The sequence below is a fragment of the Sturnira hondurensis genome, unplaced genomic scaffold (genome assembly GCF_014824575.4).
Source record: "Sturnira hondurensis isolate 20B ecotype Veracruz unplaced genomic scaffold, ASM1482457v3 Scaffold0002840, whole genome shotgun sequence".
NCBI classification, from domain to species: Eukaryota; Metazoa; Chordata; class Mammalia; order Chiroptera; family Phyllostomidae; genus Sturnira; species Sturnira hondurensis.
In genome coordinates, this window is record NW_028075471.1 from 19632039 (window position 1) to 19776217 (window position 144179).

The 144179-nt window shown below is 40.4% G+C and overlaps 1 pseudogene; it reads right to left on the bottom strand.

The window, feature by feature from the left end:
- Nucleotides 1–26509: 26509 nt before the first annotated feature.
- On the bottom strand, nt 26510–118936 carry LOC118983643 (kinesin-like protein KIF2C; annotated as a pseudogene).
- Between the last annotated feature and the right edge of the window lie 25243 nt (nt 118937–144179).

A 144179-nucleotide genomic window follows, 5' to 3' on the forward strand; every position in this document is an offset into this window, starting at 1 on the left:
GTCCTTTCACTGTTCATGTTTTTTGTCTTCTTTTTCTTAGATAAGTCCTTTTAACATTTCATATAATAAGTCCTTTTAACATTTCATTTCAACTCCTTTAACTTGACCTTATCTGAGAAGCACTTTATCTGCCCTTTCATTCCAAATGAACGTTTTGCTGGATAGAGCAATCTTGGATGTAGGTCCTTGCCTTTCATGACTTGGAATACTTCTTTCCAGCCCCTTCTTGCCTGTAAGGTCTCTTGTGAGAAATCCGCTGACAGTCTGATGGGTACACCTTTGTAGGTGACTGTCCCCTTATCTCTTGCTGCTTCTAGGATTCTCTCCTTCATTTTAATCTTGGCTAATGTAATTATGATATGCCTTGGTGTGTTTCTTCTTGGGTCCAACTTCTTTGGGATTCTCTGAGCTTCCTGGATTTCCTGAAAGTCTATTTCCTTTGCCAGACTGGGGAAGTTCTCCTTTATTATTTGTTCAAATGAGTGTTCCACTTGTTGCTCTTCCTCTTCCCCTTCTGGTACTCCTATAATTCAGATGTTGGAACTTTTAAACATGTCCTGGGGGTTCCTAAGCCTCTCCTCATTTTTCTGAATTCTTGTTTCTTCATTGTTTTCTGTTTGGTTGTTTCTTTCTTCCTTCTGGTCCACTCCATTGATTTTAGTCTCAGTTTTCTTTCCATTGCTATGGGTTCCTTGTGCATTTTGCTTCATTTCAGTTAGTGTAGTCTTCATTTTTTCATCTGATTTGCAACTAAAATCAACCAGTTCTGTGAGCATCCTGATCACCAGTATTTTGAACTGTGCATCCAATAGGTTAGCTATCTCTTTGTTGCTTCAAAGTATTGGCTCTGGGGCCTTGAGCTATTCTTCTGCTTAAGCCATAATGTTTTGGTTTCTTTGCACCTGTTACATATGAGGGGCTGAGCCCAGGTGTTCACCAGGGTGGGGCAACCCAAGTTGCTGGGTTGTGACGCTGTATGTGGAGGCAAGATAAGAGAGGGAGCGATGATGCTTGTTTCTCTCCCTTGGATTTTGGTCCCCTCTGCTGCTTCCCACAAGCAAATTGGGCCATCTTGCTGCTAGTTTCCAGATGTGTGGGCTTGTGCACCCTCCAGAACCCTGTGGGTCTCTCCAACGAACTCTCTGTGAGCCTGGGGGCCTCTCCTGGTACCTCAACCCCCCAAAGTTTTTCCTACCGGTGTTTTTAGGCTTTATTTCCTGGCGCTGGGGCCCTGGGTTGCACGGTCTGTCTCACTGCTCACTCCTTTGCCTGGTTTATCTGCACCTGAATGTGTGACCATGGTCAGCCAGCTGCCTTGCGCCCTCACTGGGTCTGCCCATTGCCACCTCATGCCTGAGATCTGCCAACTATCGCCTGCATGCCTGGGTCTGTCTAGCTGCTTTTTCCTGTGCAACCCATCTCTGCCAGCCACTGACTCCATCCCTCTTACCGGAATGGTTCATTGTTGTCAGACTTCAGTACAGTTTAATTTTCTCTCTGTTTTGGTTGTGTTCTGGTTTTTAAATATTTGTTGTTCATAAACTTGGTTGTGCGAGGAGGTATAGTGTTTCCACCTATGCCTCCATCTTGGCCGGAAGTCTAAAAGAGAACTTTTAATGGCTACTTGCTGTGTCCAGAGGGCATTGTATTAGAGCCAGTTGTGCTGTTGAATGCCTGTCATACATAGCATTTACTGTGGCTGCCACCAAGGGCCTCTGCTTTATCTCTTTTATGCTCATCATAAGAGATTCCCATATACACTATTACAAAAGGAAGCCTTACAGTTAGATGTGTATGTGTGGAGTCCAACAGAAGAGAAAGACATTTATTTTGTTTTCCCAATAAGTCATCCTCTCATGCATAAAAATGGGCATTTGGAAGCCCATAAGGCTTTGGTTTCCTTGCATCCCTCTCTCCCTTACCCTCTTCTCCCAGTCCTGCCTATGAGATGAAATAGTGACAGCAGTTCTGTCCTACGGAATGTTATTTTGTAAACATGGACTCTATAGCTTCCTTTTCTGGGAATATCATCAGTGTAGAAAAGAAAGGAGGAGGGATGGAAAACCTTGTCTTCCCCAATGCTGCTTCTGCTGTGTCCTACACAGTGTGGAACTAAAGAGTGGGACATCATGGGACAGAATGGAAGAGACAAAGAGGAGGAATAGCCCAGCATCATACCAGCCCTAACTGTTTGTCTGATAAGTGTATAAATGAGCAGGGTTATGGCAGAAAATACCTCTCAGACCTGACATGTGCTACAAGTTGACAGAGTGAGTATGTGCTAACTGCAGGTGCATCTATAAGAACTGTAGATACTGTATCCTGAGATGCTCATGGGAAGTAGCACTGCTGACTGGCCATGGGTTAAATCCTTTAGTTTTCATTCTTTCATGCCACAAGACCTCCAAGTCTTTGGTCAACATTCACTGCTCTTGGTAAACCTTCAAGCTTGAAAAGGCCATCAGTGAACCAGGCATACCCAAATACCAACATGCTTCCACAGATGTGTGACCTGTGCAGTCACCCAGGGCCCACTCTCAGAAGGGCCCTGTTCTGGGGCTAATGCTCTGCTGTACCATTTGAAATTCATAATTTCTGAAGAAGGGAACTGCATTTTCATTTTGATCTGGGCCTCATAAATTACATAGCTAGTCCTGAATACCAAGAATAGTCGTTGGATTTTCTGAATCTTGTTTTGGATTATGCTTTCTTTCTCTTCTAATTAAAACAAAACTCACTCTGATAATTAGAAGAACTATTAAAAATTAGGAGCTGGAACAGTGATGTAAGCCACTTCCTTATAATAAATTCCTTAACATATAAAAACAAACAAACAAACAAAACAAATAGGAACTTGACTGACAGCTGCATGCCTGGTCTTCCCAGGGGGAGAAATCACCCCACCCACCCACCCACCTATTTCTGGGCTGTGTGGGAAAGGGGACTGAAAGATGAGGGTGAAGTGTTGTTGGGGGACCTAGTTTTGTGCCTTTAGCTATTTGTTCTAGGACTCAGAGAGTCCTGCAATGCTCCACACTTGGTGACAATATCTATCCCTCCAACAAAAGCAGATGACTAAAACTTCTCCACCTCCTGGTCTTGGGGAATCTATCTCATTCTGACCTTTCAGCCTGAATTTAATGGCTATTTGTTGCATCCAGAGGGCATCGTGTTATAACCAGGAAGGGGAGGGACTACTGGCATGGTGTAAAGATTGTTCCACGGCTATAAAGGATGAGGTCATTGGAATAATTGGGAAATTTTGAATATAGCCTGTATAATAGTATTATTGTATCAGCGTTAAGTTTCTTGGGTGTAATCATGAAATTTCTGCTTATGTAGAAGAATGACTGGTTATAGACACATACTAAAAGATTTACAGGAGAAATCTCATGAAATGTGCAACTTACTTTCATATGGTTGAAGAATATGTCAGTTTTATATGGAGGAAGGCATGTATGTGTACACACACACACACATACATCTCCTGAACATAACACATTATAAAATTATAAAATATAAAAAAACTAAAATATCATTGTATATTATATAATCATAATATACTATTTATATAAATATAGAGAGAGAGCTAGACAGAGGAGAAAGGGGGAGGAAAAGGGAAAGCAATGGGAAAGTGCTATTGATTGGTGAAACTGACTGAAAGTACATATATTCTTTTAATTTTTCTTTGATTTGAAATTTTCTAAATAAAACACTGGGAGGGAAGTACACTCTTTTTCCAGTGAGGTTGTCATTACTAGGGGACAAGATGTCTATTTGTCTTAGTTTGGTTTTTCCCCAGAAGCAGATTCAGAGATAAAGATTCAAGTGCAAGTTAATTACTTGGGGAATGACCCTGGGAAACACCAGTAGGGAAGTGAGATAAGGGGTTGCTGCCAGTGAAGAGAGCATTACCAAGCAAGCTATGTCTGAGAGCAAAGGGAGCTCTGTCTTTTGAGGAACTCTGGAGTGATATAAAACAACCCAGAGGAGATCTGGGGTATTTCTACATGTGCAGTCACAGGTTGGGGGCTGCTCTCACAGGTGTGGGCAGGGGAGACTGTGGCAGCCAGAAAAGCCTGAACACCACCGTGGTAAGGCCTGGTGTCTGCTCCATCCATATCATCCATTTATTCTGCCATTCGACTAATTTCTACTGTGACTCCACATGGAGCCAGGCCTGGTGCTAGGTGCTGGGAAATAGTACTTATCCAGACAGATACAATCCCTGCTCCCACAGGGGGTGAAAACAAAAGGGAAACAAACAAAAGCCAGGTACATAGGATTTTTAATGGGGGAATTACAATGATCTGTTCATTTTATCCTCAGACTTATACTAAACACCTACTATGTGTTGGTCATAATTCTAGATATGGGGATACATAGATGAAATGAGAAGTGTAGGTCCTCAGGCAATTCATAGTTGTATTTTTTTAAGGTAAAAGTTATAATTAAAGTCCTACTAATCCAGCTGGATAATGAAGCACTGAAACTCAGTTTCAGAGATGCTTAATGACTGGGCCCATCATTTATATTTAGTTGGAGAAGCCTCTCCTCCCTCTCTCATGACCCCACAGCCCTCAGGAAGCTAACTCTGTCTGTGGACTGACCCTGACAAATTTCTTTCAATTAACTGAATTTGCTCCTAAAGCAACTGTATAAGGACACATTCTGTCTGGCTCCCTTCCTGAGATCCCAGCTCTTTTGGATTATGTGGCCCCTATAAAAGCTCTGATGGGATGGAGGGGCTTCCAAAGGAAGGATGAGGACCCCCACACAGGGACCATCAATAGAAATCACACTGCCTCCATCTCTGCCCAGTGACCTTTGGCACTCTCAAAGGTGGTCCCCTTAGTACGCAAAAATAGAGACATCAACAAACCAGTTCAATTCCCTCCCAAACACCAAATGAATTACATGTCCAAGATCTGTCATTTAACTGATGCCAGCAGAATGTTGTATGATTTTAGCATCTCTAGTCACAGCATCCATCAGGATGAAAGACAGAAGCAGGGGTGTGACATGAGCTGTAGACATCAAACCCTGGACTGTAGCTGTTGTTCAAAAAAGCAAGTTACTGCTTTGAGGCTGGCAGACCTATTGCTCTGAGTTGGGGCAGCAGCAGGTGAAGGGGCATCTCTGGGCAGCCCACACCTAACACTGTTCAAGACTCTGAGGGCTCAGCAGACTTCTTTTCTCTCTCTTCTATAAAGAATCTGTCTCTGAGTCCTGTGGGACCTACATCTTTGTCCAGGCTTGCATCAACTCTTGGGGCCATACCAATGGAGCTCGCCCAAGACCTATCACTTCAAGCCAGATGTCAGCAGTAGCCCTTCACTTGTCTTGGGACTCGGGCCTTGCTTCTGTCTTGTGGAGCCTCCTAACAGGCACATCTGCCCCTGGGGGCATCCTTGCCTGAGGCCCCCAGTACTCCTGTGATCCTCAGGATGAAACCTTTACTCCCTGGCAAAGCCTCAAAAACCCCAAAGCTTTAGCTCCCTACCTTGTGCCTCCCTTCCAACTCTACACCCAGCCAAACCTCACTGACTGTTCTGTTTTGAACACATAAGTCATCTTCAAATGCCATTTCCCTGTACCTGGAAAGGACTTTTTTTTTCCAGTTCCTCTCACTTTCCCAAATTCCAGTTTTCATTGAACCCATTTTCCCTCCTCTTTCTAGCATTGGTTTAGATGCCGCTTCCTCCAGCTTGTCCCACTGCCCTCTGCTACCCCTTCACAGCCTCCCCTCAACAGTGGGGAAGGCATGCTTCAGTGTCAACTCCTACACCCCATGAATTCCTTGTCTTATCTATAACTGGCACTGTTTTACAGAGCTCCTGGTGTGGAGCCCAGGCTCAATAAATGTGTGAATAAATGACAAACGCGTTTTAAAACATGAAATGTGTTCTATATAGTGCTACTCACTACCTGGTTACCAGTTTGCAACAAATTAAGTATACAAATTGAGAGTAAGTGTTCAGAAACTTTTCTGAAAAACCTAACTGAGTACTTGATGCCTGTTCAATCTAATAATAAAAATGTTGAGCCTGTATTTTGTATGCCTTGTTTTATATATTTATATATATTTTTCTATGAATTAATTTTTACTGTAGTTTATAAAGTATTGGTCTGCAGTGAATTAGAAATCTAAAAAAACTGATTTTTTAGTCCACATAATTTGAGAAGCACTATTCTCCAGCCTCCCTGGTATGACACAGAAGTGGAATATGTCTGTGTGGGGGGTTGGTATTGGGAGACAGGGACAACAAGAAAGGGAAGGGTTAGAAGCCAAACTGGGTTGAATCTATATTTGCAGGGAATGCTTTTCCATATGATGTCATCAGAAAACTTTCTTGGAATCAAACAATCCAGATCATAAACCACTCATAGAACAGTCTCATGAACTCTGGGCCCCAAAAGGGAGGATAAATTGTGGCTATTACGATCATCCTATTTGCCAAATTGACCTAGACAGCTCCATGTCACAGGGCCCACACCATCAAAATGTCTCCCACTTAACCACACCGGAGACATAATTTTTAAATTTGTTTCCTCACTTTCCCCAAATCTGGCTTCCATTAGAGAACTATGACCTAAATTAACCTCTGTGTCCACTCAAATAAAGAATGAGAGAAATTTTCACCAATTTTTTCTTCTGTCTCTAACATGCCACATGTGTTTAAAAAGAGACAGTAATTTCCAGGCTAGAATTGGTAGTGAAGTGATCATTTTGGCAACTTTATTCTTTAAAAATATGTACAAAGTTTTGGTTTTTTTAAATGACAGGCATCCCTTTGCTCCCCAAATGGTCACATCGCCACCCTGAGGCCAATGTTTCATTCATGCTAAAGAATTTCACATTATGTCACCTTCCAATTGCTGAGCAAGTGGAAAAGTGATGTCCATGGAGCCAAGAAGCTATGTGATAGGACACCAAAGTAACAGTTGAACCTTATCTGTATTCATGAGGAGAAATCAAATAAGTCAGTGGTAGCCCCAACAATATTGGATTATCATTCTCCATACTTGTTAAGAAAAAGGTCAGGACACAGAGTGGTGATCATGTATTGAAGGTTCACATTCAGTCTCCCCAGAAATGGTTTTCTTAGTCTGAATCAGATACATTGGGCTATTTCTCTATAGGTCAAACTAAATATATGTTGGTGAAAAAGTTCAGGACTCAAAGTATAATTTCAGAAGCTCTGAACCAAGTTGTCGACTCAAGCGTTTAGTTAAATGTGCACAGACTGTGAGCCTAGAATGACAACCACTTCTCTTCTGCATAGACTATTCCCATTCTTATGTTCCCACCCTTCCATATATTAACTGTGGGCTTGGCCGTGAGACTTGATTTGACCAATGAGAGAATAACAAATGTTACCCAAGTAGAGATTTGGAAAGCACTTCTGCCTTGGCACCTGCCCTCTTTTGCTGCTCTTTGGAACCCTAAGATCCCTACATGAATAAGCCTTGACTTGCCTGTTGGAGGATAAGTCACATGGAGTAGAGAAGAGCCATCCCAGCTGAGGCCCTTCAAGACCAACTAACCCACTTCCTGCCAGATATGTGAGTGAGGCTGGGCTACCTTCAGCTGCCCCAGCTGTGCCTCCAGGTGACCACAGAGACTGTCAGGCTAACCCAGACAACAGTACCTACTTACCTGACCCACAGAATCATGGGAAAAAAAACACAACTATTTGTTGCTTTAAGCCAGTAAGGTAATTTGTTACATAGCAAAAGACAACTGATATTCATTCATTCACTCATCAGTTTGCTCATTTAAGAAATGTTTGTTTAGTCACTGTGCTAAGCATAAAGGCAAGTGAGGCTCAGTCCTTGGGAGTCATGAATGTAGCTCATTCGTTTTTGTATCCCAGGCCCACTGCAGCCTGGTATGTAGTAGATACCAAACACTTTGCTTTATAAACACATCATTTGGATTAAATCCCAAGGGAGAATTATAGATTTCAAGTTTTAAGCACATATTGATTGATTCAACAATTCCACTTTTGAGAATTTAATTCCAGAACATATTTTCAGGATGTGTGCAAAGTTTAACTGCAAGACTGTCTTATCATAGCCCAGTTTACAGTGACTTCATTTGATTTGGTTGAAAACACATTGGTTGTAACAGCAATCTGGTGTCTATGACAATTTGGTTGAAAAGAATATTACCAGTCATAGATATGGGTAATTTTGATCCATAATGGGATAGCTTTACAAATTTTTTGTATCTCTACAGACAAGTTAAATAAATAGTTTTTTAGAATTGTTGGGGTGTTTTTTCCTACCTTTAATGTTTCTAATTTCCTTCCAGCTGATTAAGCATGCCTTGGGGATGCTAATAATTATAATCAGCATACAAGTTTTATGTCTATTAGTAGGGAGTTGGTTAAAAGGTAGGACAGGCGTGAAATGGATACTTAGCATGATATGCATTATGGGAGAGATATGCTAGATATATGCCTCAACCTATATCAAAAGATGGCCCGGGTTCCCTAAAGAAACAGGACAAAGAGGACTTCCGCCAAGATGGAGGCATAGGTGGAAACACTGTGCCTTCTCCCACAACCAACTTTGAATACAACAAAGGTTTGGAGAACAAAGACACAGCCAAAGAACAGAAAATTGAATTTTATGGAAGTCCGACAAGTAACCGTTCACCCGGGACGGTAAGGGGGGTGGAGACAGCAGTGGAGCAGGGTCGGGCAGAAAAGATGCCCAGACCAAGGTGCGCAAGTAGCCCGGACCCAGTCAGGGTGTGGGGCAGGCTGACCGTGGTCGCACATTCGCGCACAGTGAGACGGACTATGCAGGCCCCAGGGGGCGAACCCAGTGGAGGGCTAGCGGCAGTGGCGCACTCGCGTGCAGTGGGACGAAACACGCAGGCCCAGGTGACGGTGGCAGCTGCGGCCCCGGCCACCTGTGGGGGCCGCAGCGGGAGGCAGCATTGTTCCTCTTTGACCCCGCCCCCACATACAGCGTCACAACCCAGCAACTGAGTTGCCCTGCTCTGGTGAACACCTAGGGCTCCGATCCTGCTATGTAACAGGCACGAACAGCCCAAAAGATGGCGCGAGAAGAACTCAAAGTCCCAGAGCCGATAACTCTAAGCGACCGAGAAATTGCCAGCCTCTCAGAAGCACAGTTCAAGACACTGTTTATCAGGATGCTCACAGAACTGGTTGATTATAGTCACAAATTAGAGGAACATATGAAGGCTAAACTAATTGAAATGAAGGGAGATGTCCAGGAAACCAATAGTGATGGAAAGGAAACTGGGACTCAAATCAATGGAATGGACCAGAAGGAAGAACGAAACATCCAACCAGAAAGGAATTAAGAAATGAGAATTCAAAAAAATGAGGAGAGGCTTAGGAACCTCCAGGACATCTTTAAACGTTCCAACATCCGGATTATAGGGGTACCAGAAGGGGGAAAGAAACAGCCACGAGTGGAAAACGTATTTGAACAAATAATAAAGGAGAACTTCCCCAGTCTGGCAAAGGAAATAGACTTCCAGGAAATCCAGGAAGCTCAGAGAGTCCCAAAGAAGTTGGACCCAAGAAGGAACACACCAAGGCACATCATAATTACATTAGCCAAGACTAAAATGAAGGAGAGAATCCTAGAAGCAGCAAGGGATAAGGGGACAGTCACCTACAAAGGAGTACCCATCAGACTGTCAGCGGATTTCTCAAAAGAGACCTTACAGGCAAGAAGGGGCTGGAAAGAAGTATTCCAAGTCATGAAATCCAAAGACCTACAGCCAAGATTGCTTTATCCAGCAAAACTTTCATTTAGAATGGAAGGACAGATAAAGTGCTTCTCAGATAAGGTCAAGTTCAAGGAGTTCATCATCACCAAGCCCTTATTATATGAAATGCTAAAGGGACTTATATAAGAAAAAGAAGATGAAAAATATGAACAGTGAAAGGACAGCAAACACACAGTTATTAACAACCACACCTAAAACAAAAGCAAACCAAGAGGACAGCTAGATCAGGAGTGGAACCATAGAAATGAAGAACACATGGAGGGTTAGCAACAGGGGAGTGGGAGGAGGAGAAGGGGGGAGAAGGTACAGAAAATAGCATAGACAGTAGGTAGAAAATAGATAGGGGGAGGGGAAGAATAGTATGGGAAATATAGAATCTAAAGAACTTGAGACACATGGTTATAAACTAAGGGGGGAGAATGGTGGGGGAGGGAGTGTGTGGGTGAGGGGAATGAAGGGGGGGAATAGAACAACTGTAATGGTATAATCAATAAAATATATTTTTTTAAAAAGAAAGAAACAGGAGAAAGAGATTTTTATAGAATTGTTCACATGATTTGTGGGGGCTGTCAAGACTCAAATTTGTAGGGCAGATTGAAAAGCCTGAAAACTGAGGCAAGATTTCTATGCTACAGACTCAAGGCAGAATTCTTTCTTCTCAAGGAAACCTCAATTTTTGTTCTTAATGTCTTCAAATGATTGAGTAAAGCCCACCCAAATTATTAAGTCTATTCTCTTCAAATCAAATTCTTATGGATGTGAATTACAGTTACAAAATACACTTACAGCAGCATCTATAGTGTTTGATCAAACACCTGAGCACTATAGCCTAGCCAAGTTACATAAAATATAATCATCATTGCCACAATATTGCCACAATAAGACCAAAATAATGTAATTTGGTCGTATTTTTAAGATAAAAATAATAATACATATGTCCAGGAAAGAAATCAGAAAAGGTACACACTAATATGCTAACAATGGCTGTCTCTGGGAGGGTTATATATTTATTGGTCGCTTTCTTTTCTGCTTGTCTACTTTTGCTGTATTGCCTGTAAAAAGAACTTTGTTATTGAAGGAAATACATAAATAAAAGAAACACAGAATTAAAGAAAAGAATCTTGCCAATGCCTTTCAGCCAAAAACTACCAGGAACACACTTGTTGTTGAAGAAGCTGTGTTTATTGTTACAATGAGGAAGAATGCATACCATGGGTGTTAGAAACACCTAATATGGGATTTCGGCTTTAGTTGGGTAATTTCGTGTAAGGAATCAGGCTCAGTCTAACTTGTAAGAAAGAAGGGGCAATTCTCTGACTGGGTATCACAGTAAATCTTGTGTATATGGAGGGCAGACTAAACCTATAATTGTTCCAGCAGCAGCAGTCCCTCCTGTTGGCCGAGAGAGGGAAGTGTTTGGTACTTTGTGGGTTGCACAGTGACTGTGTTTTTTTATTCACTTTATCATGAGCTTGCCTGATGTTGATGTTCTGTGAGATTGCATCTGTCCAACGGGAGAACAACATAGCCTCCGTGTGTCAGAGCAGTTGCTGTATATCAGAGGTTGCTTTTTCACTTTCTCAACCTGGATAGGGCTAAGAGTAGGATCTGTACTTGCATTTTTTAAAAATCCATTTTATTTTTAGTAACTAATTACTTAAAAATTTTTAGCAATGTTGTACTGGAAATTTTTATTTAGCAAATGGAAATAAGATTAATTTTTCAATTATTCATGTGCATATCTTACATTTTGAGTGTTCTATAGAAGGTGTGAAGTAACTAACCTGTTAGGGTGTTTCCATCACTCAGATGATGGTGGTGTACGTTTTCTCATTAAATCAGTCCCAAACAGAGCATCATTAATTAGAAATATGAAAACATTTAACAGTAGAAAAAAGAAAATAAACAAAACTACACAGTATGTACACTTGAAACAAATACAAAATAATATTAAATGTAAGATGTGATTAAAACAAATTTTTAAAAATTAAAAAAAAATTTTAAACTATCCATTGAAGATTCAAATCAGTCTTTTCTTATTCACGTTAAAAATCACTTGTTAAATATAGTCTTTGTCTTAAAAAATATACTTTATGCCCTACCTGGGTGGCTCAGTTGGTTGGAGCAATATCCTATACTTCCAAAATGTTGTGGGTTTGATTCCTGATTAAGGAAGGTCACGTATCTAGTTTATAGGTTTAATCCAGTTAGGGTGCATATGGGAGGCAGTGGATTGATGTTTCTCTCCCACATTGCTGTTTCTCTCTCTCTCCCTTCCTCTCTAAAGTTAATAAACATATCCTCAGGTGAAGATTAAAATTATACATGTGTGTATATGTGTGTATACATACATATATGTGTGTATGTACATATACACACATATATGTATATATACATATATATATACACATACAGTATTTGTTAAAAATAAAAAATAGATGATATTGCTGAAAGATGCATAAAATTTGCAAAATCATTCCAGGTAAAATTTCACCTTGGCACACAAAAAGCTCTGTTTTGTATGTATAAACATAGTGACTACAAGTTTTCACTATCAGCAAATTCAACATCCTGACTACACTGATAGCTGAGTCAATTTCCTTTTGGATAACTTGCTGTTGACCAAATTGTCTGCTCTCATGAGTGACAGTAAAACATTAGGAATAACCTAAACATCCAACAAGAAGGTTACTAAAGAAAGCTAAATAAACCATGGTTCATCAATGCAACAAATGCCATGTATTCATTTAAAGCAATTAATTTATGCTAAAGGGACACACTTCTAAAAGAGCAAATGAATTCCTCTAAACATTTAAGAAAAAGAGTTACACTGGCTGTGGGCCGCTCTGCTGAGAGCTTGGGAGCTGGCATTCTGACTGGTATAAAGTGGTATCTCATTGTGGGTAAGAAAATGGCGACAGAGTAGCACGGAGGGAACCCAGCTCCTGTGCATCTGGTAGAAAATCTGGGCGGATCTACTGAAGAACAGCTTAATCAACCAACAATTCCCCAACATTTATGAAAATAAGAGACAAGAGAGTGTGACAGAGGAACCAGACACTTGCAAGTCGGAGAGGACTCCAGAAGGCGAGTGAGGACAAAAGCAGCTGCGCACCCCGCAGCCTCCTAGGCTGCAGGCTGCGCCTACAGCACACCCAAGGCCGGCAACCTTGGTGGAGCGTGATTACAGTCAAGAAACGGCGCGCAATCTAGGCCGGCACCATCAGTGGGAAACAGAAGCCCGTCTGAATCCAGGGCCTGGGCGGCTGTGGCGGAGGGAAATCCAGAGGCTCGGCACCCGGTGGGTTGGCAACAGACTCCATGGGAGAGAACTGACTCCCCCCGTCACTGTCTAGGCAGGCAGGTTAATACCGGGCAGAGACCTGTGGCCTTAAGTTAACATAAAGGGTGGCAACTACGGGCTCTGTGGTCGCCAGCCGGCCAGCCCACCAGCCCGCCAGCCCAGAGGATTTAAGAAGGACACTCCTTGCTGGTCTTTTGGGATTGGGCTGGGCTGAGAGTCAGGCTTTGTGGAGAAGTCTCTATTGGAAAGTGAACTGAGGTGCTCTGTGACAGCAGCTTCCCTTTCGGCCCAACCACCCAGCCGCCATCCAGGGCAGGGGCGGGAATACCTGGGTTCCACCCCCGGACTGAGAAGAACAGTGCCAGATACCACGGAAAACAGGCAGCCTCCCAGGGGTGTGGGCTCCCACATCCCAATCCAGTAGCATGCTTGCTCGTGCCTGCATACCTGCCCTCAGAGAGGCCACAACCAGAAAAACTAGTTTGGACAGTTTGAAACTGACAAATGAAGGGTGCTTATTTATTTTTTTTAATGTGTGTGTGGGGGGGTTTATTTCCCCTTCCCCCTTTTTTTTCTCTCTCAACTTCTTTTGTAAGTAATCTTATATCTTGTAAACTGCATTGTTGCTCTATCTTTCAATACTCTATCCTTCATTTCTTTTTCTTTTTGTCCAGTTTTAGTCCTTCCGTTCTTCCCAAATTTTCCGCTTATTCCTCTTTTCTCCTGACTTTTGTGTGTGTGTGTGTGTGTGTGTGTGTGTGTGTGTGTGTTGGATTGTTTGTTTGTGTGTTGCTTAGTTTTCTTTTAGGTGTATTATTATTTTTTTGCATTATTCTTACTTCTTTTTTTATTTTAAGAATATTTTTGTATTCCTCCTCTTTCTGTACAGATTTCTTAGTCCTGGCTGGTTATATTGTACTACCTGACAGGTTCCCACTGCTCGTTCCTCCACAGTGTATTGCTAATTTTCTATACTTCACTTGCTTTCCTTTGCTATACTACCCAAGCTCTATAACCCCCATTTAGACAGATCACATAGAATCTATCACATGAGTGTTGCTCTAATATTATTGTAAATAAGAGCTGTTCTATACAACAGTAATACTTCATAACACATCTCTCAGAACTTAGACCACCTTATAGGTGCCTGAATTCTATTACTCTATTTACTCACATGCTACACCCAGTTACTAACCTCTACTCTCACCCTACCTCAAATCTGACCACCCACAACCACACTGCTTTCTAGATACAACTCACAAGCCCCCCCTTCCCAACAAGACACTTAATTTATGTCCACCCTTTCCTAAAAGTGGCAAGCTGGATCGAAGAGCGTGGTTAACTCTATACATAGCCTAAAGATTGTCTATTTCTTCTCTACCGACTGTGTCTGTAAATAACATAAAATAATCTTCTGCTATCATAAACCATTTTGCCTCCCCCTCCAACTGATCACACACGCACAATAAAGAAAGGAGTAGGTGGAAGCGGAGAACACCAAGATACCTGCAGGAGACTGCACCACTGACTTTCACAGGTATCCTACCACAGAAGTTCACACCATAACCACAGGGAACCAGAACAAATCAATTGAAGAAGCTGAGGCCAACAAGAAGAGTATCACAAACAATGGGAAGACAAAGAAACAATCCCCAAATGAAAGAAAAGGAGGAAACCTCAGAAAGAATGTTAGATGAAATGGAGGCAAGCCAACTATCAGATGTGGAATTCAAAGCACTGGTTATCAGGAAATTCAAAGAGCTTACAATGAGCTACCAGAAACTACAGGGGAGCTACAATGAACTCTCTGCAAACTATACCAACATGAAAAAGGAAATACAAACCATCAGTAAAGGCCAAGAGGAAATGAAGAATACGATTTCTGAACTGAAGAACACAGTAGAAGGTATGAAGAATAGAACTGATATGGCGAAAGATCACATAAGTGAGATCGAAGACATGATAGAAAGAATCTCCCAGACGGACCAAGTAAGGGAAAAGAGACTCAGAAAAAATGAGGAGAATTTAAGAGAAATGCAAGACAACATGAAACATAATAATATCCAAATAATAGGAATACCAGAAGGAGAGGAAGAGGAACAAGGGATAGAAAACCTACTTGAAAGAGTAAAATTTAACTTGAAAGAGTAAAATTTTCCTAAGTTGAGGAGAGATAAAGTCACACGGATGCAGGAATCACAGAGAGTCCCAAGCAGGTGGAACCCAAAGAGGCCTACTGCAAGACACATCATCATTAAAATGGCAAACCTCCAAGACAAAGAGAAAATCCTAAAGGCAGCAAGGGAGAAAAAGGAAGTAACATACAAGGGGGTCCCAATAAGGTACTTCTCAATGGAAACGTTCCAAGCAAGAAGAGAATGGCAAGAAAAATTCCAAGTAATGAGAAACAGAGGCCTACAACCAAGGCTACTGTACCTAGCAAGGCTCTCAATCAAGATAGAAGGCCAAATAAAGACCTTCCAAGACAAAAGAAGTCTAAAAGAATACGCTTCCACTAAACCGGCTCTACAAGAATTACTAAAAGGGCTGCTTTAAGGAAAGGAAGGAAAAGAGAGAGACAGAGAGGAACACGGATACATAAATGGCAATGAATAAGTCCCTTTCAATAATAACCTTAAACATAAATGGATTAAATGCACCAATTAAAAGACACAGAATAGCTGAATGGATAAGAAAGCATGACCCACACATATGCTGCCTACAAGAGACCCATCTCAGGTCAAAAAACTACCACAGACTAAAAGTGAAAGGATGGAAACAAATTTTCCAAGCAAATGGACAAGAAAAAAAAGCCGGGGTAGCAATTCTCATATCAGACAAAATAGACTTCAAAAACAGGGCCATAAAGAGAGACCCAGAAGGTCACTTCATATTACTCAAAGGGAATAATCTACCAAGAAGACATTAATATCATAAATATATATGCACCCAACTCAGGAGCACCCAAATATATAAAGAAAATCCTAGAGGACCTCAAGAAAGATATTGACAGCAACACAATTATAGTAGAAGATTTTAACACCCCACTGTCAAAAATGGACAGATCTTCCAAAAAAATCAACAAAGATATTGCAGCACTAAATGACACTCTTGATGAAATGGACCTAATTGATATATATAGAGCCCATCATCCCAAAGAAGCTGAATACACATTCTTTTCAAATGCACATGGAACATTTTCCAAGATAGACCATATGATATGACACAAAACAACTCTCAACAAATTCAGGAAAATAGAAATCATACCAAGCATTTTCTCTGATCACAAGGGACTGAAATTGGAAACTAACCCCACAGGAAAAAACCCAAAACATACAAAATCATGGAGACTGAATGGTATGCTATTAAACAAGGAATGGGTCAAGATAGAAATTAAGGAAGAAATCAAAAAGTTTCTGGAAACAAATGAAAATGAACTCACAACAACCCAAAACTTATGGGACACAGTGAAAGCAGTCCTGAGAGGGAAGTTCATAGCAATACAGGCTTACCTAAAGAAAATAGAAACATTTGAAACAAACAACCTAACCCGACACCTCAAAGAACTCAAGGAACAACAACAAAGACAGCCCAGAACAAGTAGAAGGAAGGAAATAACCAAGATCAAAGCAGAATTAAATGACATAGAGACTAAAAGCACAACTCTAAGGATCAATGAATCCAGGAGTTGGTTTTTTGAAAAGGTAAACAAAATAGACAAACCTCTAAGTAGGCTCATCAAGAAAAAAAGAGAGAGGACCCAAATAAACACAATCAGAAATGAAAGAGGAGAGATTACAACTGACACCACAGAAATACAAAGGATTGTAAGGAATTACTATGCAGAGCTGTATGCCAAGAAATTTGAAAACCTAGGTGAAATGGACAAATTNAAGCCAGGCAGTGAAAGACAAATACCATATGATCTCACCGTTAACAGGAATCTAAACAACAAAACAAACAAGCAAGCAAAATGTAACCAAAGACACTGAAATACAGAACATACTGACAGGGTCCAGAGGGTAGAGGGGAGAGAATCACAGGGGAAAAGGGGATGGACTCACATGAATAAGTATGAAGGACCCATGGACAATAACCAAGGTGGTGGGCGGAGATGAGAGGGAGGTGGGGAGCAGGGATGGGAATACAAGATAGAAAACTGTACTTGAACAAGAGTTAAATAAAAATTTTTAAAAAAAGAAAAGTAAAAGAGTTACAGATACAAATAAGCCCAATTGAGTTGACCATGAAGCAATCTCTAGGAATTTAACCAGTAGCAATGGACACACTTTTTCTCTTAAAAATCACCTACATTTCACTGTTTATTCAGTTCATCAAACCTAATATTTCCTAAATAGTCTTTGCTGGATATTTCAAAAAATAAGCATCAAATGAAAAGTAAATTCACTCAGTTCTAAAATGGTAAGTGAGATACCAAGGACATACCATCTGTTCAAATCTTAGGAAGAAGAGGCTGGAACATCAGCTGATGTCAATCCAGTGACAAAGTGCTTTTCCCTTGCGAAAGATTTTGCTTTTAATTACCATGCCTTTCTTCTCTTGGACTTTGGCTTAAAAAGCCTTTTTTTAAAAAGTTGTGTTGAGATGTAACTGATATATGATAAATACACATTTAGTGAGTTTTGATACATTCATGTAGCAAGTAACTAAAACCACACTTGAAAGAACGAGTATGTCCATTCCCTCCTGCTCTTTACTCTCTCTTTCCCATCCATCCCTTCCAAGCCACTGTTCAGGCAACCACAGATCTGGTCAGTGTCATTACAGTTTGCATTTCTTTTTTCTTTTTTAAATTATTGTATCGCTGTGCAGTTGTCTGCATTTTCCTGCCACCACTTCCCGCTGACTCCAGCTATCCCCACCTCCCTCCCTTGAATCCACCCCTTCCTTGCTTTTGTCCACGTGTCCTTTATAGTGGTTCCTGAAAACCCTTCCTCCCTTTCCCCCATTATCCCCTCTCACCTCCTCTCTGGTTAATGTCAGATTGTTCTTAATTTCAATGTCTCTGGTTATATATTTCTTGTTTCTTTCTTTAGCTGGTTAGGTTCCACTTAAAAGTGAGATCATATGGTATTTGTATTTCTCTGCCTGGCTTATTTCACTTAGCATAATGCTCTGCAGTTCTATCCATGCTGTTGCAAAGGGTAGAAGATTCTTCTTTCTTTCTTTCTGCTGCATAGTATTCCATTGTGTAAATGTACCAGTTTCTCAATCCACTCATCTACTCATGGGCACTTAGGTTGCTTCCAGTACTTGGCTATTGTAAATTGTGCTGCTGTGAACATTGGGGTTCATGGGTTCTTTTGGATTCGTGTTTCAGGGTTCTTAGGATATAATCCCAGCTGTGGAATTGCCAGGTAAAAAGGCAGTTCCATTTGTAGTTTTCTAAGGAAATTCCATACTGTTTTCCACAGTGGCTACACCAGTCTGCATTCCCACCAACAGTGCACTAGGGTTCCCTTTTCTCCACAATCTCTCCAACACTTGCTGTGTGTTCATTTGTTTATGTGGTCATTCTCATTGGTATGAAGTGGTATCTCATTGTGGTTTGAATTTGCATCTCTCTGATGGCTAGTGATGCTGAGCATCTTTTCATATGTCTCTGGGCCTTCTGTATGTCTTCCTTGGAGAAGTGTCTGTTTAAGACTTTTGCTCATTTTTTAATTGAGTTGTTTGTCTTCCTGAAGTGGAATCGTGTGAGTCCTTTTATATTTTGGAGATCAAACCCTTGTCTGTGGTATCATTGGCAAGTAGGTTTTCCCATGTAGTTGGTTGTTTTTTCATTTTAATGCTGCTTTCTTTGCAGAAGCTTTTTAATTTGATGAGGTCCCATTTGTTTATTCTTTCCTTTATGTCCCTTGCTCTAGAGAACATATCAGTGGAAAATATCCTGTGTGGAATATTTGAGATTTCCCTACCTATGTTTTCCTTTAGGACTTTTATGGTATCATGACTTATATTTAAGTCTTTTATTCATCTTGAATTTATTTTTGTGTATGGTGTACGTTGGTGATCAAGTTTCATTTTTTTGCATGTAGCTATCCAGATCTCCCAACACCATTTGTTGAAGAAGCTATTTTTACTCCATTTTATGTTCCTGCCCCCTTTGTCAAATATTAATTGACCATAGAGACTTGGGGTTATTTCTGGGCTGTCTTTTCTATCCCATTGGTCTATGTGTCTGTTCTTATGCCAGTACCAGGCTGTTTTGATTATAGCAGCCTTGTAACATAATTTGATATAAGGTAGTGTGATCCTTCCCACTATGTTTTTCTTTCTCAAAATTGTTGTAGCTATTTGGGGTCATTTATGGTTCCATATAAATTTTTGAAATGTTGTCTCTATATCTGTGAAATATATCATTGGAACTTTAATAGGGATTGCATTGAATGTATAAATTGCTTTGGGTAGTATGGACATTTTGATGATGTTAATTCTTCCAATCAATGAATGTTGTACATCCTTCCATTTGTTTGTGCCTTCCTCAGTTTCTTTCTTCAGTGTTGTGTAGTTTTCTGAGTACAGGTCTTTTACCTCCTTGGTTAGGTTTATTTTATTTTTCTTGTTGCTATATCAAATAACATTGTTTTCCTGTTTTCTCTTTCTGATATTTTGTTGCTGGTGTACACAAATGCCTCTGATTTCTGAATATTGACTTTGAATCCTGCTGTTTTGCCAAATTCACTCATTAGGTTGAGTAGTTTTTTGGTGGGATCTATATGGTTTTCTATGACACTATCATGTCATCTGCAAGCAATGACAGTTTTATTTCCTCCTTTCCAATTTGGATGCTTATAATTTCTTGTTCTTGTCTGATTGTTGTGGCTAGGACTTCCAGTACTATGTTTAATAGGAGCAGTGAAAGCAGACACTCTTGTCTTGTTCCTGATCTTAGTTGGAAAGGTTTTAGTTTTTGCCCATTGAGTATGATGTTAGCTGTAAGTCTCTCATATATGACCTTAATTATGTTGAGGAATGCTTCCTTCTCTTCCCACTTTGATGAGTACTTTTACCATAAATGGGTGCCGTACCTTATGAAATGATTTTCCCCATTTATCGATATGACCATATGATTTTTGTCTTTTCTTTATTTATGTGACATATTACATTTATTGATTTGTGAATCTTGTGTCATCCTTGCATCCCTGGGATGAATTGCACTTGACCATGGTGTATGATCTTTTTACTGCACAGTTTGAATTTCCTAGTCATATATTGTTGCCAGTGTTAGTAGCTTATCCCTTTTCGGGGCCAAGTAGTTACTGTTCTTTGTATGGATGTACATATTTTGTTTATGTATTCGTCAGTTGATGGACACCTGGTTTGCTTGCTGTTTGAGGCTATTAGAAATAAAGCTCCTATTAACATTTGTGCACAGGTCTTTGTATGGGCATACTCTTTCCTTTCTAAGGCAAACGCATAGGAGTGAAATGGTTGGGTCACATGGTCACCTATATGTTTAACTTTTAAAGAAACTGTCAAATTGCTTTTATAAGTGATTGTAACATTTTACATTCTTATCAGCAGAGTTTGAGGGTCTGGACTTTGTTTTAAACCCAGACAGAAGTATGTTAGGAGGGTCATCTTTATATAAGCATCCTTAAGAGGAGGCCTAGGTGGAAGTAGGGGATACGACAATTATGCAGGAATCTGCAGTGACACAAGGGAGTTGGGAGGGCCAATCCAACCAGACAGATGGTGAGCTCTGCACCTTTGCTACACTTTTGTTCCAACCTGGGAGTGGGTGTGGAAGTGAAGGAGAAAAGAATTTCAATGAACTGTTTTGACTTGATGAAAATTTTTTTGCATCAACAACTAAATGGGTGTCAAGGGAAGAGGTATAGTGCTCCAGTTCTGAAAAGGGAGACTGAAGAACTAGTGAGGAAGGAGAGTGGGGAGGTTTATCTGGGCTGATACAAGATTTGCGTTTTACAAAATGCCTAGACTTTCCCTAGACTGGCCCTAGTTGGTTGGGGCATTGTTCCATACACCAAAAATGGTGGTGGGTTTGATTTCTGGTCAGGGTACATACCTAGGTTGCAAGTTTGATTCCTGTCAGGGTGTGTATGGGAGGCAATTGGTCAATGTTTCTCTCAGTCTCCCCACCTTCCTTTTCTCTAGAAAATCAATAAACATATCCTGAGGATTTTTTTAAATGTGGGGCAATTTACCACTAATAAAAAACAAATGACTTGGGGTTGCCCACCCTTTTCAGTGCTGGGGAAATGATGACCCTAAGGCTTGCATTCTGAATCCTGCAGAAACAAATCACAGTCTTTAAATCTTACAGTTAAGGAGCTATTTACTGTCTCCTAAGCATACTGCCAGAAGATTTTCTGTTGGGGATCCTTGATTGAGTGTAACTCAAAATAAGCCAGATGAGGAGGAGGCTACCTAACAGGCTCCCTTCTCATGGCCCTCTTCCTGCACTCTGATGTTCATTCCATTGTTATTTTCTTGGCCTTTCTCAGTAATTGAAATCACTAACTATGGGATCCTTGCTGGCTTCCTAGTTGCTAAGTCCAATACCTTTCTCAGATCTTGTTTTCCTGGTCTCAAGGCAGCACATGGGCCTGAGGCCTGCCTCCTACCTCTGGATCTCTCTCTATCCAAGGCCTGCAGGGCACTCTTCTAATGCTGCCGCTGATAACCCTTCGAAGACAACCCTGAGATAGAGATAATTAGAGAGTGCTTTCAATACCAACACCGATGGAAGGCAAGGGAAGGAAGCTCAACTGGGTCAAGAGAAAACTTGAGCTGTGATTTAGTCTCAGCAAAGTCCTCAGCCAGCTGAACAAGGAGCTGGAACAGCATCAAGCTGGAGCAGAAAAGCCAAATATTTATGGTCCCTGCAAATGGACCATGAAATAAGGGTGCTTCTGGAAGGAGGGGCAGTTTGGGCATTGTTCCTCAGCTAAAAGACATCCGATGGCACTCCCAGCAGCTGGAGAAGGCAATTCTTCAGAGCATCCACTACACCTACCTTCTCTCCAACTGCTTCTTCTCAGTCATGGTTAACTCTTAACCATGATGGCCGCAGGTTTTGTGCTATTTACAATCTTCTTTTTGTAAAACACTAATAGGAAGGAGAACCAGACAGTAACTAACATTTATGGGTGTTTATTAAGACTATATGGCCCTGGCTGGTGTAGCTCAGTGGATTGAGCGCGGGCCTGCGAACCACACAATCACGGTTCAATTCCCAGTCAGGGCACATGCCTGGGTTGCAGGCCAGTTCCCAGTTCCCAGTTCCCAGTTCCCAGTTCCCAGCAGCGGATGCATGAGAGGCAACCATACATTGATTTTTCTCTCCCTCTCTCCTTCCCTTCCCCTCTAAAGATAAATAAATAAAATCTTAAAAAAAAAAGACTATATGGTAGGTGCTGTGATAAACACCACTAACACATTATTTCATCTAAGTTCACGGAAACTTAACAGTGTAAGTTACCTACTAGCTTCAAGACTTTTGATGGCTGACAATTATGGTCAAAATAAAAGCCCACCCCCCTAAGTCAGCATCCACAGCCCTCTACAGTCTTCCCTAAACCTCCTTTTATACAAAACTTCCTTTTCCATTGCAGTTAAACTGGTTCCTTTGTTAAGAACTTAATCTGGCCTTCTCTAACCACCTTCTAGACTAGCTAGATTGAGCAGTCTGACTATACCTATCCCTTAAATCTTCAATCAGTTATTTACTCATTTGCTCATTTATTGTATACCTAATATGTGAGGCAGTGTGCCAGGCTCAGGGGATACAGTGCTGACCAGACATGACCCCTGTGGAGCCTTATACTGTAATAAGAAACACAAATACTATTCAAATATTTGCCAAAACTTTGACTAGTGCTAAGAGGGTGCCTCTAAGTTTGTCAAGAGCTTAAGAGACAACCAGCAAAGAAGTTCTGAGTGCCTTCCAGGATCCAGCTACTCTTCAAAGACCATGCATACAGCCTCTATCAATTTACCCCACTTTCTTCACAGGGTCCATCTAAGCAGTGAAGCTTTTCAGGTCCTCTACTACTTCCTCTGGACATTTAAACAACTTGATCACATGCAGCCTTGCTTTCTTATTGTAAAGCAACATCTCTCTCAGATAAATTTTAGTAGTCTTGTTAGTAATGGTTATCATTTGTTTGAGGGCTAACTCTATGCCAGATACTCTATATGTTGTAGCACAACTCAATAATTACAATAACCCATCAGTAACCTTGTTTTTATGTGATTGCCCCCACTGTCTTAGCTTCCCCTCAAGCCAACCCTGAGACAGGTCCTTGAGTGCAAGTAGTTTATTCAGAAATTGAAAGAAATATGGGCAGGGTAGTGGGGAAGGTGGTCAATAAAAGGCTTGGTATCAAGCAAGTTGACCAGTAGGAAACCAGAGCTTAATCTAGCTGGAAAAATTATGAGAAGTGTTGTAGAATGCACTCACCTCAAAGTCATTGTACCCAAATGAGGAGAGAGTTGGGCTGCATATTCACCAACTCCCATCACACACTAGTTGAAAGCTTTGTGTGGGGTATGAGGTGTTAATTCCTGGGCACTTCTGGCCCCTGCAAGCGCAAGTAAAATGGATGTAACCAACCAGAAAAAGCTCCCAGGAGATGAAACACAGGTTTAGGTGCACTACAGTGGTAAGGACCTATTGCTCCCATAGTACAGGTAAGGAAATGGAGGCTTAGAGAAGTTGGTTCGAGGTCATGTGGCTAGGAACTATTAGCACCATGATGGACTGGAGTCTTTCTGACTCTAACACAAGATGAAATGTCCCCTGAAGGGCATATCTTGTCTTCTTCATCAGAAGCCCTATAGCTGTGCTCACAAGTGGAGATTCCATACCTGCTTCTTGATTGATGAGGCTTATCGATGAGGAATTTACACAATCACAGAATAACACTCTCTTCCTTCATAGTAGCCAGTGTTACCTCTTAGTTTCTGAAGAAGCTCATGAACTTCTCAGACCCTTTTTCACCATGTCACTTCTTGGACTTTGTCACTTGAAGACAGAGAAACTGAGCCACACATTTGTTGACGACATCCTCTTGTAAAGTGGAGGCCAGAACTGGAGTTGCTATTCCTGGCCTCCAATAAAATCTAAATGCCCATCCAATCCTTTTTCTCCCTCCTTGAAATTCTCCTAACTTGACTGAAGACAAAAGCTCAATCAATTTAGATGGGAACAGAAAAGGATAGGGTCGCATGTAAAATACCACCCCCTATAGAGGTGTTTTAGGAAATAGAGGTAGAAGGAAAGACCTACGGCTTCAAGAACACAGCCAAAGATCCTGGGGATTTGCTTTTCTCTCCCTGACCAGAGGACTCTGATCTCTCACTTACCCTCTGACTTCTTCACTTCAGATAACTAGGGAACTGTGGCAGCTGGAGCTGGGGATCACTGGGGCTGGGGGGGGGGGGGGTCGTTCAGAATGCTATGCCACCAGGCAGCTCGCCTGGGTTTATCCTGGCCATGGAAGTGAAGCAAATGGCTTAGTGGGGCTCCCAAGGAAGTATGTCAGAGTCTGTGAGGTTGGCTCTCAGGCCTGGGCGACCAGTCCTGTAGAGCCTCCGCTCAGTAATCACTTCCCAACCAGGCCCCCCACTTTGTAGCACAGGAGGCGACCTCATTACAGCTAATGCCATTTAGAGCCTGCTTTGCACAGGGAAAAAATAATAAAGCAACTCTATTTAACAAATTTACACTGAAACAGGCTTCAACAAAGATCCATGAACCCTGCCAAATAGGTCCTTTTTTTCTACCTCAGGCCTCATTTAAAACAGGGCCAGAGCCTGGATTTTTTAACAGCAGCTACTTAGAGGTGGGTGTAAGCCACTTGCTTAAAATTGAATCAGCTGTTTTTATTAAACCATAGATTTTCATTCTTGCCAGCAAAGCTGGGAGATGATTTTCCAGCCTCTCTGGTGAACTGTCCAGCACGTTTTCATTGGAAGGATTGCTGCAAATCCAGGTCTGTCACCTAATTGCCCCACTCCAAACCCACAGTGCAGGGTCCACACCCAACTTTTTGTTGCAGCCCCAGAAATGATGCATTTGAGAGACCCCTCCTTAAAAATGCCATTTCTAAATAATGGGACTTTTGGTCCCCATCTCCCAATGATTCCAGTTTTCCAATATTGTAACTATGACTAGAGGCAACTTGATGGTAATTTATCAGGTCAGCATTGACTATCGTGGTTGTGCCCCAGGGCTAGATGACTAAATCTGTGCTTTGGCAAGAGGCTATTTGCTACTTCCTAGACTATTCAATATTTTAGAGACAAATATTTCTTTGGAGCCTCCAGTTCTCAGATGGGCCCTTTATTCATTCATTCATTTACACATGAATTCACTCATTTATTCACTCATCTTCTTAGAACAGTGCCTGGCATATAAGGACAGTGTTTCTGTAGTTCTTGTTTGTATTCACAGCCAACGTTCACTAGGGACCCCCTACCATGTGCAAGGGACTGGAATTGAAATAAGACCCTGTCCCACCCTTCACAAAGAAATCATACTATCAGAATGTAGTCTTCAACCAGACTGTATATTGGAATCACCTGTGGGGCTTTGACAAGAAGTGGATGCAGGGCACCTCCAGAGATTCTGATTTAATTAGTTGTGGTGGAGCCCATGTCTGTAGTTTGTAGATGCCCCCAGTCATTTCCAACACACAATCAAGACTGAGAACCACTGCTCTTAAGGGAAGGACAGACAGCAAAGAGTTGTACCCCAGTGTGGAAAGGGCAAGAGCAGGGGCCACAAGGAGGAGTGAGGTCTAACACCTATTTGAGTTGGGAAGACTTTCCAGGGGACCTGAGATCTAAAAACAAGGAGCAGCATGGGCAGAGCCAAGGTATTTGGAGAAGAGAAATGGAGAGAAGATTCTAGGAGACAAGGAAAACATGGGTATAGGCCTGAATTGAAGACAAGACAGCCAGTGGTTTGTGTCATTCACTTAAATGGTTTAAACTTTGCCTAAGGGCAACAGGGAGCAGAGGAGAAAAGTTATTTGGTTTACATTTTTACAAAGCTCCCTTTGCTATAGATTGTATTGGAGAGCATCCAGACAGGAATCCGGGTAAGAAATGGCAGTGACTTGAACTGAGGGTATATCAGTGTGACTTCAATTGGGCTCCCCCAGGAGCAGACCATGAGAGATAGTTCAGGAAAAATGTAAGAGCTGTCCCACCCAAAGAATGAAGAAGCTGGCATTGGTATAGGGCTGCTCCTGGTTTGGGGGGTTAGTTTCCCAGCATTTTGGACTTCCCTCCACCCCACCTCCAAGAATGTTCCTGGCCAAAGAAAGCTCTCTGGCAGAGTCCTAGGCACTTGCAATAAGAAGCCAGCCTGATATGTGAGTGATCACTCAGCCTGAACTGTGAGTGCCAAGAAGATACCTGTGGGGCTTCAATGGAGACTGTGACTAAGTCTTTACCCAGAAGTTTAGGGAATGAAAGATTGAGGCTGATTAATGACTCCTGGGAGAAGCGGTTGAGTGTGTCTTCACGGGTCATGAAAGATAAACATCTGGATAGACAGTTCTTCTTCCTTAGAAAAACTTCCTGCAATCAAGGACCTGTGAGTTCTGGCTACTATCTCTTGCGTTTCCATTTGAATTGGCTGCTTTCCACTGAGTCCACTGTGGGAGCCAAGTTCTTTGACCTTGTCTGCATCTCTCAGTGTGTCTAAAGTATGTTCACAGGAGCTTGTGCCTGGTGAGGTCATGGCAATCATACAGGTTCTCCAGTTCTCTTAGATAAAGGAGTCCCTTGGCACCTGTGTTAACTTGCTCTTGTGGAACAGGATGTGAGTGTTCTGTCCCAGGGCCCTGATCAACTCCTATGGGGCAGCAGGTACAACTGAGGTCCCTTCTTTCCTCTCATGCTGCCCTCTTCCTCCCTGTACCAGTAGTCCTTCAGACCAACGACCCCTACCTTCAGAGCCAGGAGACTTGTGAATTTCTGTGGCTTCCATATGGGTCTGCCATTGAGCACTGGAAATGTCTATACTTTGTTCATTTTCTGCCAGATCCACCAAGGAGAACTTGCCATGCATTTTCCCTTTGGCTCAAAGAAGAATCTGGAAGTAGGCATTGGAGTGGGAAGAATTAGAGATGAAAATGTCTGCCCAGAGGTTCTGCCAGCACTGCCTGTGTTGGTCATCTTGATGGCATCATTAGCATAGTTGATCAGGTGCTCCTGCCCCACCAATCCCTGCACCTGCTGCTTCCTGTTCTCCAGCATGTACTGATTGGCCTTGTTGAGCAAGTCAATTAGCTTCCCATTATACATCTCAAAGAATGTCATATAAACTTCCAGGCCCAGGCTGTGGTAGTAGGGCTGAGTCTTTAAGAGGAAGATATCCTGGGCATTCTGGGCTTTCCCAGAGAGGCCTCACACATAGTATGTGTCTTGTCACTTCTCATTTCGCCGTATGCAAAAAAGTTGCTTTTCTACAATGGAAAATTGTGTGTACCGGTGGGCTTGCTGTGAACCTATAGGTCACAGGTGGCAAACACAAGGCCCATGAGCCAAATCTGGCCTTCCACCTTTTTTTATCTGTCCTGGCACCTTGTTTCTACCCAGGGGCAGTGCCAAACTCTTGCTTAACTATTAAGTAGTTACATTTATAGAGTCCTAAAATCACATTCGGCCCTTTGAAGGCAACTGTGAGGCTGGTGTGGCCCCTGGTGAAAATGAATTTGACACTCCTGCTATAGATGACTTAACTTGCAGATGTTTCATCAAATGCAAAGTCAAAGCAGAATGCCTGGTTCTCCAGATACTTTGTTAAGTCTACTTTTAACTTGATCTCATGAACAAAGAGGACATACTTGCTAGGGATGAAAACCACATCAATTTCTTTCTCGGTCAATTTTTGTTTATTCAGTGGGCATTTCCTAACACAAATGCATATCCTATGCTCTTTCATAGGATCAGTCACAGTAAATGATGGGTAGGAGGAGGGAGAACTCCCTGATGCTAAGGTCAATTAGAAATAAAGCTTGAACCCCAGGTTGAGAATAGTACAAATGTAGGCATGTGCCAACCAACAACCCCCCTAGTGCCCTGGCTATTCAGAACCCCGCTTTATTTATGGTTCACCCCTAGCTGTGCCTCCTTCCCTCTCTTCTCCTTATAATAGACTTGCTGATACCATCTTGGTTCATTTTTCTCATTTGGGTCCCCTATCAACTTAGCTGCTGTGCTGGTTGTGATGCCACTCCTTCTGCCTACACCCAAGAGCTCTGAACAAGGCAGTTTCTTGATGATGATGTGGAACCAAAGCTGCCACCACACCCTGCTATCAATTTTATCTGAGCAACCTCTCTGAAATCTGCCTCTGCCTTTCCATGCTCTAGGTACCATGCAGGGCTGAATATCAGTGCACAGAACAAATAGAACCATTAGCCTGATATTGCAGAATCTGTTGCTAAGTATTTACTAGCCTGAGCACACAGGCCCCACCATACCACCTAGGTCCCTCTCCTGTAACCCCCATATTGTCACAGTCTAACAACTAAAGGGTTAATGCTGAGCACACAGGGGCACTGAGACCTTCCTGAAGCCCCCTCTGATTGGTTGATCTAATGACCTACTAATTATTGCTCTGATGCCAGTAGTAGTCAAATATCACCTTGACTCTAACAACTGCTTCTTATCTGTTCTTCATTTCACTCTGTCCCTCATGTACCACAATTCATCCTTCACACAGCTTCCTAAACTCTGATCCGAGCTCCTCAGTGGCCTCCTATTATTCTCCTGCATTAAGTCCAAACTCCTTTGTTGGTCTCAGGCTGCCTACTCCTTGGGATATGGTCCCAAACACCTTTTCAGCCTCATCTTCCCAAACTGCTGGTCTTCCCATATGTGACTGCTATATTATGCCTCCCTGCCCTCTCCTAAACTGCTTTCTCCATCTGATATTTGCAGAAGGCCTGAGATGCTGTGAATTGTAGAGAAGCTCAACCATGGTAGCACTTGAACCTGGCCCAAGGAGCTCCCAGAAAGAAGGTTCCTGGAGGTTGAAAAGGAGGCATGGGGTCCTGAAGCATGTCATGCTATGCTAGGATTCCAGGTTCTGGGATCAGCCTCCAGCATAACTCTTATTTAATGAGTGTTTTCCACATGTTGGCATACACTGACTCTTCCATGCTTGATCTTATTTAGCTCTCAGCTTCATCTGCAAAATGAGGCTGTACAGAAACTACTGCTCAGAGCGAGAGAGTCACACAGCCCCTGCATGAGCAGCACAGTTGAGATCCCAGCTCAGGCTCCCAAGCACTGTTCACCACCACATGACCTTGTCTCCTGTTTTGGTAAGACTGGTGGCTCCACACCAATCATTAGAAGATGGAAAGTTCTATTTGACAGTTGCCAGATTGGGAGGGTGGTTGGGAGACTGGGAGAAAAATGTGACAGGATTAAGAAGTACATATTGGCCATTATAAAAATAGTCATGGGGATGTAAAGTACAGCATAGGAAACATAATCAGTAATGTTGTGATAACTATGCATGGTGTTAGGTGAGTACTAAATTTATCAGGGTGCGCACTTCATAAGTTACATAAATGTCTAAATACTGGGTTGTACATCTGAAACTAATATAATGTTATATGTCAACTATAACAGAAAAATAAATTATTTTTAAACATAAATAAAAGAAGATGGAAGGCTCTAGGAGGACTGGAAGAAATGGTCTGGCTTCCCCACAAACCTGCAGGGGTAGCAGGTTGGTTCATCTCTGGAGCCACTATCCACTGGAAGAAGGCTGAAGCTATATGCAGGTAAATATAGTAATCCCTCTGCTTTATCTCCCAGCAATACAAGCAGCAGTAGCAGCAGGAATGCAAATCGATTGCCGGAAGCTGTTTAAGGGCCTGTGATTGAAGAGATGATCTGAGATAAGCTGCTCCGGTGAAATAAAGGCCAATAGATGCCTGCTTTCCTGTCAACATGAAGCTTTTCCAAGCGACAGCTCTGAGCTTGTCAGCACCACTCCACCCACCCACAGGAAGTAGGGAGCCCTCTTCACACTTTAGAAGGAGGGAGATTCTATTTAATGAACATGAGATGTTAGGGACTAAGCCTGAGGGTGTTGGAAAGTACAACAGCTGCGGCTGAATATGTCAAGTTTCCTGTTCTCTGTGGGCAAGATCTCCACTGTGAATAAGAATTTCATGGAAATCTCTGGATTAGATAGAAGGAGGGACTGGGGGATAATCAACCTACCCCAAGCTAAAGCATGTGAATGTGCTAGCTTTATGTGCAGTATTTTACACAGAACCAGTTTTTTTTCTTCTGAAATGCCCATCCATCCACCCATCCAACCATCCATTCATTTACTTATTCATTCATTCTTCAAATGCAAAATATATGACAGCTTGGGCTTTGGCATTTGGCAGGTGGGGTCAGTGGGTTTGGTCACTTATTAGGTATGACCTCAGGCAATTCACCTCACTTTTCTGAGCCTCTGGATACTAATACCTACCTCACAAGACTGAAGAGTATTGAGATAAAGCCCACTAGGGACTGAACCCAGTGCCTGCCACACACAAGTGAGCTATTACTACAGTGTTCTGGAGAGTGATAGAGGAGCTACAAGTGTTTCAAAACAAAATCACAGAACTCCTTAAGAAACTCACAGTCTAGGAAAAAAAATTACTATGCCGTAAAAGAGAGGGCATTAGTGTTACACTGCCCTCTCGTAGTGTTATAAGAAGCATAGAAGTGTCCCACTTCTTATAGTGTTATAAGAAGCACAGAAAAGCAAGCATAGCAAGAGATTTATTCCCATTGAAAGAAAGAGGAAGACTCAAGGGGTTTAGAAGTGACATTTGAACAGAACCTCAAAGGATGGGTAAGAAGAAAGGGTCTTCTTGGAAGGAAGTGATGATGCAAACAAAAGCATGTTCTTAGAAATTTGCTATGCAAAGTATGGCTCAGAGAGGGCCACCCCTTCCTCCCACCATGGGAATTTGTTGGAAATGTAGACTTTCAGGCCCATGGAAGACCCACTGGATCAGAATCTGCATTTGAACAACCAGAAGTTTCATGGGCAGAAAATAAAGTGTGAGGAGCTCAAACTGTATTTCTGATTTCTCTGTGAACTGCCATTCTAAGGAAAGTGAAAAGAAAGCAAATCTCCCTCCTTGTCTGGGCTGATGGGAGGGACATATAGATGACTCCACACTGGGCTCTTGCCTGGGGCATGTATTCCAGAGCCATGGGTCCCCAGTGTGTGGGGAGCAGAGCTCCAGAGACACCTGGACATTTGTGGTTCAGGGCAGAATGTTCTCTGAAGTTGCATACGAACCTGTTGGCTCAGGTGATGGATGAAGCCCTGTCAATTCAAACCCTCACTTTTATTCCACAAGCATTGATTGGGAATTTTTATGCGCCTTGCCAAGTTCTGCCCTAATGATACTGTTAGCCTCAGGCAAGTGACTTTTCCTCTTAGCCCTCAGTTTCTCCACTCCTCAAATTCAAGTCAGTGTGCCTGATACCTTAAGTCACCTCCACTGCAGACATTTTGGTGCCTGCTCCCTTCCTCTCCCAATGTTTCCTTCTTTCCTCTATGTACCACTCCCCCTTCTGCTTACTGATTTCCATCCTAACCACATGGAAAACCTCCATGCCTCTCTTAGACAAGATTCCCACAAGCAGGCTGGTGAATTAAGGATTTATATGAAGGTGACTTTTCTAGGAAACATAGGACTAGGAACAAAGTAGCTCCATCCTGTAGGGGAAGGTAGAGATGGTATGGATCATACTCCCACCACCAGTGTGAGGAGTAGGTGAGCCATGAATTCCATAGCTCTTCCAGCTTGGAGCTGGCCCAGACCAAGCCTAGCTCCACAGCCTGAGCCCAGCAGCTCCCTGAGGGCTGAGATGTGGAGCTGGTGCCACAAGAACTATAGGAAGCTGGGGTATGGGTGAGCTGACAGCATTCACCACACTCTCTAAATCACTGTGGGCCAGGCTGAACTGAGGTTCTTAAGCAATGATGATGATGATGATGTTGAACTAAACCCTCTCCTTTATGGAGCACTCACAATGGTCCAAGCACTGCCCTACATACTGAATGCACAGCTTGTCATTTAAACTGTGGGACAGTGCTCTGAAGGCTTCTCAACTTTCCTAATTTTTGCCCCACTGGCCAGCCCAGGAAACACCACTATTTTTTTGAAGCAAAATGGTTAACACATACTAAGATTGCAGAAGCTTACTAGGAAACAGAATGAAGAAAAGTCTTCAGGCAAGCCAGAACACTGGAGAAATCATCATTCCATTCCTCCTTCCCTACAGGCCTCCATTCACTGCCAGGGGGCTGATAATTACCTGGAAGACAGGATGACTTGACTTCCCACTTGGACTCAGAGTTTAGTGGGCCTGGAAAAGTCTGTGTAGTACAGTAGATACCCCAAATCACATAAACAGAATCTTATGGTGATTTAAGGCACTTTGCAAGGATATTTTGGACTAATGGTTTCCAGCTGACTTTAAAACTTAACCATGTGTTAAAATTTATACCTTAGGCCCTGGCTTTGGGTATAGCACTACACAGCAAAAGGTCACCGGTTTCATTCTAGGTCAGAGCACATGCCTGGGTTGCGGGCCAATCCTTGGTTAAGGCACATGAGAGAGACAACCAATTAATGTTTTACTCTCACACAGATGTTTCTCTCCCCCTCTCTAAAAATAAATAAAAGAAGATATTTAAAATCTATGTCCCCAGCACAGTCAGTATTTCATCACACAGATAAGAGAGCAAAGGCACAGCAAGGAGATATAACCTGCGTAGGGTTATACAATGAGTCAGAGAATGGTAGGTACCAAGGCTATCTATGTTCCCTACTGAAGGGCTACCTACCCTGTGCTTGCCACTCAGTGTTTTTTGGAAACTGAGGGGTCTGTCACTCATCACTCTGGATAGCACTGTGAGCAGCTCTCATCTCTGCCTCTCTTGGCTGCGTGGAGAGAAGATGCCTCTTTCCTGCCTTCGCCTAGCCTTGTGGGCTCCCTACTGGGAGCAGTAGCTTGACAAAACCTCTGAAAGATGCATAAGACTCTGCCAACCCAGTGGTTATTGCTTGCAAAGCCTTTCCCAAAGAAGTTACCTAAAAAGATTAGAGAGGACAGAATTCTCCCTTCTGCCTCAAGCTAGGAAGTCTTTTCAGCTGGTATGCAGCTAAGCTAAGGAAGAAGAGTCTTGAGCTGCCTGAAAATAAAGCAAGCCTTTATTTGACGAATTACTCAGAATACCACCTGCAAGGGCTTAGTTTATTCATTCATTCACCAACCATTTGCTGTGAATCAAATCTACCAAGTGCAGGCCCTGTTCTCAGCTCTGGGAATAGACTGAGAACATGGTACTGCTATGCTGTAGCTTCACCTTCTAGGAGAAAGTTTCTGCTCTCTCAGAAATCCCCATATGCTTCCCTGGGGGGTGGGGTAGGGATGGATCTTCTTCCCTGCTCTGGGAGAATAGTTCAGATGCCTCTTGACCCTGCAGCACTTTGAGGAAGCATGCAACGTTCATCAGGCCATGGGGAAGGAGCCTTTCTAATTTCCTTTATTTTTTCTTTAGTTTCTGCTCCCTACTCTTTCTACACCCCTTCTTCCTATCTGAATAGAATAAGGGAGGGCCTGGCTGATGTGGATCAGTGGATTGAGGGCTGGACTGCAAACCAGAGGATCATCACTTGATTCACAGTCAGGGCACATGACTGGATTGCAGGCCAGGCATGTGAGAGGCGACCACACACTAATGTTTCTCTCCCATTCTCTTTCTCCCTCCCTTCCCCTTTCTAAAAAGAAATAAATACAATCTGAAGAGGAAGAGGAAGAGGAAGAGGAAGAAGAAGAAGAAGAAGAAGAAGAAGAAGAGAGGAGAGGAACAGAATGTCAGTGAATGCAGAGAAGATGGAAGAAAGGGAAAAAAAGTTGAGGGTGAGATGGGACAGGCACAGGAAAGGCTCAGGATGACAGCACTGTGGACAGCGATGAGGGGTGGGCTGAACATGGAGTCTCAGAGGGCCAGCACCCTCTCCAGTCTGCCAAAGTTCTTCAGGCTCTGAAAGAACCAGGAAAGAAAGAGGACTGATAGAAAGCAGGAGACTGAGGAGGAACATAACCTAACCTTGCAGCAACATTTCCCAAAGTTACCAGTCTGCTTAGATTTTTAAAAAATGCAAAACAATAAACAGTCCTCTCCCCATTGTATAGTGCCCTAATACAGGGGTTAGCAAGCTCCAGCTGTGGGACAAATCTCACCTGCTGACTGATTTTATAAATCTAGTTTTACTGAAACATAGCCAAGCTCATCTGTGTATCATATATGGCAGCTTTTGTGCTGCAATAGCAGAGTTGATTTGTCATAACAGAGACTGTGTGGTCTATGAAGCCTAAGAAATTTTAAGCTGGCACCTTACAGAAAAGTTTGCCAACCCCTGGGTGTTATTTCTAGGTCATCAAAATTTTCCATCAGAGTTATAACATTGCTTCAGCACTCTTTATAAATTTACTCATTATATATTTATTAAAGCCTATTGTATTAGAATATTCTCTGTTAGTTGTGAGTGAAAAAAATTGGCTTTGGTGTGCTTAAGCTAAGAAAGTGGGAGAGGATTACTGTCTACTGTGACTGAAAAGTCCAGGGATTTGAACATGTCAAGCATAGCTGAGCCCAAGAAGCTGTGAGCCCAGAAGCATGGGCTGAGCCCATGACATCACATCATGATGGTTAGAGCAGTTTGCTTCTGACCAGCAGAGCATGGCAAATGTGATACGATGTCATTTCTATGATTTGGTTTCAAGAGAAAGTATCCTGTCTGGCTAGTGAACTGTCTTTCTTGCATTCTTCACTTGCACACCAATAATGTAAGCTCACATGTTTGGAGAGAATATTTCTTTCTTCACCTGTCAAGAAGCTGAGGGAAGCCATTGGCCAATACTCAGCAAGGAACTGAGATCCTCAATCAAATAGCTCTTCAAGGAACTTAATTCTGCCAACAACCACATGAGCTTAGAAGCATGTCCTTGCCTAGTCAAACCCTCAGTGGAGACCTACCTTTGACAGACATCTTGAGTGCAGCCTGGTAAAAGCCTCTGAGGCAAAGGACCCAGGTACACTGTGTCCAGATTCCTCACCCACTGAAACTCTGAGATAATAGCCATGTGTCATTTTAAGCCATCAAGTTTGCAGTAATCTGTTAGTTTACCTTGTAGGGACTGTAGTTTTTACCTTGGTGTATTGCCATCACAAACTGGATTGAGGTTCTCTACAAAAGAAGAGAAGACATATTGGTGGGAAAGTAGCAGTTGTCTCACAGAAGCCATTGAAGTATTCCCAGGAGGAGAAGGTGGCATCTGGAATGAAGGGTAACAGTTGGATTCCTAGTTCCTTATTTCTTTTAGAACTGACTTCCTTTCATTTAGTAACAATCACTTGTCAGCAGTTTGAAAGACTCTGTTAGCCCATCTCCTAAGCCGTGTTCCTGAAGAGAAGCTCAAATCTGAAACACAAGCATAGCAGGCAAACAGACTGGACACGAAAGCCCTTGGCTACTTCAAAATCACAGTTCCTTTCTTTCCACCCTGTTTACCTTGTTTCTTAAAGGATCTGGTGGCAAAGTGAAATTTATTTTCAGGAGAGTGTAGAATGTCTGTGATTTCAGATGCAGAAATAAAACTTACTCTTTAAGTGTCTGCAGAAATGAAAAGAAACCCAGGTCCCTTTGCAAACATTTTAAACATAAGCAAGTACAGATTTGGGAGCTAGTCATGAACTTTAAACTTAAAACTCGAGGTAGCCCAATGATTCTATCTTTACTTGAAGAGTTTGGAAAACACATAATTTTAATTACTGTGATTGAATTTATGACCACTGTAGTTATAGCAACAGACACTTCAGCTTCTGAGTGGCAGGTCCATGAGACTATCACACAAGTTAACTTCACAGTAAAGAATGCATGAACACCAAAGTTGTGTGTGTGTGTGTGTGTGTGCGTACGTGTGTGTGTACACACACAGAAAAGGGAGATGTCAGGCAGGAGGAGAAAAATGAAGACTGGAAAGGCTTTTTCAGAGAAGAATATGAATCTTTCTGTGAAGGAGCAGGAGCTTTGTTTCACAGGCTCACTGCTATGAGCTCAGGCATGTAGGAAGAAACTCATCAGAAAAATATGGATACAGCACTCTTGGGCTTGCCAAGCTGAGAATTAGGAAATAACAGAAAACACATGGATTGTGGAGGGAAGAGCTGCCTTCAGAGGAATCTTGGATCCAGGGAAGGCCAAAATGAAGGCATAGGCCACTTCTGGGTGCTTCCAACCCTGCAGCAGGTTTTCCTCATGATTTCCCTGATTCTGAGTCAGTTCCCACTATTGTGGTGAGCCTCTTCCTTGGGAGAAAAGGAAGTCAAGAATTCATATCTCTAAGCTGTCAGAAATCATGCTCCCTGCCATGTGAGTTTGGCCTCCAAACTGGCATGATATTGGAATTTCGGTGTTATTATCATGAACAGAACAGTCTTTAGACTAAAGCAACAGGGTCTTGCCCCAGCCCTGCTTTAAAGGGCCCCTCTAGCCTTCTTCTGCCTCTTCATAGTCCATGGGACCAATGGGATGTGTCCTTCTGGGCCCTATGCTCTCTCTTTTCAGACTTCACTCTGGGTACCTGAGGTTCCATAATTCCCTGCCCAAGTGGCCATGATTCTGTTTCCAGGAATGTGAGTGCTTCCCTTATTTCTCAGGAGACCAAATTGTCCCATCAGCGTGCACACCCTATGCCTGAAAGTTGACGATGGGGCAGCTGTTTGCAGGGAGGTAGGAACCCAGCATGGACATTCAGGTTGGAGTGTTCATGAGCAAGCATAAAAGTGAGTGAGGGTCTTCATGATGCAGAGTAGGGCAGGGTGGAATGGAAAATAAGTGGACAAGGGCCAGTGTCTGGCTTTTCCCCAAGTCCACATTTTGGCATGGAATACCAAGGATCCTAAGAAATCTAAATTTGGTCCTGGTACTGCAGGGCATTGGGAAGGTATATTTGTCAAGGTTGGAGAACAGAATGTATTTTGCACACCATTTTACTGGTAAAATATATCATTTAAAAATACTTAGACACAGTGTATGTGAGCCTCCTCCATGCTCTTACTCCAGGCTCTACAAGGTCCAGGTATTCTATACATGAAGGTTGTGGCCATGCTCTGCTCAGCTCCCATTATTCTGGTAGGAAAAGGAAGGGAAGCTGAAGGTTTCCAAATCTTTCCCATTATGAGGTCAAACACTAAAAAATATTTCTGTAAAATATAAAAAACAAAAAACCCAACTGAGCCCTTTGCTGAAATGTAATAGGGCAAGTTCTTCACAGCCATACCCTACTACACAAAATACATAATAGCCGTACAGAATATCCTCTTGCTTCTGATATACATCCTCTCATCCACTGTCTTCAATCAGGGGCCTAGACTCTTGCAAAGGAGCCCTCCCACCTATCCCCTGACCCTTGTGCCTGAGCTGGCCCATGCAGTTGAAGCAGAAAAGTAGTCTCTTGTCTTAGCTTCAGGCCCTAACAAGAAGAATCCATAGCAATTTGGCTCCTGTCCAGCCTCACACCATCCTGGTGAAAGCCAGTCTTATTTGCTATCCACCAGAAGAAGCCAGGGTGCTGGAGCCCTCAGACAGAAAGAAGTCCAAATCCACTTCCCAAATAATCCCTGCCTGGCCTGATTCGTAGCTTCCAGGATCTACTCCAGCCTCAGGTGTCCCAGCCAAGCTGTATCCCCAAGCTGAGGGGTAACTAAACTCTGTGCATGTGTTTAGCTGTTAGTGGGCATAGCCATGATCCCACCAACCTTGAGTCCCATCCCAGTCCAGTAAATTGATGGTCCAGTAAATTGGCCTCTGAAAGTCTACTTGTTGGTGGGTTGGGAGAGTCTCTGGGAAAGGATCTACCCTAAAAGACAATGGAACTAGAAGCCTTGAGTTTGGTTCTGTGATAAAGCTTTGATTGTCAATAAAAGTGCATAAGCCATGAGTTCTGTTCTTAAGTTTTATATTCCATGCTGGTGTCCTACGGACTTATGTGGGTAGTAGAGTCAAAGGGAGAAGGGGTCATTTCTAAGCCTTCTTTCTCATACCCACTACCTCAGGAAGATACAAAATAATAACACTTATTATCATTACTTACATTGGCACTGAGCTAAGAATTTAGTTCCATTTTCTCATTTAATGTTTACTACAACCTTAGAAAGAGTACTTTTTTTATCAACCACATTTTATATAGAAGAAAACCAAGGTATAAAGAATGTTGTGTCACCTCAATGGCAAAAAGTTCGAACCAGGGTTTAAACTTGATCAGTCTGACAATGGTTCTGGCTCTTAACCACTGAGTTGGTTCTAAAATGTGATCAAACCACTTTGCAGTAAAGTGGGGTTATAATGCACTAAAAATATCAGGACATGATTGAATTCCTATCTTTCTTTACTTCCAAAATGCAAACTATATCAAACTTAGGTACCAAGAAATAGTGGGGGTAATTAAAGGGAGCTGAGCTTACCAGTTGTTCTGATTTGAAGTTGAACCAGTTTTAGTGGGTTGAAGAGTTTTTCCACCCCCCAAAATTTGTTTCCACCTAAAACCTCAAAATGTGATTATATTTGGAAATAGAGTCTTTGTCGATATAATTAGTTAACATGAGGTCATGCTGGATTAAGGTAGGAGAGAAAGAAAAGCAGAGAAGCAAAGAAGAAAAACTCAAAGGTGCAGAGAGGAGAGAAGCCCACATGAAGACAGAAGCAGAGATTACAGTGATGTGTCTACAAGCCAAGAAATGTCAAGAATTGCCTACCACCCCAGGAACTAGGAGGACACAAGGAGCAAGAAAAGATTTTTCCCTAGGGCTCTTAGAGGGAGTGTGGTCTTACTGACACCTTGATTTCAGAATTTGACATCTAGACCCAGGAGTAAAAAAAAATCTGTTTTTTAATCCATTACTTAGTGAAAATTTTTAATTTTTTTAAAAAAGATTTTATTTAGAGAGGGACGATGGGAAGGAGTGAATTGAAGTCACACTGACCTCCTCCCAGGGCCAGTCTGGAATTACAACTCAATTGTGGAGAAACCACCCAGAACAAACAACTGAGCAATAACCAGAGAGAAGCCATATAGCCTCAAACAGACAGAAGAACTAGTTTCAGCACAACCTTTCTGGTAAGAAGTGTAGTAGAGACTCAAGAGAGAACTAGCAGGACACCCACAGGCAGCAGTGCTGGAGGGATAATTAAGCAGCTGGTTGGATCCCCTTGAGAAGAATGGGGTCTACACCCTAAGCTAGGATTCTCAGCCTAGATCACCAGAGCCCAAAAATTATACAGATAACCACCAGCAAAATGTAGCAGGGTGGCAGAGACAAATGGCTGGAGACACAAGAGCCATTTAAAAGGCCAACACACAGATTTTCAATTGCAGCCACTTACCTTGGGTTTGGGCAAAGGCAGAAGTAGAGTGGGCTGGTGGTGTCTGAGGAGAGACTAAGGACTGAAGCTTGGGGGAGAGAACTGAGAGAGTTGATTCTGGGATCCTGGTGCTAGTCATCCCCCAGCCAACATGCTCAGGCATACCGCTCCCCTCCAAGTGGCAGTAGCATGACGGGAAACAATAGCCCCAACCCCAAGAGGGTATCTGCACTGGCCCTATGGTGCTTAAGCCTGAATGCTGAGTGCAGAGTGACCAGATTAACAATGGTAAGAGATAGCCAGAGACAGTACATCCCTGGCAAAGGCGGTGTGGGCAGAGTGGACTAGAAAGACTTGAGACTGGAGACAGAGGCCTTGAGGAGAGAACTGAGAAAGTAGTTGCTGGGATCTGGTGCTGAGCCAATGCCCATATGCAGCAACCATCCTGCTCAGGCAGAGCATTCCCCTCCCAGCAGTAGCAGCCTGGGGGAAAACAATAGCCCCTATCACAGCAGGGATTTGGGCCCACCAATGGTGCTTAAACATGAATACTGAGTGCAGAGTGACCAGATTAACAATTGAAGGAGACAGCCAGAGACAGCAGATCACTGGAAGTATCAAAGAAGCTGCCTAAGGTCAGATGGGGTCAACATCTGATATCACCAGAGGGAGAATCAGAAAGAAAAAATAGTGGTAAATACAAGAGGCTATTGAGATAAAAGCCACTGTGGTCTTCTTTATGATTTTCAATATTTTCTTTTCTGCATAGCTTTATAGCACGCATTCCTTGTCCAGCGAGTTTGTATATAAGTCACTAGATTTTATACTATAGTGTATTTCAGTTCACACATTTTGCCCATCCTTTCTCTTAGACCACTTTACCTTACTTTTTCCTTGCAATATTTTCATTGCAAATTTGGTTTTCTCTCTACCTACAACTTATTTCCATTCCACACTCTTACTATTTCTCCCCTGTCCAGAAACTCAAAACGAATTCCCTTGTCAAGGGTCATTCCACATCCATTTGCCCAGCTCTTAAAATACCTGTGTTCTCTCTACAGCTTTAACAAACTTTGCTAGTTGGTTGTGGGTAGTTGTTGCTGCAAGGTTTTTTCATGATTATCTCTAGAGCTTCACTAATTCTGTATTTCAAATATCCAATGTTACTGGGCCCCTCTCCTACTCTTTTTTTTTTCCAACTCAAATTTTAATTCTGCCATTTTAGCCTGTTTTTTTCCCTTGTTCTTTTTTGTCTTTCTTCTATTTCTCTTTCATCCTGCCATTTTATTTTTCTTTATTTCCTTTTTTCTTCTTTCTTTTACATCCCAGATTTAAATTCTTAGTCTGGTTTTTTGTCCCTCACTCATAGTATTTCCTCTCCCTCTATAATTATAAAATCACTTCCCATTCCTCTAAACATCGCTTACAATTTTCTTTGTTTCTTTTTAAGTGTTTTTATTATTATGCTATTACAGTTTTCATAATTTCCCCTTTTATCCCCCCTCCATCCACCCTGTCCCCCAACCCTCCAGCATTCCCCCTGCCACTTAGTTCACATCCATGGGTTGTACATATACGTTCTTTGAGTCCTCTGTTTCTATGCCATTTTTATCTTTCCCCATCTATTTTATGCTTACTAACTATGCTTCTTCTTCCCTGTACCTTTCCTGCACTATTCCTCCCTTCCCCCTTCCCACTGAGCTCCTTCTGTGTGATGTCCATTTTTCTGATTCTGTTCCTGTTCTGGATGTTTGCTTAGTTTTTGTTTTCATTGTTTTTCTTTTCTTTTAGGTTCATTTGTTGCTAATTATGAGTGTTCATATTGAACACTCACAATAATTGATATTGTTCATATTTTAAATTATTTTTTTAGATAAGTCCCTTTAATGGTTTATATAGTAAGGGCTTGGCAATGATGAACTCCTTTAACTTGACTTTATATGCAAAGCACTTTATCTGCCCTCCCATCCTGAATTAAAGTTTTGCTGGATAGAGTAATCTTGGATGTTGTTCCTTGCCTTTCATGACTTGGATACTTCTTTCTAGCCCCTTCTTGCCTGCAAGGCTTTTTTTTGAGAAATAAGCTGATAGCCTTATGAAAACTCCTTTGTAGGTAACTGTCTCCTTATCTCTTGCTGCTTTTAGAATTTTCTCTTTGTCTTTAAACTTAGGTACTTTATTGATGATGTACTTTGGTGTGTTCCTCTTTGGGTCCAACTTCTTTGGGACTCTCTGGGCTTGCTGACCTTCCTGGAAGTCTATTTCCTTCACCAGATTAGGGGAGTTATTCTTTATTATTTGTTCAGGTAAGTTTTAAATTTCTTGGTGTTGTTGTTTTCCTTCTGGCACCCCTATAGGATTTTCTTTGTTTCCTTTTTTTTCCCTCTTATTCCCATACCACCTATATTAACTCTAGCTTGTTTGTTACTGATAGTACTCTGGTGCATATTTCTTTCCAATTTGGCTCCTATATTTTTATTAATTATTTAACATTTTTCTTTTCTTTTTCTTGCTTTCTTTCTCCCTTTATTTTATATGATTTTAATTTGTTTAAGCCTAATATTATATGCTTCCCTTCTCATACTCCATTCCACACTCTTTATTCCCTTTCTTTACCTTCTCTTCTTCTATTGCTCCAACTCCCAACTCTTATTAGTGCCCCTCTCTCCACCCTCTCAAAATCATTTCTCTTTCAGTAGGTCATCTCATTTCCACTCTCATTTTTCATAATAGTCTTAATGTCATTACACCCTTATTAATACTGGTTCATTTGCTATTGAGAGTTGGATTGTGGGGGGGAGTTATATTTGCTGGTGTGGGTTTATTTCTTGGGCTCTGTGGTTTTGTTCAGGCAGCACCTTCACAACAGCACAGAAAATAGGGTAGGCAAAGTGAGTGTCAGTCAACCAGGGGCAGAGAAGGACCCATGAAGGAATGACCCCACAACAATCAAAACGCAATTACAACCAGAAAACCAGCATAAAGGGCATAGAGGACATTCCAAGAACATCAAGTTCAGATGATCAAGGAGACTGCGCCACTGAGTCTCACAGGTCTCCTACCATAGAAGATCACAACACAAATGCAGGGAGTCAAAACAGACCAATTTAAGAAACAGAAGCAAAAAAGAATAATCCCATAAACAAAAAGAAACAACCCCCAATCAAAATGAAAGGAGGAATCCTCAGAAAGAATGCTAAATGAAATAGAGGCAAGTCAACTATCAGATATTGAGTTCAAAACAATGTTTCTAAGAAAGCTCAATGAACTCAGTGCAAACTACCAAAAACTACAGGGAAATTATGAGGAACTTACTACAAACTATATCAGCATAAAAAAGGACATAGAAACAATCAACAAGGGCCGAGAAGAAATGAAGAATATTTTTTCTGAATTAAAGAACACAGTAGAGGAATCAAAAGCAAGCTCAATGAAGAACAGGATCAAATCAGGAGACAGGAGAACAAAGTAGAAACAAACTCTCAGAAAGATCAAGAAAAAGACTAAAAGAGAACAAAGAGGGATTGAGGGAAATGCAGGACAATATGAAATGAAATAATATCCACATAAGCGATATCAGCAGAAGAATAGGAATAGCAAGGAATAGAAACCCTGTTATAAAAAGTAATTATGGAAAACTTCTCTAATTTGATGAGAGAAAAAGCCACAAAAGTCCAGGAGGCACAAAGGGTGCCAATCAAAAGGAACACAAAAAAGCCCACTCCAAGACACATCATAAATAAAATGGCAAAATTCCAAGACAAAGAGAGAACCTTAAAGGCAGCAAGAGAGAAACAGGAGGTAACATACAAGAGAGCCCTGATAACACTAGCAACTGACTTCTCAACAGAGACATTACAAGCCAGAAGTAAAAGGAAAGAAATATTCCAAGTAATGAAAAACAAAGGCCTGCAACCTAGACTACTCTATCCAGCAAGGCTCTCAATTAAAATGAAAGGCCAAATAAGGAGTTTCTCAGACAAAAGAAGGCTAAAAGGATACACCTCCACCAAACCAAAACTGAAAAATATGATAAAGGAACTGCTTTAAAAAGAGGAAGAAAAACAGTGTAAGAGAAAGGAATAAAGGTACAAAGAGAGTAAAATGGCAATGAATAAGTATCTATCAATAAGAACGTTAAACGTAAATGGATTAAATGCTCCAATCAGAAGACATACAGTAGCTGAATGGATAAGAAAACATGACCCACATGTATGCTGCCTAAAAGAGGCTCACCTCAGAACCAAAGACCTACAGATACTAAAAGTGAATGGCTGGAAAAAAATATTCCAAGCACATAAAAAGAGACTCAGGAAGACACTTTATAATACTCACGGGAAGAATCCATGAAGAAGACATAAATGTTATAAACATATATACATCCAACATAGGAGCACCCAAATATATAAGGAAAATCTTGGAGAACTAAAGGAAAGATATTGACAGCAACACACTTATTCTATGGGATTTTAACACCCCACTGTCAAAAATAGATAGATCTGAAAAAAAAAACAAGAATATGGTGGCATTGAACAATGCCCTGGATCACAGGGACTTAAGTGATATATATAGAACTTTTCATTTCAAAGAAGCAAAATACACATTTTTTTTTCAGATGCACATGGAACAGTTTCAAAGATAGACCACATGACAGGTCACAAAACGAACCTCAACAAATTTCAGAAAACTGAAATTATATCAAGCAACTTCTCAGACCACAGGCTGTGAAGCTAGAAGACAACCTCAAGAAAAAAACTCAAAAACACTCCAACCCATGAAGACTCAATAGCACACTACTAAACAACAAATGAGTTAAGATTGAGATCACAAAGGAAATTCAAAAGTTTCTAAAAACAAATGAAAATGAACTCACAACAGTCTAAAACTAGTGGGACACAGCAAAGGCAGTACTGTGAGCAAAGTTCATAGCAATACAGGGTTACTAAAAAAGATAGAAACATTTAAAATAAACAACCTAACCCTACATGTATAAGTACTGGAAGAACAACAACAAACAAAGCCCAGTGCAAGTAGAAGGAAGGAAATACCCAAGATCAGAGTGGAGTTAAATGACATAGAAACTAAAAGAACAATTCTAAGGACCAATAAATCCAGGAGCTGGTTTGTCGAAAAGATAAACAAAATTGACAAGCCTTTGGGCAGGCTCATCAAGAAAAAAAACAGAGGACCCAGATAAACATAATAAAAAATGAAAGAGGAGATATTACAACTGATACCACAAAAATACACAGATATGTAACAAATTACTATGAACAATTATATGCCAAGAAATGTGAAAACCTAAGTGAAATTAACTAATTTCTAGAAAAATATAATTTTCCAAAACTGGATAAAGAAGTAGAAAGCCTTAACAGACCAATAACGGCTGATGAAATGCATGCAGTAATGAAAAAACTCCTATCACACAAAAGCCCTGGACTGGACTGTTTCATAGAAGTTTACAAAATATTTGGGGAGAGCTAACCCCTATACTTCTCAGATTATTTTTAAAAACAGGAAGATGGAGCCTCCCAAACTTTTTTCATCAGGCTAGCATCATCTTAATCCCCAAACCAGACCAAGAAAGAAAACTATAGGCCAATATCACTGATGAACACAGATGCTAAAATCCTCAACAAAGTACTGGCAAACTACATCCAGCAATATGTCAAAAATATCATACACCATGATCAAGTGAGATTTGTGCCAGGCTTGCAAGGATGATGCAGCATTCCTAAAATAATATACGTAATACGTCATATAAAAAAGAGAGGACAAAATAAAATGATCATATCAATAAATGTGAAAAAAGAACTTCATAAGGTATATACCCATGTCTGATAATAATGCTCCATGAAGTGGGAGTAGAAGAGCATACCTCAACATAATAAAAACCATATATGAGAGTCCTACAATCAACATCATACTCAATGGGCAAAATTAAAAGTTTTCCCACTAAGATCAGGAACAAGACAAGGACGTCTGCTTTTGCCACTTCTATTCAACATAGTATTGGACATGCCATAGTGTATCCTAGCCACAGCAATCAGACAAGAAAAAGAAATAAAAGGCATTCAAATTGGAAAGGAGGGACAAAAACTGTCATTGTTTGTAGATGCCATGATAGTGTACATTAAAAATTCTGTAGACTCCACCAAAAAACTACTGGACCTAATTTGTGAATTTGGCAAAACAGCAGGATACAAAGTGAGTATTTAGAAATCAAAGGCATTTTTGTACATCAACAATGAAATATCAGAAACAGAAACCAGGAAAAAAATTATTTGCTATAGCAACAAGAAAAATAAAATACCTAGGAATAAACCTAACCAAGGAAGTAAAAGATCTGTACTCAGAAAACTACACAACACTGAAGAAAGAAACTGAGGAAGGCACAAACAAATGGAAGCATGTACATTAACTGATTGGAAGAATTAACATCATCAAAATGTCCATACCACCCAAAGCAATTTGTAGATTCAACACAATACCTATTGAAGTACCAATGGCATATATCACAGATAAAGAACAACACTTTAAAAATTTACATGAAACCATGAACAGCCTGGAATAGCTGCAACAATTTTGAGAAAGAAGAACAAAGTAGAAGGAATCACAATACCTGATATCAAATTGAATTAGAAGGCCTCTATAATATTGGCATAGAAACAGGCACTAGACCAATGGAAGAGAAGAGAGATCCCAGAAATAAGCCCAAATTTCTATGGTCAATTAATATTCGAAAAAGGGGGCAGAAGCATAAAGTGGAGTAAAAATAGCCTCTTCAACAAATGGTGTTGGGGCATCTGGACAACTACATGCAAAAACATTGAAACTCAAGCACCAACTTACACCATACACAAAAATAAATTCAAGATAGAAAAAAAACTTAATATGAGTCATGATACTATAAAAGTCCTAGAGGAAAACATCGGCAGGAAAATCTCACATTCTGCACAGCAATATTTTCACTGATATGTCTCCTAAAGCAAGGGACATAAAGGAAAGAATAAATAAATGGGACCTCATCAAATTAAAAAGCTTCTGTATGGCTAAAGAAAACAGCATTAAAATGAAAAGAGGAACAACTATATGAGAAAACATATTTGCCAATGATACCTCAGACAAGGGTTTGATCTCCAAATTATAGAAAGAACTCATATGACTACACTCTAAGAAGACAAGCAACCCAATTAAATAACGGGTAAAAGACTTGAACAGACACTTCTCCAAGGAGGACATACAGACAGCCCAGAGGCATATGAAAAGATACTCAGCATCACTAGCCATCAGAAAGGTACAAATTCAAGCTACAATGAGATACCACTTCACACTGTTGGGAATGGCCATTATAAACAAATCAACAAACAAGTGTTGGAGAGATTTTGGAGAAAAGGGAACCCTAGTGCACTCTTGGTGAGAATGCAGACTGGAGCAGCCACTGTGGAAAACAGTATGGCAGTTCCTCAAAAAACTAAAAATGAAACGGCCCTTTGACCTGGCAATTCCACTGCTGGGATTATATCCTAAGAACCCTGAACACCAATCCAAAAGATCCTATGCACCCCAATGTTCATAGCAACACAATTTACAATAGCCAAGTGCTGGAAATAGCTTAAGTGCTCATCAGTAAATGGATAAAAAAAAAAAACACTGTGGTACACACAGTAGAATACTATAGAGCAGAAAGAAAGAAGGAACTCCTACCCTCTGCAACAGCATGGATGGAATTGGAGAGCATTATGTTAAATGAAATAAGCCAGGCAGTGAGGAACAAATACTATATGATCTCAGCTTTTCTGGAACCTAATCAACAAAAGAAAAAAGGGAAGAAAATATAACCAGAGACATTGAAATTAAGAATAATCTGACAGTAACCAGAGGGGTGGGTAGGAAGCGATAATGGGGGGAAAGGATTTCAGGAACAGCTATAAGGGACACATGAACAATATCAGGGGGTGGGGAGTGAAGCAAGGGAGGAAGTGTGTTTGGCCAGTTAAGTTGGGAGAGTTGGGGAGTCACGGCAGACAACTGTAATTGAACAACAATAAAATAATTTAAAAATAAAAGTTAGATTTAAAAAATAGAAAGAAATAAAAGGCATACGAATTATAAAAGAGGAAGTAAAGCTGTCATTGTTTGCAGATGACATAATAGTGCATATAGAAAACCCTATAGACTCCACCAAAAAACTACTCAACCTAAGAAATGAAATTGGCAAAACAGCAGGCTATGAAGTCAATATTCAGAAATTAGAAGCATTTTTGTACACCAACAACAAAATATCAAAAATAGAAATCAGGTAAAAAATTCATTTGATATAGCTACAAGAAAAATGAAGTAGCTAGGAATAAACATAACCAAGCTGGTAAAAGACCTGATTCAGAAAACTACACAACACTGAAGAAAGAAATTGAGGAAGACAACCAGAAATGGAGCATATACCATGTTCATGGATTGGAAGAATTAACATCAAAATGTTCATACTTCTCAAAACAATCTTATAGATTCAACACAATTCCTATTACAACACCAAGGACTCACAGATATAGAACAAACATTTCAAAAAATTATATGGAACCATAAATGACCCTTAATAGCAACAGCAATTTGGAGAAAGAAGAACAAAGTAAAAGGAATCACCATATGTGAAATCAAATTATATTACAAGGCCATGGTCATCAAAACATTTTGGTACCGGCATAACAATAGACACAAAGATAAATGGAACAGAATGGAGAGCCCAGCAATAAATCTAAGTCTCTATGGTCAATTAATATTCAACAAAGTGGGCAGAAGCATGAAATGGAATAAAAATGGCCTCTTCAACAAATGTTGTTGGGAGATCTGGACAGCTACATGCAAAAAAAAAGAAACTTGATCACCAAATTTCACCATACACAAAAAAATAAACTCAGGAAGAATAAAACACTTAATTATAAGTCACAATACCATAAAAGTCCTAGAGGAAAACATCGGCAGGAAAATCTCAGATATTCCATGTGGCAATATTTTCACTGATATGTCCTGTAGAGCTAGGGACATAAAGGCGAGAATAAACAAATGGGACCTGGTCAAAATAAAAAAAAAATCTGCATGGCTAAAGAAAACATTAGCAAAATGAAAAGGAAACCAACCATATGGGAAAATATATTTGCCAATGATACCTTGGACAAGGGACAAGGGTTTGATCTTCAAAATATAGAAAGAGTCTATATTTAAAGGGTCTACTCACACAACTCTACTCCAGGAAGACAAACAATCTTATTGTAAAATATGCAAAGGAGTTGAACAAACACTTCTCCTCCAAGGAGGACATACAGAGGGCCCAGAGACATATGACAGGATGTTCAACATCACTAGCCATTAGAGATGCAAAGTAAAATCATAATGAGATACCACTTCACACTATTGAGAATGGCCATCATAAACAAATCAACAAACAACAAGTGCTGGCGAGGTTGTTTAGGAAAGGGAACTCTAGTGCACTGTTGATGGGAATGTAGACTTCTGTATAGCCACTGTGGAAAACAGTATAGCATTTCCTCAGAAAACTAAAAATGGAACTGCCTTTTGACCCAGCAATTCCACTGCTGGGATTATATTCTAAGAATACCGAAGCACTAATTCAAAAAAACTTATGTACCCCAATGTTCCTAGCAGCACAATTTACAATAGCCAAGTTCTGGAAGAAGCCCAGGTGCCCATCAGTAAATGAGTAGATAAAAAAACTGTGATACATTTACACAATGGAATACTACGCAGCAGAAAGAAAGAAGGAAATCCTACCGTTTGCAACAGCATGGATGGGACTGGTGAGCATTATGCTAAGTGAAGTAATCCAGGCGGTGAAAGAAAAATACTATGTGATCTCACCTAGAAGTCGAACCTAACGAACACAACAAGCAAGCAAGTAAAATATACACAGAGACATTTAAATTAAGAACAAACTGACATTAACCAGGGGGGGTGGGAGAGGGAAATAATGGTGGAAAGAATGGAAAGGATAATCAATGTACATATATAAAAGTCCATGGACAAAGCCAAAGGGCAAGTAGAACTGAGGGTGGGAGGTGGGGGTTGGTGAGGCAGGGGAAAATGTTGGTGGAAAAATGGAGACAATGGTCAACATTAATTAAAAATGAGGAAAAAGAAATAAAGATTTTATTTATTTATATTTAGACAAAAGGAAAGGGAGGGAGAAAGAGAAGGAATGAAACATCAATGTGTGTAGGCTGTCATATGCCCCCAACTGGGGACCTGGCCCTCAACCCAGGCATATGCCCTGATTGAGAGTCAAACAAACAACCCTAAGGTTTGCAGGCCCATGCTCAATGCACTAAACCACACCAGCCAATACCAGTTACTGACAATTTTTTTTATGGCAGCCTTAGGAAACACCAGTTTAGAAAAAAAGAAGGTGCTTCATATGCTCTCACTGAGCTGCTAGAATTGTCCTTGTTGCATTTCAGTCATCCAAGCCCCAGCTACCAAAAATTGTCATTGCTTCATCTTGACCATTATTTCTTGTGTACATATCTCTCTTAGATTGGTGAATAGCCATCAGCTTTTGTCTTCTCAGTATCCATTTTCCATTCCATTCATACTTAGATTTTTGGGGCGAGAATTTCCTGTTTGTAAGGAAATTTTTGGTAACCACCTCCCACATCAGAATGTAAAGGAATAGCCATGATCCACCTGCCCTCAGCAGACCAGAGAACAGGCCAACCACATATACTCAGTGCATTAAATTTTCTTTCTGCCCTGGCTGGTGTGGCTCAGTGGATTGAGCACTGGCCTGCAAAGCAAAGGGTTGCAGGTTCAATTTCCACTCAGAGTACATACCTAGGTTCTGGGCCAAGTCCCCAGTAGGGGATGTGCAAGGGGCAACCATATATTGATGCTTCTACTTTTCTTTCCCCCTCCCTTCCCCTCTGTATAAAAATAAATAAATAAAGTCTTTAAATTTTTTTTTCTTCTTAAACCAATGCATAAGAAAAGACCAAAAGTGAGAGCACATGATGTACACTAGCATGCTAACATGAGTCCTGCTAGGAGACACTGCTCTCACTCAAGCTGCCAGCCTCAAAAATTGCCCTGGTTCCTGCCCATATCCAAGTGCTTTTTCTTTTTGGCTCAGAAGACATTTCCAATTCTAACAACTTCCAGGTTTTCTCTCGGAGAATAACCTTTCATAATTCTGTGACCATCTCCTAGATATTAGCTAGTGTTGATTTCTGTTATTTGCAATACTCAAGATGCTGATGAAAAGAAATAGTTTGGTTTGGGGAAAAACTTAGATATACTGAGTACCCCTGGACAAAAAATAAAAGTAAAAATCCTTAATAGTATACAATTTTTTTAAAAAATCTCAATACTACCGAGGGGAGTGTAAATTGATACAATCCCTTTGGAAGCCTGTATGGCAGTATCCATTGAAGCTGCATATATGTATGTAAAGTCTATAACCACACATTCACACACACACATAAATATAAAAGTTCACTAACAAACATGAACATCAGAGCAGCACCATTTATAATAGTTTAAAATTGGAAACTATCCAATTATTCATATATAATAGAATGGATAATGAAACTGTGCTACATTCAATGGCATATAGAAATAGAATGATAGACTACAGCTATACTATTAATATACAAATATCTCACAAGCATAGCATTAATAGAAACACAACTTTTAAAAGTCTATAGCCTATGGATGTTTTTTATATCAAGCTAAAAAAGCAAGGGAGATGAATCTATAGTATCAGAAATCAGGACAGTGGTTAGTGTGGTGGGTTATCCTTACTAACAGGAAGGGTGCACAAGGGAGATTCTATCATGCTGGGAATGTTCTGATTCTTGATCTCAGTTCTGGCCACCTGGCAGGTTTATTTTATTAAAAATTCATGGATGAGGAATGGATGCTGCCAGATCTGGAGAAGTAGGTCCATCCAAGCCTGGAAAACATTGTCGTGGCAAAAAAGCAGCAAGGCTGTCCACACTGCTCGGCTGTGTCTGAAGGATTCCAAAGCAGACTTGAGGGGCTCCCAATGGCAAAATCAAATGCTTTTGGAGCATCAAAAAGAATAATAACAGGACTTCCAGCCAAGATGGAGGCATAGATAGATAGGCTTTGCTTCCTCACATAACAAAAAGAAGGATAACAACCAACTTAGAAACAAAAAAACCCAGAACTTCCAGGAATTCAAACTGCATAGAAGTCTGACAACCAAGGAGTTAAAGGCAAAACATTCATCCAGACTAGTGGGGGGGAGGAGATGGGAAGCAAGGGTGGAAAGGACAGGCAGCAAGGCAGTGGATGGAGGGCTGGGAGGTGCAACATTTTCATATGGATAAACCAAGAGGACCAAGTGGGAAGCAAGATAGACCGGGCAACCCAGGGTTCCAGCATGGGGAAACAAAACTTAAAAACCACTGGTTGTAAAAATCTGTGGGTGCAGTGGCAGGAGAAACTCCCAATCTCACAGAAGAGTCCATTAGAGGGACCCATGAGGTCCCAGAATGTACACAAACACACCTACCCAGGAATCAGCACAAGAAAAGCCCAATTCTCTTGGGAGTAGTGTGGGAAAAGACTGAGAGCTGAGCAAGTGTTATTGTTCCCTCTCTAACCCCTCCCCCACATACAGCGCCATAATGCCTCAAAGTGGGTTGCCCTGCCTTGGTGAAAACCTAAGGCTCCACCCCTTACAATGTAACAGGTATACCAAGACAAAGAAATATGGCCTAAATGAAAGAACTGATCAAAAACTCCAGAAAAAGAACTAAGTGATGAGGAAGTAGCCAGCCTATCAGATGCCAAGTTCAAAACACTGGTCATCAAGATACTCACAGAAATTACTGAGTGCAGACACAAAATAAAGGAAAAAGTGAAGGCTATGCAAAGTGAAATAAAGAAAAATATACAGGGAACCAACAGTGAAAGGAAGAAAACCAGGAATGGAGATCACATGGAGAGTTATCAGTGGGAGAGCAGGGGGGGGGTGTTGAATTGGGGAAAAGACACAGAGAATAAGTGGTAGGTAAGTGGTAGGTACAAAATAGGCAGGGGTAGTTTAAGAATAGTATAGGAACTGGAGAAGGCAAAGAACTTATATGTATGACCCATGGACATGAACTAATGGGGGGGATGCTGGAGGCAGGAGGGGTGCTGGGTAGAGGGGTATAAAAGTAAGAAAAAAATGGGACAGCTGTAATAACATAATCAATAATGTATACTATAAAAATTTGTGGAGTTGAACACTATGATTTATGTAATTTTCTGTATGCATGCTAAACGTTAGTAAGGTGTACCAAAAAATGTCTGATCTAGGTTCTTCACACTGTTTGACAGATTATTATACTGTATAGTAATAAGGGTTGTACTCCCCATTTCTGCTTGGCCCATTGAGAACTCCCCAAAACACAGCAGCTTCGGTTTCATAGAGGATGCCTACAGACCAGAGATAAATAGTAAGAGTGTCCATAAGAAAGCAGTAATGGTACCCCATACATAGAGGATGCCCAGAAAAAGTGAACCAGAGCAGGAAAAGATAAGTAAAATGGCTTATGCTATATATAAGGGGCTCACTGGTCATATTTGTGAGCACATGCATGACACCCTGCTGACTGCTGTGAATAATTGTTAGGAGAAGAGGACAAAACCAAAGGTGGGTAGGATCAAGGGTGCAAAATGGAGATGGTTGGGGTGGGTGGGGGTGGTAGGAAAAAAATGGAGACACCTTGTACTTGAACAACAATAAAAAAAGATTGAACAATAAAATAAATAAAAATTTAAAATGTTTTAAAACATTTACGAAGAAAAATAATGAACTATTTGACCACATCAAAATCTAAGAATTCTGGTGGGAAGAAGATGGTGGCAAGGTAAGTGGGAGCGGAGCCCACTTCTCCCAGTGCCCAGCTGGAACACCTAGCCGATCTTCTGAGGAGCAGAGTGAACAACCAATGGAATCCCAGCTTATGTGAAGTTTAGAAGCAAGAAACTGCAGAGGACATTGAAATATAGATGGTGAGGAGATTGAGTTGGGACAACACGTTCCCTGGGATCTGCACCAGGACCAAAGCTGCTGTGGCCCCTGGACTGGTGCCTGCTGCAGGATACAGGTAGAAGAGTTAGATCACCAGCTCCCTCTCCTACCAGAGCAGGGAGGGCAAAATGGCACCAGGAGGGACCTGGATGCTGGAAGTTGCTGAGGGGAGTAGAGATGAAGTGGGAGACTTGCAGAGGCGGCACACATCTGCAGGGACTATGGGTGTTGGCACCAGAGAAATTGGGGTGCCAGCAACACCTGGAGAAGGGAGTAACTGGGCTGTGTTGGACCCTGACTCCGATAGTCTCCAGACTGGTTGGAAAATGGGGCTGTGTGAAAAGCCATGTGCTTGTAGGGAACTGCAGGCAGCTGCTTTGTAAGGAACTCTCCAGCAGTGGCTAGTGTGCCCTGAGGGTGATTTCAGCCACACGCACCCTAAGGGAGTGGCTGAGGGGAACTGTGCACCCCACTTGTCTGGCACCGTGAGCTCAGAGACAGTAGCAGAGCACAATCTTGGGCCCCACTTGTCTTGCACTGTGTGCCCAGAGACGAGAGCAGAGCTGGACCAAGCACCCAGCCTGTCTCTGCATGCCCAGAGTGAGGGGTTGGGCAATACAATGCTCCCCGATTGCCTCAGGCTCTGTGATGGAGATTGACTCACTTTGTGATCAGCTGAGTGGCTGATCCAAGCCTGGCAGCTCATGGAAGACCTGGGCTAGAGGCTGGGGAACTGTGAATATTGCAACCCAGACCTGGTCTCCATCCTCTCAAAAACAAAGGAAGAGAGAAAAGTGAAGCCCAGCCCCCCTCTTCCAATGGCATCTAGGAAGACCAGGAGAACTCCCAGAACAGGATTAAAGTCAGCAGAATTATATTTTTTCTTTTTAATTTCTTTTTTTCCTCTTTTGTTTGTTCCCTCAAGTGAGACAATAAGACTAGGAGTTACAAAGGTCCAGAGACAGATCACAAGGGGGAGGACAAGGCTAACCCCCAAAACTGAGAAACTGAGACATCTGTCATTTTGCTATCCCACATCAATGGCATTTTATGTGTATACGTATTATTATTATCTTGTCATTATTTTTTACCACTTTTATTTTATTAATATTTTTTATTTCTCTTCCTTATGTTTAGTTTTCCTCCTTTAATTTCCCTGTTTAATTTAATTGTTTGACTGGTTTTTCTTATTCTCTCTTTATTGTATTTTAATTTTCCTTCTTTCACTTCACCCATGTTCCAATAGCACACAACTCTTGATTGGGTACTTTCTATTCTGGTTACCCAAATAATATATTTCTTGTAATATTATTGTTGTTTCATTATTATTGTAAATAATTATTGTTCCATATAATTGTACATACCACACAGCAACCTTCCCTGATCTTAGCCCATTTCACTTTAATTCTGAGCATTTTTGTTGTGGTTAACTGTATTCTTTCTCAAACTATGCCTACTTTCTGTACTTTAATCTCAGTATGTCTCATCATCTAATCTTGCACAAGTGCTGTTTTCTGGATTGAGCTCACAATCCTCCTCCCCTCTAACAGGAGTCTTACCTCTCTTTCACCTTTTATAAAAAGTGGTTAGTTGGGAGAAATATCACAGTTAATGCTATACTCATCCAAAGAAACTCCTATCTCTTCTCCACTTTTTGGTATGTTAAATGATGTAGAATACTCTCCCACTGTCTCAATCCATTTTGCCTACTCCCCACAACTGATCACACAGGTGGGAGCTGCAAACCTAAGTATACTGGCTGGAGGAGAAAAACCACCAACAAAAGAACCACTTAAAAGTAAAAACCCAAGTACTACAAGAGAGCACACATGAACAGAAGAAAGGGCAAACCTAGAGCATCAAGACAAGGAGATCAGAGACCACAACACTGAACCTCATACATAGAACCTTCCTAGCATAGAAGTTCATCCTACAAAGACATCTAGAAAAGTGAAACATTAGGAAGCACAGAAACAAACAAAAAAAGAGTCGCATAAAATGGGGAGGAAAAAAAAGAATATGCAATCAAAAGGAATAAAAAACCCCCCACTAAAAGAGCTAAATGAAATGGGAGTAACCAAACTATCAGATATAGAATTCAAATGAATGGTTATGAAGATGGTCACGGAACTCACAAAGAACTATAGGGAACGCACCGAGAACTACATCAACATGAAAAGGAAATAGAAACTATATAAAAAAGGAAGAAATCAACAATAAAATCTCAGAAATAAAAAAACACATTAAAAGGAATTAAATGCAGGTGGGATGAAGTAGAGGATCGAACAGCAAGTTGGAGGACAAGGTGGAAAAAAAACAGAGCAAGAAAAAGAAAAGAGACTCAGAAAGAATAAACAGGTGGTAAGAGAGCTACAAGACAACATGAAACATAACAATATCCGTATAATAGGGATACCAGAAGGAGAAGAAGAAGAACAAGGGATAGAAAACCTGTTTGAAAAAGTAACTGACGCAGACCCAGGCTTCTGGGGTCTGCAGCACTACAGATGCAATATGAGAAATTCATACAAAATTCATCCTTTTCTTTTTGAGGAAAAGGAACAGCATGGCTTCTCTTTCAAGAGGAGAAAAAACCTCAGAGCTCCTCGGCCACTCTCTCAAAGGGAGAGTTCCCTGACCCTTACCTTGACAAGCTTTTATTGCTTTTCTGGGCACATTATGATGGTCCTCATTTACTATGCACAAATTTGCTTTAGGTGGTTACCTTTTACAGAAAACAAAGGAGATGATTTTGCTAATCACCTCACAGAAGAAGGATATTAGCAAATGCAAAAAGAAAAGTGGTTGAACTGGTTACACTCATCCTTGGAATGTTTAGCACAGATTTTAGGAAGTTATTTTAAAGATATGCAGTAAACGTTTTCTACCTCAGTTCAGGGTGAGAGAGTTTTAGCAAAAAGCAAGTCTCAAAGTGGCCTGGGTACAATGTAGGCCTGATTCCTCATAGGAGAACCTATCCATGGGTGTGGGTCCTGTCTGGGCCCATGCCACACAGAATGGTCTCCTATATTCCCCCCCCCCCCTTGTTTTTAGTTAGGACTGCTGTAGATCCAACAAAGCTTGCTACTTGCTGGTCTCTCACGTGACCCTGGGAAAATAATACACAAATGCATCAAAGTACACACAGCATTATTATAATCAGTAAGCAACCAGCAGTTACAAAAACCCACATTCTCAGATTAAGCCTGTCAATCACTATCAGGCAGTAATTACCAAATAGATAACATTCAGAGAACTCTGAGGGCATATTTCGAGTCAGGGTTAAATAGCTAAAGTGCCACAAAACTTTGGGGAGACAAACTCATTTCAGGCTTGAAGCCTTATCATTTAAATTGAGGGTATTAACAAAGTAGGTTTCATAGGATTTTATGCATTCTTTCTTAGGGCTGATCATCCTGGGAAATTCGCCCTTTCTGGTACAGGGCTGCATCCACCTCCAGCATTGTTTCAGGCTTAAGGCATTGTTTCAAGCTTAAGTCAGGCAGGGGAAGTAAGACAGCCAAGAGATTAGGAGACTTCTCACAGACAGAATGAGAACTCAGGCTATATCAAAGCCAAGGGGCGAGGTCCATTACCCCCTTTTTCTCTAGCTCCCCAAGTCCTTCCCTGGGGCCCCCATGATCATGCCTCTCTTAGGTTATCCCTCCTTTGAGGAATCTTCCTCATCATTGGCTAACTGATCAAGCATTTGGGGCCAGGCAGGGTGAAGTAAAAAGAGCAGAGGTGGTACCCCTGACAGGGAGATAATCTTTGTCTTCTCAGTGGCTTATGGTCCGAAGGTCACTCACTCAGCCTTAGCCATGGAGGGTTACAGCTTCTGAAACTAGGCAGGACAGTTTGCAACAAGTAATGATGAAAACCTTCCCTAATTTGATGAGAGAAAAAGTCACAAGAATCCAGGAAACACAGACAGCCCCAATCAGGAGAAACCCAAAGAGGCCCACTTCAAGACACACCATAGATAAAATGGCAAAATTCAAGACAAAGAGAGAATCTTAAAGGCAGCAAGGGAGAAACAGGAAGTAACATACAAGGGAGCCCCGATAAGGTTAGCAGCTGACTTCCCAATGGAAACACTCAAGGCCAGAACAGAATGGCAAAAATATTCCAAATAATGAAAGCCAGAGATCTGAAACCAAGATTATTCTACCCATTAAAGCTCTAAATTAAGATGAAAGGCAAAATAAGGAGCTTCCCAGACCAAAAAAAAAGCCTAAAAGAATACACCTCCACCAAACCAACTCTGCAAGAGATGATAAAGGGTATGCTTTAAGAAAAAGAAAGAAAGGAGTCAGAGAGAGAGAAACACAGGTATGAAAAAATTGCAATGAATAAGTACCTGTCAATAATAACCTTAAAGGTAAACAGATTAAATGCTACAATCAAAAGATATAATGTAGCCAAATGGGTAAGAAATCATGACCCACACATATGGTGCCTATAAGAGAACCGCCTCAGCACAAAAGACCTGCACAGACTGAAAGCGAAGGGCTTAAACCAATCATTTCAAGCAAATGGACAGGAAAAAAAGCTGGGGTAGCAATACTCATATAGACAAAAATACACTTCAAAAAAAGAGCCATAAAAAGAGTCACAGATGGTCACTTCATAATACTCATGGGAAGAATTCATCAAGAAGACATAAACATTGTAAATATATGTGAACCCAACATAGGAGCACCCAAATACACAAAGAGAATCTTGGAGGACTTCAAGAAAGATATTGACAGCAACAATTACAGTGGGGGGTTTCAACACCCCACTGTCAAAAATGGATAAATTTTCCAAACAAAATCTTAACAAAGATATTGCGGCATTGAAGAATGGCCTAGGACAAATGGACTTAACTGATATACATAGAGCCATTCATCCCAAAGAATCAAAATACACATTCTTTGGAAATGTACATGGAGCAGTTTCAAAGATAGACAACATAATAGGTCACAAAACAAACCTCAACAAATTCAAGAAAATTAAAACCAGCATTTTCTCTGACCACAAGGGAGTGAAACTGGAAACTAACCTCAAGGAAAATACTCAAAAACACTCTAACTCATAAAGATTGAACAGCATACTATTAAACAATGAATGGGTCAAGAAGGAGATCAAGGAGGAAATCAAAAACTTTCTGGAAACAAATGAAAATGAGCCCACAACAACCCAAAACTCATGGGACACAGTGAAGGCAGTCCTGAGAGGGAAGTTCATAGTGATACAGACCTACCTAAAGAAAATGGAAACATTTCAAGCAAAGAGCCTAACCCGAGGCCCCCAAGAACTCGAGGAACAACAACAAAGACAGCCCAGAGCAAGTAGAAGGAAGGAAATAACCAAGATCAGAGCAGAATTAAATGACATAGGGACTCAAAGCACAATTCTAAGGATCAATGAATCCAGGAGCTGGTTTCTTGAAAAGATAAACAAAATCAACCAGCCCTAAGCAGACTCATCAAGAAAAAAAAAGACAGAGGACCCAAATAAACACAATCAGAAACAAAAGAGGAGAGATTACAACTGATCCCACAGAATACAAATAATTATAAAAAATTACTATGAAGAACTATTTGCCAAGAAATTTGAAAACCTAGGTGAAATGGACAAATTTCTAGAAAAATATAATCTTCCAAAACTGAATGAAGAAACAGAAAGCCTGAACAGACCAATAACAGCAGACAAAATTGAAGCAGTAATAAAAAAACTCCCAACACACAAAGCCCTAGACTGGATGGTTTCACAGAAAAATTCTACAAAATATTTGAGGAAGAGCTAACACATATCCTTCACAGACTATTAAAAAAATCCGAGAAGATGAAGACTCCCAAACTCTTTTTATGCAGTCAGCATCATCCTAATCCCAAAACCACATAATTACACAACAAAAAAAGAAAACTTCAGGCCAATATCACTAATGAACGTAGATACAAAAATCCTCAAACAATATTGGCAATCCTCATCCATCAATACATTAAAAAGATCATACATCATGACCAAGTGGGAATCATCCCAGGGATGCAAAGAGGGTACAATATTCGCAAACCAATAAACGTAATACGTCACATAGCAAAAGCAAACACAAAAATCACATGATCATATCAATAGATGCAGAAGAAGCATTTGACAAGATACAGCACCCACTTAGGATAAAAACACTCATCAAAGTAGGAATAGAGGGTGCACTCCTGAATATCATAAAGGACACATACAAGAGACCTACAGTCAACATCATACTTAATGAGCAAAAACTAAAATATTTCCCACTAAGTTCGTGAACAAGACCAGATTGTTCACTTTCACCACTTTTATTCAACATAGTATTGGAAGTCCTAGCCACAGCGATCAGACAAGAAAAAGAAATACAAGGCATCCAAATTGGAAAAGAAGAAACAAAACTGTCACTGTTTGCAGATGACATGATAGTGTACATAGAAAATCCTATAGACTCAACCAAAAAGCTGCTAGACCTAATAAATGAATTTAGCAAAACAGCAGGATACAAAGTCAATATCCAGAAATCAAAGGCATTTTTGTATATCAACAATGAAACATCAGAAACAGAATCAAGAAAAACATCCCATTTTATACAGCAACAAGAAAAATAGAATACCTAACCAAGGAGGTAAAAGACCTATACTCAGAAAACTACACAACACTGAAGAAAGAAATTTAGGAAGACACAAACAAATGCAACAATGTACCATGTTCATGAATTGGAAGAATTAACATCATCAAAATATCCATACTACCTAAAGGAATTTATAGATTCTATGCGATACCTATTACAGTGCCAATGGCATATTTCACAGATATAAAACAATCACCTAAAACATTTATATGGAACCATAAACAAACCCAAATAGCTGCAGCAATTTTAAGAAAGAAGAACAAAGTAGGAGGGATCACAATACATGACATCAAACTGTATTACAAGGCCACTGTAATCAAAACAGCCTGGTACTGGCATAAGATCAAATACATGTGGCAATGGAACAGAATAGAGATCCCAGAAATAAACCCAAGTCTCTAGAGGTAATTAATATTTGACAAAGGGGAAAGCATCACAAAATGAAGCAAAAAGAGCTTCTTCAACAAATGTTGTTGGGAGACCTGGACAGCTACATACAGAAACAAAATGAAACTCGATCACCAACTTACACTATACACAAAAATAAGTTCAAGGTGTATAAAAGATGTAAATATAACCCATGACACCATTAAAGTTCTATAGGAGGAGAACATAGGCAGAAATTTCAGAAATTCCACGCAGCAATATTTTCACTGATATGTCCCAAAGGAAAGAATAAACAAATGAGATCTCATAAAAATAAACAGCTTCTGTACATCTAAAGAAAAGAGCATTAAAATAAAAAAAGAACCAACTGTATGGGAAAACATATTGGCCAATGATAGCTCAGACAAGGGTTTGATCTCCAAAATATAGAAAGAACTCACACAACTCCACTCTAAGACAAACAACCCAATTAAAAAATGTGCACGGGACTTGAACAGGCACTTCTCCAAGGAGGTCATACAGAGGGTCCAGAGACATACGAAAGGATGCTCAGCATCACTAGCCATCAGAGAGATGCAAATTAAAACCACAATGAGATACCACTTCACACCATTGATAATGGCCATCATAAACAAAGCAACAAACAACAAATGTTGGAGAGGTTGTGGAGAAAAGGGAACCCTAGTGCACTGTTGGTGGGATTGCCGACTGGTGTAATCACTATGGAAAACAGTATGAAATTTCCTCAGAAAACTAAAAATGAAACCACCTTTTGACCCAGCAATTTCACTGCTGCAATTATATCCTAAGAGCCCTGAAACACCAATCCAAAAGATCCTATCACCTCAATGTTCATAGAAGCACAATTTACGATTGTCAAGTGCTGGAAGCAACCTAAGTGCCCATCGGTAAATGAGTGGATCAAAAAACTGTGGTACATTTACACAATGGAATTCTACACAATGGAAAGAAAGAAGGAGCTCCTACCCATTTTGACAGCATGGATGGACCTGGAGAGCACTATGCTAAGCAAAATAAGCCAGACAGTGAAAGACAGATACCATATGATCTCACCTTTAACAGGAACCTAATCAACAAAACAAAAAAGAAAGCAAACCGTAGTTGGACACTGAAATTGAGAACAGGCTGACAGTGACCAGATGGAGGGGGAGTTCATGGGGGGTGAAGATAAAGGGTTTACAGGAACAATTATAAAGGACATATGGACAATAACAAGGTGGTGTGGATACAGGTGAGGGAGTGGTAAGGGTTGTGATGGTGTGGAGGGTGGGGGGGAGGCAGAAAACTGTACTTGAACAATAATTTAAAAAATCTAAGAATTCAACCAAAATTACCCTAAAAATGTTTTTTTAAGCAGAGCTATATGGAGAAAATTTATAATATACAAAATAGACCAACAATTGAATTCCAGTTAAAAAGAACCACCTCAAGATGCACAGGACATGAATGGACAGGAAAGGTAAATAATCAATAAACATACAAAAGCATCCAACTTCAATAATATTTGAAGAAATAAAATTGAAGCAAAAATATTTACTTTCACATCTATCATATTGGCAAAAGTTAAAAATGCTGACAACAGTAACTATTGAAGAACTCAGAAAAGGTCTGGAGAAAGACTGCTATTACAGTCATGTTTGGTGACAACATCAGTATTTCCAAGCCCAGCAAGAACAATTCTGGAAATATAGTCTGTGAAAACTCTTGCAAGAGGCTCAAGGAGATATGTACAAGGATGTTTACTGCAGCACTGTTTACAGTAACAAAACTATGGGAAAAACTTAAATGGACAGATGTGGCACATTCTATACAGTGGAAAAGAAGTGTCCTGGACATATCAACATTATTAAATCTCAAAGAGCTGAGTGGAGAAGCAAATTTCAAAACATCATATGGCCCCAAAGACACTATATATATATATATATGTATATATTTTAAAAACTGCCTCAAGCCTTGACTAGTGTAGCTCAGTTGGCTGGGCATCATTCCACAAAGTGAAAGGCCACCTGTTCGATTCCCAGTCAGGGCACATACCTGAGTTGCTGTTCAGCCCCTGATCAGGGCACATACAAGAGGTAACTGACCAATGTTTCTCTCTTACATCAATGTTTTTCTCCTTTTCTTTCTCCCTCCCTTCCCCTCTCTCTAAAAATAAATAATATAATTACTAAAAAAAAAACCCAAAAAACCTCAGGTTCCTGAGGGAGCCAGAGCTGACAAACCCTGGTAGCTGTTACTAGTGCTGTTCTGGCAGTTCAACGTACACATCAGCATCAGAGATCCCTGGCCATGCCATTACACATATAAGTTAAAGGTGATAGTCATAAAGAAAAAAAGTTTAGTCCAAATAAAACCCACAGCTTCTGATGGTCTAACCCGTGCTGGTAGAGAAGTATCTAATGTCTTTATGCATATTAAAGTGTTTGATTTTCCCAGCATTCCTCTGAAACAGGTATGCTAGGTGAGTACAAGATCCCACATCAAGAGGCAGGGTAGAACATTAATTTTAACAATGTGTGTATTGAAATCAGAGAAACCTGAGCTCAAATTCTGACTCTATTACTTATGTGGTCTTGACCTTGCCCTTTAATTTCACTGAGCCTTAATTTTCTTATCTTTAGAATGGGAATGATAATATTACTTAACATGTTGTATGGTTGTGAAGATTAAACAAGATAATGCATATAAAGTACTTAGAAGAGTGCCAGGCACATATAAAATACACAATAAATGATAGTTGTTTTTCTTATTGATAATCTTATTATTTCTCCTAAAGAGAAATTATAGAATATTAAAAATTATATTTATCATAGATTTCTTATGAATAAAGTCTACTAAGTACAATTCTCTGTGATAAATTTTTTGAGGATGCTTTTATTCTCATATAACTATTCAGAACAAATGTAAACAAAAACATTTTGTACATACCTGGGACATAATACAGGGTCTGGACATAACACCTGCTTGAGTGTGGTTGGTAGGGTAATACTAAGGGTGTAATAATTTAAATAATTTTAATTTGAACATTTCACTTAAAATGTTGTATGGTATGCTCGAGTGTAACATTGTTACATTAAGGAATTACATGTTTATGATTTTGTAATAAAAGATTTTATATTAAAAAGGGGTGTTATTTGTGCTGGACCCTGTATATTTTAAAATACTGGTCACCTAGCCCCATTGCCTCATAACTGCTGGATCCAAACTGCTTCTTTCTGTTGGGGCCTCATGTGGACATTAATCCCTAGAGCAAATTGGAAGGGGAAGGCATGACCCTTTTCCCCACAGGTGCCACCCGTGATATGAAGAAAATGAAGACCCATGGTTAATTTTAATAGGTAGGCTAAAGGGGTACTCAGGATGAAATGGAAAGGTGAAAAAGGATGCTGTAAGGAAACATGGGGTCTCATTATCATGTCTCTTAAACATACATAAAGCCTGGCAAAGTCTATCTCTTTTGTAATAAAACCCTTAAGAAAATAGAATTTACCAAGAAAGAACAGCTGGATGTTTCAGTTAACTTTGTGACCCCAATTAATTTGGAGATATTCTTCTCTTTGGTAACATCCCTTACTCTAATGATATATTTCCAAAGAATAACCAACCAGCAGGTATAATTATGCAGATATAATACACTACTTATATTTGTAAGATGCAGCATTTCTTAATATGTACTCTGCAGAAGTAACTCAGTAAAATGTTTTCTGAAAATGCTTCATCCATTTCACAATAAAATGTGTTATGACAATGAATCCTATCATTGAGTACATTCTGTATTATGTCTCCAGCACTAATTTCCCCCCTGTTCCACTTTTGATGGAAGATCTACCCTCCACTCCTCTCTGACCATGAAGTCAAGGTGGGGTGTCATCCTTCCTTCTGGTGTGAAGCTTGTGGTCTTGACCTCTGACAATCCGCAGCCTCCCTTCTAGAATGGACTTATTTTGGAAGGCATTGTGGGCAGTAGTTAAACAACAGGCTCCAGAGTATTTCAGTTCCAGCAAGGTCCCTTCCAGGCTGCATAGTTTTGGGCAATTATCCTCTCCCCACCTAAATTTCTGCAAATGTAAAGTTTTCTCAATGTGCAGGGGTTTTCTGAAGATTTAAAAAGAAAAACTCATTTGCAGTACATTGAGTTCTAAGAAATATTAGCTATTAATTGATATTAATGACTGCCAGAGACTGAGAGGCCATCTGCAGGCGGGGAAGAGTGTGACCTGGCTCATTAGCAATGTCAGTTATGGACAGCTCATTTATTCTGTGTCTGCTACCCCAAGAGCAGGCTTGGGTAAGATTAGTGTGCACAACAAGAATATTAACATGCCTTGTGAATGAATTCCAGACTGCTTATTTGACTCACAGTATTCCACTTAATTCTCTCAAGTCAATGGCAAGGTGAGCATTTTTCCCATTTTATGGTAGAGAAAATGGAAGCGAGTGAGAAGGTAAGTAGCTGGGGTGGTAGTGGGGAAGCAGCAGCTATGGGCCTGTCCTTCTGTCAGCTTTTCCCTTTTTGGCTGGAGTTTTCCCTTTTTGAAGCATCTACCCAGACTTCAGGGAAAACCTGGTTTGGTCCTAGTATAAATTATGTCACACATTTCCCAACTCTGGTGGGAAGGTACTCTGTGAATACACCACCAATTCAGGAAAAGTGGTTTCTGGCTGCTCCTGTAAATCTAGGAATCTAGGACTTCTCAGGCCCATTACATTCCCCAGACTTGAGAAGAGCAGTTGAAGAGCTGTGAATGATGCTTAACCCTTTGCCCTCTTTCTTTAAGCCAGTGAGGACCTTAAGTGATTGCCTTTACCAAGGCTTTGGAGTGGTTTTGTCACAGCTCCTAAGGATAGTAAAATCAGCAGCCATTGAGAGAGTTGCAGAGGATGTTCACATCTCTACTTCTTAAAATTGTAAATAAATATAAAGCTCCCACGGACCACATGATGTGTCGTTTACAACCCTTGCACTGAATCTCTGATTCCAGCCCCTTCCCACCTTTCGCAGCTTACCCTGCACTGTTCTCTGCCTGGCTTTTTGCTCTCTATTAATATTTAGCCACTCTGAATTACTTAATAGCCCACTATTTTTCATTTCGATGTGATTTTTCAAGATGCACTTCATGCAATGTCCCTCCCCATCTAGTAATCTGCTTTTCAACTCCATGCTAGGTATCCTTTCTCAGATACTCTTCTCTTACAGTAATTTATTGCTGTGTAACAAACCACCCAAACTTAGTGGCTCAAAACAACAGTTTATTATGATTGTTCATGTTTACTCAAGGTCCTGTGGGTTGCATGAGCTCAGCTGAGTGTTTCTCACTTGGAGTCTCTTGTGCAGTCACAGTCAGGTGACCAGGGCTGGGCTGAGCACCCAAGATTGCTCCTTTACAGCATCTGTCCATTGCTTGACTGAGGTGGGTGGAACAATGGCTACTGAGTGAGGTCTTCTCATAATGCCTTCCTCACAGCATGGTGGTCGGCTTGGTTGGTCTCAGCACACCTCAGAATATGTTTTCCAAGAGACCAAGGCAGAAGCTGTAAGCTTTTTCACAACTCAGTCTCAGAAGTTATAGAGGGCAACTTCCTCTGACTTCTGTTGGTTACACAGACCAGCCCACATTTAATATGGGGAGGACCTACAAAGAGTATGAATGACAAGAGGTGTGCTTCATTAGGAGGGTATCTTTGCAGACTGGCTCCCACACCTTTTCCTCCTCCCTCCTCTGTGCTTTCAAGGAATCCATGTACGCCATTACCTAAGCATTTGTTTCAGGGCATTACACTTCTTTTTTTGTTTCCCTGCTCCACTGTGAGTGCCTTTGGTTGATTAGTTGGTTGATTGTTTTTGAATTTTCCATGCTTGGTCTAGTGACTAGCCCTCACTAAACACAACCTCATTTTATGGAACCAAATCAAGCTGCAACTTACTGCTCCCCCAGCTTCAGATCTACTCAAAGCTCTAGTCAAAGCTCATGGCTCCCTTACTTCCAAACTAAAGAGGAACCCCCTGAAACCTGGACATAATCCAGACTAGTTACCCTTCAGACAACACAAAACCAAGAATTTCCCCTTTTCCCTTCTGACAACAAGTTAATTCAGTTCTTGAAAAAAATGCCAACTGACAGCCCCACAGACTGGAGGAACATACGTCTTCCTCCATAGGTGCATTTTTGCACAGAGAAGAATGGTGTATTCTGAAAAGGGCAGCTGATTGTGGACCTGTATGGAGGTCCAGTCACTGACTTCGGCTACCAGGCACCAATTCTACCCCTCTAGAAAGAGACAAGTATAAGGGATATTTCTTTAACAAAGGTATCACCTCTCAGCTCAATCTGACAATCTGACAATCTGCCTGGCTTCAAGCTTCAGTTCTGCCTGAGTTCTATCTTTACTAGATTTGGAGTTTATTGGAGTGGGAAGAAGAGTGAAGAGAAAAATCTATCTTGATAGTGGAGAACAAGGGAAGAATTATGGGATAAAGTGAGAGAAAAGAGAAGAAAAAAATGTCCTCCTTCAACAGGTTACAAGGGAAATAAATGCTTATTAGTTCATGCCCTTACAAACCATATTCATCTTTGTTAAAAATCATAACCCAAACTTTCTTCTTTATTAAAATTGATAAATATAACAAGATCTACTAGTTAACACATGTTTACTATAGCCAGGCACTGTGCTAAGCACTTTTCGTATATCACACCATTGAATCTACATCATTCTGGGAGATAGTTTTCTTGCCTATTCTTCCCTTATACCCTCCTACCCCTCATTTTATAGAAGAAACCAAGGTTCAGAGAGATCAAGCAATTTGGACAAGATCACAGAGCTTGTAAAAGACAGAACCAAGATTCTCACCATGGTCTGTCTGCCTCTAGAACCTTAATGCTCAAAGCTGATCTAGCAGCATCAGCATCACCTGGGAACTTATTGGAAATGCAGATTCTCAGGCCCTGCCTATGACCTACTGAATCAGAATCTTCATTTGAACATGGCTAGGTGATTTGCCTCTGTCCTTGTGGTAAAAGTAGTCCTGATGCCATTGGCTTGGCACACTAGCATTGACTGAGCCTTGGGTGACTATTACTCAGCACATGTGATTGGCTACCTCCAAATAAGGCCTTAAAACTTAATTAACCCCAGGTTGCTACTATTAGGCATGGTCATTGGGATGGCTCATGCTACGGCAGCCCCTCAAGGCAACCCTACCAGCGGAAAGGAGCTCCCTTTTATCTAAGTATTTTTCTATTAATGTATAATTTACATGCAGCTAAGTGCTCAAATCTTACCTGTGTATTCACTACCCAGATGAAGATATTAAACTCTTCCAACATCCCAGATGACCCCCTTCATGCCCTCTCCTAATCAACACACCCAGTATTTACTGTTCTGACCTCTACCATCGTAGATTCACTATACCTGTTCTTAAACTTCAAATAAATAGGATGACACAGAATGTTCTCTTGTGTCCATGTGGCAATGATATTCAGTCATGTTGCTATATATTCAATATTTCACCTATTTTTCATGCTCAGTAGTGTTCTACTTGTGACCATACCACTATTCATTCATCTATTCTAGTGTTGACAGACATTTGGGTTGTTTTCATTTTTTGGCTTATTATTAAAGCTGCTATGAATATTTTTTTAAGTATATAGGTAGACATGTGCACTTATTTCTCTTAGATAAGTGCACAAGCATTGGATTGCTTTTATCTAGCATACTTTAAGTTTTAGTAACTTGTGTCGAATAGTCTCTCAATTCATACTCCTGCCAAAATTGTGAGAGTGAGGACTCCTTTTTAATTCTAGATGCACAGTTAGCCAGGATCCCTTACTTTGCATTGACTTGTTCTCTTTCAAACAGAGGAAAGTCTTGATCCTAATTTTCTAAGGGATGATAGCACTACCTGTCTTCTGAAATCAATAGCTTGTTCATACATGTTTGTTTGACATCAGAGATCAGATGCAGAACTCTTGTATGGTGCAGTAGAAAAGACAGTTGATCCCAATGAGCTACAACAATTGAAACTTTACAGCTTCTCTTCACATTAGAAAAAGGCTCCAAAGACATAATCAACTTGTGCAAACATATGGGGCAAATTTTAGGGCAGTGCACAGGGAATTCAGGGTATAACTCATATTATTGATAACCTGAACTGATAGGAGCAATATGGATTAGGCCTGCATTGTAAGAGGAAATTATACCACTGAGGTCTTCTTATCCACATCAGAGGCCATGATTAGCATCTATACTTCCCTCCTGGGCCCTGCAGTTTACTAGAAAGAGCCAAGACTTGGGTCTCAGGAGGAAAGGTTAGAAACACAAAGCCCTCAGTAATTGTTCACTGACCCTCAACCAGCCATTTGATCTTTGTACATGTCAATGCTCCTTCCGATATAATGAGCAGCTGAATGTCTAAACCTCTTACTTTCTCCTCCCTGACTATTAGCCTATGCATTCTTTTTCTCCACTCACTTAAAAAAGTTTAACTCATTTTAGTCTTATAGGAGATTGCAAGGCTAGAAGGAACTTCCTTAACCCCTTTCCCAGCTTCCATTTCTAACATTTTGCCATACTTGTTTTATCACTCCCTCTGTCTAAATAAAATAGAATTTTTCTCTGAAACTTTAGAGTTCACTGTAGACACCATATCTGTTTACCCCTAATATTTCAGTAAGAATTTCATGAAAACAATGACATTCCATTATATAAAAGAAGGATTTTATTTAACATCAATACAACACTGTTATTTAACATAGAATCCAAATTTAAACTCTACCAATTGTCTCAAAAATGTATTATTTTTATTTTATTTATTTTAAGATTTTATTTATTTATCTTTAGAGGGGAAGGGAAGGAGAGAAGGAGAGAAGTATCAGTGTATGGCTGCCTTTCATGAATCCCCTGCTGGGAACTGGCCTGCAACCCAGGCATGTGCCCTGACTGGGAATCGAACCACGATCGTGTGGCTCGCAGGCCTTCACTCAATCCACTGAGCTACGCTAGCCAGGTCTCTCAATAATGTATTTTATAGTGCTCTTGCTTCTCCCCATTTAGGACGAGTTCAGAGCCATGTATTGCATTTAGTTGTAATGTTTGTATAGTCTCTCTCTTTCATAATATTGACATTTTGAAGAGCATAGATCAGTGGTTCTACAGAGTGCCCTTGAGATTGTCACTCTACCTTCTTTACCACAGTCAGACTTGCAAATCCCCAGAAATAAAACTTCTTTCTCTCCACCAGGCGCTTGTTAAAGCTAGCCCCTCCACCTAAAATTTCCTTCCCTTTCTCTTTCACCTGGGCACTTTCCACTCAACCTGTAAGACCCTCTCCATGGTCCTCAAAGGCTTGGATGCAAGCCCCTCCTATGGGCACATGTAGCACCACAAGCTTAGTCCATTTGAGCATCTGCCAGACTGTACTATGTCATCTGTGTGATGAGGAATCACTAATAACTACCCCACCCAAGGCTCTCACATCTGCCCAGTTCAGGTTCCCCCTAACAAGTACAGGTATGAAAGATTTGCACAGCATCCCTCAATGTCCACATTTCCCACTATTTGCCCAGGGTCCCTCTTTGACCCCTGGGCTTATGAGGCCTGCAGGCAACAGAACACTGAGCAAGGCACCAGTGGCCTCCTTCTCTTGTCCACCTACCATTGCCTGAACTGCTTTCATGAACTAACATCCATCCCAGGGCTTCTCTCTTTCATCCACATCCTCATTCTTTTTTCTTTCCCACTAGACCTCAGAAACCATTAAAACTAGCACTGAAATCAGTAAGTTGTCAGAAATCTCCTGTTTCCTTCCTACAACCCTTCTTTTGTTGAGATGACAGTCACCTGTGTTTAGTGGTGAGCAGATTTCTGGAGGAGCACTAGCCTTCCTGTCTAAAATAGTCTGAGTTCTTTGAAAGTAGTGAAGAAAAAGAACAGAAGTGTGGTTTCCTGAAGGGCAGGGTGAACAACCATTATCTTAAATTATCTTTCTTACTAGGCCCTTGGGACTTGCTCAATCACCCTGTTTTAGGACCTGCCATGAAGTTGGTCCTTTATTTATTTTATAAATAAATTGATAAGAACAAACATCTTTGGGAGGGTTACTCTGTGCCAGGTACTGTTCTAAATGCTTCACAAGTATTAGCTCATTTAATCTTCACAAAACTTTCATGAGGCAGGATATAATAATCCTATTATTTTCTTCATTTTACTCATGGGGAAGTAGATACAGAGACTAAGTAACTTGTTCAAGATCACAGAGCTAGTAACTGGTAGAGTCAACTATACTACCTCGCTGGGCAGGAGGAAAGGAAAGAAAGGAGGGAGGGAGGGAGGGAAGAAAGGAGGAAATGGAGGAAAGGAAGGAAGAGAGGGAAAACAGTATAATTTTTTTATCTCAGGCCAAAATACCCGCCTGATGAATTGTGAATGCTGCTATTTGAAGAGTCACTAAAAAATCTTCCCATCATAGTGTCTGAAATTCCTATTTTTACATTTCTGTCTTTGTCCTTCAGTAGGATGTCATCAGACCTTAGCAAGCACTTGTGTATTAACTTAGGTATGCATACATGTTAGAGTCTCCTTTGGCAGGGTTCTGAGACTTTAGACTCTCCAAATGTCAAGTTTAGTGGGAGGGAAGGGAATCCAAAATTGAAAAATAGGGGCAGTGCTTTCTTTTCAAAAAAGAAAAATTGTCTCTGCTTAGATGAGAAGTCACCTCAGACAACAGCTCAATATCAAAAAATTCTTTTCAGGGCAGATTGCAAGAAAAAGCAGGGCTTTTGGAGTAGGGTAAAGAGAATCCCAAAACAAACTTCACTTCATTACAGTGTGGGGCCTCTTGCTTTCAGACTAGGGCTGATGAGCAAAGGCTGATAAAAGATTTATTGAAAAGGAAAGCCCAAAGAGGAGACAGCATGATTGTGAGAGGATTTATTTAGGGGCAAGGTGACAACAGGAAACACAAGGATTAGCCAACAGTGACAAATCAGCCTTCTTGAAATCAAGTATAAATTGGATGGAAAAAGAAGAAGCAACTTGGAGACCAAAAGGTTGAGATGCCAAGCCCAGGAGGTAGTGTCAGACTGGCTTCAGTACTAGTAAAGCCCTGAATTCTGGGTACCCCATGTCAGGCAAAAGCTTTGTTCCTGAGAAGTGGTGTGCAAGTCAAACACTGGAAAAGGGAGGCATATTATAAACCAAAGCTGGTGTATCGCTCTATTGGTGTGGGTTTCCCGAGAAGCAGCCCCTGAGACAAAGGTTCAAGCACAAGTGATTTATTTAGGAAGTAAAATAGAAATGAGTAGGAAAGTGGAGAAATGAGACAGGCAACAGTAGCATGTTAATAAAGGATGTTATCAGTCAGCTCCCAATGCAGGTAACTGAAGCCTAATCCCATAGGGATTTCTGCAGGTGCTGGAAGCCTGTAAAAAACTCTTAAATATCCAACAGTAAAGGTTTATGTAATAAAAGAAAGGATATGTTTTCAACAGAAAGCCATGGAGAGAGACAGTGATTTAATAACAATTATTTACAAGTAATTTTTCACAGCAAACAAAACGTTTTTACCATCTGTTCTTTCTCAGATTTTTTAAATTAAAAAATTAAATTACAGTTGACATACACTATTATATTAGGTTCAGGTGTACAACACAGTGATTAAACATTTACATAGCATACAAAGTGATCAGCCTGGTAAGTCTAGTACTCATCTGACACTATACATAGTTACAATATTATTGGCTCTATTCCCTATGCTGTACTTTACATCCCTGTGATTGTTTTTGTAACTGGCAGTTTGTACTTTTTAAACATTTTCATCTTTTTTCTCCATCTTCCAAGCCCTCTCCCATCTGGGGACTATCAATTTATTATATTTATCTGAGTTTGTTTCTTTTTAGTTTGTTTCTTTTGTTTTTAGATCACACATATAAGTGAAATCATATGGTATTTGTCTTCCTGTATCTGACATTTCATGTAGCATGATACCTACCAGTTTCATCCATGCTGTCACAAATGGCAAGATTTTATTCTTGTTTATGGCCAAGTAATATTCCATTGTATATATGCACCACATCTTCTTTATCCATTCATCTATTCATGTCTTCTTATGTTGCTTCCTTATCTTGGCTATAGTAAATAATGCTGCAATGAACATAGGGTGCATATATCTTAATAGTATTTTGGATTTCTTCAGGTAAATACCTGAAGTAGAATTGCCAGGTCAAATGGTAGTTCTATCTTAAATATTTTGAGGAACCTCCATACTTTTTTCCATAGTGGCAGCACCAATTTACAATCCTACCAACAGTGTATGAGGTTTCCCTTTTCTCCACATTCTCACCATCACTTATTGATTTATTGACAATAGCCATTCTAACAGGTGTGAGGTTATATCATATTGTGGTTTTAATTTGTATTTTCCTGATAATTAGCAATGTTGAGCATCTTTTCATATGTCTATTGGTCATCTGTATGTCCTCACTGGAAAAATGTCTATTCAGGTACTCTGCTCATTTTTTTAATCAGATGGGTTTTCTTATATGTTAAGTTATATGTATTTCTTATATATTTTATATATTAACCTGTGATTGGATGTATCATTGGCAAATTTCTTCTCCCATTCAGTAGGTTATCTTTTTGACTTATTGATTTGTTTGTTGTGCCAACATTTTTAAATTTGATGCAGTCCCATTTTTAAATTTTTTTGTTTCCCTTTCCTGAGGAGATATATCCAAAAATATATTGCTAAGAGCAATGTCAAAGAATTTACTGCCTATGTTTTCTTCCAAGAGTTTCTTCAAGGTTTTGAACCTGTAAAGGTTTTGGGTCTTAGATTTAAATCTTTAATTTGTTTTGAGTTTATTCTTGTATATTGAGTACAAGAGAATGACCCATTTTCATTCTTTTACATGAATCTGTCCAGTTTTCCCAACACAATTCATTGAAGAGACTACCTTTACCCCATTGTATGTTCTTGCCTCCTTTGTCAAAAATTAATTGAGCATATAGGTATGGTTTTCTTTCTGGGCTCTCTATTCTATTCTATTAGTGTATGTTTGCCTTTTTGACAGTATCATGCTGTTTTGAATACTATAGGCTTGTAGTATAGTTTGAAATCAGGCAGCATGATAAGGTAGTGTGATACCTCCAACTTTGTTTTTTCTCAAGATTGCTGTGGCTATTTAGGGTCTTTTGTGATTCCATATAAACTTTATGATTATTTGTCCTAGGTCTGTGAAAAATGCCATGGATATTTAGATAAGGATTTCATAGACTCTCTAGATTGCTTTGAGTAGTATAGACATTGTAATGGTGTTAATTCTTTCTGTCCATGAGCATGGTACAGCAGTTCATTTACTTGTATCTTCCTCAATTTCTTTCTTCATGTCTTATATGAGTACAAGTATTTTATGTCCTTGGTTACATTTCTTCTTTGTTTTTTTTTCTGAGGCAATTATAAATGGGATTGTTTTCTTAATTTCCTTTTCTTACAATTTGGTATTGAAAATGAAACCAGCTCTCACTGGTGTGGCTCAATGGATTGAGGGATGGTATGCAAATTGAAAGGTTAATGGTTAAATTCCCAATCAAGGCATTTACTTGTCTAGGTTGCAGGCCAGGTCCTCAGTTGAGGTGTGTGAGAGACAACTAATAAATATTTCTCTTCCTCTAGTTCTCTCTCCCTTCTTCCCTCTCTAAAAATAAAGAAAATCTTTCAAAAATGCAACCAACTTCCAAATATTCATTTTATATGCTGATACTTTACTGAATTCATTTATTAATATTAATAGTTTTTTGGTGAATTCTTTGGGATTTCCTATGTATTGTATCATGACATCATCAAATAGTGACAGCTTTATTTCTACATATAAAATTTACATTCCTTTTAGTTCTTTTTCTTACCTGATTGCTGTGGCTAGAACACCCAAATCTATTTTTAATAGAAGTGGTGGGAATGGACATTCTTTTCTTGTTCCTCATCTTAAACAAAAGGCTTTCAATTTTTTACCATTGAGTATAATGTTAGCTGTGAGTTTGTCATGTATGACTCTGATTATGTTGAGATTTGTTTCCTCAATCTCCACTAAGCACAGAATTTTCATTATAAATATTGTTGGGTTTTGTAAAATGCTTTGTCTTTACCTACTGGTATGCTCATATAATTTTTATCTTTTATTTTGTTAAAGTGGTATATCATTTTAATTAATTTGTGGATATTGAGCCAACCTTGCATCCAAGAGGAGCAGCTCCCTTAAACATGCTTTATGATTTTTGAATGTATGCTGAATTCAATTTTATAATATTTTTAATGTTTTTATTGTTGTTGAACTATAGTTGTCCCCCATTTTAACCTGTTGCTCTCCCCTGCCCTGCTCACCACACCAACTATTCCAACAGTCACTCCCTACCCCATTGTCTGTGTCTGTGGGTCCTCTACTCATGTACCCTGACTTATCCCTTTCCCTTCTTTCCTCCCTAATCCCCTGCCCTCCTCCCTTCTGGTCACTCTCAGTTTGTTCTTCATTTCCATGTCTCTGGTTCAATTTTACTCACTTGTTTTGTGGAGTAGGTTCCTGTTAAAGGTGAGATCATATGGTATTTATCTTTTACCACCTGGATTATGTTACTTAGCATAATACTCTCCAGTTCCATCATGCTGTCCCAAAGAGTAGGCATTCCTTCTTTCTTTCTGGTGTTTAATATTTCATTGTGTAAATGTACCATAGTTTTTAGAACACTCATTTGAAGGGCACTGAGGCTGTTTCCATCACTTGGCTATCGTAAATAATGCTGCCATGAACACTGAGGTGCATAAGATCTTTTGAATTGGTGTTTCAGGATTATTTGGGGTATAATCCCAGCAGTGGAACTGATGCGTAAAAAGGCAGTTTCACTTTTAGTTTTTTGAGGAAATTCCATACTGTTTTCCACAGTGGCTGCACCAGTCTGCATTCCCACCAACTAGGGCCCCCTTTTCAGACAACCTTGACAGCATTTGATTTGTTTATGATGGCTATTCCAAACTGTGTGAAGTGGTATCTCATTGTGTTTGTGTTTTTTAAATATTTTATTTATTTGTTTTCAGAGAAAGAGGAAGGAAAAGAGAGGGAGAGAGAGAAGCAGCAATATGTGATTACCTCTTCCATGCCCCCTACGAGGGGCCTGGTCTGCAACCCAGGCATACGCCCTGACTAGGAATCAAACCTGCGACCCTTTGGCTTGCAGTCTGTGCTCAATCCACTGAGGTACACCATCCAGGATTTCATTTGTGGTTTTAATTTGCATCTCTCTCATGGCTAGTGATGCTGAGCATCATTTCATGTGCCTCTGGGCCCTCCGTATGTCCTCCTTGGAGAAGTGTCTGTTCAGGTCCTTTGCCCATATTTTTTTATATATTTTTTTATTTTTCAATTACAGTTTTCTATTACTCCCATCCCAGCCCACTCCCCCATGCTCCCCACCTCCCTCCCATTTCCACCCCCTTTAGTTGTGTGTCCCTTATACTAGTTCCATGTGTCCTTTATACTAGTTCCTCTAAATCCCTCCCCTTTTTCCCCTGAAATTCCCTCCTCTCTCCCCTCTGGTCACTGTCAACCTGTTCTCTATTTCAGTGTCTTTGTTTTTATTTTGCTTGCTTGTTTTGTTGTTTAGCTTCCTGTTAAAGGTGACATCATATGGTATTTGTCTTTCAACACCTGGCTTATTTCACTCAGCATAATGCTTTCCAGTTCCATCCATGCTATTGTGAAGGGTAGTAGCTCCTTCTTTCTGCTGCATAGAATTCCATTGTGTATATGTACCATAACTTTTTGATCCATTCATTTACTGATGGAAGCACCTAGGTTGCTTCCAACTCTTGGCTATTGTAAATTGTGCTGCTATGAACATTGGGTGCATAGGTTCTTTGGGATTGGTGTTTTAGGGTTCTTAGGATATAATCCCAGCTGTGGAATTGCTGGGTCAAAAGGCAGGTCCATTTTTAGTTTCCTGAGAAAATTCCATACTGTTTTTCATAATGGTTGTACCAGTCTGCAATCCCACCAACAGTGAGGTAGGGACCCCTTTCCCCACAACCTTTCCAACATTTGTTGTTTGAGGGTTTGTTTATGGTAGCCATTCTGACAGGTGTAAAGTGGTATCTCGTTGTGGTTTTAATTTGCATCTCTGATAGCTAGCAGTATTGAGTATCTTTTCATTTGTCTCTGGATCCTCTGTATGTCCTCCTTGGAGAAGTGTCTGTTCAACTCCTTTGCCCGTTTTTTAATTGGGTTGCTTGTCTTCTTAGAGTGGAGTCATGTTAGTTCTTTGTATATTTTGGAGATTAAACCTTTGTTTGAGGTATCATTGGCAAATATGTTTTCCCAAACAGTTGCTTCTCTTTTTGTCTTAATACTGTTTTCTTTAGCCATGCAGAAGCTTTTAAGTTTGATGAGATCCCATTTGTTTATTCTTTCCTTTATGTCCCTTGCTCTAGGGGACGTATCAGTGAAAATATTGCTGCATGAAATATCTGAGATTTTCCTGCCAATGTTCTACTCTAGAACTTTAATGGTGTCATGGCTTATATTTAAGTCTTTTATCCACCTTGAATTTATTTTGGTGTATGGTGTAAGTCAGTGTTCAAGTTTCATTTTTTTGCATGTAGCTGTCCAGTTCTCCCAACACCATTTGTTGAAGAGGCTATCTTCACTGCATTTTATGTTACTGCCCCCTTTGTCAAATATTAATTGTCTGTAGAGACTTGGGTTTATTTCTGGGCTGTCGGTTCTGTTCCATTGGTCTATGTGCCTGTTTTTATGCCAGTACCAGGCTGTTTTGATTACAGTGGCCTTGTAATATAGTTTGGCATCAGGTATTGTGATACCTCCTACTTTGTTCTTCTTTCTCAAAATTGCAGCTGCTATACTGGATCGTTTATGGTTCCATATAAATTTTTGAAGTGTTTGTTCTATGTCTGTGAAATATGCCATTGGTACTTTAATAGGTATTGCTTTGAATCTGTAAATTGCTTTGGGTAGTAGGGACATTTTGATGATGTTAATTCTTCCAGTCCATGAACACGATATATATTTCCATTTGTTTGTGTCTTCCTTAATTTCTTTCTTCAGTGTTGTGTAGTTTTTGCACTTTGCCCATATTTTAATTGGGTTTTTTGTCTTCCTGGTGTGGCATCATGTGAGTTCTTTATATATTTTAGAGATCAAGGTATCATTGGCAAATATATTTTCCCATACAGTTGATTCCATTTTTATTTTGTTGCTGTTTTCTTTAACCATGCTGAGGCTTTTTAATTTCATGTAGTCCCATTTGTTCATTCTCTCCTTTATATGCCTCGCCCTAGAGGGTGTATCGATGAAAATATTGCTGTGTGGGATATCTGAAATTATTTTTCCTATGTTATCCTTGTAAGACTGTTATGGTATCATGGCTTATATTTAAGTCTTTTATCCATCTTGACTTTATTTTTGTGTATGGTGTAAGTTGGTGGTCTAGTTTTATTTTTTGCATGTGCTTGTCAAGATCTCTGAACACTACTTGGCTACTTTAACAACATTTTATGATCCTACCCCCTTTGTCAAATATTAATTGACAATAGTTTCATGGGTTTGTTTCTAGGCTCTGTATTCTGTTCTACATGTTTATTCTTATGCCAGTACGAGACTCTTTTGATTATAGAGGCCTTGTGATACAATTTGATGTCAGGTATTGTGATCCTTCCTACTTTGTTCTTCTTTTACAAAATTGCTGAGGCTATTGAAGGTCATTTATGACTCCATATGCATTTTTTAAATATTTGTTCTACGTGAAGTATGTCATTAATATTTTGATAGGGGTTGTGTTGAATCTATCGATAGCTTTGGGTACTGTGGATATTTTAAATTTCTCCCAATTCTTTAAAAAGATATATGCTTTCATTTGTTTGTGTCTTTCTCAATTTCTTTCTCTAATGTTCTGTAGTTTTCTGAGTACAGATCTTTTACCTCCTTGGTTAAGTTTATTCCTAGGTACTTTATTTTTCTTGTTCATATAGTAAATGAGATTCCCCCCTAACTTCTGTTTCAGATATTTCATTGTTAGTGTATAAAATGCCTTTAATATCTGAATATTGACTTTGTATCCTGCTATCTTGTCAAATTCAATTTTTTTTCAAGTAGTGTTTTGGTGGAGTCTATAGGATTTTCTATGTATACTACCATGTCATCTGCAAACAGGGACAGTTTTACTTCCTCCTTTCCAATTTGTATGAGTTTTATTTCTTTTTCTCATCTCATTGCTGTTGCTAGAACTTCCAATACTATGTTGAGTAGAACTGCTGAAAGTAGTCATCCTTGTCTTGTTTCTAATCTTAGTGGGAAAGCCTTTTCTTTCTGCTGAGTATAATGTTGGGTGTAAGTTTCTTGTATATGACCTTTATTATGTTGAGGTATGATCTTTCTACTCCCACACTGCTGAGTGTTTTTACCATAAATGGGTAGTGTACTTTATGAAATGTTTTTCAACATGTATTTATATGATAAGGTGGTTTTGTGGCTTATGTAAAGTACTACACATATTGATTGGTGAATGTTTTACCAACTTTGCATCCCTTGGATGTCTCTCATTTGATCATAGTGTATGATATTTTTAATATATTGCTGTATTCATCAACCAATATTATGTTGAGGAATTTAGTATCTATGTTCATCAGTGATATTGGCCTGTAGTCTTCTTTGTGTCTTTATCTGGTTTTGAAATTAGGATGATGCTAGCTTCAGAAGAAGAGTTTGGGAGTCTTCTCTCTTCATGGATTTTTTTGGATAGTTTGAGAAGCATCAAGGTTAGCTCTCCCCTAAATGCTTGGTAAAATTCCCCTGTGAAGCCATCTGGTCCAGTGCTTATGTGTGCTGGGAGGTTTTTTTTTAATTACTGCTTCAATATCAGTCACTCTTATCCATTTATTCAAGGCTTTCTTGTTCTTGATTCAGTTTTGAAGGAAAATGTGTTTCTAGAGAATTACCATCACTAAAATATCCACAATACCCAAAGCTATCGATAGATTCAACACAACCCCTATCAAAATATTAATGGCATACTTCACAGACATAGAACAAATATTTTTAAAATGTATATGGAGCCATAAATGACCTTCAATAGCCTCAGCAATTTTGTAAAAGAAGAACAAAGTAGGAGGGATCACAATGGAAATTTATCCATTTTGCCCATGTTTTCAAATTTCTGGGCATGTAGTTGTTTATAATAATTTCTTTTTTTTTACTTTTTTATTATTATTTTTTGTTTCCAGTAATTTCTGATGATCCTTTGTATTTTTGTAATATCAGTTGTAATTTCTCCTCTTTTATCTGATTTTATTTATTTGGGCCTTCTCTCTTTTTTCTTAATTAGTCTGGTTAAAGGTTTTTCAATTTTGTTTATCTCTTCAAAGCACCAGCTCCTGGGTTTATTGGTCAATTGAATTATTCTTTTAGTCTCTATGTCATTTCATTCTGTTTTGATCTTGATTATTTGCTTCCTTCTACTCACTCTGGGCCTTGTTTGTTGTTGTTTTTCTAGTTTTTGTAGATGTAGGGTTAAGTTGTTTATTTCAAATGTTTCTTTCTTTCTTTTTTTTTTAGTTAGGCTTTTATTGCTATGAACATCCCTCTCAGTGGTGCCTTTGTACTGTCTCATAGTTTTTGGGCTGTTGTGAGTTGATTTTCATTTGTTTCCAGAATCTTTTTTATTTCTTCCTTGATCCCATTGTTTACCCATTCAGTGTTTAATTGTTACGGAAAACCTTTGTTCACCTGACCCCCAAGCACCCCAAGGAAGAGCTAGCCAGCCAATTAAGAAAGCAAGTAACAGGATGTTCCCAAGGACTAAGATAAGCCCCATAGCCAGAACTAACTTTCGCATTCCGCTTCTGTATCCTGCTTTACTATGTAGACAGGAAGACCCTGCAGACTATATAAACCCCAAGAACCCTTTGTTCAGGGCTCAGAATTTGGAGACTGATTCCTCTGGGCCCATGCATGTAATAAACTTCTCGTGTTTTGCACTATCTCCTCTCGGTGTGAGGAGATACATAATGACATAATGACATGTCATAATGACATGTTATTCGCAACATAATGACATGTTATTCAAGTCTCCATGGATTTGATTGTTTCTGAGTTTTTTCCTTGAGATTGGTTTCTACTGTCAAGCCATTGTGATCTGAGAAAATGCTTGCTATGATTTTAATTTTCTCAAATTTTCTTGAGGTTTGTTTTGTGTAATGTGGTCTATCTTTGAAAATGTTCCATGTGCATTTGAAAAGAATGTGTATTTTGCTTCTTTGGGATGAAAGGTTATATAGATATATCTATCTATATATATAGATAGAAGATATCTATATAGATATCTATATATATAGATATATAGATATAGATATAGATATAGATATAGATATAGATATAGATATATATAAAGGTTATATATATATATATCTATATAACCTTTCATCCCAAAGAAGCAAAATACACATTTCTATATATATCTATATCTATCTATAGATAGAGAGATAGATAGATAGATATAGTCAGCTAAGTCCATTTGATCTATGACATTGTTCAATGCTACAATACCCTTGTTGATTCTTCGTTTGGAAGATCTAATCATTGTTGACAAGTGGGGTGTTAAAATCCCCTACTATAAGTGTGTTTCTGTCTATATCCTTCTTGAAGTCCTCTAAGACTTTCCTTATATACTGGGTGATCCTATGTTGGGTACATATACATTTACACATTTATATTTTCTTGATGGGTTCTACCCATAAGGATTATGAAGTGACCTTCTCTGTGTATTTTTATGTCCTTTATTTTGAAATCTATTTTGTCTGATATAAGTGTTGCTACCCTGGCTTTTTTTCCCTGTCCATTTGCCTGAAATATTTTCTCCCAGTCCTTCACTTCCAGTCTGTGTAGGTCTTTTGTTCTGAGGTGGCTGACTTGTAGATAGCATATATGTGGGTTATGTTTTTTTATTCATTCAGTTACTCTATATATTTTGATTGGAACTTTAATCTACTTACATTTAAGGTTATTATTGATAGGTACTTATTCATTGCCATCTTTTCCCTTTGTAGCTGGGTTCTCTCTCTCTTCCTTCATCTTCTTAAAGAAGTCCCTTTAGCATGTCTCACAATGCTGGTTTGGTGGAGTTGCATTCTTTTAGCCTTCTTTTGTATCGGGAAATTTCCTTGTTTTGCCCTCCATTTTAAATGACAACCTTGCTGAGTAGAGTAGCCTTGGTTGTAGGCCTTTCTTTTTCTTATTTGAAATATTTCTTGCCATTCCCTTCTGGCTTGTAGTGTTTCTTTTGAGAAATCAGCTGCTAGCCTTATTGGACTTCCCTTGTATGTACTATCTCTTTCACCCTCGTGGCCTTTATTTTTTAAATATTTTGTTTATTTTTTTTTTAGAGCAAGGGGGATGGGTGGAGAAAGAGAGGGAGAGAAACATCAGTGTGCATTTGCCTCTTGCATTCCCCCTCTCAGGGACCTAGCCTGCAACCTAGGCATGTGCCCAGACTGTGAATCAAACTGGTGAGACTTCGGTTCACAGTCCAGTGCTCAATCCACTGAGCCATACCAGCCAGTGCTCTTGTTGCTTTTAAGATTCTCTCTTTGTCTTTAACATTTGGCATTTTAGTTATGATGTGTCTTGGAGTAGGCCTCTTTGGGTTCATCTTGATTGGAACCCTCTGTGCTTCATGCACTTGCATGCCTTTTCCCCTTAGCAAGTTAAGGAAGTTTTCTGTCATTATTTTTTCAAACAAGCTTTCTATCTCTTGCTCCTTTTCTTCTCCTTCCCATATTCTTATTATGTGAATGTTGTTATGTTTCATGTTATCCTTAAGTTCCCTTAAACTGTTCTCATATGTTTTGAATCTTTTTTCATTTTGTTACTCTACTTGTGTATTTCTTCTTACCTTATCTTCTAGCTCTTGATTTGGTCTTTTGTTTCATCTAGACTGCTTGTAATTCCTTCTGGTGTATTTTTTATTTCAGATATTGTATTCTTTATTTCTTCCTGGTTCTTGTTTATAGTTACTATTTCCTTTTTAATTCTGTTGTAGTTTTCCACTAAGTTTATTGTAGTTGTCACTGAGTTCCTTTAGCATCCTTATAACCATTTTTTAAAATTCTATATCTGATAGATTGCTTGTATCCACTTCATTTAGCTCTTTTTTCCCCAGTAATTCCTCATTCCTTTTGATTGGGGAGTCTTTCTTTGTCTCTCTATTTTAGGTAACTCATTTCATTTGTTTCTGCATCTCAGGATACTCTGTTTTGCCTGTATGTCTTCATGGTGTGGACTCCTGTGGTCGGAGTTCTGTGGGACTCAGTGGTGCAGTATCATTGATCTCCTTATCTGGATGCTCCTTGTCTCATTGCCCTTTCTTCCATTTTTTTAGGCTGTTTTGTTGTACTTGAGCTTTGCTTGTTGGTGGCTCATTCATAGATCACTTCTCCCCTCCAGCTGGCTTACTAGTAGTAAGTAGTCACAAGATGAAGTAGTCACCAGTCCCACTTCATCTTGCATGCTGTTGTACAGGTGTTTGGTAAGCAAGCAGTATTACCAGAAAAACAAGCCCACACCAGCAAAAAAAAAAAAATGAACAAACAAACAAAAGCAAACCTGACCACATCAGCAATCTCAACCTCAATTGAGCAAAGATTAATAAAGGTGAGGAGAGATTAAGAATATTACAAAATAGAAAAAATGGGACGTGAGATAACTAAAAGAGGGAAAAGTGTTTTTGAGTGGGGAGAGGAGAATTAATCAGAGTAATGGTAGAACCAAGGTGAAGAAAGAGAGAGGACAAAATTTAGAACATAAGCAAAACACAGAAGGGTGGTGGCAAAAATAGAGTAAGAAAAGGGAAGAGTGTACTATGAAGTTTGAAGTAAAATTTAAAAAGTATTGGACCACTGGGAACAAAATTGCACTAAAACCACAATAGGGTCAATAGCAACAACAGCTGAGTGAAGATTTATAAAGTTGGAATGGGAATAAAACATTGTACAAAAAAGAAAAGTGAATAGCAGATATCTACAATAAAGAAAAATGATTTTGAGAGAATGGGGAGGAAAACTAATAAGAGTAAGAAGTAAAGGCCAGGCTAAGAGAAGGGAAAATGTTATAAAATTCCTCACTCAGTGCCAAGAGGGAAACATAGGTGGAAATACTGTATCTCCTCACACAACCAAGTTTAAGGACAGCAAAGATTTAGAAAAAAACAAACAAAAACAAAACAGACAGAAAATCGAACTGTTCGATTTTCGAACTGTTGAAGTCCGACAACAACGAACCATTCATCCAGAATGGTACGAGGGGTAGAGTTGGCAGCTGGTGCAGAGGGGTCGTGGCAGGAAAAAGCTGCAGGAAAAAGAGGATGAAGAGACCCACGCATGTAGGCAGCAGTTGGCAGATCCCAGGTGAGGGGTAGCAACAGGCAGACCCAGAGAGGGGACAAAGGGGCTGACTGACTGTGGTCACACATTCAGACGCAGCTAAACCAGGCAAAAAATGAGCAATGAGACAAACTGTGCAACCCAGGGCCCCAGTGACAGGAATTAAAGCCAAAAAGCACAGATTGGAGAAACTTTGGGGGGTTGAGGTGCCAGGAGAGGTTTCCAGCATCATGGGAGAATTCACTGGAGAGACCCACAAGGTTCTACAATGTACACAAGCCCACACACCCAGGAACCAGCATCAGGAGGGCCCAATTTGATTGTGGGAAGTGGCAGAGGGGTCCAAAATTCAAGAGAGAGCAGAACAAATGTCATTGCTCCCTCTCTGACCCAGCCCCCACATATAGCATCACAACCCAGTGAATGAGTTGCCCCACCCTGGTGAACACTTAAGGCTCCGCCCCTCATACATAACAGGCATGACCTGACCAAAATGTTATGGCTCAAGCAGAAGAAAAGCTCAAAGTCCCAGAGCCAATACTTCTAAGCAACTAAGAGATAGTCAACCTATCAGATGCAGAGTTCAAAGCACTGGTGATCAGGATGCTCACAAGAACTGGTTGATTTTAGTCGCAAATTAGATGAAAAAATGAAGGCTACACTAAGTGAAATAAAGAAAAATGCACAGCGAACCAATAATGATGGAAGCAAAACTGGAACTAAAATCAATCAAGTGGATGAGAAGGAAGAAATAAACAACCAAACAGAAAAGAATGAAGAAACAAGAATTCAAAAAAAAATTAGGAGAGGCTTAGGAACCTCCAGGACACCTTTCAACATTCCAACATCCAAATCATAGGGGTACTAGAAGGGGAAAAGAAACAGCCATGAGTAAAAAACTAATTTGAACAAATAATAAAGGAGAACTTCCCCAATCTGGCAAAGGAAATAGACTTCCAGGAAGTCCAGGAAGCTCAGAGAGTCCCAAAGAAGTTGGACCAAAGGAAGAACACACCAAGGCACATCATAATTACATTAGCCAAGATTAAAATGAAGGAGAGAATTCTAGAAGCAGCAAGAGATAAGGGGACAGTCACCTACAAAGGAACTCCCATCAGACTATCAGCGGATTTCTCAAAAGAGACCTTACAGGCAAGAAGGGGCTGGAAAGAAGTATTCCAAGTCATGAAATCCAAAGACCTACAACCAAGATTGCTCTATCCAGTAAAGCTTTCATTTAGAATGGAAGGGCAGATAAAGTGCTTCTCAGATAAAGTCAAGTTCAAGGAGTTCATTATCACCAACCCCTTGTTATATGAAGTGTTAAAGGGACTTATCTAAGAAAAAGAAGATCAAAAATATGAACAGTGAAAGTACAGCAAACTCACAGTTATTAACAACCACACCTGAAACAAAAGCAAACTAAGTGGACAGCTAGATCGGGAGCAGAACCATAGAAATGGAGATCACATGGAGGGTTAGCAACGGAGGAGTGGGAGGAGAAGAAGAGAGGAGAAGGTACAGAGAAGAAGCATCATAGATGGTAGGAAGAAAATAGACAGGGGAAGGACAAGAATAGTATGGGAAATGTAGAAGGTAAAGAACTTGTGACACATGGACATGAACTAAAGTGGGGCAATGGGGGGGAGGGGGTGTGCCAGGTGGAGGGAAATGATGGAGGGGGGGAAATGGAACAACTGTAATGGCATAATCAATAAAGTATATTTTAAAAAAATTCCTCACTCAACTGATCAAGGGTGGGGAGAAGGCAAAATAGACTAAGACAATGGAGAATATCCTATGGGATTTAAGCACAAAGAAATAATGAACAAATAGAAGTTCTGTTGAAGAACAGCAATAACTATGATATTCTTGCCCACCTAGCCACAATGTATTAAAATGGTAAGGAAATAAGACTAACATAAGAGTAGAAAAAGAACGTGAGCTGACTTATGGAAGGGAGAGTACTTATGTGAGGTTAGGTGGAGGAGAAATAGTAATAGTAAGGAATAGGAACATGATATAGCATGAGAGAAAATAAAATTTACAACAGTAAGAAAGGCAAGAAAGATGGCAAAATGGAGTAAAACCAGGGAAGGTGTTGCTTGGGATTTGGAATAACGATAATATGAAAAATACATAATCTGAATAAAAAGAATAAAATATAAAACACCAAGAGTAGTGAGTTAGTTAGATTATGAGTAAAGCAAAAGAAGAAATACTAAAATGTTATATAAAAAATAAGAAGAAAGAGAAAAAACACATAAGTTCTGAGGAAGAGTAAGGTACAATTTGTCTCAGTTGTTGGTGTTCACCTTCTCACTTTCTGGATCTGTCCTTGTTTTTGTTTTTGTTTTAATTATTTTATTATTTTTCAACTACATTTGTCTGTGTTTTCTCTCCCCCAACCCCAGCCAAACCCACCTCTCTCCCTTGCTTCCACCTTCCCCCTTGGTTTTGTCCATGTGTCCTTTATCATAGTTCCTGAAAACCCTTCCCCCCATTGTCTTCTCCCCCTTCCTCTCTGGCTATTGTTAGATTGTTCTTAGTTTCTATGTCTCTGGTAATATTTTGTTTGCTTTTTTCTTTTGTTGATTATATTCCAGTTAAAGGTGAGATCATATGGTATTTGTCCCTCACCACCTGGCTTATTTCACTCAGCATAATGCTTTCCAGTTCCATCCATGCTATTTAAAAAGGTAAGAGCCACTTCCTTCTTTCTGCTGCATAGAATTCCATTGTGTAAATGTACCATAGTTTTTTTGATCCACTCATTTACTGATGGGCACTTAGGTTGCTTCCAGCACTTGGCTATTATAAATTGTGCTGCTGTGAACATTGGGGTGCATAGGTTCTTTTGGATTGGTGTTTCAGGGTTCTTGGGATATAATCCCAGCAGTAGAATTATTGGGTCAAATGTCAGTTCCATTTTTAGTTTTCTGAGGAAATGCCATATTGTTTTCCACAGTGGCTGCTCCAGTCTGCATTCCCACTAAGGGTGCACTAGGGTTCCCTTTTCTCCACAATCTCTCCAACATTTGTTTGTTGATTTGTTTATGATGGCCATTCTCACCAGTGTGAAGTGATATCTCATTGTGGTTTTAATTTGCATCTCTCTGATGGCTAGTGATGCTGAGCATTTTTTCATATGCCTCTGGGCCCTTTGTATGTCCTCTTTGGAAAAGTGTCTGTTCAAGTCCTTTGCCCATTTTTCATTTGGGTTGTCTTCCTGGAGTGGAGTCATGTGAGTTCTTTATATATTTTGGAGATCAAAACCTTGTCTGAGGTATCATGGGCAAATATTTTTTCCCAAATAGTCAGTTCTCTTTTCATTTTAATACTGTTTTCTTTAGCCATGTAGAAGCTTTTTAATTTGATGAAAGCTTAAAGCTTTTTAAATTAAAGCTTTTTGATTAAAGCTTTTTAATTCTCATTTGTTTATTCTTTCCTTTATGTCTCTTGATTTAGGGGACATATCAGTGAAGATGTTGCTACATGGAATGTCTGAGATTTTCCTGCTGATGTTTTTGTCCTTGGTTTTTTACTAGCTGAGGGTCCCAGAGTGGGTCATCCAAATTCTGACACCACCACATGTATCTCATTCCCCAGAGGGAGCCTCTGTTGTGATCAAGAGGGTGAAGTCTCTGTGTCTCCCCTGGGAGGTACTGTTCAGTCTTCTAGGAAAATTGTGGGTGCATTCTCCCTGCCCCTACATCTCCCATCTTAGTCTACCCCAGATTATTTCCAATAATGTATGATTTTTTATTAAATAGCTGTCTGTTTCATGGGGAGTGGGGGGCAATCTGTGTAAGTGTCAGCTCTCCTGTTTGGTGTAGACTGCAGCTCTGTATGTGAAGCATGGCTGGGTGATGCCCTGAATCCCTGTTGTTCCACTATTCCTTAACTTCCTGTTTTGATGCCTGAGTGAAATAGCACCTAGGACCCAGTGTACTTTGTCTTCCTGTGGGGAGTTTGAAATGGGCCCTTTTAGGCCTTAGTCTTGCTGTCTTTCTCTTGAGGGGGTGTCCCCTGCAGGTTGTTAAGACTGTCTAGCCAATTTTGCAGGCCTCCACTTCTGCAGGGCTGGGCTCAATCTTCCCTTTCCACCAAGGAAGGAGGCCCAGTCTGGCCTTGATTAACCTTAGGTGCACAGTTTCCAGTCCATTGCCCTCACAGCATGCTGCAGCCTGCACTCTCTATTCTGTGCCACTGCAATTGGCTGAAGCCAAGAAACCACCTCACTTTGCACCTCTTTGAGCCTACCACCTAGGTGTACTGAGTGGAAACAGATCTTGCCCACAATCCTCCCTCCTTGTTGGTGGGGAACCTGCATGCACAGGGTGCCCGCCTCAGCTCCCCTTTTGAAAAAGTCTCTCTGGATGCTGCCACTTCCAGGCTTTCCACACACTCTGACAGGTCAAGAGTCCACCTTAGTCATGGCTCTCTACTCCCCCCAGCTCCAGGTGCAGGCAAAATCCCCCCACCCCAGTCTCTGGAACTGTTCAGGTCAGCCAGCGTCCACCATCACAGCTAGAGTGCACCCCCAGATTTGTGAGTGTGTGTAGCCTGTTTCTTCCCAGTGGCTCTGTGTACTCAAGTCACTCCCAGACACCAGGTCTATGGATTCCCTGCCCTGGGAGGAGACAAAGTGGCTAGGCTGATATCTCCGACTGGGCTCTCTTCAGATGCTGTCCCTGCAATAGCCACAGTTTCTGGTTCCACGCTCAAGGACTTTCCCCATCCACCTATAAAACCTCCTTATTATTTGTTTTGAAGCATTCTTTGTACTTTTTGGCTTACAAACTGCATAACAGCTAAGATTCTGTTGACTGTTCACTTTGTTTTTTGGAAGATCAGCTAAGTGACTGAGTTGGGCCAGCTCCCACCTACTTTGCTACCATCTTTCTCCTCCTCAATTTATTAATATTTTGTTGAGAATTTTTTCATCAATAAGTTGGAAGAAGGTGGCAAGATAGATAGGAGCAGAGCCCACTTCCCCCTGCACACAAGTAGAACACCTAGCCAATCTTCTGAGGAACAGAGTGAACAGCCAATGGTATCCCAGTATATATGAAGGTTGGACACCAAAATTGTGGAGGACATTGAAAAACAGATGGTAAGGAGATTGCTTTGGGATGATGAGGTCTCTGGGACCAGTGCGGGGACCAGGGGTGCTGTAGCCCCCCACCCAGAATCAGCTGATGCCCATTGCAGGATTCTTGGACAAGAGCCAAATTGACAGCTCCTTCCCCTGACAAACAGGGAGGATGGAGTGGCACCAGGATGGACCCTAATGCTTGAAGTCACTGGGGGGAATAAAGACGAAGTGGGAGGTACAAAGGAGCTGTGTTCACCCACTGAGACTGTGGATGCAAGCTGGGTCATTATCAGAGAAATTGGGGATCTGGATGATGCCTGGAGAAGGGAGAAGAGTTGGGTCATGTCAGACTCTAACCCAGATAGCCTCCAGTCTGGTTGGAAAGTTGGGCTGTGTGAGAGACTGGATGCTTGTTAGGAGTGGCATGCTTGAACAGGATGATTTTGTTAAAATAAAAAGGCTCTTGGTTGCTGTTTAGGGAACTCTCCCACAGCAGCGCCCCCCACCACCATGGCCGTGACACTGCTGCCATGCTAAGAGTAGGAGGAGGTGCCCCCTGCAGAAGAAAGAAGCAGTGCTCAGGGAGTTAGCATTCCCCAGAAAGACAATTCAATGGGGGAGCCGAAGTACCCTGAAGAGACTTTGAGAATGCTTAGCACCTCAGACAGCAAAGAGGAAGAGGGTGGTGTGTGAGTTGCTTCTAATCAGTGTACCTCAAAGATGGCACCACTGGTGGATTGAAGACACCATCCTGGCACAGATGGGCAGTGGGGGCCTGGCAGCAAATGGAGGACCTGGGCTAGAGATGGGCAACTGTGAAGATGGCAGCCCATACCTGGCCCCCATCCTCACAAAACCATAGGAAGAGGGAACAATGAAGCCCAGGACCCCTCAGCCTGCAGTATCCATGAAGACCAGCAGAAGTTGCTTGGCTGGTTTAAAGTCAGCAGCAGGATTTTCCTTTTTTGTTTCTTTCTTTTTTTTCACCAAGTTAGACAGTAAGACTGGAGCTATGAAAGCTTGAGAGACAGACTCAAAAATGGATCACAAGGCTAATCCCAACAACAGAGAAACTGAGACAAGTTTCACTTTGCTATTTCAGAGAACTTGAACGATATTGTTTATTTCTATTATTATTATTATTATTATTATTATTTCATTATTTTTACTTCTTTTATTTTATTAGCATTTTTAACTTCTTTCAGTTCAGGTCATTTTATTTGTTTGCTAATTGAATTGTTTGACTGGTTTCCCTTCTTCTCTCTTTCATAGTGTATTTTAATTTTCCTTCTTTCATGTCACTTGTGTTCCAATAGCAAACTACTATACATCATGTACTTCCAGTTTTTAGTATTCAGATCATATATTTCTTGTCATATTATTGTTGTTCCACTATTATTGTAAATAATTGCTACTCCAGACAATTGTAAATACTAGACAGCACTTGTTCTGGATCTTAGCCCATTTCACTATTTTCCAGAGCTTTATGACTGTTGTGGTTACCTCTGTTCTCTCACACACTATGCCTATTCTCTATTCTTTACTCTCACTATATCTCATAATGTGACCTCCCACAAGCTGTCTGTTTTCTAGATTCAAATCACAATCCTTCCCCACTCTAATAAGAGCCTTATCTCTTTTCTACCCTTTCTAAAAAGTGGCTAGTTGGATGAAATATCATGGTTAATATTATATTTATCCAAAGGATCTCCTATCTCTTTTCTATGTGTTGGTACTTTAAATCCCATATTATAAACTCCTGCTGTCTTAATCCATTTTGCCTCCCCCTCCAACTGATCACATAAAAGAGCAGGTGGGAGCTGTGAACACCAATATACCTGCTAGAAGAGAGAACCTACCAACAAAGGAACCACCAACAGATGATAAAGGAAAATGGAAGAAGAGTGAGTGAAAGCCATACTAAACCCCACCCAGAACAAATATGGAATTACAATTAAATGGTGGAGAAATTATCCAAACACTGTAGAACAGTGAGAAAGAAGCCTCATAATCTCAGACAGACATAAGAACCAGCTTCGACACAACCTGTCTGCAACTGCATAATAGCACAAATACATGCTGAGTGGAGTGACCCTCAGTCGAGCACCTAGATGGAAGGACCCACCAGAGAAAGACCCAACAACAATTAAAACCCAATTATAGCCAGAGAGCCAACATAAATGACAGTCCAAGAGCAGCAAGTTCAGGAGATCAATGGGGATAATTGGAGGATGTCAAGAAAGATATTGAAGCAACACAATTATACTAGAAGATTTCAAGAACCTACTGTCAAAAATGTATAAATCTTGCATACAAAATATCAATAAAGATAATGCAGCATTGAACAATATCACTGATCAAAAGGATTTAACTGATATACACGGAACCTTTCATCTCAAAGAAGAAAAATGCATTTTTGAAATACACATGGAACATTTTCAAAGATAGGCCACATGATAGGTCACAAAAGAAGCCTGAACAAATTCAAGAAAATTGAAATCATACCAAGATTTTTCTCATACCACAATTGACTGAAACTAGTAACCAACCTCAAAGGGAAAACTCAAAAACACTCAAACTCATGGAGATTGAATAACGTGCTATTAAATAATGAGTGGAGCAAGAATGAGATTAAGAAAGAAATCAAAAAGTTTCTGAAAACAATTGAAAATGAACTCACAACAATCCAAGACTTATGGGAAACAGTGAATGCAGTCCTGAGAGAGAAGTTCATAGCAGTACAGGCCTCCTAAAAATATAGAAACAATTCAAATAAACAACCTAACCCTACACCTACAAGAACTGGAGAAGTAAAAACAAAGACAATACAGAGCATGTAAAAGGAAGGACATAACCAAGATCAGAGCAGAATTAAACAACATAGAGACTAAAAAAACAGTTCTAAGAATCAATAAATTTAGAAGCTTTAAAAAGATAAACAAAATTGACAAGGCTTTAACCAGATTCATCAAGAAAAAAAGAGAGAGGACCCAAATAAACACAATCAGAAATGCAAGAGGAGAGATTGCAACTGTTACCACAGAAATACAAAGGATTGCTAAGAAATTACTATGAAGTACTATATGCTTAGAAATTTGAAAACCTACATGAAATGAACAAACTTCTAGAAAAATATACTCTTTCAAACTGAATGAAGAAGAAGCAGAAAGCCTGAAATGGCCAATAAGAGCTGATGAAATTGCCCAATCAATCAAATGGCCAATAAGAGCTGATGAAATTGCCCAATCAATCAAAAAGCTTCCAACAGACGAAAGCCCTGGACTGGATTGTTTCACAGGAGAATTTTACAAAGTATTTAAGGAGAAACTAACCCCTATCCTTCACAGAGTACTTCAAAAAATCCAAGAATATGGAAGACTTCAAAACTCCTTTTATAGAGCCAGCATCATCCTAAACCCAAAACAAGACAAAGACATAACAAAGAAAGAAAACTACAGGCCAATATTACTAATAAACATAGACACTAAAATCCTCAACAAAATATTAGCAAACCATATTCAGCAATACATTAAAAAGATCATACACCATGACCAAGTGGGATTCATCCCAGGGATGCAAGGATGGTACAATACCCTCAAATCAATAAACATAATACATCACATAAAACAAAGCAAACACAAAAATCATGTGATCATATCAATACATGTAGAAAAAGCACTTAGTAAGGTAATAGCACCCATGTTTGATACAAACATTCAGCAAAGTGGGAATAGAGAGAGCATACCTTAACATTATAAACACCATGAACTAGAGACCTACAGCCAACATCATCCTCAATGGGCAAAAACTAAAATCTTTCCCACTAGAATCAGGAACAAGACAAGGATGCCTGCTTTTGCCACTTGTATTCAACATAATATTGGAATTCCTAGCCACAGTAATGAGACAGGAAAAAAAAAAGGCATCAAAATTGGAAAGGAGGAAGCAAAATGTTATTGTTTGCAGATGACATAATAGTGTATATAGAAAACTCTATAGACTCCACCAAAAAAACTATTCGACGTAATAAGTGAATTTGGCAAAAAAGAAAAAAGTCAATATTCATAAATCAAAGGCAATTTTGTACACCAACAATGAAATATCAGAAACAGAAATCAGAAAAAAATCCCATTTGCTGTAGCAACAAGAAAAATACAGTGCCTGGGAATAAACCTAATTGGGGAGGTAAAAAGCCTATACTCAGAAAATTCCACAACACTGAAGAAAGAAACTGAGGAACACACAAAGAAATGGAAGCATGTACCATGTCCCTGTTCTGGAAGTACAAGGTAGTACCAGTACCAAGTACTGGTAGTTGCTAAGTGTCTTTATTGGGTGAACTTCTATGGTTGAATTCTATGAGGTTCAGTGGTGTGGTCTCTGGTCTCCTTGTTTGAATGCTCTAGGTTTTCCCTTTCTTCTATTTGTTTGGGCTCTCTTGTTGTACTTGGATTTTTGCTTTTTGGTAATTCCTTTTTTGGTGGTTTTATCTCCTCCAGCAGGTATACTGATGTTCGAAGCTCCCACCTCTTCTTATATGTGATCAGTGGCAGCGGGCAGGCAAAATGAATTAAAACAGCAGGAGAGTATTTTATGGGATTTAAGTGCCAGGCAGTAGAGAAGAGATAGGAGTTTCTTGGGATAAGCATAGCATTAACTGTGATATTTCACCCAACTAGCCAGTTTTTATAAAAGATGAAAGAGAGATAGACTCTTGTTAGAAGGAAGGATGATTGTGAGCTGAATCCACAACACAGAGCACTTGTGCAAGGTTAGATGATGAAATATAGTGAGAATAAAGGATAGAAAGTAGGCATACTTTGAGAGGGAATAGAGTTAACCACAACAATAATAATGTTCAGGATTGAAGTGAAGTGAGCTAAGATCAGGGAGGGTTACTGTGTAGTATGTACAATTGTATGGAACAAGAGGCATTTATAATAACACTGGAACAACAATAATATGACAAGAAATAGATTATTTGAATAACAAGAATAGAAAGTACCTGATAAAGAGTTATGTGTTACTGGAATACGGTTGAAGTTTTGAAAGAAAGAAAATTAAAATACAATAAAGAGAGAAAAAGCAAAACCAGTCAAACTCCATGTCTTACTGTCTCACTTGGGGTAAGAAAAAAAAAAGGAAAAGAAAAGCCTCCTGCTGGCTTTACACTTGTTCAGCGAGTTCTGCTTGTCTTCCTAGATGCCACAGGAAGAGGGGTGCTGGGTTTTGCTTTTCTCCCTTCCTATGGTTTTGAGAGGAATGAGATCAGGTCTGGGTCGCAATTTCCCAGCTTCAGCCTGCCCAGGTCCTGCGTGAGCTATTAGACTCTATCAGCCGCTCAATTTCTGGGCACACAGCGTGAGCCCATCTGGGGCGTGAAGCCTGAGGCAAGCTGGGTGTGAGTAGTTCTGCTCCACTATTCAGTGTCTGGGCATGCGCAGCTGAAATTTCCCTCCAGTTGAGTGAGCTGCTGCTGGAGAGTTCCTTACAGAGCAGCTGCCCTCTGTTCTTTACAAGTGCATAGCTTTTCACACAGCCCAACTAACTTTCCAACCAGTCCAGAAACTACCCAAGTCAGGTTTTGACACAGCCCAACTCCTCCCTTCTCCAGGTGTCATCTGGCTCCTCAATTTCTCTACTGCCAGTGTCCACAGTCCTAGCAGATTTGTACCACCTCTGTGTCTTCCATTTTTCTCTATTCCCCCCAGCGACTTCCAGCATCCAGAACACTCCTGGTTCTGGGCTACCTTCCCTGCTCTGGTAGGGGAAGGAGATGGTGATTTAACTCTCCTCCCCATATTCTGTCACAGGTGCCAGGCTGAGGGCTGAAGCAGCCTTGGTCCTGGCGCAGATCCCAGGGACCTTACTGTCCCAGCACAATCTCTTAACTGTTTTTCAATGCCCTCTGAAATTTTTGGCCTCCAAACTTCATATAAGATGGGATTCTATTGGCTGTTCACTCTGTTTCTCAGAAGATCAGGTAGATGTTCCAGCTGGGCACAGGGAGAACTGGGCTCTGATCCCACCTACCTCACCTCTATCTTCTCTAAGAAATGGAAAATTCTGTTCATTGATTTGAATGCCTAGGGGAAGTTCAGGAGTTATGGCAAGAGAAGTGTAGCAGGGTGAAGAGTAACTGTTAAACTGGAAATTTAATCTGTTCATAGGCACTCAGATAGAAATCAAAGGAAAGAAACAAATTGCAGATGCAAGTTTACACTTGAAAAGTTACGATAGTTCATTGGACTTCCGCCAAGATGAAGGGGTAGGTAGAAACACTGTGCCTTCTCCCACAACCAAGTTTGAACACAACAAAAGTTTGGAGAACAAAGACGCAGCCAAAGAATAGAAAAATTGAACTATACGGACCACCCGACAACAACCAACTGTTCAACCAGACCGGTAAGAGGGACAGAGCCAGCAGCGAGGCGGGGACAGGCAAGAAAGATCCCCCGACCCCAGGCACCCAGGCAGCCCCGTGTTATTTCTTAATCCCTTCCCCCTTTTCACCCAATCCCCCAACACCCTTCCTCTTTGCAATCATTAGTCTATTCTCTGTATCTATGATTTGTTTCTATTTTGTTTGTTCATTTATTTTGTTCCTTAGATTCCACATATTAAGAAATTATATATTTGTCTTTGTCTGATTTATTTAGCTTAGCCTTATACCTTCTAGATCTATCCATGCCATTGCAAATGGTAAGATTTCATTCTTTTTATTACTCAGTAATATTATATTGTATATATGTAACACACCTTCTTTATTCAATCATTTTAGATGGACACTTGGTTTGCTTCCATTATCTTTGCTGTTGTAAATAATGCTGCAATGAACATAGGCATGCAGATATTCTTTTGAGTTAGTATTTTTGGTTTCTTCAGCTATATATCCAGAAGTGGAGTCACTAGGTCATAAGGCAGGTACATTTCTAATATCTCGAAGACCCTTTATACTGTTTTCCACAATGGCTACACAAATCTGCATTCCTACCAACAGTGCACAATGGTTACATTTTCTCCACATCCTCACCAAAAATTGTTTGTTGATTAACTGATGATAGCTATTCTGATAGGAGTAAGGTGATATCACATTGTAATATTCATTCGCATTTCTCTCATGATTAGTGACCTTCAGCATTAAATAACTAATTTAATATTTATTTATTATCTCTATTAATTTATCAGTCATTAAAGGTTTATCAATCTTGTTTATCTTTTCAAAGAATGAGCCCTTACTTTCATTGGTGTTCTTTTCATTTTTTATTTGTTTTTATCCTCACCTGAGGATATGTTTTTATTAATTTGAGAAAGAGAGAGATAGAGAGTGATATATAGAGAGAAAAAAACATCAATGTTGTTTCCTATACACACCCCAATCAGGGATAAACCCTGCAACCTAGGTATGTGTCCCAACTAGGAATCAAATGCACAACTTTTTGGTGCATGGGACAATGCTCCAACCCACTGAGCCATCCAACCAGCATTCATTGATATTTTGTACTTTTTGACTATTTTATTTCTGCTCTGACTTTAATTTCCTTTTTACTACTCACTTTGGATGTTGTTTATTGTTATTTTTCTAATTCCTTTATATTTAAAAACAAATTGTTTATTTGAGATTTTTCTTTTTTAAGGAAGGCTTGTACTGCTATTCATTTTCCTCTTAGAATTGCTTTCACTGTGTCCTATAGATTTTGGGTTTTCATTTTCTATTTGTCTCAAGATCTATTTTGTTTGGGTTTTTTTTGACCTCATTGTTTAGTAACACATTATTTAGCCTCCATGTTTTTTTCAATTTTTTACTTGTAATTGATTTCTAGTTTCATAAAATTGTGATTGGAGAAGATGCTCTATATGATTTCAACCTTTTAAATCTTACTGATACTTGTTTTATGGCCTAACATGTGGTCTATCCTAGAATATGTTGTACATATACTTGAAAATAATGTATAGTCTGCAGCTTTGAGGTAAAGTGCCCTGAGAATGTCAATTAAATCCATTTGGTCTAGTACATTGCTGGTTTCTTGATTTTTCTGTCTGGAAGATCTATCTATTGATACAAACTGGGTGTTAAAGTTCCCTACTATGATTCTATTACTGTCTATTTTTCTCTTATATCCATTAATATTTAATATTTTAAACATGAATGGGCAAAATAGGCCTACAGCCATGAGTACACAAAACACAGAGTTAATAAAGCTATAGTAATAATCATAACCTGCATATATTTTTTTCATACAAACAACTGTAAACCTACTTTTGTCTCCCCCCCTTGTATATTTAGGTGCTCCTATGTTAGGTGAATAAATGTTTTCAAGGGTTATATTTTCTTGTTAGACTGATTCCTTCATGAGGAAGAAATCAATCTAACAAGAAGATATAACTCTTGAAATCTCAGCTGAACAACTCCAAACTGCTGATTTACAAATTTGTGAGCTAGGTAAATGGTCTTCTTTTAATGTACTAAGTTTTAGAATGGTTTGTTATGCAGCAACAACTAACCAATACAGTTCTTTAATAGAAGAATTATAAAGTGATGTCATGGCCTTCCTCTTCAGTCTCAAAATGTGGGGAAACAGCACAGCAAAGTGTCCTTTCCCAGAGCATACCCTAACCCCCATCCTAACCAAGCCTTTGCCAGTCCACCTGGGCATTAGACTGTGCTGGGCAGATGAGACACATTTCCCCATCGGTTCCAACTTCTAACAGAATTATAGTCAGAGGGGGAGTCTCCATTACTTGGTCCCAAGAGGGCTAGACTTCTGTCTAGAGAATTCTGTTCAGAATTCACCTGTGTGGAAAAAGGGCACATCTGTTTCCCAGAGTTAGCTCCAGACTCATGTCACTCTTAAAGCCTGGGGTGGGGGAAGAAGTGGCAAGGAGAAGGTCTTAAAAGTTAAACCTAGCACATTAAAGCTGCTCAGAAAACACCAAAAAAATGTAAATAAAAATTTTCAGCTGCAGTTGTAGAAATCCAGGACCAAGGCCCTGGGTTGATAAATGGAGACACCATGAAGCTGTCTCCATTTATTTACTTCTAACTGAAAGCTGGCATGATGAGAGTTACTCCATCCAGGCATGAAGTGTGTCCATCTGTGAAAGATTTCCAGGTTTCTCCCTTCATAGAAGTATCCTTCATGTGCATGAAAAAGAAAATGTCACAGGGACACTAAATTAAAACTTAGTTTGGCTTTGAAAAATAGATTCATTCCTCAGTAGGATGTGTTTGGAGACATACCAGCATTAACATAATTCTTCATTGTACTTTTTATAGGTCAATCAGAAAAAAAAAGGATATTCAGTAATCTGCCAGAAAAAAAATTCTCATGGAGGACACACATGCTGATTTTCACAGACAGAGACTCTTGGATTCACATTGGCAATGGTTGGTTTTTTCAGGGAGATTTTACATCTTACAAGTGTTGTTTCAAAACAACTGGTCAGCTGGTGCTTAAATACCATCCAGGCAAAATAAGTTAAGTTGCTTTTAAGAATGTTAGGTATATACAAGTTTATTAGTTTGCTCCCTTTGTTTATTCAAAACAAAATGCTTAATGGGTCCCGGCAGTGTGCAAGACACTGTGTTGGCTACTGGACATACAACTGTGAACAGATGGGCTCCCTCAAAGCCTCCAGTTGACCCAGAAAGAGAGACCCAGAGAGGCAAACAAGTTAACACAGTCCTCCACTTACACAAGCTTCCTCTGTAATTCCTCTGGAAGTAAGTTTTGGACAAAAGCCAGAATTGTTCAAAACTCTGAACCCATTTAGCAGGTGTCCATAGAGCAGCACTGGAGATATTTGAACATACACAGGCTGCCTACTTAGTTACCAGCCTTTCTTCTTAGGCAAACTTCACCATTAGCACACAGAGGTAAAGAATGTAGGTACTGGAGTTGGGCAAAACTCAACCCAAGTGCTGGCTCCTTCTTACCATCATTGTAGTTTGGGGCAAGATGGCTGATTCTCAAACCTCAGTTTTCTCATTTGTAAAATAAGGACAACAGCAGTGCTATAATAAAGACAGCCTACCTCATATTTATTTTCTCCTCCTATTTTATTAATAGTCTGGGCATTACTGAAGGCTACAGTGAGCCCAGCCTCACTTGCATGTAGGTGTGGTCATGAGAGCAATCTCTGCCCCATGAAAGTTGGCCCATGAAAGTGAAAGTTGTTGGGCAGGATTTCTGGGAAAGACGGTGAAGCAAGGTCATAGAGTGAGCTAACGTTTAAATCTTTTGGCTTTTCTCCTTTCCCTTACTGTCAAAAATGTAGACATAATATCAGGAGCTACAGCAGCCATATTGGCCATGAAGTAAGCTTGAAGATGGAACTTCTAAACTGAGAAAGCCTGAGGTGCCTGAGACACTGATGATCATGGAGCTTCTATTAAGCTCATGACTGCCAAGCTTCAGGCTTCTTTTATATCAGAGAAATAGTAGTATCTTTTAAAACCACTCTTGGTTATTTCTGATTTTCTGTCAAGAAACTAAAGGCATTCAATAAAAAAAAGTAAAACCAAACAAATGAACAAATAAACAAACAAACAAAAAACTAAAGGCAATTCCATAAGTGTTACTGTGGGAATTGAATGAAACAATTTACATAGAATACTTAGTCCAGTGCCTGGTCCACAGTGAATTTTCAGGACAGAAGAGTTCACATTGTCATTACACATTTAAAATATTTACATTGTCTTAGTTCAGACTCCTATAGGAAAGTTGCACAGACTGTGTGGATTAAACACCAGATAGTAATTTGTCAAAGTGGTGGAGCCTGGGAAGTCCAAGTTCAAGGTGCTGGACAATTTGATTCCTGATAAAGGTCTTCTTTCTGGCTTGCAGATGGCCACCTTCTCACTGTGTTCTCCCATGATAGAGAGAAGAAGAGTGTTCTGTCCTATACTCCTTTTTCTTATAAGGACACCAGTCTTATCATAGGGCTACATCCTAATGACCTCATCTAAACCCAAAGACCTCACATTCAATTATCATCACACTAGGGGTTAGGTATTCAACATATGAGTTTGTTGGACATGTGACTATAACATATATAGACCCTACTGGAAGCATTAATTATAGGCAATTGCTTCAGTGAGATTAGCATAAATAGGAAACCTCCTGAGGGTTACAATAAAGGGAGGTCAGGATACTGGAAAACTGAAAGTCCGGTGTGATGATTGGGGTTTGGAGACTGTGTCCATTTGTTCTCCCTAACAGTATTTTGATGGGAAGGTCAGCTATTCATCAAAGCCAATCTGGATTCATAAGAATAAAACTTACATTATTTGATTAGGAAAAGCCTTTAACCAATGAAATCAAGGGTCAAACCACAAACCTATCTGTGTTTCATTCTTTGCTTTGTGGATGACAAAACAATAGCAGCAGTAGACCATCTGGAGTACTTGTATGTGAGGCACTATCCTAGGTCTTGCCTCTGAGTGAATTAGTCAGGACCAGTATAAGTAGAGGGCAAATGGAAGCTTTGAGAAGAGTTTCATAGGGAGACCATTTGCAAAGGCATGGGTGAGATACACAGAAAAAAGAGGGAGAGTACACCACCTGGAGGTCAGTAACTAGGGAATCTCACTGCTCTCCCTGTGACCTGAAGACAGAGGAGACAGAACAGTCACCACAGCCCGTAGAGAGGGTCACCTGGCAGGAGCCAGGACTTTGATAGCAGGATACCAACCAGCTCACGCTGATCATATAGGACTGAGCCAATCTCACTCCTCTGCTGCTCCAAACTCATGCTTCCAATGGGCTGAAAACTTCCAGCAAGAGAAAAGGACACAGTTACCTACAAAAATGTCCCCATAAGACTATCAGCTGATTTCTCAAAAGAAATCTTACAGGCAAGAAGGAGCTGAAAGAAGTATTCAAAATTATGAAAGGCAAGGATCTACATCTAAGAATACTCTATCCAGCAAAGCTATCATTTAGAATGGGAGGGCAGATAGAGTGCTTCCCAGATAAGATCAAGTTAAAGGAGTTCATCATTACCAAGCTCTTATTAAATGAAATGTTAAAGGGACTTATCTAAGAAAAAGAAGATCAAAACTATGAATAGTAAAACACAACAAACTCACAACTATGAACAACAGAACCTAAAACAAAATCAAACTAAGCAAACAATAGAACAGGAGCAGAATTGCAGAAGTGGAGATCAGATTGAAAGATATCAGTGGGGAGGAGGAAGGGGAGAATGGAGGAAAAGGTACTGGGAATAAGAGCATAAATGGTAGGTATTAAATAGATAGGGGGAGGTTAAGAATAGTATGGGAAATGGAGAAGCCAAAGAACTTATATGTACAACTCATGAACATGAACTAAAGTGGAGGAATGCTTGTGGGAGGGTGGAGAGCAGAGGGGAATAAAGGGGAGAAAAAATATGGGACAACTGTAATAGCGTAAGCAATAAAATATATTTTAAAAAAACAAAATAAGTTTTTTTCTACTGAAATATAGGCAGGTCTATGTTATAGCTTAGCAGACATGATGGCTTATGGCTTATACTAATCATCAGAAGGTTAATGAGGTTGAACTAGGTGACTGGTAGGATTCTAAATCAAAGTAGTCTCTAATCAGTGACTACTTAAACTATTACTTTTGATCTGTATAAAGATAACCATAAAGAAATCTTCAGACATGGCTGGTGTAGCTCAGTGGATTGAGCGTGGGCCTGTGAACCACACAATTGCGGTTCGATTCCTAGTCAGGGCACATGCCTGGGTTGCAGGCCAGTTCCCAGCAGGGGACACACCAGAGGCAACCATACATTGTTATTTCTCTCTCTCTCTCCTTCCCTTCCCCTCTAAAAAATAAATAAATAAAATATTTAAAAAAAAAGAAATCTTCAGCACCAACAACAAAAATTTGTGCTGAAAATATAAAACTCTTCCCAGTGAAATATACCACTACAAAAAAAAATCCTCTCATTCAGGGACATGGATGTCATTGACATTAGTGAGAACAAGAGATAATCTAAAATCATGGCATCTATATTCTGCCCCTCTCAGTTGTATTCTTGACCATCATGCCTGAAATTCATCCTTTCGACTCTCCTTTGTACGCCAAGATAATTTTTCTTGGGGCGGGGTTTTCCTAAAGCTATGACATTTCACATAGTATTATTGGCCATAGTATTATTTGGGATTCTGCTGGTACAAGCTACAGAAAATCCAACTCAAACTGGCTAAAGCTGAAAAGGAAATCTATTGGCACATGCCTTAGGATAAGGTTGTCCTTAGGTACCAGTTTATTCAGGGTCCAAAGGAAGTCACAAGGAACCAGCTTCCCTCTCCCTGTCAGTTCCACACCTTGGTGTGGGCCCCATTCTAAGCCATGTGACTGCCCACAGCTCTGCAGACCACACCCTTTCAGCATCAAATCCAGCAGAAAAGCAGAATTTCAATTCTTTAGCAATTCAAGTGAAAATCCTAGAATTTGAGCCTTTTCTATTCTGATTGGCATGGCATTAATCATATGGTCACTCTGACCAAAGGAATGTGGTCTTCCAATCAAATGGGCTGGGGTTGGTCCTTCTTGCAACTTGTATACTGAGGCTGGACAAAAGATTATCCCACAGAAGCATCAGGACTAACTCTCAAAGTATGGGAAAAGGTGAGTGGAAAATAGCCCCTGTCCAAAACCATGATATGCCATTTTCAGAAAGATGATCAGAAACTGGCTGCAGAAATTCCATAGTTCCCCAAGTCACAGCAGTATTTGTGGACACATCTGTAACCTCCTCCCTCCACATTCCATCAGCAGCCCCCATACAGCTCCAGGCTTCTTTCTAGAGGAAGGACACAAAGGTGAAAAAAGTGGCTGCAGCACATTTACCTTCAGTTTCCCACTTGGTCCCTGGAGAATGCCTTCCCTGATCAATGTCTGGGTTAGAATGCTGCCTTCTCCCTAAAGTTATCCCTAATAAAACCCACATCTCCCCAACTTTCTCAATCCTCCTTTTCACAAACTCACATACATTATCTTCATAAGAGTATTTTTAATGTGTAAAATTATTTACATGCCAGTCTCTCAGATTCTACAATCACAACATCTTCACACCTAACCAGATTGGAAGCTATTTGAGAACAGAGATTTGCTTTTGTTTGCTCTGAGTTCTTAACATGTTGTATAATATCTGGAATGATATGCAAAAGTGTGGGATCAATGAATGACTGAATGAATGAGTGAAAGCTTTCTAGAGCTCTTGACCACTGAATGGAAAGCAGCAGCACTTATTTGCATATTTAGTAAATCAATAGCATTTAGTGAATTCCTATTGCATATACAGTAGACACAAGCAAAATGTGGAAATAAAATTAAATCAGTATAGAGAAAAACAGTAGTATGCTTATTCTGCTTGTTTTAAAATAGAAAAGCCCTGAAATAAAGAGAATGTGAATCGTCTATGGACTCCTGTGAAGGAGTTATACTGTCAGGTAGGGGAAAACAGACCCCAAAGGGCCTAAGAAACCACAGTGATAGCTGAAAGAAACATGTTATGCCCAGGATGGTCTAATAGCATAACAATGACTTGTGAAAGCATTGTTAAAAAATCAAATGTAAGAGGCAGAAAGCCCTGGGCTCCAGTCTCCACTCTGTCCCTTACTATAGAATTTCAGTCAGGTGATTAAACTCCTCTGGGCCTCTTCTGACTACCCCCTGAGATGGCTGCATGGCTAAAACCATGACCTGCTTGCCATTTTTTATTCCTCCCAAGAGCAAGCCCACTTGCAAAGTATATCTGAATTCACTGCCTCTCTCCTATTTCCCTGAGGGCATATCTGTCTGAACAATCATTACTGAGACAAGTACACTCAGTGTCCAGAAGGCTCATTTCCTGCTGTGCCAGCACAGTGAGCCCCATTGTGAGCAATTGTCCAAATCTGTTATGTTCCTGACCTGGAGGGGAAGGAGACCCATATTCTGAGGCCAGCTGTAGCTCTTCCTCACTTCCTTTTCTCTGCCTTGGCCCTTCTATCCTTCCTACCACCTAGCACAGGGTCCAGAAAGTCCTCCATACCTAACTCAGCTTCTTTTCCCACCAAGGTAACCCTTTGCCTCATACATTCTGCTGCCCCAGTGTGCTGACCTTCTATTTGCTCCCTAGACGTGCCAAACATGTTCCCAACTTTGGGACTTCGCCCCTGTCCTTCTTTCTGCAGGAAAGCCACATTCCTAAATCTTTGCAGCTGAATCCTTGGTGTCTTTCAGATCTTAGCTCAGTGAGGCCTTCCCCAACCATCCAGGCAAATTAAACAGGATTCAGTGATCTGCCACCTGTTTTATTTTCTTCATTACACAGATTAATACCTGAAATTATCTTATTTGCTTGCTTAATTGAGCCTGAAGTAGAATGTGTGCCCAGAAATGGAGATGTGATTTGTGTTATTAACTACTATGTCTCCAGACTCTGGAATAGTGCCTGACACACAATAAACAATCAATAAATATTCAATGTATGAAAGAATGAGTGAAAGAAGGGAGGAAAGGAAGGAAAGAGGGAGGGAGCACATCCCTCAGAAGGTAATTATAAATATTCAAACAGAAAATTCTTATAAATCACTTAGCACAGTTCCCAGCATTCAAGAACTTCTTAATACACTGTAATTATTATTTACTGGGTTATTAAGATAGATGAGTGAGTCACACATACACACACACCCCCTATATGAGAAAGGAAAGCAAAGCAAGTACCATGCCTCTCCCCACCCACCTCCTTTCTTTGATTCACCTAACTATGAAAAGAACATTTGAGGCCCTGAATGAGCAGTGTCCCTTGGCTTTTCTGGAACTAATGCTTGAACTGCTTCAGACCCCAAGGGTTTGGAGTTCATTTTCTTTTGGCAAACTATTGGCTTTTCTTTTCTAAGGGAAAAAATAAAATATAAAAAGACACTCATATAACATCTTGTAGATCAAATAACTCTTGAAAAACTGCATTTTGATGAGTGAAGGAATCAAAACCATATGGATTAAATTCTCCTCAGATCTCCTAGGGAAGGCGGGAGTGGGGGCAGTGTAAGGGCAGGGATGGCAGATGGTCCAAGATGTCTTAGGCCCTTCAAAGCAGTTTGCTGGGCACATGCCAGCTGATTCAAAAGAGAAGGAAATGTAAAAGTTTTTTTTTAATCACCCATGTTTCTTTTTTTCTGATTCCCTCTCCCCACGGGGCTGACTTTCGGGGCTTGTTAGTGACCCCCCCCCCCCAAAAAAAAGGGTACTGGCTGGCTGGAAAGGTAAGTGTGCATAATTTCTCCCAGAAAACAATTTCCAAGTCTCTCCCTGAGGAAAGGGCCTGAAATATCTGCTGAAGCCAAATATTTTTAATCAGGTACTTAGATGAGTGTCTTTCCCTTTTTTAATGATTGTGTTTCCCTCTGAATTTTGCCAATCTGGGAAAGTTGCTAAAAGCAGACCCTAGCTCTACATAAATCATGATTCACACTCCCATTTCTGTGAGAGGAAATCAAGAGAGACAGGCACTGCCCACTTTTTTACCTAAAGCACAGAAAACCTCAATAGCTGCTTCCTCTGTTCTTCTCCTGATCTCCTGTGTAATGTACTAAACATAGTGAGCACTATTTGCACTATACGGGGCCCTGAGTATCATTTAATTTTATCCTCCCAGAGTACTTCATTGTTCTCATTTTACAAAGGAGACTGTGGCACAGAGAAATTAAGCAACTTAGTCAAGGTCACACAGCTAGTAATTGGCCAAGCTGAGATTTGAACCAAGGCTTGCCAGTACTCCTCAGTTACTTCTCCCAGTATATCCCGTGCTTTTGAAATCTGTGTCTGCTTTTGCTGTTCTAGTAATTTAAAAGACCATTCTTGTTGTTTCTACCTTTTCTCCCAGCCACATGACAAAAACTTCCCTTACCCTCCAAGTTGTGTCTCATATGAAGGCTTTTTGAAGCCCCCAATTGGTGGGACTTCTCGCACCTCTGAACTCTAAGACACTTGGTGCTCTCTGCAGCTATCCAGCACATTCAATGTCATAAAACCAGCTCAGCAGGATGGTTAGATGCCCTGGCTTTAAACGAGACACATCACACTTAATCCTTGGTGGGATACTTTAAATTTACAAACCACTCCAAGACTCAGATTCCTTACCTGCAAAAGAGGCAAAATGAAACAAACAACTCTGTGTAATGAGCTCATATAGGTTCCCCCAACTACTTAAAATAGAGATTTCCTATGAAACCCTTCATAAACTGAAGTGGTGTAAAGTGAAAATCCATCACCTTAAGACAATGTTGCCGATGATGCACAAAATAAGTAGAGATAAAGCACAACTGCTCACAGATAGTTCAAAGCTTTGGTGGCTGAATGCAGAGATCCTTCCTGAGTATGGTTCTAAGAAAGGACCTTGGCAGAACCCCTGTCTGCCCAGGGTGCATGTTGCCTCTATGATGGCTGTAGTAAAACAAACACTGAAAATTATTTCAATTTTTGCCTCTCCTTCTAAAAGTGAAAATCCTCTTCAGATTTCTTATGAAATGTAGGTACTTATGTAGGTCTTTTGTAAAAGCAAGTAGAGTATGAAAACGTTTCATAAGTGGGGCTATCTGAATGTGTGAGGCACAGGGCAAATGCACAATCTGTGTCAGCTGCTGTTTCCAAGTTAGTTAGAGGCTGCTTGTTTGCACCCTCCTACATAAGTGTAAATTCTCCAATTTAGGAAGTTATTGGATTAGCATTTCCCTGACTGAGCTTAAAGAAGTGAGGAGAGGGGCTGCTTGAAGCAATAGATGGAAACCAGGGCAGCCAATATGGATTGAGTGCTTGTTACAGGACAAGGTTTCCAGGATTAATGCATGTAATCCTCACAACCCTGGGAGTAAGTGTTGTTATTATCCCCCATTTTACAGTTAAAGAATCTGTGGCTTAAGGAGGTTGAGTGAGTAGCCCAAAGCAATATACTGTATTTAGAATGTGCAGAGTGAGGATTCAAAACTCAACTTTCTGACACCAAAATTTAAGGTCTTACCTACTATTAAACTAGGTTGCCCCTAAAAGAGGGGACTTTAAGGCTTTCAAATAGCAATAACACAAAAAGGGTGGGAGGAACCAGTCTGGAGAGGCTGGTTTTTAACAGGTACAAATGTTGAGACAAGTTTACTAACACTTTCCTGGTAGTTTATCCAATGAGGAAAGTGGTAGATACTCCCCCAAGAAGACATGTTGGCCTTATGGTTGCACAAAGGCTTGACACTAAGACAGGCAAAATATCGACTTCTGGAAGATGCTTGTATATAATTTCATGCTTTTTTTCCTTAAAGGACTTGATTTAACACATACCTCAAGGTGAGGTTTGGCAAAAATATTCAGGAGGACTAGAACAAAATTGAGGGATCAATATGACAGTGAAAACACCTAAATTAATCCTAGAAAGATGGAGATCAAGGAAGGCTTCCATGAGGATGGGATAGCTAAACTGAGATGAGAAGTATGAATGGAGTTAGCTTAATGGGGGAGACACTGTGGGTAGGTTCACTCACTAGCAATTCCCAAACCCTTTCTTATTTTCTGTCCTCCACTGTGGAGGCTGGAAGAGCTAGTAGCTTCCCAGACTCCCTTGAAGTTATAGTCAATACAACTCTAACAGAAGTCTGCTGAAGTTTTTTCTGGAAAAAGTTTGACTTTTCTTATGAAAAAGACAGGAATGGCTGATTTAGCCCTTTTCTAGTCTTCCTGTCTTGAGTATACATGTAATACCTGTAACTATCTTATGACCAAAGGCAACAGCTTGAAACAAAAAGAAAATGGCACAGAACCAGCCCTTTCATCACCATGCTACTAGAGCAATGCTGACTGCTACATGTTTCTACATTTCTTGTTCTGTGAGAAAAATGAGTTGCTATTTGATCCCCTTAGAGTCCATTTTTCCCTATTATCTGCAATCAAGGTATTTCTAACTCATGAAGTAAGCCAAGTGGGAAAGAATGAGCTGTTTTAGGCAGAAATTCCACTATGTGTAAAAACCTGAAGGAGAAAAAGACTGTGATATTTGAAGGAGGGAGATTAAATGTAAATGAAGTATATGGTGCTGTGTTGGTTACTGGGTGTTGGGTCCTGAATGCTGGGTTCTGGGTACTGGCTGTGATGAGCAATCAGACTGTAGAATCATATAAGAGCTACAACATGCAGGGCTTTGTACATCTTGTAAGATTAGAATTTAGAAATCATAACAATGGGCACCATAGAAATGCTGTGTGTGTGTGTAGTCAGGGGAGTGACTGGGATAAAGTTAGTGCTAAAAAGACCTTCTGGCTTGAGTTCATTCTTTCAGTAAATACTTCTATGAGTATGTGGATGTAAATTCCTACAACCATTTTAGAAAACTGTTTTGAATTATCTACTAAAATTAAACATCCACTACCAATCTCACTACAAAGAAATGAATGCAACTGCCCACCGAAAGGTAAGTCCAAGCATACTCATAGAAACTTTATTCATAATAGGCAAAACCAGGAAGCAACCAAATGCCCATCATGTCTGAAAGAGCTGAACAATTTGCAGGCATTTTCATATATATAATGAAGCACTACACAACAATAAAGAAAAAGGGCAAATTGCTGTAACATGCAGCCGTGTGGATGAAAATCATAGGCCTAATAATGAACCAAAAAGAAGCTCACAGGGAAGAGGAGATACTTGTGTTATTCTGGGTCCTCCAAGAAAGAGAGTTCAAATAAAATGTTCAAGAGATAATTAAGAAAAGTACCCCTGAGGGAATGTAGGAAGGTATTGGCCAAGATGGAGGCATAGGTAGATATGCTTCACCTCCTTGCAAAACCAAAAGGACAATAACAAATTTAAAAACAAAAAGTAACCAGAACTGCCAGAAAATGGAACTGTATGGAAGTCTGGTAACCAAGGAGTTAAAGAAGAAACATTCATCCAGACTGGTAGGAGGGGCAAAATGGATGCACAGCAAGGCAGCAGCTGGAGGACCTGGCAGTTGCATATATGCATGCAGCTAAACTGGGAGGAACAAATGGGTAGTGAGACAGATGGAGCAACCTAGGGTTCCAGAATGGGAAATGAAAGCCCCAAAACCTCTGACTGAAAACACCTGTGGGGGTTGTGGCAGCAGGAGAAACTCCTAGCCTCACAGGAGAAGTGTTGGAGAGACCACAGGGTCTAGAACATACACAAACCACCCACCCAGAAATCAGCACCAGAAGAGCCCAATTTGCTTGTGAGTAGTGGGGGAAGTGATTGAAAACTGGCCAGGAGCCAAGCAAGTGGCATTGTTCCCTCTCTGACCCCTACCCCACATATAGCACCACAATACAGTGCCAAGGGTTGCCCCACCCTAGAGAATACCTAAGGCTGGGCCCCTTACAACAAACATAACAGGTCTGCCAAGGCAAAGATATATGGCCAAAGTGAAATAATAGATCAAAACTCCAAAAATAGAACTAAGCAATGAAGAGATAGCCAACGTATCACAGGCAGAGTTCAAAACTCTGGTAATCAAGATACTCACAGATATGGTTTAATATGGTCACAAAGTAGAAGAAAAAGTGAAGTGAAGAAAAATGTATAGGGAACCTACAGTGATGGGAAGGAAACCAGGACTCAATTCAACAATTTAGAGCAGAAAGAAGAAAAAAACATTCAACTAGAACAGAATGAAGAGACAAGAATTCAAAAAAAAATGAGGAGAGGCTTAGGAACCTCCAGGACAACTTTAAACATCCCAACATCCAAATTATAGGGGTACCAGAAGGAGAAGAGGAAGAGCAAAAGATTGAAAACTTATTTGAAAAAATAATGAAGGAGAACTTCTTGAATCTGTCAAAGGAAATAGACTTCTAGGAAGTCCAGGAAGTCAGAGAGTCCCACAGAAGTTGGACCCAAGCAAGGCACACAAAAACAAGGCACATCATAATTATATTACCCAAGACTAAAGATTAAAGATAATCTTAAAAGCAGCAAGAGAAAAGGACACAGTTGCATACAGAAAAGTTCCCATAAGACTATCAGCTGATTTCTCAAAAGAAATCTTACAGGCAAGAAGGAGCTGAAAAGAAGTATTCAAAATTATGAAAGGCAAGGATCTACATCTAAGAATACTCTATCCAGCAAAGCTATCATTTAGAATGGGAGGGCAGATAGAGTGCTTCCCAGATAAGGTCAAGTTAAAGGAGTTCATCATCACCAAGCTCTTATTAAATGAAATGGTAAATGGACTTATCTAAGAAAAAGAAGATCAAAACTATGAATAGTAAAATACCAACAAATTACAACTATCAACTAAACCTAAACAAAAACAAAAACAAAGCAAACAACTAGAACAGCAACAGAATAACAGAAATAGAGATAATATGGAGGGTTATCAGTGGGGAGGGGGAGGGAGGAGAATGGGGAAATGATACAGGAATGAGAAGCATACATGGTAAGTACACAATAAACAGGGGGAGGTTAAGAATAATATAGGAAATGGAGAAGCCAAAGAACTTAATGTATGACCCATGGACATGAATTAAAGTGTGGAGGCAATGCTGGTGGGAGGGAAGTGCAGGGCAGAGGAGATTAAAGGGGAGGGAAAAAATGGACAACACTAATAACATAATCAATAAAATATACTTAAAAAAAGAAAATAGGGAGGTAGTCAGGAGAGGCTGAGAATTATCAGACTATGATGCAGGTCTGCCCCATGAAAAGTAAAAAGGAAGGAAGGAAGGAAAGAAGGAAGGGGGGAAGGAAGGGAGTGAGGGAAAGGGTGGGGTAGGAAGGGATGAAAGAAGTATGGAAATGCCCTAGACTACTGTGCATTTCTAAGGGAGCTTGAGAAGTTCTAAGGGACCATTGAGAAGTTCTTGAGCCAAAATTGCCTATCAGAGTAATTCCCCATCTCCCAGGAATGAGACCACCATGTGCAGTCAACAGTGGGAGCAGCCTGTGGAAAGCAGCCTCCCACAGACACAATGATGGGTTTCAGATCTCAGCACAATTAACTGTAGGTCAGTCCCTGCAGTGAAAGATCAAGAGATGCATTTTTATGGCAACGTTTAACACTTCAAACATGAAGGTTAAAAATAGGCAAAATCAATATTCAGTGATAAATGTCAGAATAGTGGTTACTTCTCAAATGGGTAGGGTTGAGGATATAACTGAGAGAGGGTAAGAGAAAGCCTTCCAGGGTGGCTGGGAATGTTCAATATCTTTTATTTTTCATCCCCGAGTATTGCTTTATTTCTCCTCAGTTGCTTCTTCTTTCTTTATTATTATTTATATTGAATTTATTGGGTTGACATAGGTTAATAAAATTATATAGGTTTCAGGTGTACAAGTCTACTATATAGCATCTATATATTGTATTGTATGTTCACCACCTTCTGTCACTATTTATCCCCCTATATTCTCTTCTACCTTTCCCAACCCCCTTTTCCTTTGGTATTACCATACTGCTGTGTCTATGAGTTTTTATGGATTTTTTTTGCTTAATCCCTTCACCTTTATCACCTTCCCCCAACCCCTCTCCCTTCTGACTGCTGACAGTCTATTCCATTAGTCTGTTTCTATTTCGTTTGTTACTTCATTGGTTCATTAGATTCCACATGTAAGTGAAATCATGGTATTTGTCTTTTTCTAACAGGCTTATTTCACCATAATACCCTCCAGGTCCATCTATCCTGTTGCAAAAAAACTGATTTCTTACAGCTAACAAAAATGAGGAGAGGAAAGGTAGCACACCTTCTTTATCCACCTACAGCTGATGGGCACTTGGGATGCTTCCAAGTCTTGGCTATTGTAAGTAACTCTGCAGGGAACATGGAGGTGCACATATTTTTTCAAATTAGTGTTTCATGTTTCTTTGGATATATTCCAGAAGTGAAATTGCTGAGTCATAAGGCAGTTCCGTTTTTAATTTTCTGAGGTAACTCCATATTGCTTTCCACAGTGGAAGCACCAATCTGCATTTCCCTCAACAGTTTTACACAAGCGTTCTCTTTTCTCCACATTCTTGCCAGCTCTTATGTCTTGATTTATTGGTAATAGTGATATCTCATTGTGGTTTTAATTTGTATTTCCCTGGTGATCAGTGATGTTGAGATTTTAAATGTTTTGTTGTTTGTTGATTTATGACAAGTGTGAAATGATACTTCATTGTGGTTTTAATCTGTATTTCTCTGATGATTAGTGACACTGGGGAACTTCTCATATGCCTATTGGCCATCTGTATGTCCTCTTTGGGGAAGTGTCTGTTCAAGTCCTTTGTTCACTTTTTAATTGGGTTGTTTATCTTGTTTGGGATAGTGACATAAGATGGATAAAAATCTTTCAAGACATCATGTAAGATTTGTACACTTTGTGTACCTCCATAGAAAAAATTAAGAAGTATTTGCTGACTGAGTGTTCTATATCAAATGCAGTGCTTAGCCCTGGGCAAACAGGGGGGACTAAAGCCCAACAGGGATGCTGCCCCAAGAAGCATGTAGCAGGAGTAAGGTCTGGAACACAAGACCAAGACAGGGAGGTGCATTATCACTGGTGGGGAGGTTAGTGGCAATGAGCTTGAGGTGTGTGAGACTTCAGGCAGTCAAGTCCAAGAGACAATTAGTCAAATACTGTTGAAAAGAGAGAATAGAGAAAAACAAATGACTTGCAAGAAATGGGAAATACAGGTATGAAAGCAAATCAGAAACCATTGAAACTGTTTGCAAAGGAAAATGCTTTTGGAAAGATCGATTTCAGGAAAATCACCTGTGACTGTCCACACTGGGACCTCAGGAAGCCCTGCATCCTGGGAATTGCATCCTTTCTGGAGTCAGGCTTATCTCCCTGTCCTCAGTAATCATTTCATTTGGTTTAGAGAGATCCACTAGGATATTATTTCTGATATTTTTCAAATCCAGGAAATAATTTCACATCAGCTGGGAGGCAGGTAGAGGAATGTAGCCTCTGGGGCAAATAGCTGCCATTCAGGGTCATTTACAACTAAATTGACCTGTCATTTACCAATAATGCCTAATGAAACTCCTGCTGCTCCAAAAAAACTGAGGATTTCTCTTATGAGTTCATTTGCTTAGAGGAAGTTCTTATGGAAAAGTGCTTGTATGACCATTCCTTCAGAAAAAATTTTTAAAAATAAACTCATCCCAAATTACTACATTTTGTCAATGTATTTGCCAGTATTATCAGTACTTAATTTCCAAACATTTTCATATTAAGATGGTGATGTTGATTTCCAGGCTCTGAATCAAAACATATATGTAGCCCTGGCTGCTGTGGCTCAGTGGATTGAGTGCAGGCCTGCAGACCAAATGGTCACCAGTTAATTCCCCGTTAGGGCACATGCCTGGGTTGCTAGGCCTCATCCCTAGTAGAGGGGCACTTAAGGGACAACCATACATTGATATTTTCTCTCCCTCTATTAAAAAAAAGCATATATAGGGTGGGGCAAAAGTAGGTTTACAGTTGTTTATATGGAAAATACCATCCTACAATAATTGTAAATTATAATACAAGAAAAACTTTGTGCTTTCCATACTTACAACTGCAAATCCACTTTTGCCCCACCTTGTACATTGCAAATCAGCCTGCCCTCCAAATGTGTGTTCTTTGCAGCTTTCCAGAAGGAAAAATTATAAATAGAACATTTTACACTTAGCTAAATTTTCCTAGACTTTTAAAAGAAATTCTCCCATCTTTCCAGTCTTTGAGAAGGGCAAAAAATGTATTTGTCCAATAATTTACTGTGCCAAGATGGCAGCATAATTGAGTTATCCAAAGCAAGCGCTTTAGGAAAATTTCTATCAGGTGCCATTGTCACAAGTGGGCAGAGGTAATCAGGTTCTTGGTGATAGGGACAAAGAATTGAACTAAACAAAGAATTGAAAGCAGGCCAACTCCAAGAAGAGATGGGCATCATGGGCTTGAGGGATTCTATTTTTCTAGGGAGGATCCTTCCTAGCTAGTTTTGTTGGGCTTTTACTGTGCATGTGCAAGTGGTTGTATTACTTCAAAGCTACTGTGCATGTGGTCTCCCATGATTTTCCCTGACTGACCACCAGGGAAGGGGGTCCCACAATGTTACTGAATGGACCTGCCTTTCTCCTGGGGTCCCCTGTACTAGGTATGCCTTGCCCCTCACCAGAGAATTATAGCTCTCCATGTTAGAGATTGGTGAAAAGGGAAGGAATTATTTATTCAAAAGTTATACAGACTTAAGAGTAATGACTTAATTAATGTCTTCATTAAAATACCAAAGTCCATTAAAACACCCACACACAGTCCTTCCTTCCCCCCTTTACCCAGTCTCAGGTACCATATGTCAGGAAAAGAAACAGAGGTCCATGGCTCAGGTAGCCCCTGGCTCTTCTCAGTAATCCATGCTCAGCTGGTAGGCATCCCTTGGCTCCTGACACCATCAGCTGTTTCACTGGGATCTCCAGTTCTTTTTTTTTTTAAGATTTTATTTATTTATTTTTAGAAAGAGGGGAAGGGAAGAGGAAAGAGAGAAACATCAGTGTGTGGTTGCCTCTCACATGGCCCCCACTGGGAACCTGGCCTGCAGCCTAGGCATGTGCCCTGACTTAGAATCAAACCAGCGACCCTTTGGTTCCCAGCCTGCACTCAATCCACTGGGCTACACCAGCCAGGGCTGGGATCTCCAGTTCTTATTCCAAAACCACATGGCCCCTTCTCATGGCCCATCAGGAAGAGTCCTTTCACCCCTTTCCTTCCCACAGTGTCTCTCCTGCATTCTTCTGAACTAAGAGAGTGCTGTGCATCACTGCTACATCTTGCTTTCTGGCTTCCTAAGCTGTATGGAAAAGGGAGACCCAAAGCTGCATGGTTCTCCTTTGCTGGAGCAACATGGTTCTTTGCTGCTAAAGCCACATGGCTATTCTTGTCAGGGCTACCGCACCTGGGTTTAAATCCCAGTGCCAATCTTCCTCTGCAGCCCCATTTCTGACTCCTCCCACAACTAGCTACACTTGCTAGCATTCTCATATTTTTCCAGCTTTTCTGGGCTGCCATAGTAAGTCCGGGCAGGTATGGCCACGTGCTGTAGAGCCAATCATCTTCAAGCTCTCACACAGGCACCATAACCAGGGTGAGTGGCCTCCGGGTCACATCCTGGGCAGAAGTCAGTCCCTACTCCCTGGTTCAAAGCAAGCCCACAGCTATTTAACATACCTAAGAAACCAGTTAAATGTTGTAGATATGTTAAATGACCATTCTAGAGGTTATCTGCAAAACTGTTGCTATGTGAAATGACTCAATGGCCCTGCTCCATGTGTCCCATCCCTCAGTTCATACTTGTGGGGGTGAGGACATCCTGTATACTTAATATTTTTTGGACACCCTGAGTTCTGGACCCCATTACAAATCCTTCTTTTGGGGGCCCCCTGGCTGTACCCTCTTATACAAATCTTGCTCTCCAAGCTTTATTTAAACTCACTGGATCAGTTGAATCAATTTGGCATGCTCACACTTCAGGGCATGGTTAGTTTTAAATCAATTAAGCTCCTTATGACTTTTTGATTAAGAATCAGTGTTATAAAACATTAATATAAAAATCAAAAATTATAAAGTGAAAAGTAAAATCACCTAACATTTTACAAAAATTACTAGAATCATTATGTAAGCTTCATTAAACAAATAAGATAAGAGTAATTAGGTGGTAAATTGAGTGCAGTGGTTGCAAAAGACTCTAACTGGGACAGACCAAATAGTTTAATGAAAATAAGAAAGCTGGGGTCCAGAAGGCCTTCCACAGGATTTGAATCTGAAATGAACCCTCAGAGAGAGGTCTAGTGGCCTTGCAGCAGGAGTTCCTGTGGAAAACATACAGTGGGCTCTAGACCTTCTGGCCCTTCCCTCCTAACTTGGATAGGCCTGTGCTCCACAGGGCCACCAGATACAAGATAAGGACATACTCTTGACTAGAGCCAGTGGGTGCCATGTGAAAGCATTTTAAGGATGCAATGAAATGTGATTCCTGACTTCTAAAGTTAAAGTAGATTTTTTCTCTACTAGTTTTGGAGCTCAGGGAAAGGAAGTAAAGAGGAAGGAGTCAATTGCACTTTACATTAAAATAATAATGAGTGCTTCCCTAGTGCCAGACCCTTTGACAAGTTCGATCGTTCTCATCAGTCTCTACACTTCCCCTGGAAGGATGCGGTGGGATCCATAATTCTCATCCTGTGTTAGAGACTGAAGCACATAGAAGTTAGATAGTTTTCTGCATGGTCACACAAGGAGGGGACAGAACCCAGGCCTGTGTGATGAAAGGATGGTTTCTTTACCTTCACAAAGGAAGAGTACTCTTAGACTCATTTATTCAAGATGAATTGACTGGATGCCTATGCCTGCTCTGTACCAGGTGTTCTAGGAGCTAAACATACAGTGTAAACCAAACAGTCAGGTTCCTGCCCTTACAGGTCTTTTATTCTGGTACAAAGAGACAAGTCATAAGGAATTAAACAAATAGACAAAGTCAAGAGCAATTGTATGGTGGTGACTAATGGGGAAAGGAGAGCAAGAGAAGGAGTAAGACGTTAGGTGATAATTGTGAGAATGCCAGCAAGAGACAATGGCAAACTGGCCCATGGTGGTGGCAATGGAAATTCAGTGTTTTCCATTTATGTTCCATTTTGAAGATAAGGTCAAGAATATCTTGTCTCGATGGTGTTGCTACATGGAATGTGTGTTGGGACTGACTGTGGATAACTGATTGATCTTTGGCTTGAGGAGCTCAGCTGATGGTACACTCTTCCCTAAGATGGAGAAGACTGAGGAATGGGAGCAGGTTTGGACAACAGAGTTGTCTTAACCATGCTAAATTTGAGGCATCAATAAGATAGCCAAGTGGAAACATCAAATGGTCATTTGACTATAAGGTTATGGGGAGGCATGGGAAAGTATAGTACTTGAAACTATACATCTGAAGAGAATGTTTATATAGTTGAGAAAAGGGGCCCTCTTGACTGAGCCCCAGGGTACTCTGACATGTGGAGATGAGAGAAACAGACGATTTAGCCACAAAGGCAGAGAAGAAGCACTAGCAAGGTGGGAGGAAAACTCAGAGTCTATGAGAGTCACAGAAGTCAGGAGAACAAAGCTGTTATAGGTAGAGGGAGAATTCAAATGAAGTCAAATAGGATAACAGGTATGACCATTGGTTCACAGAACCAATGGAAGTCACTGGTGACCCATGAAGTCATTGGTGACTCATGAAGGAACCATCCAAAAGGATTATACATTTCAGAAGAATTTCAGAGAATATGGCATAAAACAGAAACTGGTTCCTACCCTTCCTTACTCAATCCCAGGATGGTATTTAAATATTTAAATCTTTCATCAATACAAGGCAGAAAAGGGAATATAGGATCCTGAATTTCCCTAAATTTAAGCTTTAAAAGAAGGGGTTTCCCCACAGGCATCATCAGGAAAAGGAAAAGTTCAAAGGAAAGTATATAGAAATGAGTTACAGGAATGGAGAATAGAAATATAAAGTAAATTAAATTTGATATGAAATTTGAATGCATGGCTCGAAAGCACTGGGCCTGTTGCAAAAGTATCTGGACCCTCTGAGAAGAGTGATCAACCTAGGCCTTGGTCAAGCAATGGTGCACAACTGGGGGGTGGCTCTCATGTCCCCAGGGGTCCTTTGGTGATGTCTCGAGATATCTGGGTTTGTCACAATGAGGGTGGTGCTGGTATCTAGTGAGGAGAGGCAAGGAAAGCTGCTAACCCTCATATCATGCACATGGTAGTTCCCACTACAGAGAATTATCTGGCCCCAAGTGTCAAAATTGCCGAGGTTAAAAACCCTAGACTATAGGAAAACCCAATTGTATAGAAAGTAATATTTCATAATCTACGATACATTTAGCTAATCTATCATAGCTAAAAAAATAAAGTTAAATTCCTTGTAGCTAAATCACCTTCAGCTTACTTTACTCTGTTGACCAGACTGGTATTAAGAAGGCCAGATGTCTTGGTTCAGGCTCTTTATGATAATTTGTCTGTGTTCTCTCTGGGATCACATCCTCTACCCCAGCTCAACAGACCTCTTACCCACCACAAGAACAGGCTGTGAGCAGCACAGTCAGGGACCTGGTTTCAAAGTTTTCAAATAAAAAGAACCCCTTTTAAATTACAGCATTTTACAGACCCTTACATCTTAGTCATTGTACTTTTAGCTTTGTTGGCTCAGGAAACACAAGAAACTACCAAGGAATTTCAGTATTACTTTTTAAACAATTTTTGTTGATAGCACTATGCTTAATGTAACAGATGGTGTTAGTGATTAGTAGAATTTTTCCTGAAATTGCTGCTAAGGGCCAAAGCTGATGAAAAGGACATTAATGCCCATTTTACATGTCTAGAAATATGCCTGTTGGAAACCAAAAGGACTCACCACCTCCCCGCAGAGCTGTCTTTGGGGTAATTGTCCATAAAAATCACCATCTCTACCATTACCATCATTTCTACAATCACCTCCCTGACACTTCCTTCACCACCACTTCCTCTACTACCATTATGGCCATCATTATCAGTATCCCCTCCATCACAATCATCATCACATCCACCACCAACCACAATTACCACTTCTATCACTACCATGACCTCCACTACCACCACTGTCATCACCATAACTACAATCACCACCATCACCTCAGTGACCACAATCACCAACACCACCATCATCTCCAACATCACTATCACCTCTATCACCACTACTACTATCACTACCATCATCATCACTAATCCCAACACTGTAACTACCACCACACCATCACCCCTACTACCATCAACAACATCTCTACTACTATCACCAGTGCCACCAACTCCATTGCCACCACCACCACCATTACTACCACCACTGTGTAGAGAGAAAGTAACTTTTGGGGGAAATGCAGCATTTCTACAGAGAAGCCCTTTCCTTTCTTTTTTTTTCCCTCCTTGATGAAAAAGTGTGTTCCCAGCTCCAAAGTCAGGAGAGGGAGGCCCAGAGAGAATATTTCCTAATGACAGGGGGTGCCTGTAGGCAAAAGAGACTGGAATTCCACTTTCTAACTAGGGGGCATGCTGACTTTCCTCCATCCTCTAAAATTGAGGTAGGCTGGCTGGTGGAGCTCACCAGGAATAAAGGGGGCCAGGAATACCGCTACTCTAAGTATCTACTTCTTGAAAGGTACAGAAGTTGGATCTCATACATGCCTAGAGGCTCTGTGTTGGTAATGGGAGGTGAATGAGCAAGGACACTTCACCAGATGACCAAGAATTATATATGCAGAAGATCATGGTAGGTTCATCTGGTGTGGTGAGATCCAGGTAGGGACCAACAGAGCCCAGGAGGTGCTGCGAAATGAGTCTCCCACATGGCCAACCATCCAAAGCCCACAATCCTGGGGCATCAACAGCTCTGGGCAACCAGACAGAAGTTTTGATCTTACCAGGTCTAGTCTAGAGGCATGGGCCATGTATTATTTCCGTTCTACATCTCCTCCTCCTTGCCTCCATTTCACTGAGTTCTTTTGGAGGATTTTCTTGTTCTTTCATCTGGGGCATGTCTCTTTGTCTTCCCATTTTGGCTACTTATTTGTATTTGTTTCTATGTATTAGGCAGACCTGCAAAGTCAGGCAAATCACTGGAGAGCAGAGGGAGGACCCCAGAAGTGGCACCAGAGCCAACACCTGTCTCCAAAAAGGGTGGAGAAAAACAATGAGGCAGCAGATTGAAATCAAGAGGAGGTTGCCTTGAAGCAATAGTAAACAAACCAGAGTGTGTTGCCCTGGAAACCAACCAACCAAGCTTGTGACCCAGACAGAAGGAGCTTCTACTGAGGCTGTATGGGGCTGAAAAAGTCAAAACACATGTGTATGGTGAGGGTCATCAAGCGACAGGTGGTGATGGGCACCCTATCCCCCAAGCTAAGATGCTTGTGCACCTGTGTGTGGGTGGAGACCTTGCCTCTTTGCACAGGATGAAGGCTGGAAGAGGAGCAAAGACAACTGCAAAACAAACATGGCTGACATTGGCCCACATTGAGTGAAAATCTGGACACTCCCACAACCTGTGGGATTTTGGGAGGGGACTTTAAAACAGAACTCAGGCAGACACTTCTCTCTTTCTTTGCCCACATGGACAGGAGCTCTCAGGGCTTAGGCCTTGCATGGTTGAAAGCCAGCACACAGATGCAGAGTCCCATGCTGGAACGTGCCTCAGAGGGCACCAGTTGTTGGGATGCAGTGACCTTGTGCAGGCACACGGGTCTGGGACTGTTTCCATTCTCTCACCCTGAGAGCAGTGCACAGAGGGTGGAAGCATCATACAGAGGCATGGGCTGGAAACACTCCTCGGCCCCAGGGGTAGAGGCAGGCTCAGGTGCTGGTATTCCATGGATAGGAGCTTCTCCTGCACAACTGTCTGGAGTGATTTGGCAACACACCCAGATCCCAGGAGAGAGAGCTGTGGAAGGTGATGACGATGCTGAAAACCACAAATGTGTACCGGAGAGACGGCCTGAGAATGGAGGCCTGTTTGTGTAGCCATTTTGGAACTCCAAAAGAATGTATAAGCAATAATGGGAAACTTCTGGGCATGGGTTTGGACTTTAGTCTTTCTGGGAACAAGGAAATGTCTGTGTTTTATGGGAGGGGTTGGCTAAGAGCAGGAATCCTTCCAGCACCCTCATATGGGGTATGCTGTTAATAAAAACCTCTTTCTTACCCCACAAATCTTTGTGTTATGCTTACACATGGCAACAAGCAGCCAGTCCCGTGGCTGCCCAATTACATCCTCATGCATCTCTAGTCTGCTCTGCCCTCTCTCTGCTAGAGCCCAGGTTCAGTGGCTGTAAATGAGATTTTGTGCATTGGTCCTTCAAGAGGCTCTGCATCTCTAGCTGTCTCTCCCTGGTGGTCAGAAACCCTGCTGCTTTTCACAACCGTATGTTATTTGGGTTCCTTTCCCAGTTCTGGTGCTATAGGCTGGGGAGTCAAGCTTGGGGTTTAGACCTCACACTTCTCAGGGGGAACACCACAGCTTCTGGAGTATCCCTCCAGTACTTCAGCTGCCATCTGCGGGAGCCCAGCAAACCCTCTTATGCCTCCTCCACACTTCCTACCTGTCTCATTGTGGTGATGTGGTTTTTTCTATCTGTCCTTGGTAATAAAGCTTCTCTCCAGCTAGTGTTCAGTTGGTTATTCAGGATGATTTTTCTTTAATTTAGTTATAAGTTCAGTTTGGTTCTGGGAAGCTACAGTAAGCTTCCACTTACTCCTCCACCATCTTAAAAATCCCCCTCCCTCCTCTTGCATGAGCCAATGCAAAATGGGGGATGTAGAGGACAAACAGTATGAGGAAACAGCCTTGTTTCCCTTAAAATAATAGTTTGAGCCTGACCCACAGCAAGAGCAGGAAAAAGGCTTTGAATCCAATATGACAGTGAAATTTTAAAATAAGACAGACCCTAAAATCTAAAGTAATGGTTTTAGTAAAGAATTTGATAAATTATAAAATCCAACTAAACTTCTACTAAGGATATGTTTCCTGATCTCAAATGCCATGTGGCCAGGTTAGGGACAATTATTAGAAACAATAAAGCTATTTCTTATTTATCCCACCNCAGTATGAGGAAACAGCCTTGTTTCCCTTAAAATAATAGTTTGAGCCTGACCCACAGCAAGAGCAGGAAAAAGGCTTTGAATCCAATATGACAGTGAAATTTTAAAATAAGACAGACCCTAAAATCTAAAGTAATGGTTTTAGTAAAGAATTTGATAGATTATAAAATCCAATTAAACTTCTACTAAGGATATGTTTCCTGATCTCAAATGCCATGTGGCCAGGTTAGGGACAATTATTAGAAACAATAAAGCTACTTCTTATTTATCCCACCCATGAATTGAGACATTTGGAAAAAACAGGTTACAGTGCAATGAAGAGCAGCCCTGTGCCAGGTACTGAGCTGTCACTTTGCATGTATGGTTTTATCTCATTCTTATACCAGCCTGTATGATAGATATGGTCAGTACTTTCACCTCTGTTTTGCTGAAGAAATGGAGGCTCACATCAAGGCCACAGGGCAAATAATGACAGAGTTAGGATTCAAACTCAGGGTACTTAGTGAGACTTGAAAGTTTAGTATTGTAACCAGGACCCTAACTTCTTCAGACTGCCTTATTAGTCATGACAGCAGAAACTAGACCACACTGTTATGCAAGTAGAATTACAGACTGCAATCTTAGCCATGGAAGAATACTTCATTTTTCTGACAACTAAAATTAATTTCTTTGTTAGTCCCTGATCCCGGAGGTGGTAGAAACAAAATTACACTCATTTAGGAATTTCTCTGACTTTCCCTAGGTTGAGTTCAAGTTCTAGGGGCCACAGGAGTACTAATGCATGGGAAGTGGTTCCAGTCTCCTTGAGGCTTTCATGCCCTGTTCATGCCCCTGCTGCCATCCTGAGACTTTCTCAGGCTCTTTCTGCCTAAACTTCCTGATAAACCATCTCCACCCAACTAATTCCATGCTGGGGTCTTCCCTCATCTATCCAAGCAGGGTATGGCTAGGGACATGGACTCTGGAGTCAGATTAGTTATGTGATTCTGGGCAAATTTTCTAACTAGTCTATGCCTCAGTTTCCCTATGTGTAAAGTCAGTAGTTATACAGGTTTGCCAGAGAATTAGACAATAATTGTGAAATGCTTAGACCAGTGTGTAGCATATCATAAATGCTTGACTAAAGTTAACTGTCATTATTTAGGGGTTGAAGGGAGGAAAATGATAGCTCTCACTAATCAAGTCTTTTTCTTATGCCTGGAAAATAGTTTTGAAATTCAAAAACACCAAAACTTTAGCCCTTTTATTTCCCTAGACTCTGTGGCATCCTTTCTTAGACAATATATAAAAATTGCTTGGCTTCACAAATTAAAGAGTTTGAAGATAGGCTATGGTTAGTATCTGAAAATACTACCCTACCCAGCCATAGGTAGTCAGTTTTGTTTGAGACCCTTTGAGCTGCTCTGCAATAACTCTGCAATTCCTACCTATCCTCCCTGCACACACCCATCACTACCTCCACCATCACTGTCTACAGAGTAGAATTCCCTGGCATATAAAACTACTACAACAACTCACTGAGTTTATCTTCCAGCCATGTCCACTCATTGAATCCTTGTCATAACCATTGAAAACAAAGAAGAGCAGATTCGGTTGCCCACTTGACAGTTTTCCACTTTATAGAGGGATGTATACAGATTAGAATGAAATTCTGACATGTGTATTTTCTTAGCCACATGTCTCACATGTGAAGATATTGCTCCCATAATAAAATTCTGCTAATTTTTTTTCTTTTTTTTTTTGCATTATGGAAAACTTCAAACATAATACAAAAATGAACCTAGCAGAACAAGAAATTCCCATGCACTTATTCTCAACCAGTTTGGCTGTATCTATCCCTTCCCATATATTTTGAAGTGAACCTCAGAAATCATATCATTTCATCTGTAAATATCAGTATGTGTTTCTGAAGCCTCGCCATGCTCTTTTAAAACACAAAACTGCTATCATGACTTCAAATAACTAAAGATATTTCTTTAATGTCATTAAAAATCCTATCAGTGTTCAATTTTTTAGCAGTATTCAATTTGATACATGAGGGTTTGAGTTTGCACCTGGCATATTGTTTCAGGAAACTGCCTGAGGCTGGCCAAAAGAATCATTCAATCCCTGTGTCCTGCATAGACAGGAGTGTCATAGCCAAACCCACCACTGATTTTGCTAAGATCTCCAAAGAGGCAATCATGTCTCAACCACAGAAGACAGAGTGACAAGAGGAACTTAATCCTTGCTCCCTTGCTTAGAGCAATCAAGAAGCTATGAGTGCAGAGGCAGGAGGCTGGCACACACACCTGGTAGCATGCCCAGGTAGCAGTGCCAGTTCATCTCAGGTATTTTATTATTTTTATTTTATCTGTTTCCAACTCTAGTTGTTTACATGGGCCTTGTGATATCATTAACTTCAGAGCAATTCTCAGCCTAATTCCATGAAATGACTACAGTACTAGATTTGTGGTCTATAATGGCTGTCTTTTAGACACCTAATTCAAGGTGCCAGTGAAACAAGAATGAAGTGATCACATTTTTACTTTTAAGATATATATGCACAGATATAATCTGATAGCAGATGCTCTGGTGCTCTGCCCCTACTTGTCACCTTCCTTTCTCCCATGTCTCTCTACCCCACGTTTTTCCAATATCAGACAGATGTTGGTGGCTAAAAGCCCCATAGGTGGAATAACTAAAGATATTCTACAGTGCTCCCAGAAGTCCCACACAGTCCCAAGTCCCAGTTGTCCACAGAGCAACTTGTTTATTACCTGCCCCTCCAGTGCTCATCTCAGTCCTCACTCCTCTATCACTCCTCTATCCTGGCATCACCTCTCGTTATAGGGTGACCAACTCATCATGGGAAACCCCTAGTTTCAGATAGACCAGGACTGTTGGTCACCTTATTTCCCAAATAAAACATTCTACTCAAATCCTAGTCTCAGTGTTGGCTTCTGAGATATCCAAGGCAACCCATATGCAAACAAAAGTCTGGAATGAGACTTCTATCTTAACTGGGTACTGTTTGTGACCCCAACTAGAGAACCCTCAGGAACTGGGCAATGGGGCAGTGCTGGCGTCCTTGGGTATTTGGGGGTAGTAGTGAATAAGGTTTCCACCAAGTCTATAATTGATGTTTTTACAAAGACAATATATTATTTGTCTGTTTTTTAAAGTACATAATAAAATTTGTTTTTAACAAATGGAAAATATTTCTTTTATAATTTTAAAGGGTCTTCTCTATTCAAATTTCTTTTATTTGAATAGATAAAAATTTCTTATTTTTACCTATTAAAATTTTTTATTATTGTTCAAGGGCAGTTTTCTGCCCTTCCTCCACCTCTCCCCACCATCCAAGCCCTTCCTACCTCCTTCCCCTGTTTCCACTGCCCCTCGTTATTGTCCATGTGTCCTTTATAATTGCTCCTGTAAACACTTTACCCTTTTCCCCCATTATCTCCTCCTGTCTCTCCTCTGGTCACTGTCAGCCTGTTCTCAACTTCAATGTCTTTGGTTCTATTTGGCTTACTTGTTCATTTTGTTGATTAGGTTCCTGTTAAAGGTTACATTATATGCTATTTGTCTTTTACTACCTGGCTTATTTTACTTAGCTTCCTGCTTTCCAGGTTCATGCAGGCTGTTGCAAAGTGTAGGAGCTCCTTTCTTTCTGCTGCATAGAATTCCATTGTGTAAACGTACCATAGTTTTTTGATCCATTCATATACTGATGGGCACTTAGGTTTCTTCCAGCTCTTTGCTATTATAAATTATGCTATGAATATTGGGGTGCATAGGTTCTTTTGGATTGGCATTTCAGGGTTCTTGGGATATAATCCCAGCAGTGGAATTGCCAGGTCAAAAGGCTGTTCCATTTTTAGTTTTCTGAGGAAATTCCATACTGTTTTCCATAGTGGTTGCACCAGTCTGCAATCCCAGCAACAGTGCATTAGGGTTCCCTTTTCTATGCATCCTCTTCAACACCTGAAGTTTGTTGCTTTATGATGGCCATCCTCAGTGGGTGTGAAATGGTATCTCATTATGGTTTTCATTTGCATCTCTCTGATGGCTAGTGACACTGAACATCTTTTGATATGTTTCTGGACCCTCTGTATGTCCTCCTTGGAGAAGTGTCTGTTCAACTCCTTTGCCCATTTTTTTAATTGGGTTGCTTGTCTTCTTAGAGAGGAGTCATGTGAGTTCTTTACATATTTTGGAGATCAAACCCTTGTCCGAGGTATCATTGGCAAATATATTTTCTCATATGGTTGGTTCTCTTTTCATTTTATTGCTATTTTCTTTAGCCATGCAGAAGCTGTTTATTTTGATGAGATCCTATTTGTTTATTCTTTCCATTAGGTCCGTTGCTCTAGGGGACTTATCAGAGAAAATATTGCTGTGTGGAATATCTGAGATATTTCTGCCTATGTTCTCCTGTAGGACTTTTATGGTATCATGACTTACATTTAAATATTTTATCCACCTTAAATTTATTTTTGTGTATGGTGTAAGTTGGTGCTTGTTTAATTTTTTTGCTTGTAGCTGCCCAGCTCTCCCAACACCATTTGTTGAAGAGGCTATTTTTATTCCATTTTATGCTGTTACCCCCTTGGTTGAATATTAATTGACCATAGAAACTTGGGTTTATTTCTGGGCTTTCTGTTCTGTTCCATGGGTCTATGTGTCTGTTCTTATGCCAGTGCCAGGTTATTTTGATTACAGTGGCCTTGTAATACAGTTTGGTATCAGGTATTGTGATCTGTCCTACTTTGTTCTTTCTCAAAATTGCTGCTACTACTTAGGGTCATTTATGACTCCACAGAAATTTTTGATGTGTTTGTTCTACATCTGTAAAATATGCCAAGGCTCCTTTAATAGGGATTGTGTTGAATCTATAAGTTGCTTTGGGTAATATGGACATTTTAATGATGTTAATTCTTTTAATCCATGAACACGGTATATGTTTCTATTTGTTTGTGTCTTCCTTTATTTCTTCAGTGTTGTGTAGTTTTCTGAGTACAGGGCTTTTACCTCCTTGGTTAGGTTTATTCCTAGGTATTTTATTTTTCTTGTTCCTATATCAAATGGGATTTTTTTTCCTGAGTTCTGTTTCTGATATTTTATTGCTGGTACACAAAAATGCCTTTGATTTCTGGATATTGACTTTGCATCCTACTGTTTTGCCAAATTTATTTATTAGGTCTAGTAGGTTTTTTTTAAATGGAGTCTATAGGATTTTCTGTGTTCACTATCATGTCATCTGCAAACAGTGACAGTTTTGTTTCCTCTTTTCCAATTTGGATGCCTTTTATTTCTTTTTCTTGTCTGATTGCTGTGGCTAGGACTTCCAAGACTGTGTGGAATAGAAGTTGTGAAAGTGGACAACTTTCTCTTGTTCTTGGTGGAAAAATTTTTAGATTTTGCCTATTGAGTATGATGTTGGCTGTAGGTCTCTGATATATGGCCTTTATTAGGTTGAGGAATGTTCCCTCTAGTCCTACTTTGCTGAGAATTTTCATCAGAAATGGGTACTGTACCTTATCAAATGCTTTTTCCACATCTGTTGATATGATCATGTGATTTTCTCTGTGCTTTTGTTTATGTGATGTATTACTTTTATTAATTTGCGAATATTGTACCATCATTGCATCCCTGGGATGAATCCTGCTTTGTCATGGTGTATGATCTTTTAATGTATTGCTTGATGCAGTGTGCCAATATTTTGTTGACAATTTTAGTATCTATGTTCATCAGCGATATTGGCCTGTAGTTTTCTTTCTCTGTATGTCTTTATGTGGTTTTCGCATTAAGATGATGCTGGAATCATAAAAAGATTTTGGGAGTCTTCAGTCTTCTTGGAATTTTTTTGAATAGTCTGTGAAGAATGGGGGCTGGCACTTCCTTAAATGCTTCATAACATTCTTCTGCGAAACCATCTGGTCCAAGGCTTTTGTGTGTTGGGAGTTTTTCAATTACTGCTTCAATTTCATCAACTGTTATTGGTCTGTTCAGCCTTTCTGCTTCTTCTTCATTGAGTTTTGGAAGATTTTTCTAGAAATTTGTCCATTTCACCTAGGTTTTCAAATTTCTTGGCAAATAGTTCTTTGCAGTAATTTCTTACAATCCCTTGTGTTTCTGTGGTATCAGTTGTAATCTCTCCTCTTTCACTTCTGATTGTGTTTATTTGGGTCTTCTCTCTCTTTTCTTGATGAGTCTTCTTAAAGATTTTTCAATTTTGTTTATCTTTTCAAATAATCAGCCCCTGGATTCACTGATCCTAGAATTGTGCTTTTAGTCTCTCTGTTGTTTAATGCTGCTCTGATGTTGGTTATTTCCTTCCTTCTACTTGCTCTGGGCTGTTCTTAGAGTTCTTGTAGGTGTTGGATTAGGTTGTTTATTTGAAATGTTTCTTTTTTAGTAGGCCTCTATTGCTATGAACTTCCCTCTCAGGACTGCCTTTGGTGTGTCCCATAAGTTTTGGATTCTAGTGAGTTCATTTTCATTTGTTTCCAAAAACTTTATGATTTCTTCCTTGATCTCATTCTTCACCCATTCATTTTTAATAGCATGCCATTTAATCTCCATGTTTTTTAGTTTTTTTCTGTGAGGTTTGTTTCTAGTTTCAGTCTCTTGTAGTAAGAGAAAATGCTTGATATAATTTCAATTTTTAAAAAAATTTTGATGCTTTTTTGTGTGTCTTAGCATGCTGTCCATCTTTGAAAATGTTTCATATACATTTAAAAAGAATGTGTATTTTTGCTTCTTTGTGATAAAAGGCTCTATGTCAGTTAAGTTCATTTGATCTAGGGCATTGTTCAATGCTGCAATACCTGTGTTGATATTTTGTTTGGAAGGTCTATCTATTTTTTACAGTGGGCTGTTGAAATCCCCACTATAACTGTGTTCCATCAATATCTTTCTTGAAGTCCTCCAAGGTCTTCTTTATGTATTTGGGTGTTCCAATGGGTGCATATATATTTACAATGTTTATGTCTTCTTAATGGATTCTTCCCTTTAGTATTATGAAGTGCTCTTCTGGGTCTCATCTTATGACCCTTTTGTTGAAGTCTATTTTGTCTGACATGAGTATTGCTAACCCGGGGTTTTTTTTTCCCTGTCCATTTGCTTGGAATATTTGTTCTCAGCCCTTCACTTTCAGTCTATGTAGGCAATTTGTTTTTTTTTTAAGGTGGGTTTCTTCTACACAGCATATGTGGAGGTTATGAGTTCTTATCAGTTCAACTATTCTATGTCTTTTCATTGGAGCATTTAATTCATTTACATTTAAGGTTATTGTTGATAGGTACTTATTCGTTGCAATTTTTCTGTACCTGTGTTCCTCTGTCTCTTACACTTTCCCTACTTATTCTTAAAGCAGACTCTTTAGCATCTCTTGCAGAGCTGGTTTGGTGGAGATGCATTCTTTTAAACTACTTTTGTCTAGGAACCTCTTTATTTGGCCACCCATTTTAATTGAGAACCTTGCTGGATAAAGTAGTCTTAGTTGCAGGCCCCAGGGTTTCATTACTTGGAATATTTTTGCCATTGTCTTCTGGCTTGGAGTGTTTGTACTGACAAGTAAGCTGCTTGTCTTATCAGGGCTCCCTAGTATATTCCTGTTTCTCCCTTGATACCTTTAAGATTCTGTCTTTGTCACAGATTTTTGCCATTTTAATTATGATATGGTTGAAGTGGGCCTCTTTGGGTTCTTCTTGATTGGGACTGGCTTTGTTTCCTGGATTTGTGTGACTTTTTCTCTCACCAAATTTGGGGATTTTTTCATCATTACTTTTTCAAACAGGTCTTCTATCCCTTGCTCTTCTTCTTCTGTTATCCCTATTTTATATGGATGTTATGTTTCATGTTGTCTTGCAGCTCCCTTACCACTTGTTCATTCTTTCTGAATCCCTTTTCCTTTTCTTGCTGTATCTGGGCGTTTTTTTTTTCCTACCTTGTCATCCAGCTTGCTGATTCAATCCTCTGCTTCATCCAGTCTGCTTGCAATTCCTTCTAATGTGTTTTTTATTTCTAAGATTTTATTGTTCATTTCTGGTTTTTGTTTATAGTTTCTATTTCTTTTTTCATGCTGATGTAGTTCTCATTCAGTTCTTTGTGGTTTCTGTGAGTTCCTTGAACATCTTTATAACAATTATTTTGAATTCTATATCTGGCATATGATTACCTCCATTTTGTTTAGCTCTGTTAGAGAGGAGTCTTCCATTTCTTTTGACTGCATGTTCTTTTTTTTCCTTCCCATTTTAGGTGACTCTTTTCGTGTGTGTTTGTGCTTCTGATGTTTTGTTTTGCTAGTATCTTTGTAGGGTGAACTTCTATGGTAGGAATTCTATGGAGTTCAGTGGTGTGGTCTCTTTGAATTCCTTTTCTGGATGCTCTAGGGTTGCCCTTTCTTCTGTTTATGTGGGCTCTCTTGTTGCACTAGGGTTTTTATCTTTTGGTGGTTCCTTTGTTGGTTGTTTTTCTCCTCCCGCAGGTATACTGATGTTCGCAGCTCCCACATTTTCTTGTATGTGACCAGTGGCAGGGGGTAGGCAAGATGGATTAAGACAGCAGGAGAGTTATTTTATGGGATTTAGAATACCAGCAGGTAGAGAAGAGATAAGAGATTCTTTGGATAAGTATATCATTAACTGTGATATTTCACTCAACTAGCCACTTTTTATAGAAGATGAAAGAGAGATAAGACTCTTGTTAGAGAGGAGAAGGATTGTGAGGTTAATTAAGAAAACAGAGTGCTTGTGCAAGGTTAGATGATGAGATATAGTGAGAGTGAAGGATAGAAAGGATAGAACGTGAGAGAGAATAGAGTTAACCACAACAATAATAATGCTCAGGAATAAAGCAAAGTGGGCTACGATCAGGGAGGGTTGCTGTGTAGTATGTACAATTGTATGGAACAAGAATTATTTACAGTAGTACTGGATCAACAATAATATTACAAGAAATATATGATTGGATAACCAAAATAGAAAGTACCTGATCAAGAATAGTGTATTATTGGTAGATGCATGAAGTAAAAGAAGGAAAATTAAAATACAATAGAGAATAAGGAAAACCAGTGAAACAATGCAATTAAACAGAGAAATAAAATGGAGAATACTAAACATAAGGAAGAGAAATGAAATAGTGCTAATAAAATAAAGGTGGTAAAAATAATGAAAAGGTAATAATAATACACATAAACAATAAAATGCTCAGTCTATGGAATAGCAAAGTATCATTTGTCTCAGTTGCTTAGTGTTTTGGGGTTAGCCTTGTGCTTCCCTTGCTATCTGTCCCTGGACCCTTTCTAATTCCAAGTCTTATTGTCTCACTTGGGGGAAGGGAAAAAAAGAGAGGAATCAGAAAGAAAAATAATAATAATCCTCCTGCTGACTTTAAACATGTTCAGGGATTTCTGATGGTCCTCCTAGATGCCAGGAAGAGGGAGTTGGGCTTTGTTTTTCTCCCTCCTATGGTTTTGAGAGGATAGGAACCAGGTATGGGGTGCAACATTTATAGTTTTCTAGCCTCCCGCCCAGGTCTTCTGTGAGCTGCCAAGTTCATATCAGCCAGTCAGTTGCTGACAACATGAGCCAATCTTAGGCTTGCTGTCTCACTCATCCACACAGTCTCTGGCATATGGTCCAATCAGCCTCTGGACTGGCGCAGCTCAAATCACCCTCAGGCCAAACCAGCCACTGCTAGAGAGTTCCTTACAAAGCAGCTGTCCTCTGTTCATGCATGGCTTTTCACACAGCCCAACTTTCCAATCAGTCCAGAGACTATCCAAGTCAGGATCTGACATGGCCCAACTTCTCCCTTTTCCAGGTGTTGTCTAGCACCTCAATTTCTCTGGTCTCGGTGTCCACAATCCTAGGGGATTTGTACCACCTCTTGTGTCTCCTACTTCATCGATATTCCCTCCAGCGACTTCCAACATCCAGGACACTCCTGGTGCTGGGCTGCCCTCCTTGCTCTGGTAGGTGAGGGAGATGGTCATCTAACTCTCCTCCCCAAATCCTGCAGCAGGTGCTGGGCTGGGGGCAACAGTAGCCTTGGTCCCTGTGCAGATCCCAGGGACCTTACTGTCTCAGAGCCATCTCCTCACCATCTGTCTGTTTTTCAATGTCCTCTACAATTTTTGGCCTCCAAACTTCATATAAGATGGGATTCCTTTGGCTATTCACTCTGTTCCTCAGAAGATCGGCTAAGTGTTCCAGCTGGGCACAGGGAGAACTGGGTGGGCTCTACTCTCACCTACCTCACTGCCATCTTCTCTAAATTTATTTTTTAATGAAGGAAATACACTTGGTTTAAAAACAACTTTTCATGATGATGTAGGGTATTGGTTCTAAATTTTTAAGCCCAAAACTTTTTTTGGTGGAATCTTACATGGCTCCTCTGGTTTTAGTCACAGAAGCTCCACTTGCATGTCAGGCAGATTGTGTGCCTGTGCTTCTGTGTATTTGAAGTGTAAATTACTTTAGGCAAATATTATAAAAGAAAAACACATGATTTTAAGGAGGGAGGAAAAAAGAAAAAACGATCCTAAAGTCAAACATGGATAATAACAGTATTCAGACCAGATTCTCATTAAATTTAGATACTGATCTGAAGAGCACAGCTTTCCTCAGGGTTAGAGGGTTTAGCTACTGAAGACTGCAGAACCTGTGCTATAGCCTGGCAGCCCCATTTTCTAATGATGCTGTGTGAGCACTGCCTACAAAATCAGCAAAACAAGAGTAACTCTTCTGTCCCTGGTGCAGTGGGGTGATTCAGACTGTGAAGTGAGCAATGCCTTCCAAGCACGTGGATGCAGTCAGGTCAGACTTAAGGCCAGGAGTCTCTAAAGGGAGACTGAATCTTTGTTAAACCTGAGCCTTCAGGAAAGAATCAAGAGTGTTTAGGTCTGTAGGTACCCAACCTGATGGCCCATCAGAGTCACCTGGGGAGCTTCTTAAAAGTGAGTTCACCCACTGATCTTCTGATTCAGGAGGACGGGATAGTACTCATGTATTTCTGACACACCAGGAGATGCTTATGAGTTGCTTTCATGAAGCTTATCATCACTGCTAGGTTGTAAATTCTAGGCAATCCATTTGCTGCTGTAACCAGATGCCAAGTACAGAGCCCCTGACATTCTGCACATTTTCAGGGAGGCAACTATTAATTGGAGACACGGTCTATACCCGACATTTTACTAAGTGGTTTCAAGCCCATTTGCTTTAGTTACAACTTAAAAGAAAGCATTCTTACATCCACATTGTAGATGGTGGAGCAGATTCAGAGAGATTAGCATTTGAATTCTGATCCAAGGCCCAAATTGCAGCTCATCCCATTTAACTACTGCTGGAAAGTTCCACAGCTTTTTTCTGGGAGAAAAGAATAGTATCAGAAGTCTCCACTGAACTTTCTCATTTCCTACCCTCTACCTTCTCCTCTGTTCATCAATACATACACCTTCTAAGTCTGACCTGCAACAATGCTGGAATGCCAGCCAAGACATTCTGTTACAGAGGTTTATTTTCACAATTTTCTGGCTTCTTATTATTGTATGCCCTTTCTTAGCTACAGGAAACCAGTTATTCTTTGATTCAATTGTGATTTTCTTACCTATTTCAAAATAATTGCAGCATTCTTGGTTGGTGTGGCCCTCTTGGTTGGAGCATTTTCCTGTAGATGAAAAGATTGTGGGTTTGATTCTTGCTCTATGCACACACTCAGGTTGCAGGTTCAATCTCTGGTTGGGGTATATACAAGAAGGCAACCAAATGATGTTTCTCTCTTGCATCAATGTCTCTCTCATACAAAGCAATAAAAAAACTGTCCTCGGGTTTAGGAAATAAATAAATAAATGTAATTGTTGCAAAATATCTTAAGCAATTGGACTATTCAAAGTATAAAATGCTTGATGGTGGTTACCCATCCTCCTGTAGCTAGAAGTCATGGAGGAAACAAATTTCTCCCCTTGACTCCCTAGCCCATCTCAGACTGAATTCCACCAACGAAGAAAGAGTTATTAGTGAGCAGCCTCATATTAGCCACTCAGCCCATTCTGTGAGTCTGGTGACATCTCAGCAATCTGTCCTTTTAAACACCTTTAAGCTGCTTACTTACAAAATCATTTGAGGCAAATGTGACAATAATGTCAGGGCAGTATATAGTTAACTTAATGAGGCAGATGGTAAAATCAGCCCTTTAATATCTGACAGACACAGGACTGGTTGGACTTCTGAGCTCAGTGCCTTTCTAAGAGAATAAGTAACTGGTCTTACCTGACTTATTTTAAGTTCAGACAAGACAGATGTACCAGGAAACATCTCTAATCACTTACCTTTGCTGAATGCCACTATTTTCATCAATAAAAACATCTTAGAATGCCATTATACTAATAACACACCAAGGGTGCTTAGATAGACAAGTGACACACTTAATGGTAACTTTCTCTAGAGTGTGGGACTGTGATTTTTCAAATGTTAGCTAATTGCTCTACAATGTAGATGAATGTGCACACACATACATGCAGTTCATTGCCTATGCTTCAGTTTTAGAAGTAAATTACTGACAACATATCCGCATAACAGCCATCATTTAATGAGAAATTAACTGTATGCCAGGGGCTACGCTAAATGTTTGACCAGAAAGAAAGTTGACCTCATTTAATCCTTACTGAGGAGGCCCCTGGAAGCCAGCAAGGGTTGAATTAAAGGCTATAAATCTTAACTACTCAGAGAGACTGGTTGTCTGTGAGTTCTTCTAGGCCTTCTATGAATTCCCCATTTATCATCAATGATAATTTTTCGCTCCTGGCTCAAAATTTTGAACAATAAATAAAATCCTAATCCCCAGAAAGTATCCTACAGCATGACTTCTGAGCATAATTGGGTCTAAAACTGGCTTGAGAACTCTTCCCAAGTGGCAACTGTATTCTACCAGAAAGTGTGCAGGGCTGCTGGCTCTGAGAGCTCCCATGGCCAAGGGTGGCCCAAGTCTGCTTTGTGTCTGTGTTTCAGTTTATCAGCTGCCCTGAGGGGCTGGTATAGAAGTTAAAGAGTAAGGCAGCCAGTCATGGCCCAGTAATGACCTCCCCTCCTGCCTAAAAGGTAGAAAAGTCTGGCACCATGAACATAACAATTGGAGCGGTTAGACATAGTCCAAGTCTGGATACATTATGAAGGGAGGGCTGAAAAAATTTGCCAATGGATCAAGAAAGAAAGGAGTCAAGGTTGACCAGATGAGGAAGACTGAGGACTAGGTTTGGGAAACAGCTGGACATATTAGGTTTCAGTACCCAAAGTATACTCATTTTCTTTTGCTGTAAAACAAATTGCAACAAATTTAGCAGCTTGACCCAAACAAAACCCATTACTTCACAGTTCTATAGTTTGCAGTCCAGGCCAATTCAGTTGGGTTCTCTGCTCAGCATATCAGAGCTGAAGTCAAGGTGCTCACTAGACTGAGTTCTTGCCTGAGGTGCTGAGGAAGAATCCAATTGCAAACCCACTTGGGTTATTGGGAGAATCCATTTACTTGTAGTTGTAGGCTTGAGGTCCCTTTTTCTTTGCTGGCTGTCAGCTGAGAGACATTCATAGCTTCTGAAAGCTGCTTGCATTCCCTACCACAAGGTTTCTTCCATCTTCTAGCCAGAAAGGGTAGGTCAAATCCTCCTACTTCAACCCTCTCACTTGCTCTTCTGCCACAAGCCAGAGAAAACCCTGCTCTTGTGATTTTATCAGGTCCACCTAGATAATGTCCATTTCTTAAAGTTAACTGTATCACATAACATAATCTAATCATAGTGGAAAATTCTACCATATTCTTAGTCCCAGGAATTCTGTGGGGAGTGCAAACTAGGAAAAAAGTGAAGGCAGACAATATTGGGAACTTTCTAAGAATTCTGCCTACTACTCCAGTGGGAATGTGGAAGAGACAGTCTCCTTCAGCAATTTTCAGGGCTGAAGGATGGAGTAGGAGCTGGGAGGTAAGGGAGATAAGCCTATCTGGATCTCTTTAGCCTCTGGAACCTGAAGCATTGAAGAAAAAAGGCCTGGCCTTTTGAAGCTGTCTCACAGAGCCACCTCCCTGGGCTCCACAATGGGCCTCCCCTGCTAGTCCTCCCATACAGGCCTTGAGGCATCTCGGCTGCAGCATTCCCATGTTTAGCAGGTGAGTCTATATTTGTTTTTTCTTCTGGGCTTTCCTGTAAAGGGCTCTATTCCAGGTTGGCAGGTGTGCTGGCTGGGAAGGAAGAAAGATAAAAGCCAAGTTCTGGGGGCCTTGTTGCCAAGCAGGACACCTGGGCATTTTCCCCATCAGCCATTGAAAATGACAGGAGGAAAATTTGCTATCACTCCAGGGAAGCTAAGTAAAAGGTTATATAAAGCAGACTAAATGATGGGCAGTGGAGTCAGAAGGGTGACCTAGCCTGTCAATTTCCCTTTCCGTAGTCCTTAGTACTTACCATAGGGTTCTGTGACAAACAGTATGGAATCTAAAAATCATTTATCACTGTGGCTTGCTTATAGAAAGTACCAATAATGTCTGCACAATGAGTACCATTAAGTGAAGGGGAAAGGACTGACAGATAGAAGTTTTTGACCAGAAGGGATTAAAAAGGAAGAGGAGATAAAGAGGTCAAGGGAATGGCCAACCCCTTTCATAAAAAATTTCTCACGATATTGGAATGCAAGTTGTTTGTTTCTATAAAGACCTATGAATACACAAATGACACATGCTAAACCTCAAGATATAATAGATTTTTACTGGGCCACACAGTAAAATCTCTAGCCTCCTATGTATCCAGTTAGGGCTTTTCCTTAGAAATTCAGGAGGGAGAAGAAGAACAAGCCAGGGGTAGACTCAAGCCAGGGGTTGAAATGTTGCTTGCCATATTTGGTTTTGAAGAACAGAAATCCACTCAAGCTAGTAGAATGGGGTGATGTTTCAGGCATTATTGGAGGATTCACCATATACTTCAGTACTCACCACATCTTTTAAATTCATCCCAAAGATCTATTCCCCACCTCCACTTTCAATCTAACTCAACAAGAATTCAGTTGGTTATTCCATAGGGAAACAAAACAAAGTTCTCTCATACTCAGAGCAACACAGTAGATGAATGAGGATCACAACTTCCACCAGCTTTGCATCAAAGAGATGAAGTTCCTTGAGTTGACATCCTTACCTTACCTGGTAAGGATGACTAAGCCTCATCAATCTTTCAGGCTGCAGTTGTAAACACTGAGGAAAAAGAGATACCTACTAAGAAGGGCTCCTAGTGGCTAATGTGGCTCAAAGTTTTAAAAAACAGAGCCTAGCAGCCATTTCTGTACAAGAGCCTCTCACACAAACTGTAATTCAGGGGGAGGCCTGCACTGTGTTCCTGACATCTGAGCCAGCCCTCATAAAGAACTTCCCAGAATTTTATTTCAATCAATAGGACTGAGGCTTTCCCCATCCAATCATAGCTGCATAGTTTGGGCCAATCAGGTCAGCTCTATTCTGACCAATGAGGGCAGGGCCTTTTGGATCAACCAAACTGCGAAGATTTGGAGTCTTCATTTGCATGAGGATGGACCAATCAAGGATCAGGAGTGGGTACTTCTGTCCATATAAGTCAGATCCCCTCTGGATTGCAGAGGTCACTTTCCACTAAAGATTAAAGAGTGCATTTCCTAGGCTAGAGTTGAAACACAGAAGATGTCTTGCCAGAGCACAATAGAACAGACCATTGGGGAGTAGAATAGAGCAGAACTGCCTAGCTGAATAGGGCCTTCAAAGCCACACTACATCAAATTCAGCTGTTTGCACTGAATAAAAGTTCCTTCTTTAATGCACCCCAAACTGGGGATTCCTATTGGCATCGAATTGGTGTCAAAGACCATTGTTTGACAAAGTGATATGTCCCATTGCCTTTTCACACAACCACATCAAAATTACAACTAAACTATAGAACAACCATCACTCAAACAATCAGAACTAGAGTTGAATAGAAGTCTGACAACTAGGAACTAAAGAAGCCTCATTCATCCAGACTGGTAGGAGATGCAGAGATGTGGAGATGTGGAGCTGTAGAACAGGATGGTCCCACACCCACATGTGGTGAATAAAAATCAGGGGAGATATCTCAGGAACAAGGGGTCCAAGCTCCACACCAGGCCCCCCAGCCCAGGGTTCCAGTGCCAGGAACATAAGTCCCCATATTTTCTGGCTGTAAAAACCATCAGGGTTTGGTCAGTGAAAAGGACTACTGAAGTCCCAATCAGTTCCTTTTAAAGAGCCTGCACATGGACTTACTCAGACTCACTCCCTCTGAGCTCTAGCACCAGAGTAGCAGCTTGAAAGGTACCAGTGAAAAGCAGGGGGGAACTGAAGTGTCTGGAATCAGGGCAAAAGCCGGGGGTCAGCTTTCTCCCAGACAGAAAGGTAGGCAGGGATAACTGTCCTTTTTCTGAGCCCTCCCCGCACAGACCCACAGAACAGGCAGGCAGGGGTTATATCTGAGACTCCACGAACCTGGCTCATATGTTTTGCTCTGTCCTGGTGATTCCCTGAGGCTCTGCTCTACCCAAGCCATTAACAGTGGCTTTTCCATATGAATGGCTGGTCTCAGTTTAGGCTTTAATTCCTCTCAAACAATCAACAACCAGCCTCAGCAAGCTCTTGACCCTCATACCTCTGGCTGAGAGGCCCCAGGCCTGGCACTAGCAGCAGCCAGTTTGGGATTAAAGTTTGACTTCACCTGGGCACCTCCAAGCCCAGCACAAGTAGCAGCCATCTACAGATTTGTAGTAACTCATGCTGTGTGGCCCTGGGTAGAACACAGGTGGTAGCTGACTCTGGCTTACATAACCTGGGAAACCCCAGAGCCTGTGCACCCAGTAGATAGCTACAGATCACTTTGGAACACCACTACCCTGCCCCTGCACAGCTGATCCTCCACAGAGGGTGGAGGTTTGTGGTCAGGGGTCATAGCCAGGCCTTGCATCTCACTTTCCTGGGTTAATACCTCCCATTGACTTGCCAAGAGCAATCAAGGCTCAACTACACCAGGAGGGTGTACACAGTCTACACAGGGGGCACACCTCAAATATCCACCTTGGGTGATATGGGAGGTTGTGCCACTGGATCTTACAGGACACCTACTACATTAAGCCATACTACCAAGACGTGGAGTCATAGCTGCCCTACCTAATATATAGAAATAAACACAGGGAGGCTGCCAAAATGGAAAGACAAAGAAACTTGGCCCAAATCAAAGAACAGATAAAAATTCCAGAAAAAAAAAACTAAACAAAATGGAGATAAGCAATCTATCAGATACAGAGTTCAAAACACTGGTTATAAGGATGCTCAAGAGACTTAGTATCTCAACAGCTTAAAAGAGACCTAGGCAGATATGAAGGATATACTAAATGGAAATAAAGAACAATTTATAGGGAATTGACAGTAGAATGGATAAAGCCAAGAATCAAAGCAATGATTCGGAAACCCCCAAAAAAAAGAAAAAAGAAAAAGAAAAACAAGAAGAAAATAGAATCCAAAAAAGACAAGGATAGTGTAAGGAGCCTCTGGGACAACTCAAGCACAGCAATATTTGCATAATAGGCATGCCATAGGAGAACAGAAAGAGCAAGAGATTGGAAATCTATTTTAAAAGATAATGAAAGAAAACTTCCCTAGTTTGGTGAAGGAAATTGAAACACAAGTCCAGGGAGCACAGAAAATCCCAAACAAGATGGATGAAAACAGGCCCACACCAAGACACATTATAATTAAAATGCCAAAGTTAAAAGATAAAGAGAGAATCTTAAAAGCAGCAAGAACAGCAGTTAGTTACCTACAAGGGTGTTCCCATCAGACAGTTAGCTGATTTCTCAAAAGAAACTTTGCAGGCTAAGGGATTAGCAAGAAAGGGATTGGCAAGAAATATTCAAAGCCATGTAAAGCAGGGACCTACAGCCAATATTGCTCTACCCAGTAAAGCTATCATCCAGTATTGAAAGGCAGATAAATAGGTGCCCAGACAAGAAAAAACTAAAGGAGTTCATAGTCACCAAACCATTATTATATGAAATGTTAATGGGACTTATTTAAGAAAAAAAACATCAAAACTATGAACAATAAAATGGCAATAAACACATACCTATTGACAATTGAATCTAAAAAACAAACTAAGCAAACAAGAAGAATAGAGATCTAATCATGGACATGGAGAGCATTTTGCTGGTTGCCAAATGTGAGGAGGATTTGGGGCAATGGGTAAAGAGGTGTGGGGAGTAAGTACAAATTGGTAGTCATAGAATAGCCATAGAAATGTAAAAAAGTACAGTACAGGAAATGTAGTAGCTGAGGAATTTATACACATGACCCATGGACATGAATAAAGTGGCAGGGGGGGGGATGAAAGCCTGAGGGAGTAGTTGCGCTGGGTAGGGGGGCCAAGGGAAAACAATTGCAACAACTGTAATAGCATAATGAGTAAAACATAATAAAAAAATGCATCCTTCATTCGAAGGCCAAGACAAAAGCCTCCAGGAGAGAGAGGCCCAAAGAGGTCACTGAACCCATGGAGAGCAGATGGTGGCATAAAAATGTGGAGTTCTTACACTTCTAACTAAGGTGGATAAGCTGTGACTAGTTCAGAAACCCTACTGAGTGGAGACCTTGAACAAGCAATAGGCAATCCCATGTAAACTCAACAATAAGAAATCAAGGTAGCCAGGCCTTACTATTGCTTAACTGTCAGATCATTTGTCTTTTCCCTTTACAGACTGGTGTGCACACTCTCTCTCTGACTTCTTAAGAAGTATACATGGCATTTAAGTCAGTGATCCAACTGGGCTCTACATGATCTCTCAGTTCAGGTGCTAAGCACTATCTAAGTGGAGCTATGGTGCCTCTTAGTTCATATGTTTGAAAGGCAGAAGCTGGTTGACTCATAGATTGAGCCTATTGATTGATTCCTGGTGTAAGAGTTTACCTTTTATCCAGTTAATGGTGAGGGGTGAGCCATTGGGGTCACCTGGCATAGTCATGGCTGCCTAGATGTACTTTCATCTCCCAGTGTGGCCATGGGTAACTAGATTATCAGAGGAGAGAGAGTGTTTGGCAGGCACTCAAAATGTATCCACCACAAATGACCCAAAACCAATTCAGATTTCACAAGTTCTTTCTGACACAGCATTACAGAGTTATGATATCTAACCTATTCCAGAATATTCCCAGGTGGACCAGGAGGGAATTGATACATTTTTATATCCTCTGTATCTTCCACTATAAAATTTTCAGTGTTATTTTAAAACTAGCTATCATGGAAATTCCACTTTGCAAAACAAAATCTCTTCTGGTTAATTAAATAATCATCTGCCATTTATCTTTTCAACAAATCTGTTTTCATAGAGTGTGCTTGTTTAATGTGAGGTACACCTTATGGGTATTTCTGGGCAACAGTGTGTCATAGAACAAGCCAATTTACTGCAGAAGGGTTAATGGCCTTGTTCAGGTCAGTAGTAAAGCCAGTGCCACTTGCTGAGTCTTCAGCTCTTCATTAACTCAAATCCCAGTCATAACTTTCCACTACACTGGGAGTTCTCATTTTCTTTAATCTACCAAATAGAATCAGAGCAACACTAAAGGCTGTAAATATTCTGTCAAGGCATGAAAAATAACAATAATAAGGCATTCTTGTTAGCAGAGAAGATTCATTCATCATGGTTTGTTTACCATCTCAACAACCCAGTAGATTTGGTCTCACAGTCTCTGGGGAAGCAACTGGCATAACGAAATCAGATTTCAGCAAAAAGAATATGCACTTTGCAGTCATAAGGGCCTCATTTCAAACCCTGGCCAAGGTCCTTCACTTTTCTAATGGACAAACCTATACAAAATCTCAAATTAGTCAGTGCCCACGCCCAAACCCTAGTTAGTATTTGAATGTCAACTTGCTTCTCTGCCTCTCAGAATTTTCTTCTGAATCGGAAAATAATAATACTTATCTCACAAGATGATTGTGAGGATTACATGATATCACATATGTGAAAGTAGCTATATCTAGTAGGGGCTCACTAAGTTTACTTCTTTCACTGTAACTGACTTTTTCCAAGATTTCTGGAATGAGTGTCATGACTGACAAAAGCAATACCTCAAGACCTAATGAAGAAAGGCAAAGTTTCTTCATTCTCATGAGAAGAAAGTCTCTCTCAGGTAAGTCCCATTTGAGGCTTGAATTCCTTCCTCTTTTCCATATCCTTCCTTCATTGGGGCAGAGGCTTCTAATTATCCCCTAATATCAGCCTTTCATAATTCTATAAAAATAGAATTCTCACACACACACACATCAAGTCTAAGCTGAACATATGGCCAATAAGGGAGAGAGGCTACAATTCCAGTATCCTTGTAGCCAGACATGACCCTGTGACTAAATTTTCACCAATAGGATCTGAGAGGAAGTGTACTGTGCAATTACTGGGATTGATTGAGCTTCTCTTTTCCCTGCCCTACTAGCTGAAATGTAGACAAGAAGCTGGTGATCCAGTTGTGACTACATGGATGAAGACAACAAACAGCCAAGAAGGAACCTGGGTCCCTGAAGAACCACATGCCACAGAGCTGTCCTGGAGCATCTACCTACTTCCAGACTGTTATATGGGAAAGAAACATACTTCTCTCTGGTTACCAACACTAAATTGAGGGGATGGGGTCTCTTTATTGCATCAATTCAATATACTCCCTAATACATTTGCCCTTATCAGACTTCATCTTTGGAGCTTGCCTTGAGCAAGGATGATCTGGAACCAAGATCGACCTTTAGGATCACTCAGATTTCATAATCTGATTGCTTGTGAACCTGGTCCAACCCACAGACATACTTGAGTTGGCTCCTATAGTGTACACTTTAATAATTTTAGATCTGTCATCAACATTTACAATTTGAAAAAATTCACATAAAAACCTAAATGTCCAGCTTCTTTTGAGAAATCCAGATGTCTGGCAATCCTGGCTCACATTCTTGCTTGGTAAAATTCAGCTGTAAGTATGCTTTTGTTCACCATGGCCAATGCCTGTGGCAGATTCTACTGTGGCCTGGGGTCTTGACATTTTGGGGTCCTGATTTTTAACCCCCAGAACCTGTGTTCCTTTGCCTGAAGGATTTCTCAACCCCCTAGAGCTTGGTCAACTACAGGGGCCAGAGAATTAAAGCACTACCACCCGCAACAGCCACCTACCAGGAATGGGTGGAAGTTGACATATAACTACCCCAGATCCCCTTTTCTCAGGTGGGGTAACTGAAGGGCACCTTTTACACTGGCTCCCAGAGTCTGAGTCCCAGCTGCTCACAATGGTAACTCACCCATAACGCACCCTTTATTGACAGTCTGCCTCTCCTTCTCTGTCCTGGTTTCCAGTCCTCATCCCAACATTTTACAGCATCACCTTCCTGGTAAACTACTCCTTGCACACAAATCCTATTCCTAGAGTCTGCTTCCACGGTTAGCCTAAGTTACAAGTCCCCTTGGTTTCTCATGTAATAGTTAACGTTCATCATGATGTTGCAGTGTCATTTTTCTCCTTAGAGCAATATTTATTTGTATTTGATCTTTATTAAAAGGGAAACATAGTTCCAGAAGATGATGTGTTTTAGAAAAAAAGGAGAGAATATATCTTTGTGGGAGCAAAGAATATTCCTGCCTGTTTAATGTGTAGATACTGTCCTGCTTAGTTCACTGATGCTATCTGCCTGACCAGATGTTCAAGTTTGTGATCCCTGCTTTACAGCACTGGCAACTCCTGACTTCAAACAAGGCTCTGAGATTAGCCAGGCAGCTATCAGGAAGCACAATGAGGGAGGAGAAAGGGTAAAAACACATGTGTCAAAGCGAGGAAGGACCAAAGAAAATCTTGGCACTTGGGCCAGGCCAGAGAGCTCAAGGTGGCTCTAGGGTGAGGGAGATGAGGCCTTTCCCTAATCTTGTCAAACTCCCTTCATCCACAGTGCTCATGGTAATCTGAGTCCATCCCCTCCATCTGAATTCTGCTCTCCGTATACTAACATATCTTCGTGTCTCTCTCCTGGATTCACAATAATCCCTGCAGAGTGGAAGCTATACCTATTCTACTTGTTATCCCCAGTACCAGGCAGAAGACTTGCCATAGAGTGGGTGCCTAATAAAGTTTGTCCTCAATTTCTGTGCACCAGCTTCACCCTAGAGTGAGCAATCAGAATTGCCATGTGTGCCAGAGGGTGCTGTGGTTCAAGGTTCATTTCTCAGTTTGGGAGCTGGAAAGGTTTTTCAGCTGTATGTTACAGTGATCCAGTGCACTGGCTGGCCCCACACCATCTGAAGCCAGGGATAAGGGTTTGGGAAAAGTTATGTATCTCTTTCCTGAT